The sequence below is a fragment of the Moschus berezovskii genome, chromosome 21 (genome assembly GCF_049115385.1).
Source record: "Moschus berezovskii isolate FMDL1 chromosome 21, NW_MosBer_1.0, whole genome shotgun sequence".
In the NCBI taxonomy this organism is placed as follows: Eukaryota; Metazoa; Chordata; class Mammalia; order Artiodactyla; family Moschidae; genus Moschus; species Moschus berezovskii.
In genome coordinates this window covers 3,320,059-3,429,974 of record NC_142480.1, presented here as the reverse complement: position 1 = coordinate 3,429,974, position 109,916 = coordinate 3,320,059, and the positions used below count along the sequence as shown (strand labels likewise).

Here is a 109,916-nt window from a genome sequence, read left to right as displayed (position 1 = left end):
TGAGCCTGGAGGCATCCCCGGGATGGGCCGGGCCAGCAGGCAGCGAGGAGGTCTCGGGCGGGAGACGGCTCCGGAGTGCGGGTCCTCCGCGGCACCGCTAAAGGGCACCGCCCTGCTCCTTCGGGGCGCTGCGCCTCGGCGCCCCAACCTCGCCAGGAGCCCGGGGCGCTCCCAGCCTCGCCCCGAGACAGGAAAGCGGGTGGAGGCTGGGACGAGCGTCAGCAGAGAGAGTCCTGCAGCCCCGGGAGCCATCGGTGGGTGGAGTCCCGCGCCGGCGCCGGGATGCCGCCGCCCGATCTCCGGCAGCTGGGGAGGTTCCACGCCTAACGTGCGCCCTGTGGACCGGCCGCCGCTGCCACCGCCCCGTTCCCCGCGCGTGAGGCCTTCGCTTCACGGCCATCAACCAACCACGCGCCCACGTGGGTCCAGGCCCTGCTGGTGCTGGGAACGCGCCCGTGAAATGAATGGATGAACGAACGTGCGAGCCCAGTGTGGAATTTCCCCGGGGGAGAGAGGGACCCCAGGCGCAGAGCCTGAAAGTGCTGGGCCAGCCGGGCTTGGGCTGAGAGCTCAGTGTGGTCCAGGGTCGGGAGAAGGAGGGGAAAGGAGGGTGGGGCTGAGAGCGAGTCCCCAACTTAGATCTGAGGAGCCGTCCGGTGCAGCACAAGAAGTCGGGGAGTGGACATGCGAACGGTTCACCAATTTCAGATAAAATACAAGCGGCCCAGCAGCCACTCCCATCCCCCATCATCTCAGAAAGGATTCTCTCGCCAGCACCCATTGCCCACTGCCAACAGAAAGCAGATTTTACTATGGACCGGAGAAAGCGGAGATGGCAAACCAGGGGAGAAGGGGAGAGGCCACTTCTGGATGGATGGCCTGCAGCTCCACGAAGAGTCAGCTTCCCAGGAAGTCCTGCCAAAGGAGGTCAAGGCAGCATCTCACAAAAAATCCCCTCCCCTGTCAACCTGGGGCAGTCTAGCCAGCCCTCAGAACAAGGAATTTACAGTGCCTGGCACTCAATCAACATTGACAATTCTTACTATGTATTTATTAAACAGCAAAAAAAAGTGGAAGTCGCGTCCAACTCTTTGCGACCCCATGGACTATACAGTCAGTCCATGGAATTCTTTAGGCCGGAATACTGGAGTGGGTAGCAGTTCCCTTCTCCAGGGGATCTTCCCAACCCATATTGAACCCAGGTCTCCCGCATTGCAGGCGGATTCTTTACCAACTGAGCTATCAGGGAAACATCCTTGGAAAACAGAAATGCAAGCACATTTGATCAATGCACGGATCCCGATTCCTCAGATCCCTCTGATTTCCATCCTTCTAGAAGTAACACTTAATTTTGAAGCCATCAGACATATAGGGCTGCACATCTGGAGCCTGCTACTCTGTTGCCCTGGCTCGGAGCCAGGCTGCAGGCGTTTGAGTCCTGTGGAGGCCCAAGTGGCTGCATCTCCTGGGTGGTGCTGACTCACCGTGCAGGCTGCAAGCAACCTCTCTCCATCTGCCAGGTCACTGCTGGGTTTCTGGGGCTTAAATGGTGTGTAGTCAATTCAGGGTTCACTAACCTGCACCTAGTAGATCCTCTTCCATCCCAGTTCCTACCCCAAAGGACACGAGGCAGGGAGCAACCCTCGGCAGAGTGCCTGGTAATGAGCACTGTCAGTGTTAGCTGTTGGTGGCATTACTGGTTTTCGTTACAATTATGATCATGGCACAAACTCACTATAGGTGCTTTATCTTTTCCCAGGAACATTATTTAGGTCTGTTCAGGCATATGATACAAGAGTGGACTGGTGTGAAATAGACAGATGATCAATATCATATGATAGTACTTCTATGGAATCTAAAAAAAATTATACAAATGAACTTACTTACAAAACAGAAATAGACTCACAGACATAGAAAACAAACTTATTGTTACCAAAGGGAATAGCAGGGTGGGGTGAAAGTGTTAGTCATTCAGGTGTGTCTGACTTTTTGCAACCCTGTGGACTGTAGCCCACCAGGGTCCTCTGTCCATGGAATTTTCCACCATCTGGAGTGGGTACCCATTCCCTTCTCCAGGGCGTCTTCCAATCCAAGGATTGAACCGGGATCTCCTACCTTTACCATCTGAGCCACCAGGGAAGCCCTAGTTGGGTGGGGTAGGGGAGACAAATTAGGAGTTTGGAACTGACATATACACATTACTGTATATAAATCAGGCAAACAAGGACCTATTGTATAGCACAGGGAACTGCATTCAATATCTTGTTATAACCTACAATGGAAAAGAATGGGAAACAAAAATATATATGTATACATATATATATACAAACACATACATATGTGTGTATATATATTTTGCTATACACTTGAAGCTATTAATAACCCAACATTGTAAATCAACTATACTTCAATTTTAAAAATTCCACACACAAAAAAGAATGGACTGATGGAGGTCAGGAGGAGGATGGGCTATTAATCTGTCCCCTCTTCCATGAGCTGCTTAAAGAATCGTCTGATTAGTCTTCATGTTCCAGCAGCTCCTGGGACTTGGCACCCGGTAATTGAGCAAGAATAGGCATACTGTATGTTTCCAGTTTTCCAAAGATGATTTGGGGAAATCGAATCAGCCCATCGTCATTCCACCAATCAGGACTTAGCTCTCTGACTGTGCATTTTGATACAAAAATAGGGCCTTTGACTTCCCTTCCTCCACCCAACTTAAAAAAATGAGTTATGAGTTTGAACTTTCAAAAGCCAATTAACACTCCTTATAATAACTGTCACTTCTAAACCAAGAATGTGAGCAGCATGGATTCTGGCCCTTAAGTCATCTCGGTGTACCAGAGGAGATCCAGGTAGATGGGAGTCGGGGGCAGACGTACTGAGCAGGCACAGCAACCCCTACTTTGTGTGGCTCCAGAGGCTGAGACCCTCGGAAGGACAGTGCCAGCTCAGGATGCTAGGGGAGCGTCACCGTTCTGCACGGATGCCTCATGTAGGTCTCTCTCTTGGTCCTCGGGGTCTCCTGGGGGTAATCATTTTGCCATTAGCAACTGGGACCCACAACAGGTTGGCTTCACCCCACCGTTCAAGTGTCATCTCCTGTGGCTTTCCCGTAGATCTCTCCTGCAGTCAGGCCTCTGTCTTTGCAGAGGCTGTACCTGCGCTGGGAATGTCCCCTCCCAACCTCCCTCTTTCCAGCCTAGCAATGTGACACACCCCTCTTCTCCTCCTCCTCTGAAAAAGATCCCCACTCTCCCTATGTGTGTTCTAAAACACAGAGAGCTATGTTTTAGCTCGACACAGCGTGGTCATTCATTTGTTCAAAGAACGAGCAGAGGTTAAGGGCTTAGAACAACACCAAGCAAGAGCTAAGTGCTCTAAACGCGTTAACTGGTTAACACCATTCATTCGTGCGCTCATTCATTCATTCAACATTGTTGTGGGGTCTCAGGCTCTGTGCTGCTCGCTGAGGCCGCAGCAGTGAACAGAACGGCACGGAGTCCCTGACCACTCCGCCCAGCGCCCGGCCAAGTTCCCACCTTCAGGGCTTGAGGTGCGGGGACGGCGGGGACTCCGCCCAGCGCTGGAACTACGAGTCCCAGAAGGCCGCGCGGTGGCGCCGCCGGGGTCTCCTGCGCGCGTGCGTGACGCCATGACGTAGGCGCCGCGCGAGGCGCCAGTGGCCGCGGCGGGCGGGCGGGCGACGTCGTGACGTAGGCGGTGCGCGAGGCGTGGCCGCGGCGGGCGGGGCGGGGACGGCGGGCGGCGGCCTTTAGGGCGGAGCCGGCTCCCGCTCTCCCTCAGTCGGCCGCGGGTAGCGGACGGTCGGCCGGTGGCGCCGGTTTCTCTCGCGCGCCGGCTCCCTTGCTCGCTCTCTCGCCGAGTCGCGGCCGCCTCCTCAGCGCTGCGCGCGGGTCTCGATCGCGGCGCCATGTCGGAGCCCGGAGGCGGCGGCGAGGACGGCTCGGCCGGCCTGGAGGTGTCGGCGGTGCAGAACGTGGCCGATGTGTCGGTGCTGCAGAAGCACCTGCGCAAGCTGGTGCCGCTGCTGCTGGAGGACGGCGGCGAGGCCCCGGCCGCGCTCGAGGCGGCGCTGGAGGAGAAGAGCGCCCTGGAGCAGATGCGCAAGTTCCTGTCGGATCCGCAGGTGCACACGGTCCTGGTGGAGCGCTCCACGCTCAAAGGTGCGGGGCCCGCAGCCGCCGGGCGCGCCCCCCGGGGCCGGAGACCCGCGGGCACAATGGGCTCGCTTTGTCTGCTCGGCCTCTCAAGATGGCCGAGTTGGGTGGAGACGGCGTCTCCCGGGCCGAGCGCGGGCGGAGGCCGCATCCCGGCCTCCGCTGTCACATGAGCTCTTCGGTTTCGGTTTGTGTCCAGGCCGGGCCGGCCTCGGGAGGGGTCCCGGCCGGCCGGCCTGGATTGTGGCCCCTTCGGTCGCCCGGATGTAGGGGGAGGGCCCGGCGGCCCACCCACGCCCCGTGCCGAGGCCCGAGCAGGGACCGTGGCAGCTCCGCCTGCCCCGCGGGGCTTCCCCTGTGCTGGGTTGGACAGCGCACGCAGCTCGGCCTCTTGGACTTCCTGCTGTCCCCTGCCGAGGCGAGGTGCATCTCCCCCACGCTTCGTACTCGAGAAAACTTGAGGCCCACCTGAAACGACTGGTCCAAGGACACCAGCTAACCCTCCCGAGACTGGACCCAGCATCTCAGTTTCCAGTCCGGTTGTTTTCATTCAGACATACCCCGTATTTGTGGAATGCTCCCTGATGGCTCAGACGGTAAAGCGTCTGCCCGCAATGCGGGAGACCTGGGTTCGATCCCTGGGTGGGGACGATCCTCTGGAGAAGGGAATGGCAACCCACTCCAGTGTTCTTGCCTGGGAAAACCCACGGACAGAGGAGTCTGGCAGGTTACAGTCCATAGGGTCACAAAGAGTCGGATACGACTGAGCAACTTCACTTTCTTTTAAGATGATCCTAACGATGACCTAGCGGTCTTTGAATCTATTGGGTTGGTCAGAAAGTTCCTTCAGGTTTTTCCCTAACGTCTTATGGATGTTTGGCACGTTTTTACCGTCTTCAAGGGAGAGGGATGCGGGTTAGGCACCGTGCCTGCTTTGGCAGCAGGTATACTGAAACAGGTTAGCCACCCAGTAGAGGGAGGGGGTGAAGGTTTGCGTATTCCAGCGGTCTCCTCCCGTAGTGACCTCCCTAAAGCAGGGCTGGACTCCTCTTGAGAGGGGAGCTAGCCTTCCACGAGGATTTCCCCTGGATGCTTTGAGACCATTTGTAGGCAGTGGCCCGCGGGTCTTGACAGTTCTGTATGGGTGTGGCCGGGTGCATCCAGGAGTCAAGAGGATGAGGACCAGGTAAATTCTAGCTTAGTACCGAGGATGGGGCATTGTCTGGAAGTGTTGGGGGACAAGCTTCTTGCAATCTCAAAAAGCTGTGTTGTCTGCCTCATGGTCCTGTTCCCTGCCCCCTCCCCCCAGACTTATATTTGTTTCAGATAATTTGTTTCTTTCAAAGATTTTTCTTAATCAGGAGATGCTTCATTGTAGCATTGGTCTCTGCAGGAGGGTCAGCTAGCGGGAAAGAGAATTTTTCTTAGATCCACAGAGAATGTGCAAAGCCAATAAACCATCCAGGCGTATTTTGTGTTATATGAATATTAATGTTGTTTAGGGTTTTCTTTTATGTTTAGGATTGTTTTCCTACATGGAAACCACCAGTGTTTGAAAAACTTTTTTTGAACTCATTTCCTTTATTTTTTTTCTTTTAAAGTATAGGATCGCAATAGAAAATTAAACAGATAATTAAAATCACCTGGAATCCTTCGACCTAGATATGGCCACAGTCGGCCTTTTTGGTGTCTGTCTTTGTGGTGGTTTTCCAGTGAACATACATTGTTTTATTAAAATACATTTTAATTTGTGTTGTTACTGTATTTTGAGTGGCTTGACCTTGGCTAATTCTTGATCATATTTTCATTGCACTGTTTGTGTTTTGAAATCGGTGATTTCTACGTTAGGTCTCAGTTTCTTTTTACGGAAAATTGTAAGTTTTTTTCTTTGCTTCTAGGGTTCTCTTTAGTGGTTCACTTGACTCAACATCTTAGGATTGAACTTTGCTAAAATTATTGGAGGGTACCCCTATTTCTGTTGAATGCTTTCTGGTGCAAATCACCTCTGTTTTCTTGATGGTGCATTTTCTTCTTTCAGGATCCAGGCATCCGAATCTTGGCTCCATAATGACTTGCACTTTTGAACATTGACTAAGGAATGACTGTCTAAAATTGAAATCCTACTTCATTCATGTATTTATAAAAGTCCCATAAGTATTTCTAGTAATTCAATCGGTCTGTAACTTATTTTTCACTTACAGAAATCTGAGGAAAAATTATGTGGTCCCATAAGTCTAATTATTAGCATCCTGGCTGCACTAGCATAACCTGGACACAAGTGCAGGCCCAGGTCACTTAGGAGGAGGACTGTCTGTCTTCCAGCTGGTTTTTTTTAGTTAGTGTTGCCGTTTGCTCCTTTCAGCAAATAAGAACACCCAGTAGTTATTTCCAGTGAAAACGTAGGCTTCCGTTATAATATTGAGAACAAATCTGAGTGGTTTAAACTGAATAAAGACCACCACCTACATTGAAGTCATATCATTTATTCAGTGAATTTATTTACTTTTACTTTATCTTCCCCTCTCATGCCCCCCCCATCTTTTTTTATGGAAAGAATTTTCTAAACACATAATTGAACATAGAAGCATTTTTTATATTGAAGATCGGTCTATTTCTTTTCTTTTTTTTTTTAAACTGCTGCCTCTAGCTTTAAACTTTTTTGGTAAAGTACAGCACTCCTTGCAGTGTAGAATAAAGGTTGTGAATTTAGCAGTTTATTTTGGGGGCTGCCCCGTGCAGTTTGCACCACCTTAGTTCCCCAGTCAGGATTGAGCCCATGCCCCCTGCAGTTGGGGCGCTGAGTCCTAACCACTGGACCACCAGGGAAGTTGCTATTGATTTTATTTTGATAGCGGAGAGTTGGTAGAAAAGGGAAGGTTAAATTGTGGCTTCTCAAGAGAAATCTCCCTCCTGTAATTCCTGGCCTGTGCTGTGGAAAAGTGTTTTCCTCACAGTGTACTTTTGAAAGTATGACCAGGTAGGTGATCATTACTTGATAGGCATTTTATGATGGCAGTGACGTTTCTGTAGTGTTTTTACCTGTCGTGCGTTTTTATTTGAGCTCCATCTCCAGGAGAGGTTGGGTGGTGAAGGCGGAGGAAGGTGAGGATGCTCTGGGGTGCAGCTGCTGGAGCTGGCGGTTCCAGGGCTTGTCTGTGGCCAGGCTGGGAGCAGGTGCTGTGGGGCTCCGGTTTTGCTGTGTTCCACTCAGGTGTCTTAGCCTTGGATGAGACTGAAAATGGTGGCTGCCTTTAGTCCACACTCAGCCTAAACTTGCAATTTTAGTTTTTCCTGACGGATATAGTTAAAGGGGTTTTACCTCCGCTTCGTTAGTGCAGAGCTGACCAGCAACCGGAATATGAAGGAAAGCTTGTGGTTTTTACAGGACTCGCCCTCCTAGAGGTGTAGTGGTGTAGAAAGATTTATGGGGAATATTTTTGTGGAATTTTAAACATTATTTTTCCGAAGACTTAATTTCCCTAAAAGATGAAGAAATAGATTGATGATTAAAAAGTATTCCTTTCTGGCCTTTCCTTACACCCCAGAATGGTTAATAAAATGATTAAGAAATTAACAGGAGGCATTTCCTGTGACTCAGAACTGTCTTGGAGTGCTGGGCAGGAGTCCCTCAACCTGGGACCTCACTGTCCTGTGCTGACCCTCAGCAGGCCCCAGCGGTCTGCAGCAGGGTGAGTTTGGATGTGCAATGCTTTGTAGCGAGTGGAATTTGTGTACAGGAAAGGAAAAACAGTCGTCACTTCTTTTTGAAAGCTAAAAACAAATGGAAATTTTGTCTCTCGGCACTGCAGAGTATCCTACTGGAAGCAGCGGGAGAGAGGTAGCCCAGCCCACTCCGTCGTGAGTGAGGAAACCGAAACCGCAGGCTTTTAAGGCCCAGTTAGAAGGATGCTTTGAGGAGGGTTCTGAAACCTAAAAACGAATTTCTCTGTTCAGTTCCTTGATGCCCATTAAAAAGGGGTGTTCGTCTTTATTTGCTTCATAGCGGTTCTTTTGACTTAGTATGAGCCTTAAAAAGCGTTCAGTCTCTTAGGCATTACTGACTTACTCGTTTTTCTGGAAGTGTCAAAATGAGCCCCAGACTTCCCTAAGGTACAAGGGGAACGTGGGGTTTAACCCTCCTTTCATACTGCCAACGGTGTTATGAGTGAAGAGGCCCAGGACTCTCCCGAGAGTGTCGCACTCTGAAGGAGGGCACGGTGTGGATGCGGGGATGACTGCAGGAAGTACCAGGTGTGAGAGGGGAAGAGCCGGAGGGACCACTGCAGAAACAGGGGAGGGTGTGTGTGGTCGCGACTGACCAAAATCACGTGCTATTAGCAGCGTGCTGGGATTTTAAAAGGAAAAGAAGATGAGAAGTAGAGAACCTGGGACACCCAACAAGTGATCTGGCCAAAGAAAATGACTGGCCTCGTTTGCTTGTTGTGAAGAGTCTTGCCCTGTGGCTGGCAAAAGTTGGGAGGGGACAGTGGATGTGGGAGTGACCACGGGCAGGCCAGCCTGGCCTGGCCTGTTCTCCACACTGCGGACACACATCCCCTCTACCTGGGAGAGGCGGTATGAGTCCTGGAGTAAGTGAACGTGTATCTGTATTTCATTCCGCGAGGCGTATTGCTCACCTGATTCACAGTGTAATAATATAAATCATTTGTGGTTTGAAATACAGTCATCTTTCAAAAGAAGTATATGCACAGTAGTGCTTAAAGACATTTTGAACATCTCGAGAAGTTTTGACAGACTCTCAGAAGTTAACCAGAGAGGTGTCCACAGGCCGCTGTAACGTGTATCAGGGTGGCTGGCAGCAGAGGAATTTGAGAGATGGGCACAACCTGTGGGCTGGTATTTCGGTTCCGTGCATATATTAGCAGGCAGCACAGTATCAGTCTGTTGTGTATTCACCAGTAACTGTAGCATCATTAGGGAACTGGCTCAGACTTTACGAAAAGTGGCATATTACCTGGTAAAACATGCAGACTCTGTGTGTGTGTGTCTAATACTGCAGGATTGATAGTCTCTGTTAGGAATCTACTAGTAAGTGTCTTTCTTTCCTCCAAACAATTTTTTTAATGTTTCTGCAGAAGTAAATTATTATTCTTTGGAATATGTAATCATTTATGAAGAGGAAAGGAAAGTTTAAATTGTTTGGCTGTTGACAAAACAAGGTCCTGAGTTCTCCGTAATGGGACTCAGACCCACTCAGGCTTCATGTGGTCCTTATGTTTATGGGGAACAGGGTTAAAAAGCCTAATTCAAAATGTAGTCTTCAGCTGATTACTGACGACTTCCAGCAATTACTGTCATCAGAGGCAGTTCGAGTTTTACGGAGCCAACTTGCACACCCTTGTCTGAGGGTGATGTCATGGGGCGTGCCTCGTGCTGCAATGCAGTGTGATTCCAGGGTGGGCTGGGCGGGCCCTGCACAGCCGTCCTGAGAAGGAGACAGACGGAGCCGGCCGTGACTCATCGCCTGGCCTCCTGCCTGCCTCCTTTAACCCCGTTTGCATTAGGCCGCGCGCCGGCAACGTGGTTAGACGCTGAGTCCAGTCGGCATGCTTGATTTCATTTATATAGAGGATGATGCTTTGTCCGGGAGGAAGAAGTTATTACTGTATTCTTTAATTATGTCAGTAATTTCCTTTGGTAATTATTTTCTGTTTATTGTTGGAGTGTTATTTTAATGACATGTATTTTGTGTAACCCATAGAAGAACATTACTGAAAGTTCAAAAAATTGAGGGAAAAATTATTTCATTATCCCTCCACCCTGACAGCTGCTTTAGTTTGGGAGTATTTCCTTATATTCTTTGTGCTTGCGTTTTACAGACTGCAGTTATGTATTTGGTTGGTTTCAGGCAGTGTGATTTATCTTATCTGTTGGTATGTCCACATTTCAGTAGTTAGAAAAATAGATTGGTTTGGGGGTTTTTTTTTTTTGAGGTAGTTGGTAATGTTCAAAAAAACAGCTAGGAAGTCCCTGGCACACTAGACTGTCCTGCCGCTCACTTCCCTCCTCCTTCCTGAAGAGATACCGAAAATAACATTTTGGAAGAGTTATTGTCCTCTTGATCAATATACCAATATTTTCTGTGCTTTTAGTGTGAATTTTGTATTTGTCTCATCCTAAAGCTAAAGAAGCAAACAGCTTTTACTCATAGTTTTTAGCATTTGTAGAAACTTGACAGACCACCTGGTTTAGTACCCAACCCTTTTCTGATGCTCCTTCTACATTTTACAAATTTGAAGCTGAGGGGAAGAAAACTGACTTTCCCAGGATCATTTAGTCAAGTCTGCTGCCTTTGCTATCACACCATGACTTAGAAGTAAAGGCAAATCACATGTAACAAGTTAGATGAATTCTTCCGTATTTATTTTTCCTAATGTAGTTATTCCATGTAGTCTGTGGTTGCAGAGATAAATTACTAGCGGGTGTGCGCATCTAGTCAATTAGGGCTAGGTCTAGAGGTTTGGATTACTTCCTTTTTACAATTTTTTATATATTTTTCCATTTTGCTTTTTAACTCTTTAGAAATTTTATTCACATTCATCTTGAGTTATCATAGTTTTACATTCCAGTAAGCTTTTTAGAATCCCTGCTGCGTTCATAGGTCGACCGCAGAGCAGGCTGTGAAAGTGCTGTAAGGGCAGCGGGAAGGCCAGGCGAGTGCCCCCTTGTGACCCTGGGGGCGTTTCTTGTAGCAGTTTTCTTGATGGAGGGAGGAGGGCGAGCTGTTGACCCAGGTTTGGAATCAGACTTCTGCGTCTTCCCTTTGTCCCTTCCTAGTCGTGTGTCTGAAGGCGTTTACGTACATTCCTCGCTTGGAACAGAAGGATAACAGTCGTCATGCCACCCCCGCAGGGTCGTCGTGAGGGTTGAGTGTAGGACACACTTGACATGATGCCCGTCACATAGAGGGTGCCGGGTAGACAGCTGAGCAGAATACCCGGAGCGGGTGGGTGGCCTGCGTGTCAGGAGCTCCCGGGATGGAACCGCCGGGGTGGGGTGCGGGGAACCTGGCCTTGGTGCGCAGACACTGGTGGCACCGCCTGAGGCCAGGCCCGCTCCAGGCATCCGCGCAGGCAGTCCTTCAACTGCCCAGGCATGCCAGCATGCCCCAGTTTACAAACAAGGAAGCAGAGAGGCTGGGAAGTTAAGAACCTTGCCCAGGATCACACAGCAGACAAGCGCCTGGATCCGTCGGCACTCAGGAAAAAATGGGTGGAAGGGAAAATTAGGTCAAGCTATGTCACACGGGGTGTAAGTGCCTGGTTGGGGATGGGGTGAGGCTCATCAGGCTCTGAGCAGTTGATAGATTCAATTAAAAATTGAAATAGTGACTTGAATTTTATATAATGTCTATAATGATTTGCAGAGGATGTCGGTGATGAAGGAGAAGAAGAAAAAGAATTTATTTCCTATAACATCAACATAGACATTCACTACGGAGTTAAGTCCAATAGGTGAGTAGTATGCATATACCATTGTTTTGGATTGTAAAACTTGCAAGAATCGAATGTAAATCCTAATCAAGTCAGAGTTACCAGGAAAACACTTGAAAGATTTCTGCTCTTTAATTCAGTTTCTTGTCTTCGATTTTATCTACTCAAATTAAGAGGATTTCCAAGTCAGTATAAAATTAAAGTATTTTAATTGCCATGTCAGGGCATTAGCCCTTGAGCCACAATGTGTTAATACTTAACATGTCTAATAATGCTCTGAGATTATATCTGAGTTTTCATTATTATAAATAAGTCACACACATTCATAGGTACAGGTCTGATTCTGGTTAGGATAAATCCCTAAAGATAGCACTGCTGGTTCAGATACAGCATTAGAGTCTTTAACAGACTCTAAACGTTACCAGATTTCCCACCTTCTAAAAAGGTTATGCACATTTTTATTCTAGTAGACTTATTGAAATTCAAATACGTAAATGTTTATTTTGCATCGGCTTTTTAAAACTTTTTAGTTTGAATAATATCAAGCTTTCCAGAGTTGCCTGGACAGCATATGGCACCTCCCAGATATCAGTTAACCCTTCCCACGTCTGCACTGTCCTTTTTCTCCGGAGCCATCTGAGACTTGGTTATTGACAGGCTGCCCCTTCGTCCCTAAGCATTCTCCAGCCATTCACGTTGTTGCTCACAGCCTCCGTACGATTTTCAGATTGCCGACATTTTAGACCAGCTTCCTCTCGGCACGGTGCACACTCGTATTTTCTCAGTTCTGCCCCTTGCAGTATTTCTCCCATGATCCAGAATCCGGTTGCATGTCTTTGATGACACTGGTATCGTTGCTGAGTGCAGACCAGTAGTTTGATGGAGTGCCCTTGCACTGGATCTCTGTTGCTTCTCCGTGGTTACGTTCAAGTTGTACATTTTTGGCAGGAATACTGTTGTGACTGTGTTCCTACTCAGCGTGTCACAGCAGGAGCTTCAATGACTTTTTAGAATAATAGGAAGTATTGTGTCTAAAGTCCATATACATAATATGAGAACTGGAAAATGCAGATATTGCTTCCCCTGAAGCTGTTGGTTCAGCCCCCTTTGGGCGCCTGTTAACAGCAGTGGGTGTGCAGAGGAATAAAACGTAGCTCCTGTTCCCGAGAAGCTCGCGGTCTCTGGGGAGGAAGAGTGGCAGATATGCAAGCAACTGTGTTACTTGGGAAATCTTAGAGGTGCAGAATCCCTTGAAACCTGAAGACCAGGGAGACTGCTTCTGCTTAGGAAAGATCGCGCAGAAGTGATGCTGGAGTTGGGATTTGAAGGTTGACTTGGAATTTCAGCAGTTGAATATAGGCTTCTTAAGCAGCTACAGGAGAACACATGCTGTTCAGAGAACGGGTCATGTAGTTTACAGGGTGTCTCAAGTCGGGTATGGGGTGCATAGCGGGAGATGAGACTAGAAGAGTTGGTTTAGGCCGGGTGTAAGGGCCTGGAATGTTCCCTCATCACTTTAACCCGCAGGTGACTTTTGTTGTGGTCAAGCTGACATGTGATTCAATATCATAAATGAATGGGACGGATTATAATGAGATCACATTTAAGTTCTTCATGGCTTGTAGCTTGCAGTTGCTAGGGAGGTTAGTTTTCATGAGGGCAAGATTATGAACTCAGCCTCCATATGAGACAAATTAACTTGGCCTGGTTTCATGGTCACGTGTTATAACCTTAACCTTGATTCCATAGTTGAATCCACATAGATGAATAAAGAAAGAGAAGCAGCGTATTTCACTATTAAAAAAGCAACAATTTATCCTTAATACGATTTTAAAATTAAAGCATTCAAATGGATTTTTAACTTGCGTGTACCACAAAGAAGTCTGTAGTCATTACGACTATTGAGGACTGAGAATGTTCTAATGCTTTCCTTTCCTTTCTTTCAGCTTGGCGTTCATTAAACGAACTCCAGTGATTGATGCAGACAAGCCAGTGTCTTCCCAGCTCCGCGTCCTCACACTCAGTGAAGACTCGCCGTATGAAACCTTGCACTCTTTCATCAGCAATGCAGTGGCTCCTTTTTTTAAGTCCTATATCAGGGAGTCTGGCAAGGCCGACAGGTGAAAAAAAAAACAGTTTTCCTCCGTTAGTTCGAATGTCATATTTCCCTTAATGTTCATAACACTCCAGGGAGAGAATGACGCAGTATTCAGAAACTGGGGGGGTAAAGCTGCTAAACCTGCAGGATGCGAATCTGTTGCTTTAATGTGCAGCATTGATATTTGACAGACCTGAAATAACAGAATCCCTTTGGAGACGATAGCACACCAAAATTTGAGGGTTTTTGTCTTTTTAGGGACGGTGATAAAATGGCTCCTTCAGTTGAAAAAAAGATTGCCGAGCTTGAAATGGGACTCCTGCACCTGCAGCAGAATATTGAAATTCCAGAGATCAGCCTGCCCATTCATCCGATTATTACAAATGTTGCAAAACAGTGTTACGAGCGTGGAGAAAAGCCGAAAGTGACAGACTTTGGAGACAAGGCTGAAGACCCGACCTTCCTCAACCAGTTACAGTCTGGGGTCAACCGCTGGATCCGAGAGATCCAGAAGGTAAGAGCACGATGTTGAGAGCGTCGTGTCAAATGTCTGTGAGAAAAGCGGTACGAATTCTTGTCAAGGAGGTGAATTCTGTGATGCCTGTTGGCTCTCCCTCTCGTCGGTCCTGGGAGTGCTCGGGGGAGGACTAATGTCGGCCCGCGTGAAGCGGTCAGGGTACCGTGTGACATGGTTATATTGTACCACCTGCGAGACAGCCTTAATCTCAGCTGTCTCAGTCCTTTGGTTCCAAACTAAACCACCTATTATACACGGAAGGAAATCTACTTGAAATATTGGCCCTAAATTTTAATGCACATATTCAGTTAATAATATTTTTCTACCTTTGTTTAAATGCTGAATACTCTTGAATGTTATTTTGTATTTAAGGTGACCAAACTTGATCGAGATCCAGCCTCAGGAACCGCCTTACAGGAAATCAGTTTTTGGCTAAACTTGGAACGTGCGTTATATCGTATCCAGGAGAAACGAGAGAGCCCGGAAGTTCTCCTGACACTGGACATCTTGAAACACGGCAAGCGATTCCATGCCACAGTCAGCTTTGACACTGACACAGGTAAAGACTAGAGCTTGGAGCTGAGAGGCTGATGCAGTGAGCTTGCAACCTGGGTTTGTGATGAAAAGATGCACCATCTCTCCTGACTGCTTACTCCTTTGCATCTTACTTCATCTTTCGCCAGCTCTAGGCGATGGAAGTGATCTTCCCACCTACCTCCCTTTCCCTTTAGGGCTCTCAAGAACGAGAGCCAGTTTCTAGGCCTGAGTATAGGGAGCCCTGGGGGCTCCCCTCCTATTTCTCAGGTACTTGGTTCCCTGAGTAGGCTCTGCTTCTTTCAGTGTACAGTTAAGCATGCTTTTGACAGTCCAGGCAGGAGCATGGTTTATGTTAAGCAGAAGTTCTTTGCCCACAGGGCTGCGGAAGGAGAGCTGGTCAGTACTTTCTCTTCTGCTATTTACCTGCCCCTCCCTGCATTCTCCGCCCTCTTCCCTGTTCTGAACAGTTGTCACGATAAAGGTAGTTTCTGAATGGGCAGCAGGGAGGGTGCCGTTGAATGAGCATGTACCAGGCTCACAGATGTCGAGTGCCGGACGTGGCCAGACCTCGCTCTTCACCAGAGACACTCTAGAACCAGTCATCAGGCAGCAGTCGTCATCACGTTCTTTTCCTTCCCCTCCGGAAAGGTTGTGGTGCCCACATTTTAAATGTTTCAGTTCCTTTGACCACATTTCTTATACTCGCTAAGAAATGGACATTCACTATTACCGAAACCTATACCTTGTATTTTTTTAATGCCTCTGAAACCTTTATTTTTCTCTTAATATATCTCTTTTTTTTAAAATCTTATAGCAGAGGAAGTTTAAAAAAAAAGACCAGGACCCAGGTTTTTCTGTGTTCCATGTCTACAATACACTCCCCCTAACTTGAGTCATGTGTATAAAATTTAAATTTCAGTGTTGTTAATGCTGATAAAATTCAAGTTTTACAAATCCAATGTGTTATTACTAGAATGCTTAGATAGTATAGAAAGCAAACAAAGATGATATCTCTGGGACTATCACTCACAGCCTTTGGAGTATACATGAATACTGACTGACAGTATACAGTCAGTATACATTATACTGACTGACACTCTTTAAAAGCAAAATTGAGACCGCACTGGGATCACCTGTTAATAACATTGTTTTTTTCAAACAGCACAATTTCCGTGTTTACTAAATCTTCTGCAGCATCAGAATGTTCCATTGTGAGGATGTATTCTAGTTTACCTAACTAGTATTGGCTTCACCAAAAAGTTCATTTGGGTTTTTCCATGTTATGGAACAATCTTTTTTGGCAACACAATATTTAAACCTAAAAGGAATAATACTGTTTTACGTTTAAAAAAAAAAATGAGGTATAACTGACACATAACGTTATGTATTACAGTTATCTGGCTTCTTGTGAAAGCTGTGAAACTGTTGAAACTTGATGTGAAAACTATGTAACTTTCTCTGTTAATCTAGGTCTGAAACAGGCTTTGGAAACTGTGAATGACTACAATCCTCTGATGAAAGATTTTCCTCTGAATGACTTGCTGTCTGCCACTGAGCTAGACAAAATAAGGCAGGCACTTGTTGCAATTTTCACCCATTTGAGAAAGATCCGAAACACGAAATATCCCATTCAGAGGGCACTGCGCTTGGTGGAGGCAATTTCAAGAGACTTGAGTTCTCAGTTACTCAAAGTATTGGGCACTAGAAAACTGATGCATGTTGCCTACGAAGAATTTGAAAAAGTAAGTTGTAATATATCAGGAAGCCAACTTTAGGGCATTTCGATGAAAACATGCTTTAATAATAAGCTTCCCCTCTTAAATTCTATCCCAGGTTATGGTCGCATGCTTTGAAGTTTTTCAGACTTGGGATGATGAATATGAGAAACTCCAGGTATTGCTGAGAGACATTGTCAAAAGGAAAAGGGAAGAGAACCTCAAGATGGTGTGGCGGATCAACCCTGCTCACAGGAAGCTTCAGGCTCGCCTTGACCAGATGAGAAAGTTCAGACGCCAGCACGAGCAGCTGAGAGCGGTCATCGTCAGGGTCCTGAGGCCACAGGTGTGGCTCACGGTCTAAAGATTCATGCCTGCATTGCTTGAATGATTCTCTCTTTTTTCTTTTTTTACAGTCACCTACTTGTTCTCTAGCTCCGTTTCATCTGCCACTATCATCTTGAAGATCTAGTGATTCTGAATCATAGTGTTTGAGTTCAAATCTTTAACATTCTCCATCCATTCATTCCCATCCCCAAACTGCGTGGACCCCAGAGCCAAACCTCATGGGTTTACATCCTAGCTCAGCTGTTGGCCTAGCCATGTGACTGGGCTCATTGTTGTACTCTTCTCTCAGACTCCTTATCTGTAAAATGTGGATAATAATTGCGTTTGGCTCAGATTTATTGAAACACTTAAATGATTCCTTTTCTTTCTTCATGCTTTTTGATTTCTCTTCTCAATTCACCACTTTTCTTGAGCACTGCTTTTCTCCCTTTAAACAGTCCAGTCCAGGAAGAGCGGGCGGATTGACACATGTATAGGTAGACGAGTTGGTAAACAGATAGATACGTGACAAAGCCAATATATAGCCAGTGTTAATTGGTTGGTGTTAATGAGAGGCTCATGGTGGGGTCTCTCGTGTGTGTGCTTAGTCTAGGAGTCTTTCAGCCTTCCCGTCGTCTGAATTCTATGGTGTTAGTTGGGACGGGCGATCCGGTCTGGAAGCCCTGCCGTGTGGGTGCCTTCTCTGGTGAGGAGTGCCTGCTAGCCAGGGTGGAGCGGGGTGATGATGAGTGCTGGGTGTCTCCTCAGCTAGTGCGGCCCCGAGCCGTGTGTGCACGCGCGTGCGCGTGTTGGTTTTGCGTGTTAACCCTGCACTGTGTCCGTGAGAGACTTGAGCCTGGGGCTGATTCATCCCAACGTAGAGTGTCTCAGCCCTTTGTGCCCTGTCCTTCTCAGCCGTCACTGTTTGCAGAGCTCATTTCCTACGTTCCATTTGTAAACCGTGTGGTGTATGTACTGCCTTTATGTTCGTTAAGTGTGTAATAAACTCGTGTGCAGGCATGCACTCTCAGGGTGGTCTTATTGGAGGATTAGTAGTCTGTTCACATTTAATGTAGTTATTAGTAAGTCTGGATTCAGAGCTGCTGTTTGCTAGAGACCTAACAGCTGTATTTCTTTGAATTTTCTTTTTTAGTGTTTCCTCTAGGGATTACTATAGATCTCTACGTTACCGTGATATTCACAGTACTGACTAAGCCTCATGATCAGTTTAGATCTGTTTCCTCCTGCTCATCATGTTTGCAACAAGAGAAAGAATGCTATTCTTGCTATACGTATTGATCACATGTGTTATTATTTTGTGATATTGCTGTTACATATATTATAAACCCAGCAATACAGTGTTACAAGTTAAGCAGCCACATATATCTCAAAAAAATCAGGAGGTGAAAAGAAAAATAATGATATAATCTTTTACATTTGTCCCTGATTTATATTTTCCAGTTCTCTTCATTTCTTTCTGCGTCCTAAGTTATCTCTGCCATCTTCTCTCTGTAGTCTGAAGAAATTCTTTACTATTTCTTGTTCCATAGGTTTGCTGGCAACAGATTCACTCATTTCTTTTTCACTGAGAATAATTCTTCACTCTCAGATTTGAAGGATAGTTTCACTGGTTATAGAATATTTGGTTGACAGCAAGTTGTAAATCTGCCCAGACTTTACATTCTTGCAGGGCTCCCCAGGTCTCCTGTGTGTGTATATGATTTACTACATTGGCCCTTGTCAGACTGTCTTTTCCAGAACTCCCCCTTTATTTGTTTTCTAAATTTTATGTGCTAGGTCTTCGTTGCTGCATGGGCTTTTCTCTAGTTGTGGCGAGTGGGGGCGACTCTGTTGCCACGCATGGGCTTCTCGTCGCAGTGGCTTCCCTTGTCCCAGAGCACAGGTTCTGGGGTGCCCAGGCTTCAGCAGTTGCCACTCCCAGGATCTAGAGTGCTGGCTCTGTAGATGTGGTGCACAGGCTTGGAGGCTCCAAGCATGTGGGATCTTCCTGAGCCAGTACAGGCAGATTCTTATCCCCTCAGCCGCCAGGGAAGTCCCCAGTATCCCCTGCTGTAAGCTGCTCTGCTGCTTCCACCTGCAAAGCTGCGAGTCTTCCTGCCGGAGCTGGGGTGAAAGCACCCCCAGGCTGGACGGCCATCGGCTCACCGCTCTCACCTGACGTCAGCACACGTCAAGGTGCCAGCTGTGTTTGGTTGTTGTCCATTGTCCTGAAATGGCTAAAATTTAATAATTATGTCCAGGTTTTGCTCCTATAATGTCATTGCCAGGAGTTCTCAGAATGTTTTTAAATATATAAAATGCACAGGTTGACAAACATTTGTCCACAGTTTTGAAGTTTTTGTGCTACTCCGTGAACACGTGAAAGGGCAAGACAGGCCTGTAGCGTGATTTTGAAGTAGTGAAGATAAACAAGCTCTCGGGATTACAGTACAGCTGTCGCATGACATGGAAGGATTTATTGATGACAAAGGGCACTGGGGACAGCTGTAACTGTTGCCTACATTCATGACTGAAGAAAATGCTAAATTTAATTAGGCTTAGTGAAAATTATTTTCTCCAAACAAATTCACAGACTGTCTGAACTTGATGTGTGGCGTCTGCGGATCCCAGATCAAGCCCCCTGCCTGGCGGTATAATTCCGTGCGAGTGGGCGTGAGCTGTGCCCAGGGGTCTGCCGCGTCCTGAGGCGCAGGGCCTGTGTGCTCCACTGTCTGTCCAGGAGCGTGTGGGGGACTGAGCAGGGCCCTTTCAGTTACCGTCATGCTTGACCTGTCCCTCTGCTTCAGTGCGGACCCTGGGCTGTAATCTGAAGTTTCAGAAATAAAAATGAGAAGTATATTGGATACCGACTTTGTATGTAGCACTCCTGTGAAGTCCTGAGCTTTCCAGTGCAGTTTGAGGGAAGAACCCCAAACCCAGGTCTCAACACATTTTTTTTTTTTTTAACTTCTTCAGCTACAAAACTACATTGTCTGAAGGTCTTTACAGCAGAGTTAAAACGTACAGTATTGTGTCTTACACGGCCTAGAGTTGTGATTGTAAAATGTTTGACTAAACGTTAGGCTTACGTGGTGGACTGGTCATCTTGTGGTGTGTGCTACTCAGTGAGATGAAAGTCTTCCCTTGGCAGACCTGTTTCCTTCCAAATCCTCTCCTCCCAGGTCACAGCAGTTGCACAGCAGAACCAAGGAGAGGTGCCCGAGCCCCAGGACATGAAAGTGGCCGAGGTTCTCTTCGACGCCGCCGACGCAAACGCCATAGAGGAGGTCAACCTGGCTTATGAGAACGTCAAGGAAGTGGACGGGCTGGACGTCTCCAAGGAGGGCACGGAGGCCTGGGAGGCCGCAATGAAGAGATACGACGAGAGGATCGACCGGGTGGAGACGCGAATCACCGCTCGCCTGCGAGACCAGCTCGGCACGGCCAAGAACGCCAACGAGATGTTCCGCATCTTCTCCAGGTTCAACGCGCTGTTCGTCCGGCCTCACATTCGCGGGGCCATCCGCGAGTACCAGACGCAGCTGATCCAGCGTGTGAAGGACGACATCGAGTCTCTTCACGACAAGTTCAAGGTCCAGTACCCGCAGAGCCAGGCATGCAAGATGAGCCACGTGCGTGACCTGCCGCCCGTGTCCGGCTCCATCATCTGGGCCAAGCAGATCGACCGGCAGCTGACAGCCTACATGAAGCGCGTGGAGGACGTGCTGGGCAAGGGCTGGGAGAACCACGTGGAGGGCCAGAAGCTGAAGCAGGACGGGGACAGCTTCCGCATGAAGCTCAACACGCAGGAGATCTTCGACGACTGGGCCCGCAAGGTGCAGCAGCGCAACCTGGGCGTGTCGGGCCGCATCTTCACCATTGAGAGCACGCGCGTCCGGGGCCGTGCCGGCAACGTCCTCAAGCTGAAGGTCAACTTCCTCCCCGAGATCATCACCCTCTCCAAAGAAGTGCGAAACCTCAAGTGGCTTGGCTTCCGCGTCCCGCTGGCCATCGTGAACAAGGCTCACCAGGCGAACCAGCTGTACCCGTTTGCCATCTCGCTGATCGAGAGCGTGCGGACGTACGAGCGCACGTGTGAGAAGGTGGAGGAGCGGAGCAGCATCTCCCTGCTGGTGGCGGGCCTGAAGAAGGAGGTACAGGCACTGGTCGCCGAGGGCGTCGCCCTGGTGTGGGAGTCCTACAAGCTCGACCCCTACGTGCAGCGCTTGGCGGAGACGGTCTTCAACTTCCAGGAAAAGGTGCGTGCCGCTTCTGTCTTCCCCGTCCCGGAGCGTGGCCAGTCGGCTAGCAGTTAGCTCTCCACGGAGGCCGCCCACAGTCCCTACAGCTCAGGGCCACATCCGCCAAGTGGGAGAAGGAGGCCTTCCCCTCACCGGGCTGTTGGATGGTGTGGGGGCTTAGGGAGGCGGTCCAGTGACAGTCCCCATTCAGCGAGGGAACCAGGGGAGAGATGAAGGGCACAAGAGCTTCGTTACTGATAAAGCTGTGTGGACAGCAGGCTGGCGGTCGGCCCGCCCCAGGCCCTCCGCCCCAGACCCCCACCAGGCTGTGCTGCACTCACTTCCCGGCCCTGCTCCTGCCTCTGCAGGCAGGGTGGAGTCCGCTGGTCTGGTGTGCGGCTGGCTTCCGGAGAGGGAAGGTGTGGAGCAGCGTGCGTTGATGTCCTGCTCCTGTGCGTGCAGGCGGAGGGCGCCTTCCTGGGAGCAGGAGCAGGGAGGGTGTGGTGTCAAGACAGCACGCAGGGTTAGCACTCTGAGAAGAGCTTCTCTGCCTCAGACGTTTATTAACTGAGAAGAATGTACATGAGATAAAGGGATGGCGTAAGCTGGTGATTTAAATGCGAACCGTGCTTTCCTTGAGGTGGACGACCTGCTGATCATCGAGGAGAAGATAGACCTGGAAGTCCGCTCCCTGGAGACGTGCATGTATGACCACAAGACGTTCTCTGAGATCCTGAACAGAGTGCAGAAGGCCGTGGATGACCTTAACCTGCACTCCTACTCCAATCTGCCCATCTGGGTCAGCAAGCTGGACATGGAGGTAGGCTGGCGCTGACTACGTGTGGCGTTGTCTGCCGTCTGCATGGGGGTGGCCCCGGCCCAGAAGTCTGTTAGGTCATCCCTGAAAAGCTCGTTTCCGTGGAAGTTATCAGTGACCGTGACCATCCACTTCTTTCCAGAAATCCCCTGTAGCTGATAGTAGAGGGCGAACTGTGGTGCTGGCTGCAGTCACCCTCCTGCGCTGGAAGCAGGGAACTTCGGGGGAGGGGAGGAATGCTCTGTTTTCTGGGTGTGTGACAACCTCCTGCAGCCCGTCTCTGCTCTGCTAATGATTGAGGTGGTTCTCCCTGGCCCTGCTCTCTGGGCCGCCTTCTCTGGCCACCGTGTCTCCCTCCGCCAGCACCCCAGCATCCACGTACCTCTTGTTCCTGGTTTAGGGGATCTTGGCTCACCCTTGTGGGGTGGGTGTTGGAAGCATACTTAGCACCCCGTGTGGCTTCCTCGTCAGTGGGTGTCAGAGCAGCCATGAAGTCTCCAGAAGTGGGGAGGGTGTTTTATGGCAGAGGTCACTCGGTGGATAGGTGGCCACTGGTCAGTTCTGAGGTTGTGTGTGGGTCACAGGTTTTCTTCTCTACTGTGGATTAGTAAAACGCAGTGATTCCACCAACGGGCCCTGAGCAGAGCAAACGTCCACAAGCCCCAGTCTTCTGAATCGAGTGCAAGTCCCAGGTTTTCTCAGGCCCCCCCCACAGCGTTCCCAGGATGGTTGAGCGGGGAATGAGGGGGACTCTGAGCAAGATGGGTGGACACCCTCGTCCTTGGAAATCTCACAGATAGAGATTTCCGACTTCCTTCTTCACTTGTTGAAAGAAAACGGTCGCTGTTTGGTGACTGATGTTGTTTACTGTGGTGATCATTTTATAATAGGTATACATATTGAATCCTTATGTTGTACATACAAAACTAATGTTATAGTCAGTTATTGAAGGCAGGAGGAGAAGGGGGTGGCAGAGGATGAGATGGTTAGGTAGCATCACTGACTCAGTGGACATGGGTTTGAGCAAACTCCGGGAGAGAGCGAAGGACAGGGAAGCCTGATGTGCTGCAGTCCATGGGGTAACAAAGAGTCAGACATGACTTAGCAACTGAACAGCAACAAGAACAAAATCAATTGTGCCTCAATTGAAAAAAGAAAAAGAAAATGGTTTCATCTCGAAATTACAGTTTCCTAGTTTATACCTGAGTCTGGTTTTTGTGAATTTTCTGTCATACTGAACATATATCAAGACCTCTGCCACACCTGCGCGTTTGTGCTGGTCTGCTTGTCACTTGTAAGTGGCAGTCTGCAGGTGGAGAGCACAGTCAGCCTAGTGGTCAGTGATCCGGGGGTGATGGCTTGTAGTCAGGAACAATTCGTCCTGCGCCTGAAATAGCGGTTTTCTGTCAATACGCTCTGTGAGCTAACTTTGGGAGAAACACTGTTCTTAGACCTGTTTTCTCTGTAGATTGAAAGGATACTGGGCGTCCGGCTGCAAGCTGGCCTGAGAGCTTGGACACAGGTGCTCCTTGGACAAGCGGAGGATAAAGCAGAGGTTGACATGGATACAGATGCCCCTCAAGTTAGTCACAAGCCTGGAGGAGAGCCAAAGATCAAGGTGAGTATCTCTCAGGGCAGCCAGTTCCACAGTAAATGAAGCACCAGTGAAAAGGCCACTGTGGTGGGCAGCCCTGGGCCTGGTCGGCGTCCCGCGGTGACATGAGGTGAGGAGGAGGCTCTTCCCCCCGTGCTCCTCCCCCCAGCACCCACGAGGGCAGCACCAGGCAGACCCAGGCGGAGGGCCGTTCTGCAGAGAGCACCCCAGGTGCCAAGGCAGCAGAGAGGCGGGAAAACCTGAGTGTCACAGAGTGGAAGGGATTGAGGGGCTGTGACCGCCGACTGTGAAGTGGTGTCCTGTGAGACCCTGGCAAGTCTGACTGGAGTCCGTCCTTTAGTTGACAGTATATCGAAGCTGCCGTCCACGGGGTCACAGGGCCCCGATGACTGAGCGACTGAACGATGGACCAGTGCTCATGTCTTTGTTTTGGTAATGACACCACTTGAGAGGAGGCTGGAGCGGGGCATCCTTTTCCTCTTCGTGCCTGCCTTAGAACTCTGCTCTATGTCAGAAACAGTTTCAGAAACGCGTGGGGTGAATTTTCATTTGTTTGGCTTTGTCGGGGCTTAGTTACGGGGCGTGGGGTCCCCCTGTTGGTGCAGGCTCGTCAGTGGTGCTCACGGCTGAGTTATCTGTGGGGTCTTAGGTCCCCTGCCACGGAGCGAGCCCACATCCCCTGCATTGGAAGGGAGGTCCCTGACCACTGGACCACCAGGGAAGTCCCAGCTGTTTTGTTTTTTTTCCCTTAATGGAAAATAAAAATTAGAAATCTACACTGGGGGGAAAATTTCTGTTCTCCTAGGATATACGTAGGAAGTAAGTAATTTGAAGAACTGAATATAATGGTCTGCTTAACTGTGACCCTCAAATGTCAGTTTTAATACAAATCTGAGTAGAATTCTCGTGGAAGGGTACAGTAGCACGCCGGTGAGCACACTAGACAGCAGCCCTTGTCTCCACGTGGCTGTTTACCGGTGTGTGAAGGAGGGTTCTACTGGGGCCCGGCAAGCTTTCAGGAAGTTCTGTTTGAACTCTGCACATAGCACAGGCGGTTGTTATGAATGTGTGCGCCTCACACTGATTCCCTGAGCCACACATCGGTTCTGTGTAGTTTACAGTATTTGTGTTCTGTTTACTAGTGAAAGTCCCCAAATCAGAAGCCTGATAGAAGTGGGCAAGTAGAAGGTTTGATCTGAGAGAGACAATTGGCTTATTTTTTTCCTACCTACACTTCACCTTTTCTTTTAATACTGAAAATGTTTTCATTTTTGAATATTACAGACAGTCATTTCCAAACTTTTTTTTATTTTTAAAGTTACTGAAGGGAAACTTCCAAACTCATTCTATGAGGCCACCATCACCCTAATCCCAAAACCTGGTAAAGACCCCACAAAAAAAGAAAACTACAGGCCAATATCACTGATGAACATAGATGCAAAAATCCTTAACAAAATTCTAGCAATCAGAATCCAACAACACATTAAGAAGATCATACATCATGACCAAGTGGGCTTTATCCCAGGAATGCAAGGATTCTTCAATATACGCAAATCAATCAACGTAATACACCACATTAACAAACTGAAAAATAAAAATCATATGATTATCTCAATAGATGCAGAGAAAGCCTTCGACAAAATTCAACATCCATTTTTGATAAAAACTCTCCAGAAAGTGGGAATTGAAGGGACATACCTCAACATAATAAAAGCTATATATGACAAACCCACAGCAAACATTATCCTCAATGGTGAAAAACTGAAAGCATTTCCCCTAAAGTCAGGAACAAGACAAGGGTGCCCACTCTCACCACTACTATTCAACATAGTTCTGGAAGCTTTGGCCACAGCAATCAGAGCAGAAAAAGACATAAAAGGAATACAAATTGGAAAAGAAGAAGTAAAGCTTTCACTGTTCGCTGATGACATGATCCTCTACACAGAAAACCCTAAAGACTCTACCAGAAAACTATTAGAGCTAATCAATGATTACAGCAAAGTTGCAGGATATAAAATCAACACACAGAAATCCCTTGCATTCCTATACACTAATAATGAGAAAATAGAAAGAGAAATTAAGGAAACTATTCCATTCACTGTTGCAATGAAAACAATTAAATACTTAGGAATATATCTACCTAAGGAAACAAAAGACTTGTACATAGAAAACTATAAAACACTAGTGAAAGTAATCAAAGAGGACACGAATAGATGGAGAAATATACCGTGTTCGTGGATTGGAAGAATAAATATTGTAAAAATGAGTATACTACCCAAAGTAATTTATACATTCAATGCAATCCCTATCAAGCTACCAACAATATTTTTCACAGAACTAGAACAAATAATCTCACAATTTGTATGGAAATACAAAAAACCTCGAATAGCCAAAGCAATCTTGAGGAAGAAGAATGGAACTGGGGGAATTAACCTGCCGGACTTCAGGCTCTATTACAAAGCCACAGTCATCAAGACAGTATGGTACTGGCATAAAGACAGAAATATAGATCAATGGAACAAAATAGAAAGCCCAGAGATAAACCCACGCTCCTATGGACACCTTATCTTCGACAAAGGAGGCAAGAATATAAAATGGAGAAAAGACAGTCTCTTTAACAAGTGGTGCTGGGAAAACTGGTCAGCCACTTGTAAAAGAATGAAACTAGAACACTTCCTAACACCATACACAAAAATAAACTCAAAATGGATTAAAGATCTAAATGTAAGACCAGAAACTATAAAACTCCTAGAGGAGAACGTAGGCAAAACACTCTCCGACATAAATCACAGCAGGATCCTCCAAGACCCACCTCCCAGAATATTGGAAATAAAAGCAAAAATAAACAAATGGGACCTAATTAAAATCAAAAGCTTCTGCACAGCAAAGGAAACTCTAAGCAAGGTGAGAAGACAGCCTTCAGAATGGGAGAAAATAATAGCAAATGAAGCAACTGATAAAGGATTAATCTCCAAATTATACAAGCAGCTCCTGCAGCTTAATTCCAGAAAACTAAGTGACCCAATCAAAAAATGGGCCAAAGAACTAAACAGACATTTCTCCAAAGAAGACATAAAGATGGCTAATAAACACATGAAAAAATGCTCAACATCCCTCATCATCAGAGAAATGCAAATCAAAACCACAATGAGATACCATTTCACACCAGTCAGAATGGCTGCTATCCAAAAGTCTACATGCAATAAGTGCTGGAGAGGGTGTGGAGAGAAGGGAACCCTCTTACACTGTTGGTGGGAATGCAAACTAGTACAGCCACTATGGAGAACAGTGTGGAGATTCCTCAGAAAACTGGAAATAGAACTGCCATATGATCCAGCGATCGCACTCCTGGGCATACACACCGAGGAAACCAGAATTGAAAGAGACACATGTACTCCAATGTTCATTGCAGCACTGTTTATAATAGCCAGGACATGGAAGCAACCTAGATGTCCATCTGCAGATGAATGGATAAGAAAGCTTTGGTACATATACACAATGGAGTATTTTTCAGCCATTAAAAAGAATGCATTTGAATCAGTTTTAATGAGGTGGATGAAATTGGAGCCAATTATACAGAGTGAAGTAAGCCAGAAAGAAGAACATCAATACCGTATATTAACGCATATATATGGAATTTAGAAAAATGGTAATCTGAACCCTGTATAAGAGACTGCAAAAGAGACATAGGCATTTAGAACAGTCTTTGGGACTCTGTGGGAGAGGGTGAAGGTGGAATGATTGGAGAGAATGGAATTGTAGCATGTATATTATCATAAGTGACCAGTCCAGGTTCGACGCATAAATTTTCCTCTGTTCATTTCTTTGCATTTGTGCTTTTTTAATAAAATTCTTTTTTAGAAATAAAATAAAAAAAAATAATAATAATAATAAAGTTACTGAGATGCAGAAAAGCAAGTGAGGGTGTCTGAGTTGATCGGCTATGTAGTGGAGACTGAGCTGAAATTCTTAAATTAGCTCAAAGCACTGGCGGGCGGCACAGACCGATCCCAGCCTGTAGCTCGAAGCGCTGGCGGGCGGCACAGACCGAGCCCAGCCTGTAGCTCGAAGCGCTGGCGGGCGGCACAGACTGAGCCCATTCTGTAAACATATGTCAGTGAAGTCAGCCTTGCGTCACTCCTTTCTCAGGGCGCAAGGTCCTCACGTCCCAAGATCATCACACACATCAGATCCCATGGTGCTTCACTTAGCGTCCGTTGTGTCTGACACCCCGGCGCTGGGCGCCCGGGAGGAGCCCATGCGGAGCTGCCCTCTGACCTCCTGCAGGCCCTTGGGGAGGGCTGTAGACCAAACATGAGCTCACAGAAGGCCAGATCCATTAGTAACTTAGCAGACTTTGTGGTCCACACGGAACTAGTGTAATGATTCAGAGAGAGACAGTGGTATATAGAAAAGCCCTTGTACTGAAATAGACTGTTGATTCCAAACGGCACCTCTGCTTTCCAGAACGTCGTCCACGAGCTGAGGATCACCAACCAGGTCATCTATTTGAACCCGCCCATCGAGGAGTGCAGGTACAAGCTGTACCAGGAGATGTTCGCCTGGAAGATGGTCGTGCTGTCTCTCCCCCGGATCCAGAGCCAGCGGTATCAGGTGAGCCCCTGCGTGCCTGCAAGGGAGCCCCGGACCTCAGCCCAGCGCTGTGGCAGAACGCTGGACGGGGCGCGGTGAGACCCGACCCTTGCCCTGTGGTTACTGCTCCACACAGTCCCAGGTGTATCTCTTTGCTTAGCTGTGTGCGTAGCTCCGTTCTCTCTCCTCCCTCTTCCGGGGCCTGGTCTTGGCTCCCCCGGCTGTCCCTGCACCTCACTGGCCTGTCCACGCCACTGGTTCCTGCATGTTTCGTGCCTGCCCCGCCCTGCCCTCCGTGTCCCGTCTGGGCTGCTGGCCGTGAATAGCAGCTGTGTGCTGGCCCTGAGTGCCCCTGTCTCCTCTGGTCCTGACCCTGAACTCCACGTGCCGGGCCTGCTGCCACCTCACGGCTGCATGTGGCCGCCTGCAGACGTCCCCTCCCTCAGACCTGTGTCTCCCCGTCGTTTCTTCCCCGGCCTCTAACCTGCTCCGATCTTGACGTCACCCTGGACGCCCACTGTCTCCATCTTCAGAATTTACGCTGGTCTGTCTCTTGTGACTCCAGTGCTGCGGTCGTGCAGGGTACATCTCACCCCCTAGGCCTAGTTAAGCCCCCCTCACGGGTCTCTGTCTGCTCTCGCCCCTCTAAAAGCTGCCATCAGCGCAGCAGCCCAGAGTACCTCTCAGGTGTGTATTGACCCGATGCTGCTGTTCGGGGGCCTGGTAACGGCTTCCCGTCTCGCCCACCACAGGGGCCTGCGGGCCCCCGACACGTGCCTCTCTGCCCCCGGCTCTGCTGCAACACGCTAACTCTGCCCGTCCTCACACAGGCCAGGTGGACGCTGACCCCCAGGGCCTCTGCCCCTGCTGCTGCCTCTTCGCCCCCAGCTCTGCCCAGTGGTCACCTCCTCAGTGAGGCCTCCTATGCCTCCCCGTGTGAAATGTGTCCTCCCCGCTGCGTTCCTTCCCACCCCCAGTTCTCCACAGCCCTGCTCGTCATCCGACGTCCCGTGTGCTTTTCCCTTGGTCGCTCTCCCCGCCCGCAGAACGTCAGTCTGTGCCAGCAGAGGTCTTTGGTCACAGTGCCTGCAGTAGTGCCTGGCCTGGGGCCGGCCCGCAGGCTGCTGACGCCGCCGAGTGACGTGTGTGCGCTGGTGTTCACACTTGGTGGAAGTCCCTCGCTCCCTGAGGTGACACCCTCAGTCCCGCCCTCGGGGACGAGAGGCTCAGGTCTCGTGGGGCCCACCCTGCTCCTGAGGCACACCTGCTCGAACAGGGATGCCACACCTCTAGCTGTGGTTGATGCTCCTTTTCTTGGTTTGATAGGTTACCTGTGACTGGGATGAGTGAACGTTATCCCTTAAGTACATTTCTTTCAGTTTATTTCAATTCAGAGAAAGGTAACCGAGGTTCACATTTCTGTACGCGCTCCCTGCGTTCATTTCCGCCTTTGTTCGGTTAGGTGGGCGTCCACTATGAACTGACGGAAGAAGAGAAGTTTTACCGGAACGCTCTGACGCGGATGCCGGACGGCCCCATGGCCCTGGAGGAGTCCTACTCTGCAGTCATGGGCATCGTCACCGAAGTCGAGCAGTACGTCAAGGTGAGGCGCTCCTCTCACTCCGGCGAGCGCATGGTCTGTTCAGACGCAAGTGTGAGCTTGAATGAATGTGGAGCTAAGACGTCTTGACGGAACGTAATGCGATTTATGAGGTAATGTTTGCTATTTTAAAGCAAGGAGTGAACAGTAGAATGAAGCTTCTGGGTTATTAATCATTTTGAAAAGCAGAAAACTTTATTCTCTTTTGGTTGGGAAACTGAGCATTTGAAATGAGAGTTTATTCCTACCAGTGATGAAAGAACACAAACCTTTCTAACAGACTATGACGGTATTTATTAACATCTCACAGATTGAGAAGTCGACCTGTATGGGTGGCTGTGTTCTTTATTGGCAGGTTTGGCTTCAGTATCAGTGCCTGTGGGACATGCAAGCTGAGAACATCTATAACCGGCTCGGGGAAGATCTCACCAAGTGGCAGGCTCTCTTGGTGCAGATAAGGAAAGCCCGCGGGACCTTCGACAACGCAGAGACCAGGAAGGAGTTCGGGCCGGTGGTCATAGACTACGGCAAGGTGAGCCCGGCGGCTCCCTGGGGGCGCTGTGGGGGGCGTCTGACCACGGGGGGCTGTGGGGTGAACACCGCTCCCCCACAGGTCCAGTCCAAGGTGAACCTGAAGTACGACTCCTGGCACAAGGAGGTCCTCAGCAAGTTTGGGCAGATGCTCGGCTCCAACATGACGGAGTTCCACTCCCAGATCTCCAAGGTGAGGAGGCGGGACCCCGCCAGGGCGGCAGGCCCGCCGGCCCCTTCAGCTCCCCCATCGACGCTGTGCTTTCTGCCCACAGTCCCGCCAGGAGCTGGAGCAGCACTCGGTGGACACGGCCAGCACCTCTGACGCGGTGACCTTCATCACCTATGTGCAGTCCCTGAAACGGAAGATCAAGCAGTTTGAGAAGCAAGTCGAGGTGAGCTGTGTCCCTCGCTGTGTCTTGGGGGTCCTCGGGGCATCTCTGTCGTATCCCCCCGCCATCCTCGTAAACGTGGACGCCAGTGTCGTGGGCGGCCGCATTTTAAAAGCTCTGCTGCCCTGTGGCCGCAGTGCTGTGCGGAGGGGAGGTTCCTGGAGGAGAGCAGGTGTGTTCTGTACCCACGGGTGTCTTCTCCTTGGTGGAGTCTGACCATAGTTCCTGTTAGCCCTCTAGAAGAAAAGCCCCGTGTGTGTGTTCCCTCTCCAGCTCTACCGCAACGGCCAGCGGCTGCTGGAGAAGCAGAGGTTCCAGTTCCCGCCGTCCTGGCTGTACATTGACAACATCGAGGGGGAGTGGGGGGCCTTCAATGACATCATGCGGCGGAAGGACTCGGCCATCCAGCAGCAGGTGGCCAACCTGCAGATGAAGATCGTGCAGGAGGACCGGGCCGTGGAGAGCCGCACCAGCGACCTGCTGGCCGACTGGGAGAAGACCAAGCCCGTCACGGTGAGCCCCACGTGGCCCGCGCCCGTGCGGGCAGCGTCCTCTGCCCCTGCTTTCAGACTGCGGCGCCCTGCCGCAGCTGGGCTTTCCAGGGTGAAGGCGCTTCCTTCCTGTAACTATGGGAGCCGTCCTTGCAGAGAGTGGATGTGAAACACCGCTCCCCCGCTTAGACAGACCTCTTTTCAGCCAGACCCCTCAAGACAGTCATTTAAGTCAGGGAATGCCTCTGAAGCCTAACGTTTCTCTGCTCATAAGTTACCCTCTTAGCTGTACTCGAAAGTTAGACTTGTCCCTCTTGTGGACGCAGGCCAGGCGTCCCCCGGCGCCACCACCTGGCCTGTGCGCTGGGCTGTCCTGGGCTGTGCCTCTGTCGTTGCAGCGGTTAAGCCTGTCTGTGCCCAGACACTGCCACAGCCAGGCGTCCGCGTTCACTTGACTTTGTACTGAGCACCAGCCGTGTTCTGGGCAGCAGGAACACAGTGGTGACCAGAAAGAAGCCTGCCCCCAGGGGGACACGCTCCCGCAGGAGACAGAGAGTAAAGAGGAGAACCAGAAGGACACGCACTTGAAGTCAGATGGAGACGCGTGCTGAGGGAGGGTGTTGGGGCCTTGCTGCTCTGCGGGGAGTCTGGCATGTGGAGACCAGTGGGGGCAGGCAGGCATGCCAAGGGGCGTGCAGACAGGCAGGACGGGGCTCAGGGACGTATGTCACGGCCCGCCTGGTTCACTGGGTGGAATTCACGCGGAGGCACATATGTAAACCCCGCAGGAGAAGGATGTGAATGCATCCTAGGTGCTGGTCGGGTTTTGTGGTCGGGGCTGCAGTTCTCCACACGAGGCCTGGGGACCAATCGGGCTCCCCCCGCCAGCACACGCACACGTCTGCTGGAAAGAGATCTGTCAATTGTGTTAGTGCAAAAGTCAAGCCACCTCCGGTGAGAATGGTGCTTTTCTCCTCACCTTCCCTCGTCACTGATACCATGGCCATGCCCTCGGGGATGGCGTGCCTGGCAGGGGTGTCCTGCTCCGGGCCCAGGGCCCTGTCTCCCCGGCACTCCACGAGGGGACACCTGAGTCAATGGGTGGTCCCCTTGCCCAGGTCAGGTCTGGAAGTAACGGGCACGCATCAGCAGCGTGCACCTGTGAACGTTTACTCGCAGACACACTCAAGGAAATGCAGAGTCCCCTCCACCGCCTCAGAGCCGGGCCCCTCTGCCCTGAGACTGGCTCTGACTCGCTGGCCTTGACCACTTCAGGGCAACCTGCGTCCAGAGGAGGCACTTCAGGCGCTCACCATATATGAAGGGAAGTTCGGCAGGCTGAAGGACGACCGCGAGAAGTGCGCGAAGGCCAAGGAGGCCCTGGAGCTGACGGACACGGGGCTTCTCAGCGGCAGCGAAGAGCGCGTCCAGGTGCGAGCTGCTCCCACAGGGGGAGGTAGGCGCAGGTGGCTCATCTCCTGGAGTGTAACTACTCTGCTGTCTTTGATCACAGGTGGCCTTAGAAGAGTTACAGGACCTCAAAGGCGTTTGGTCAGAGCTTTCTAAGGTCTGGGAGCAGATTGACCAGATGAAGGAGCAGCCGTGGGTTTCCGTGCAGCCTCGAAAGGTATGCGTCACTAAAACAGATACCACGTGGCCCTTCATGTGTTGAAAGTTGGAGACTTTCCTTAGGAATTTGGCAAGCAGGGAGGTGTACCGTGAGTTCGCAAGAAGTCCCTTCCTGGTCGTTTATCTGAAATTGCTTTTAAGGCTAGTTTTTAAATGTTTCACCCTTTAAAGGAACGTTGGCAAACTGAATGCCACCCTGAGGTTTCTCTTGACAGCTTCGGCAGAATCTAGATGGCCTCCTGAACCAGCTGAAAAACTTCCCCGCCCGATTGCGGCAGTACGCATCGTACGAGTTTGTGCAGAGGCTGCTGAAAGGCTACCTGAAGGTGGGCAACCTGGAGCTACGGGCCGGGAGGCCGGCCGGAGACACGCCACGGGTGACTCGGGCCCCTCTCTCCACAGGTAAACATGCTGGTGATCGAGCTCAAGTCCGAAGCCCTGAAGGACCGCCACTGGAAGCAGCTGATGAAGCGGCTCCGCGTGAACTGGGTTGTGTCCGAGCTGACCCTCGGCCAGATCTGGGACGTGGACTTGCAGAAGAACGAAGCTGTCGTCAAGGACGTGCTGCTGGTGGCGCAGGGGGAGATGGCTCTGGAGGAGTTCCTGAAGCAGGTGCGTGTCGGGCTGTGACGCACACCTGAGCTGTGTGAAAACGGGGCCTCACCTGAGGGCCTCTCGTCCCAATAACGTTAACTCACTGTCACCTGTGTGGCTGGCGAATGCCCCTGCGTTGATGACCTGCCTCTTTGGGTTTCAATTCAGATACGAGAAGTGTGGAACACTTACGAATTGGACTTGGTTAACTATCAGAACAAGTGTCGCCTGATCCGTGGCTGGGATGACCTCTTCAACAAGGTCAAAGAGCACATCAATAGCGTGTCCGCCATGAAGCTCTCTCCATATTACAAGGTACCGCTGTGGGGGCTTCCCTCGCGCACGTCCACCGTAATGCCTGCAGCCTCACAGGGACGCCCCTGGTGGTCCAGCGGTTAAGACCCCAAGTGCTGCACAGCCAAAATAAATGAACAAATATTTAAAAATAAAAACGGCCAGGCTCATAGTTACCAGGGACCTGTTTTTAGAAAATGTGAGTCACATAACTTGATAGGATGTTTGCATCTTGGGGTAAGTTCTGGCATATCTGAGAGGGGAGAGGGTAGCAGTTGACCTCTGCCCTGCTTCTTCCACTAGGTGTTTGAGGAGGACGCCCTGAGCTGGGAAGACAAACTGAACCGCATCATGGCCCTCTTCGATGTGTGGATCGACGTGCAGAGGCGCTGGGTCTACCTGGAGGGCATCTTCACGGGCAGCGCAGACATCAAGCACCTGCTGCCAGTAGAGACCCAGCGGTTCCAGAGGTACGGCCTCCAGCGGGTAGGGGGCGGAAGGGTGGGCTTGGCTGGGAACACTCTGCATGAAGGCTGACAGTAACCTTGCTTCTAATTTGACCTGTAGCATCAGCACGGAGTTCTTGGCTCTAATGAAGAAAGTATCCAAGTCTCCCCTGGTGATGGACGTTCTGAACATCCAGGGGGTGCAGAGGTCTCTGGAGAGATTGGCAGACCTGCTGGGAAAGATCCAGAAAGCCCTGGGAGAGTACCTGGAAAGAGAGCGCTCGTCTTTCCCCAGGTGAGGGGGCTCAGGTGCGGGCTGAGGGGAAGTCCGGCTCTGCTTCCTTCCCTCCTGGCCTGCGAGTCGCTCACTCTTGACTTTGAGGGTTTTGTTACTGTTTCCCTTTCGTTGACTGATTCCTCTTAGTTTTCTGCCGTGGATTTGTATACTAAGCTCCGTTTAAACTATTATTCCTCCTCCCGGGCAGCTGGCCTCTCTTAAAAAACTCACTCTGATGATTTTATTTTCTAAGTGGCATTCTTTTTTTCTTTCTGAATAGTTTGAGTGAGTGAAAGTCGCTCAGTCATGTGTGACTCTTTGTGACCCCATGGACTGTAGCCCGCCAGGCTCCTCTGTCCATGGGGATTCTCCAGGCAAGAATACTGGAGTGGGTTGCCAGTGTGCTCCTCCAGGGGATCTTCCCAACCCAGGGATTGAACCCAGGTCTCCCACACTGCAGAGAGATTCTTTATGGTCTGAGCCACCAGGGAAGCTTTCTGAATAGTTTACTTATAAATTGAGTAGGTTTTTTAAAAAGTGATGAAGTGAGGCAAAGTATATAAAATGCATTGCATTTCTTTTCAGTGTCTTGTTAGGTGAGTGAGTCTCTTTTGCTGAGGCCTGGAGAAGACCTGGATGTCATCTGCATTCAGGCTGGAGATGGTCCACACCATCCACGTCCACTTTGCTTTCTTACTATTTTGATTCATCTTATTTGTGTATGCGTCACATTTTAGCAACTTAAATGCTGTTTTGATTTTAGATTCTATTTTGTGGGTGATGAAGATTTGCTTGAAATAATTGGAAACAGTAAGAATGTAGCTAAGTTACAGAAACACTTCAAGAAAATGTTCGCTGGCGTTTCGAGCATCATCCTAAATGAAGACAACTCCATCGTCCTGGGCATCTCGTCCCGTGAAGGAGAGGAGGTAGTTACGTTTACGATCGTAACTCAGAAAACTTTGCTCCTGTCTTCGCACACCTTAATTCTTAGGTTTTCTTTATTTCAGGTTATGTTTAAAACTCCCGTGTCAATCACCGAACACCCCAAAATCAACGAGTGGCTCACGCTGGTGGAGAAGGAGATGAGGGTCACGCTGGCCAGACTGCTCGCTGAGTCCGTTACCGAAGTCGAGATCTTTGGTAAAGCAACATCAATTGACCCAAATACCTACATCACCTGGATTGACAAATACCAGGTACTGTCCAGTAGAAGGGGGTCAGGCTCGAGGTGAGGACACTGGCTGATCTTTAAAACCACTCTTTTGGGTCTCCTGTGTGCCGTGTCTCCCAGGCCCAGCTGGTGGTCCTGTCAGCCCAGATCGCCTGGTCTGAGAATGTGGAGACGGCGCTGAGTGGCATGGGCGGGAGCGGCGACGCAGCCCCCCTGCACTCCGTGCTGAGCAACGTGGAGGTCACCCTCAACGTGCTAGCCGACTCGGTCCTCATGGAGCAGCCCCCGCTCCGCAGGCGCAAGCTGGAGCACTTGGTGAGTCTTCCTGGTCAGGCTCCCCTGCCTTCCCCTCAAGCAGCTGAAAGAACTCACGCTCGAGAAATATCCTCATTGGTGTCTGGGAGAAAAGCAACTCAATGGCCTGTTGACAAGTGCTGGGTGGTCCTTGGCTCTCTTTTCTTGTCGAAGGGCAACCTTGAGAACAGGAGCCACGAGCACGACCTGGTACAAAGGGTGACGCTCAGCCCTCCGGGTCTTCATGCACTTCCCCGCCCCCACCCCCCCCCCCCCCCCCCACCCCACTCCCCCCCCCCCCCCCCCCCCGCCTTCCCAGAGCTCCGCCTCCAGAGGCGTGTCTGTGAGCCTTGTCACTTTATTGCGGGGCTTGTGAGGTTGTGTGCAGCAGACAGACTGTTAGCTCAGAGGCAGCTCTTCTCCCATCATGTTTTATGCGAGTTGCAGTTTTTACTTAAAATAAGGTGTTTTTGTCATTCTTTGTTTTTGTTGCAATTCTTAATTCTGTGTAATTCCATCGTGTGAGTACCAGTTCTGTTGTTTTTAAAAGTAAATTTATGTTTCAGAATATTTATTTATATCATAGTTGGACCTAGGATCTCAATTTCAAAGTCTCCTAAGTAATGCGCACTCCCAGAAGAGGCTCTTCTGTACTTCAGTTCAGGGAGTGTACGTTACGATAAACTCCTAAAGTAAGTCTGTCTTCAGATCACAGAGCTGGTTCACCAGAGAGACGTCACCAGGTCCCTGATCAAGAGCAAGGTCGACAACGCCAAGTCTTTCGAGTGGCTCAGCCAGATGCGGTTCTACTTTGACCCGAAGCAGACCGACGTGTTGCAGCAGCTGTCAATTCAGATGGCGAATGCCAAGTTTAACTATGGCTTCGAATACCTGGGTGTTCAGGACAAGCTGGTCCAGACCCCCCTCACCGACCGCTGCTATTTGACGATGACGCAGGCCCTAGAGGCCAGGCTCGGGGGGTCCCCGTTCGGTGAGTGCCTCCACACACCTGGTCAGGTGAAGTCAGGTGGTAAACCTACCTTTCAGAGATTAAGCAAATGATCTAAATGTGTTTCTTAACTACGTGGTTAGTACATTCTTAAACTTTAAATCTTTACATCAGTTACTACATTTGTAGCTGACCCTTGAATAGCACTGGTTTGAAATGCAAGGGTCCACTTAGACACAGATTTTTTAGTAGATATGCAGTCAGGCTTCTGTGTTCGTAGGATTCACATCCTCAGTCTGAACCAGCCGGGAATTGAAGCTTCCTTCTGAGGTTGGTTGAATCCAGGATGTGGAACCTGTGGATACGGAGGGCCGACAGTGGGACCTGGTGGGATTTGGGTAGAGCCAGCGAACTGTACTTTGATTTTTTTGAAAAGAATTGCTTTTTACAGTTCTTAAAGGTGAAGACGTGTTCTCACTTGAGTTCTCAATTCCTTTTCTTCAAATAACAGGGCCTGCGGGGACCGGGAAGACCGAGTCTGTCAAAGCTCTCGGCCATCAGCTGGGACGCTTTGTTTTAGTTTTCAACTGTGACGAAACCTTTGATTTCCAGGTGAGAGGCTCCGAGGAAACTGCCTAGAGTTGAGGGCCGGGTGGGGGACACAGGCCTGCGCCTCTGGGGGCCGCGAGCCGTACACACGGCACTCTTCTTTGAGGACGGGGTTACTGGAGCTGTTTGAGGGGCCAGCCAGTGCGTGACGCCGACTTGAGCTTCACATCTTCAGGTTATCTCATCAGTGTAACGTATCTTTCTGGTGTCTCTGTTTAGGAAAAACAAATAGGGAAGGGTATTTTTAAACAACAAAATGTTAGCTTTGTCACTGGAATTTTTTTGGCACAAGAGAGAAAATAGTAGATTACATCTGTTCGTCTGTGTATGGAGTACTTGCTACATGTAGGGCTGGGCTCCTTGCCTCATGGGTGAAGCTGGTTCCACCTGCACAGCCCATTTCACCCCCCTGCACTCCTCTGGGAGGAAGGTGATATTATTCCCGTTTCAAAGATGAGCAGACAGGTTTCAGGATGTGATTGCCCTGGTTGGACCAGTCACCCAAGCCAGGATCGGAGCCCTGTATGGCCAGCACCAAGGCCGTCTTTTAGCTCCTTTCTTCTCGTTTCAGGCGATGGGGCGCATCTTTGTGGGGCTCTGCCAGGTGGGGGCCTGGGGCTGCTTTGACGAATTCAACCGCCTGGAGGAGCGGATGCTGTCGGCCGTGTCGCAGCAGGTGCAGTGCATCCAGGAGGCACTGCGCGAACACTCCAACCCCAACTTCGATAAGAGTGAGGCTCGTCTTCTTGCTTACAGTTGCCCTGCTGTGGGTTAAAATGAGCAAGGGTTTAGTGTAGCTCCCAGACCTGAGGTTGCGGCACTTCCCTGATGGAAGACGTGGGAGGGGCCCAGGATGGCACTGCCCGCCCCACCCCACGGCAGCCAGCAGGCGGGCCGTCCTTTGTAGACAGAGGTCCCGTGCTCCTCCCTGTGGCCCCGCAGAGCCAGGCCTCCTGGCCGGAGTGTTGGGACCAGACCCTGGTCATGTGTCTCGGGGTCCCTGGGAGCTAGTTCCACACAGAGCCTAGGCACGTGAGCTGGAGGAATTAAATACATCCGTGATGGGTAGTTTACCCGTGAATTTTCCCTTTTATTCCATAGTGACAGTAGCTCGTCTTACCAGACCCGAATAAAGCAAGAGGAGTGTGAGAGAAATGAGTGCCTGTGAACTCCACGCTCACTCAGGAGGGAACCTGACCCCTGAGTGTCCGGAGCTGGGGTTTGGTTTTGTGGAGTGTTGTGTTTTTGTGTGTGGGTTTGGTTTTTTAATGACCCTGGGAAGGGCCATGTCCGTGATCTAAGCAGTCAGTTTCATCACACCGTGACTGGCCTTGTTGCTGCAGCTGCTGTCAGGCTGTGTTCCTGTTCTTGCGTTGACTTCGTGACACTCAGTAATGATGCGCAGACAGGGTAGTGGGCTTCCTGCTCTGGTGACTTGATGCGTGCCACATCTGGGTGGCTCTTACATGGGTGGGGAGCATGGAAATCGGTCTCCTGGGCAGACCGTGTCGTGCTGCTGAGAGCCCGCAGAAAGGCCAGGCTGTAGCTCCTGTGGGGTCCCGGGCTGGCGGGGCACTGGGTTTGCAGTTTCAGATTTTATGGAGGTTTCCTATCGCACGCCTTAACGCCATCATCTGAATTTCAGCCTCTGCCCCCATTACCTGTGAGCTGCTGAACAAACAAGTGAAGGTGAGCCCCGACATGGCCATCTTCATCACCATGAACCCCGGCTATGCAGGCCGGTCGAACCTCCCAGACAACTTGAAGAAGCTGTTCCGGAGCTTGGCCATGACCAAGCCTGACAGGCAGCTCATCGCCCAGGTCATGCTGTACTCTCAGGGCTTCCGCACGGCCGAGGTCCTCGCCAACAAGATCGTCCCTTTTTTCAAGTGAGTCACTGAGCATCATTCCTAATTGTGTTTCTGGCACATGCTAACCGCGCCATTTAAGCTCGGCCTGTGTAGTCACGACATTTCCTTCCACGTGTCCAGTCCTATTTCTTGACGTTTGATGCTGCTTGGCGCTCAGTGGGTACTGTTCTTAAGGAAGCCCTTTCTCTTTTAGACTGTGTGACGAGCAGCTCTCTTCCCAAAGCCACTATGACTTTGGTCTCCGAGCCTTGAAGAGCGTGCTGGTGAGCGCGGGGAACGTGAAACGGGAGCGGATCCAGAAGATCAAGCGGGAGAAGGAGGAGCGCGGGGAGGCAGTCGACGAAGGAGAGATCGCGGAAAACCTGCCTGAGCAGGAGGTGAGCGGGCATCCTCCCGCTCAGCCGGGCCGGCTCACCTCCCCTGCGCCTGAGCCGGGGCTCATGTGTCCCGGGACGGACATGCCCAATGGGCAGTGGTGGGATGGGTGGGGCGGGGCACTGGGTCACCATGCTTGTTCTCAGGGCGGGTGCACAGTGGGTCCCTGCGGGGACAGAGCCATGAACGCAGGGCCACCGCCCCTGGAGCTCAGCCCGTTTCCCCCCGCAGATCCTGATCCAGAGCGTCTGTGAGACGATGGTGCCGAAGCTGGTGGCTGAAGACATCCCGCTGCTCTTCAGCCTCCTGTCAGACGTGTTCCCTGGCGTCCAGTACCACCGGGGTGAGATGACGGCGCTGCGGGAGGAGCTCAAGAAAGTGTGTCAGGAGATGTACCTGACCTACGGGGACGGAGAGGAGGTCGGCGGGATGTGGGTCGAGAAGGTGAGTGGGGCCGCGGGGCTGGCTGGAGCGTCACCGAGTCCCCCAGGGGCCGAGAGGGACACAGGCCCTGCCCACCCGGGAGGAGCCGCATCTGATGGGGCTGTGTCCACAAGGCATGCCATCTGGTTTGTGAACATTTGTCCCAAGTCCCTGATAGGATTATTTCCTTAAGTGCAGTGATAGCAAAAGTTACCTGAAATGTTCTCTCACGTGGTATAGTTCACTCTCTGAAAATGCCGGCTAAAAGGGAATGACAGACACTGGAAAAAAGCGTCTGTGAGAGCAGGTCTTCCCAGCGTCACGATTAGCAATGCAAACGTGCCCATCAGTTCGGAGTTTACAGTCTCTTCTGCACTGGCTTCTTCCCTCCGTCTCCTTTGTGAGAGTCACTTAGGAAAAAGGGTCGTGTGCACAGGTTGTGCCTGTGACCCTGAGCCTTGCTCCCGGGTTAGATGGGAGGCTCTGTCAGCTGCTCTCCGTCCTCCTGGCAGGGATCTCTCCTGAGGCAGCTTGGTTGGTGAGCAGCTCCCATTCCCCCCGGCTGTGGCCTCCCTGACTCCTCAAACAGCTCGTCAGTGCAGTTAAACCCTTCTCTACCTGCCATGGTTGTAGCCGGCTGGAGGGCTCGGGTTAGAAATCTCAGGGATTGCCTCGAGGGCTCCCAGCACACGTCTCTTGCCGGGCACTGTGAGAAGCAGGAAGGAGCCTTGGCGTGCCTTCTCTCGAGTGCTGACGGCACCGCTGGGTTTGGCCCCAGGTTCTCCAGCTCTATCAGATCACCCAGATCAACCACGGCCTGATGATGGTGGGGCCCTCGGGCAGCGGGAAGAGCATGGCCTGGCGCGTGCTCCTGAAGGCCCTGGAACGGCTGGAGGGTGTGGAGGGCGTGGCCCACATAATCGACCCCAAGGCCATCAGCAAGGACCACCTGTACGGGACCCTGGACCCCAACACCCGGGAGTGGACCGACGGGCTCTTCACACACGTGCTGAGAAAGTGAGCGCACGGGGGCGGGGGCAGGGCCTCCAGAGGACGAGGGCCTGGCGCTCCGGCCTCGTGGGAACAGTGCAGGGATTCCTACACAGCCTGGGACACTGCAGAAATGGTTGCAATCTGAGTGTGTTAGTCTGAGTCACCGCTGTCTCAACCCCTTCCACTCCAGGATCATAGACAACGTGAGAGGCGAGCTGCAGAAGCGCCAGTGGATCGTCTTTGACGGAGACGTGGACCCTGAGTGGGTGGAGAACTTGAACTCGGTGCTGGACGACAACAAGCTGCTGACGCTGCCCAACGGGGAGCGCCTCAGCCTCCCGCCCAATGTACGGCCTGCATGCGTGCACCCGGCATGCTCGGCCAGGAGGGCGGCTCCTGCTGCCCTGGGGTAGCCGGGGTGGAAGTAGCTTCGCTGTCCGCACCTGTGTCTGCTAGGGTTGTTCCATTCCCAGGGCCAGTGAGAGACATTCCGGGGGTTCATTCGTAACCTGCTGCTCACTGGTTGTTAGGCACGCTCTGTAATCAGCCTTTCCTGCAGCCCGGGGAGGTAGGGTTGTGGTGGGGATTTCTGGGAAGTGGCGCAGTGAGGGATTTAGATGTGGACCTCACGGTCATCCCTCAGAAGTAAGCGTCTGATACGGGTCCTTTTGTAACACCTGATAGGTGGGTAACCATGTGCAGGCCCAGCATGGACGTGTGTTTGTGCTCTGACGCATTTGTGGAGTGCCACGGTGTGCTGGGCCCCTTCTTCACGCTGCAAATACAGCCGTAACCAACACAGACAAAACCGCTGCTCTCCCGGGGCTCACGGTCAGAGGTGGAGGACACAGATAGACGGGAGAAGTGGGCACGGGGCTGCGGAGAGAGCAGACGAGTAACGTGGCTGAGGCAGGAGGTCGTACCGTCAGGGCTTCACGGGGACGCTGGCGGCTTCAGTGGAGACCAGGGCCTGAGGGAGCGGCTCCTGGGCATTGGGGTGGAGGCCTGGTGGCGGGAGGAGCCCTGGGCGTGCCCACACACGCCGGGAGGGGGGCAGTTGGCCAGCGTGCAGGGATGCAGGGACAGGACCCGAGGGGAAACAGGCCTGGGATCACCGAGGACTGGAGCTTGCCTGCCAGGGTAAGCTGGGAGGCCGTGGGGATACTGAGCAGTGACCGAGTTGCGGGTGTGAGTTAAAGCACATGCTGGTGGGATCTGCTGGTGGGCTGAGGGGACGGAGGCTCCCGCAGGCCCTCTGAGTGGGTGAGTGGGTGCTTTTATCACAACAGAGGGTCCGCACTTTGAGGTTACGTTACTTGAGAAACCAAGACGCAGGTCTAGGAACACGCACTCAGCAGATGAGTGTCTGGATGTAGCTTGTCAGGATCTGTCCTCGCACCTCATCACCCAGTAGATTCTGACTGTTGTCGGAAAGGTGGATCTCCTTGTGAGGCGCATTAGCCCTGACGTGAAGGCTCTGGAATCAGACTCTGGTTTGCCTCTCAGCCCCACCATCTACTAGTGGTGGACCCGGCGAGGCTGCCAACCCCCTGTGCAAAAGGAAGCCCTGCTGGTTGGCCTGGCAGGTTCCAGCGCGAGGGCCTGGCCACAGCCCCTCACCGTGGGCCCTGCCGCCCAGGGAGCAATGGTCCTGTCCTAGTGGAGCTCCTGGTTCTCCCAACTGCAGGGTTTATTTCCTGCCCAAGTTCTTAGGGAGAGGTTGCTGGGTGTTGTAACGATACAGACTTAGATATTTTTACTTCTGAACCAAGTGCAGAGAGATGAGAGTTAAATCGCTCCTTCAGTAGGTAGGTAGGTAAAACCAGCTTTAACTCCCTGATCTCTACCAAGCCTACATCCCTAAATCTGCTTGCCGGTCTCCCTCCAGGTGCGGATAATGTTTGAGGTGCAGGACTTGAAGTACGCCACGCTGGCCACTGTGTCGCGCTGCGGCATGGTCTGGTTCAGCGAAGACGTGCTGAGCACAGACATGATCTTCAACAACTTCCTGGCCAGGCTGCGCAGCATCCCGCTGGACGAGGGGGAGGATGAGGCCCAGCGCCGGCGCAAGGGCAAGGAGGACGAGGGCGAGGAGGCTGCCTCCCCGATGCTGCAGGTGCGGGCGGGGCTGGCGGCACCCCCAGGGGACCCCCCGCCCCCGCTGCAGCCTGGCACTCACAGGAGGTCAGCACGATCAGCGTTGTCTCAGCCGGCTTCTGAGGAAGCCAGTGGTCACAGTTGCAAAAGTTTAGACGTGCATGGAAAATTTAAAGAGTTCTTTCAGATTTCTCTGCAAATTGATGAAGAATGACCTGTTTTCAGTTTCGATGGAAAACCAGTATTCCCAGGAAGCGTGATTTTTGAGAACTGCCAGGATGAAAGAGTGGGATTGGTCACTGAAGCCTCGACTCCTCATTTTTCAACCTGTAGAACTGTTTTCATCATGATGGGGCCCTCTCCCGGGCCCGGGCTAGAGTAGGTGAAAGTTCCTGGCCTTGCTGGCCGGCCGCTGAGCGCCTTTGTCACCCTTGCAGATCCAGAGGGATGCGGCAACGATCATGCAGCCGTACTTCACGTCCAACGGGCTGGTCACCAAAGCGCTGGAGCACGCCTTCAAGCTGGAGCACATCATGGACCTGACGCGCCTGCGCTGCCTTGGCGCGCTCTTCTCCATGCTGCACCAGGCCTGCCGCAACGTGGCACAGTACAACGCCAACCACCCCGACTTCCCCATGCAGGTCGAGCAGCTGGAGCGCTACATCCAGGTCAGGGCCAGGGGGCGGGGGCGCCGCGGCTTCAGGGCCAACGTCGCTGTAAATGCCTCTCCTTGAATGTTGAAACTCCACTCAAATCGGGGTCTGCCTCCTCCCCCCCGCAGCGTTACCTGGTCTACGCCATCCTCTGGTCCTTGTCCGGAGACAGCAGGCTGAAGATGAGGGCAGAGCTGGGCGAGTACATCAGAAGGATCACCACGGTGCCGCTGCCCGCCGCGCCGAACATCCCCATCATCGACTACGAGGCACGTGCCAGAGGGTGGCGGCCTCCCCGCCTCTCGCCCCAAAGAGGCCTCACCTGCACTTAATCAGCCTTTGCTGTCGTAGAGGGATCTTGTCCCTTTAGTCTCCTGTGGTACAGGGAAGGAGGGTTAACTTGGAGGTCCTGACTTGGGTGAAGGAGTGGGTCCTGCCGGCAGGCAGGCTCGGGGCCCCCCCCACCGGCTGACCCTAACCCACCCGTGTGCAGGTGTCCATCAGTGGAGAGTGGGCGCCGTGGCAGGCCAAGGTGCCGCAGATTGAAGTGGAGACGCACAAGGTGGCCGCCCCGGATGTGGTGGTGCCCACTCTGGACACTGTCCGCCACGAGGCCCTCCTGTATACCTGGCTGGCCGAGCACAAGCCGCTGGTCCTCTGTGGGCCCCCTGGGTCTGGCAAGACCATGACACTCTTCAGCGCCCTGCGGGCCCTGCCCGACATGGAGGTAAAGGGGCAGGGACGGGCGGCCGACCTCGGGGCCAGGGACGGGATCGGCCTTCCACCGCTCCCCTGGCCTCTACCCTTCTGTAGGTCGTGGGTCTTAACTTCTCGAGTGCAACCACCCCAGAGCTCCTGCTGAAGACCTTTGATCACTACTGCGAGTATAGACGTACCCCGAACGGTGTCGTTCTGGCCCCCGTGCAGCTCGGAAAGTGGCTGGTACTGTTCTGTGACGAGATCAACCTGCCAGACATGGATAAATACGGGACGCAGAGGGTCATATCCTTCATCAGACAGGTCTGTTCCTGTCCGCGAGGCCCCGACTCCCCACCCACGCTACTGCTCCCCTCTGCTCCTGACACGTCACCCCTTTTCCTCAGATGGTGGAGCATGGGGGCTTTTACCGAACCTCCGATCAAACTTGGGTGAAGCTGGAGAGGATCCAGTTTGTGGGGGCTTGTAACCCACCCACCGACCCTGGGAGAAAGCCCCTCTCTCACAGGTAACACCGCTGGTAGACTTCCCGGGCTCATACACACCAGTTCCAGAATTGCTTTAAACAGAGCCTAACAGAAACATGGTTTTGATGATAAAAAAGATAACAAAATTCTGCTCATCAGTGGGGTTTCTCTGGGTTTCCCTGCACTGTGCTGGAAACCTCGGAAACACACTCAGGTTGAAAGCAGTAGTGAGCTGCCCAGACCTGCCTGCAGGGCCCGGGTGAGGCTGAAATAGGCCCGAGTCATTTTCCCACCTGTGCTGGCTTCATATTCAGGTTTCTGCATCTGCTGCTCGGTGTGAGCCCGCCCTGAGCTGTGACAGGAAGCCTGGGGGCGGGGCAGGGAGGTGGTCCTCTGGCACGGGCACGGGCTCCAGCGGCTGAGCCGGGCTCTCCCCACAGGTTCCTGCGCCACGTGCCCGTGGTGTACGTGGACTACCCGGGCCCCGCCTCGCTCACACAGATCTACGGCACCTTCAACCGGGCTATGCTGCGGCTCATCCCGTCGCTGCGCACATACGCGGAGCCGCTCACCGCGGCGATGGTGGAGTTCTACACCATGTCCCAGGTGCGCGGCCTCTCTGCCCCCTCCCGGGGCCAAGGGCTCTGTTAAGAGTCTGAGCTCCATCTGGAGCTCCTGCTCAGCGCGGAGGCTTCCTCCAGAGCCCTCATCAGGTCACTCCTTCAGCCGGTACCGCCCTTGTGCTGCTGTCCTCGTCCGGCCCGTGTGCGCCTTCATTCCCTGATGAGGCTGACACTGGACTGCACTTTCTAAGCGAGTGTGCACACTTGTGTTTCAGCAGAGCCAACCCGGGCACGTGGGTCTGCACTCACTCTTCCGTGGTGTTTGTGGTGACCAGGTGTGGCCACCACACTCAGGCTGGACCAGTTACACTCCCACCACAGTGCCTCATCCAGCCTTGGAAAAAGACTGATTCAAACCATTTTTGCTCCTTGGATGAGCAGAGTTGCTGCTCATGGTTTTGATTGGCACTCCTCTGTTAGCTTCTGACAAGGGCTCCTGCAGGAGAGCTGCCCATATTCACTGAGACGTCGTCTGGCGTAGAGTCCTGTGTGAGAGCCCACTTGTCATGTTGTTGCAGATGCTTTAGACCTTGTATGATTGCAGCCTTTTACCTGCACGTTTTAAATATGAAGTATAAACTTTTCTTTGTTTTTCTTTTTGAGGTAATGCTTAGAAAAGCTTTCCTTCAGCTTAGGGAGTACATTTTTTAAAGCATTTTTATAAGAACTTTGCTGTAGTTTTATTTACTTTTAGTTTTCTCAATGTAAATTTTAAGATATAATTAATTTCAACATAAAGTGAGCATTTTGGATCTAACTCTGTACTAAATCATAGTCCCAACGTTATTATTTCATTGTTTAATATCGCACGGTGTAGATTCTTTATTTTTAATATAAACGTGTTACGCATCATTTGCCTTGGCTATTGCTTTTCTTGTCTTGGGACTTTACACGGCACTTGGTGTTCTTTTTCTTCCCGCAGGAGCGGTTCACTCAGGACACACAGCCCCACTACATCTACTCACCCCGAGAGATGACCCGCTGGGTGCGGGGGATCTTCGAGGCCCTGAGGCCCCTGGAGACGCTGCCTGTGGAAGGCCTCATCCGCATCTGGGCGCACGAGGCGCTCCGTCTCTTCCAGGACAGGTGAAGCCAAGGGTCCGGGTAGCTCCATGCTCCCCTATATTGACTCCCAAGCTAGCGTCTGCACGACGCTGGCCTGCCCCGCCGGTGGAGGGGAGCCTCGCCTCTGGGAATCGCTCACGGCCACCCCCATCCGGGATCTCGGTGCTGTGACTGCCCTGCCGGTTACCTTTGGACCTGAGGCGAGGCGTTTTAATTCACCTCTCTCCTGTCGGGTTGGCCTCACGCAAGATCAGAGTGCAGAGGTCACAGGTGATCTCAATGCCTTCTCGCTACAACTTGGGGGTGCCATCCTGTAACCATGAGCCCTCCCTCGTCCTCAGTCTTGGCTCTCATCGGAGGATTTGCAGCTGTCTCTGGGGCTTTGGTTTTTCTCTTTTACCTGTTAACCACTTACATCAAGTATTCCTTGGTAAGCTTTGACTCTTCCTGGTTAAGTGACCAGTACCAAAGGAAAGACTTGCTAACAGCTGTTCAGCATGAATCACGGGAGGTTCTGTGGTTTTAACCAGTGTATCAGTAAAAGGCTGAGTTTTTTTATCTTCTAAGGAATCTGAAAGGTTACTGACTTTCAAAAATCAGAACCTTTTTCTCACATTCTTTGTTTATAGCTCTGTACAACCTTTGTTTTATGACAAATTCTTAGTTTCCCTAGGTCCAGCTTTGTCACTTTATTTTTCTTTAATTTCATGTGTTTTATAGCACTGCACAGTAATATCTACATTCTGGATCACTGAAGCCATCTTGAGTTCAGATTCTTTGGTTCTTCCTTTTGCAGGAAATGAAGGTTTCTGGTAGAAGACTAACGCCAGGCCTTGGAGTAGCCCACAGCACCCTCAGAGCCTGGTGCTTTCTCAGCACGGCCTCTCTCTTTTCCTCTGCAGACTCGTAGAGGACGAGGAGAGGCGCTGGACCGACGAAAACATCGACATGGTTGCCCTGAAGCACTTTCCCAACATCGACAAGGAGAAAGCCATGAGCCGGCCCATCCTGTACAGCAACTGGCTGTCAAAGGTGACGCGTTTGCACCGTGTCTGCAGTACTCCTTTTTTTCTGTCCTTTCAGTTAGGATCATCATCTAATCAGAAACGTCTTTAACTTGCACTTACTGTAAAGGAAAGTATGGTTACAGGCATGATGTTGTTCAGTCGGTCAGTCGTGTCCAACTCTGCAACACCATGGACTGTAGCACACCAGGCTTCCCTGTCCTTCACCAACTCCTGGAGCTTGCTCAAACTCATGTCCATTGAGTTGGTGATGCCATCTAAGCATGTCGTCCTCTGTCAACCTCTTCTCCGCCTGCCTTCAATCTTTGCCAGCATCAGGGTCTTTTCCAGTGAGTCAGCTCTCCACATCAGGTGGCCAAAGTATTGGAGCTTTAGCATCAGTCCTTCCAATGAATATTCAGGACTAATTTCCTTTAAGATGAACTGGTTTGATCTCCTTGCAGTCCAAGGGACTCTGAAGAGTCTTCTCCAACACCCCAGTTCAAAAGCATCAATTCTTTGGGGCTCAGCCTTTTTTTGGTCCAACTCTTACATGATGGAGGCATGATGGGCTGCAGATTCGTAGCCGTGGATAATTTAGGGCAGACGATCCCAGGAGCAGGCTGCTTTGAGAGCTTCAGATGCTGACCACCAGAAGGTGTGGTTCAGCTTGTTTGCATTCAAGGGAATCTGCCTCACCTGGTTTTACCTTCCTCACAGTAAAAAGGCATCGTGGGTAATCTGTGTGCAAGTGTTCCGTGTACTGATATCAGGCAGAGTTGACATTTCGAGGGTAGCCAGGAGTTGTCCTTTTCTCAGAAAGAGAGCAGGGCATCTTAGAACGTTGCAGCCTTGGCATGCATTTCTTCAGTGGGCAGTGCTGACTTGGGCCCGAGGACAGTCTTCCTTTAGGAGCTCAGACTCATAGGGTGAAGCAGCTCCATCCTGGGAGGGTTGACCCCGGCATGGGGGCTCAGTGAGTGTTCACAGGCCTTCATCGGGGTGTCAGGAAGGGCGTGGCAGACCGAGGCCTGCGGGAAGCAGGGGCACAGAAGCAGGAAGAACAGGGAGGTTGGTGCAGTGTTGCTAGGCTCTGGAGACTAGTCCTGGTTCACTCACAGGCAACATCTTCTACCAGTGGCTTGTGTCTTCACTTGGTTTATAGCATCGTTGGGAGAACGCACATTCTTTCTGGACTGTCATTTAAACCCTCAGTTGGTCTAAATTGAGTTAGCATATGGGGTTCCCCGAATGCATGTCCACAGCCCAACGCTGGGGCTCTGGGTTGCTCTGTTAAAAAGCAGAGGGCTCTTGCAGAGCTCTGTCCTGTCAGCTGGTTCGTTCATTGCTCTCTGGGCTAAAACCACGTGGTCGTGATCATGGTCGTGAATCTGCCTGATGGGATGACAGTACCTCACTCCCGCTGCTTCTCTGGGGGTGGTCTTTCCATTCCGGGCCTTTCCTCTTCCAAATGAAGTTTGGAGTTGGCTTGTCAAGTTGCGCCAGCGTGGCTTCCACCGTCCGCCACTGAGTCTCTGGCTGGGACCGCACTGGATCCGCGTGTCGCTTGTGGGGACCGGCGGGACTGTGGTCGTGTTTCTCCCCACGCCTGTGGCGCGTCTCTTCGTTCACAGACGCGTTCTGTGGTGTCCCTCAGTGAGGTTCAGTTTTCTCCGTAAAGGTGTTCCGTGTCTTTAGATCTCACCCTGGTTTACTTCCATGTTTGTTGCTGTGTTGTAAATGCCTGCTTTTGTCTCATTCTTTATGAAAGTTTCTCAGTATGTAGAAATGTGATCCACTTTGCTGTAAGAACTAAGGTGATTTCTTCTTAGTTAAGGGGAATCTTCCCTTCTTTCCTATAGGACTACATCCCCGTAGACCAAGAGGAGTTAAGAGATTATGTCAAAGCCAGGCTGAAAGTCTTCTATGAGGAAGAGCTGGACGTGCCTCTGGTCCTGTTCAATGAGGTCTTGGACCACGTGCTCAGGATTGACCGGTGGGCTTTTGGTTTTTGCGGCCCCACCACTTGCCCATGCTGCTCTCAATTTAATGGTGCGGGGGAGGGCTTATGCCCAGCCTCGAGCTGGCCTCATGACAGGACCCCCCTGCCTCTGCCAACAATTCCCGCTTCTCCTCTGAGTCCAGCTCTGCTGTTCCCAGTGTCCCCACTAAGCAGAGCCTCATTCTGCCTCTCCAGGCGCCTCCCACCTGCCTTAGTTACAGCCACTCACCCTCCTGCTTGAGTTGTCAGAGTGTCTGGGGACAGGGCCATGTCTTTTTCGACCTTTGCTGCCTCACTGGCAAATCACAGTTGCTTCACGGATGTTTAATGTGCAAATACAAGTTGAAATGCGTTCCAGATATTATAGACTGGATCCTGAAAAGTGTTAGGATTTGAGTGTCCAAGGGAGAGTGGAGCATAAAATCCTCAACCTGCGTCCCTTCTGATGATGTTCCAGAATATTCCGTCAGCCTCAGGGCCACTTGCTTCTGATTGGTGTCAGTGGAGCTGGCAAAACCACCCTGTCGCGCTTTGTGGCCTGGATGAACGGGCTGAGCGTGTACCAGATTAAGGTGGGTCTGGCCGGAGCCCCTTGATCCCCACGGTGGACTTGCTCATGCACGTAGCGAGAATGGAGCTGACCTGCCCCGCTCCTGCAGGTCCACAGGAAGTACACGGGCGAGGACTTCGATGAAGACCTGCGCACGGTGCTACGGCGCTCTGGCTGTAAAAACGAGAAGATCGCGTTCATAATGGACGAGTCCAACGTGCTGGACTCCGGGTTCCTGGAGCGGATGAACACCCTGCTGGCCAACGGCGAGGTAACCCCTGATGTGCCAAAAGCAGGTCGCATTCTGTGGCACCGGGCTCTGAGGAGCAGCCGGCCAGGGTGCCGTTCTGTTTCCTAGGTCCCCTGGCCTCTTCGAGGGAGATGAGTACGCCACCCTGATGACCCAGTGTAAGGAGGGGGCCCAGAAGGAGGGCCTGATGCTGGACTCACACGAGGAGCTGTACAAGTGGTTCACCAGCCAGGTCATCCGCAACCTGCACGTCGTCTTCACCATGAACCCATCCTCCGAGGGCCTCAAGGACCGCGCGGCCACCTCCCCCGCGCTGTTCAACAGGTACGCCCTCTGCACTCAGCCCCTGCTTTCCAGGGGCTTGCCCCGCCCTCGGGAGTCGCTCTGAGACATGGGCGTCTTTGCAGGTGTGTGTTGAACTGGTTTGGGGACTGGTCCACGGAAGCGCTGTATCAGGTTGGCAAAGAATTCACCAGTAAGATGGACCTGGAGAAGCCCAGCTACGTCGTGCCTGACTACATGCCCGTCGTCTACGACAAGCTGCCGCAGCCGCCGTCTCACCGCGAGGCCATCGTGAACAGCTGTGTGTTTGTCCATCAGACTCTGCACCAGGTGGGTTCAGTCCTGAGGTCACGGAAGAAGCGAAACTGACCACTGTGCTGACGTGGGACTCAGCTACTGTAGAAGTAGCCCCCAAGGCACTTCGGGTCTGACACTGCGCCGTCGCCCGGGAAAGACGTGCCTGCTTCTCGCCTGTTTCCTGCCTCCGTCAGCGACGTCTCTGCTGCTCGGGGCCCGGCTGCCTGTTCTCGGGCCATCTGGCCCCCTCCCCACAGTGACTACATCTGCCCCGTCTCGCTGCCTCCGTGCTTTCTCTGTGAAGGGCCAGCTGGTTGGTGTTTCAGGCCTCGCGGCCCTCGGGTTCCCTGCTCGGCTTCCCCACTCTGCGGCGGTGGCATGAGAGCCTTGTGGCCATGAGCGAGTAGGAGCCCCACGTGTGGAGGCCGCCCCGCGGGGCGTGACCTGCTGGCCATGCCCGGCTACCCTTCCTGTTGGGCTCTCTGTATCAGGGGAGTGCAGTCTGCCCCCATCGGAGGGCTCTGTGAAGACCACTCTGACCTGCAGCATCCTGTGGGCCCTGCCCTCCCATTCCCGCAGGCCACCTCCACTGCCCCCTGCCCTCTCCACACCTCCCTCCACCTGTGGGGACCGGAGGAGGTGATCTGCCTCACCCCTCTGGATGCCGCTTCTTACGTTGGTTCTGCTGAAAATCAGTAGAGGGTAGAGGACACGTACTGATGCCTACATAGTGACGAGCAGCGTGGGGGGTCTTTTCCTGGGAAGTACACACCTGCACCACCCTCCTCCTCTCAGAGAAGTGGGAGGAGAAAGCTCAGAGGTGGGAGGACTTCTCAGTATCTCACGGGAGGCAGCCAGACCCGGTCTTGAGTGACGGGACTCCTGAGGTCTGGAGTCATGCCACCACATCACACCAGCAGAAGAGTCTCGTTTTGAGGCTAAATTGCAGAGAACTAACACGGTCTTCATTTTCCAAAAGGCTAACGCCCGGCTGGCAAAGCGAGGAGGCCGCACCATGGCTATCACACCACGTCATTACCTGGACTTCATCAACCACTACGCCAACCTGTTCCATGAGAAGCGGAGCGAGCTGGAGGAGCAGCAGATGCACCTGAACGTGGGGCTCAGGAAGATCAAGGAGACGGTCGACCAGGTCCACCACGGCGCGAGCGGCCCTCGCTGGGAGGAAGCGGGCCCGTGTGTGTAGGCGAGCCCTACATGTTTCTGTCGCTCTGATGTGGCTTTTGCTCCTCAGGTGGAAGAGCTGCGTCGGGACCTCAGGATAAAGAGCCAGGAGCTGGAGGTGAAGAACGCGGCGGCCAACGACAAGCTGAAGAAGATGGTGAAGGACCAGCAGGAGGCCGAGAAGAAAAAGGTGCGGCTTCCTGTCCCGGGAGCTGTGGCCTGTGCGGGCCGCGGTCTCCGTGTCTCGGGTGTGTGTGAGGTGTGGGTGTGCACGTGTGGGTGTCCCCGGCGGCGTGGGGAGCGCTGGGTAGGGTGCCACTCAGCAAGTTAGCCAGTGTTGGCCCCGGAGCCGAGCCATCCCTTGTCTCTAGGTCATGAGCCAAGAGATCCAGGAGCAGCTGCACAAGCAGCAGGAGGTCATTGCGGACAAGCAGATGAGCGTGAAGGAGGATCTGGACAAGGTGGAGCCGGCTGTCGTCGAGGCCCAGAACGGTGTGTGCTCAGGCGGCCGCGGCGGGGGCCCACAGGCCCTGCATTGTGCGGCCTGGAGGAGCAGTGGCAGGCCTCAGAGACCTCCCCTGACTCCTTCAGGCTGTCCTCATCTCTGAAAGCGAAGGCCCCGCAGAGCTAGTCCACTTTCCCCAGGCATGCATGCCAAGGTGCTTGTCGTGTCCGACTCTGCGAGCCCATGGATGGCAGCCTGCCAGGCTCCTCTGTTTGTGGGACTCTCCAGGCAGGAATACGGAGCGGGCTGCCATGCCTCCCCCGGGGGCTCTTCCCGACCCGGGGATCAACCCACGTCTCTTAGTCTCCTGCGTTGCAGGTAGATTCTTTACCACTAGCACCACCTCGGCCCTTTTTATGAGAAAAAGTTAAGAAGATAAGGTTTTCATCAAAACATTTTCTTAATTGGTAATGATTTCCTAAGTACGCTGTTTGCAGATCCGTGGTCTGAATTTGATCTAGGAATGTCATGAAGTGTGCAGTTCTGCCGTAACTATTAAGAGTGTCCTGGTCATGGCCGGCAGTGACAAGTCTAATTACCGGCAGCCTCCTCCCCGCTCCCTCTTGCACCCCGTGTGCGCGGACATGCTCAGGAGGAGACTGCGACCCGGGCCCCTGTCCTCGTCTGCCCCGCACCTGGGAGCGGCCTTCACCCCGGCCTTCCCGCCCACCAGCCTCAGACTTGTTTCGGGTCACCTGACGGCTTTTAGTTTTCACATTACACCACAGAGGAATGGAAGTGACCTTCCAAACTGGGTTTTCGTTGAGTTGGATTTGGATGAGAATTTAGTTAGGTCTCATCAGCCAAATGATCACTTTTTAAAGTGTTTTAATGAAAGTTCAGACTGGAAAAAAATGCACGTTTTTGCTTGTGGAACGTGCTGGCCAATTTTTTTGAACTGTTAATTCCACATCTTCAGCCAGCCAGTAAAGACAAGTACTAAAGTGTGGACTGAAAATGTCTTTGTTTAATGAGTGTAACATAACTGAGCAATTTCATTCTTTAAAAAAGTATTTACATCTTTACAGAAGTAAAGGAGTCAGGATTCATGAGACGTTTTTACAGATACTGTCCATTCTCCAGAACATTGCGATCTGGGCTCACTACCAGGTCTTGGTAGAGTTTTGGCCGCTGCATCTACCCCAGAGGGTTTTAAGACAGGACATCCCACGTTGGCTCAGATCTGTGCGTGCACCCTTCTCTGCCGGGAGTCGAGGCGTCGCTGTGTCTAGTCCCCCTCACTGCCCCCTCCCTTTTTCCCAGCTGTGAAGTCCATCAAGAAACAGCACCTGGTGGAGGTGCGGTCCATGGCCAACCCTCCCGCCGCCGTGAAGCTGGCGCTCGAGTCCATCTGTCTGCTGCTGGGGGAGAGCACGACGGACTGGAAGCAGATCCGCTCCATCATCATGAGGGAGAACTTCATCCCCACCATCGTCAACTTCTCCGCCGAGGAGATCAGGTAGGCGGGCAGCGGGCGGGCTTCTCCTGTCTGCTGGGGCCTCCGCAGGAGGCAGTGTTGGCTCACGGGCCACACGGACGCCTTTCCAGGCCATTTCCACCCCAGACAGCCAGATTCCCTCCCCTCGTTCCTGACGGCAGTTCTCTGATCCCTTGACCCTTGCGATCCCTGCAAGTGGCTGGGAGTGCAGAGCAGCCCCGGGGAGCAGGGAAGGGGCGGGAGGGGAGAGCCATGGCCTGGAGCGCCCTCTGTGGTCCCCAGGGCGGCAGAGGGGAACTGGCTCTTGATTTCCGAAACGCCCCTCTTCGCTTTTGCTCTCCACGTGCTTAGAAACACAGCTGCTCTTTTGCAGTGATGCCATAAGGGAGAAGATGAAGAAGAACTACATGTCCAACCCCAGCTACAACTACGAAATCGTCAACCGGGCCTCCCTGGCCTGTGGGCCTATGGTGAAGTGGGCCATCGCCCAGGTGAGCAGCCCCACCAGGAGCCCCCGGGGGCGGGCCCCCTCACCTGGTCATGTCTAAAAACCACCCGCCTGCCTCGGCAGCTTAACTACGCCGACATGCTGAAGCGCGTGGAGCCGCTGCGCAACGAGCTGCAGAAGCTGGAGGACGACGCCAAGGATAACCAGCAGAAGGCCAACGAGGTGGAGCAGATGATCCGGGACCTGGAGGCCAGCATCGCCCGCTATAAGGAGGAGTACGCGGTGCTCATCTCCGAGGCCCAGGCCATCAAGGCGGACCTGGCGGCCGTGGAAGCCAAGGTCGGGTTGTGCTTGGGAGGTGGGCTTCCTGCCACCCCGGAGGCACTGCCTGTGCGCGGGCTTCCCTTGTGGCTCAGCTGGTAAAGAATCCGCCTGCAATGCGGGAGACCTGGGTTCAGTCCCTGGGTTGGGAAAATTCCCTGGAGCAGGGAAAGGCTACCCACTCCAGTATTCTTGCCTGGAGGATTTCATGGACGTATAGTTAATGGGGTCACGTAGAGTCGGACACAACTGAGCGACTTTCACTTCACTAACTAACCTGTTTGATCTTCCTTTTAGGTGAACCGGAGCACAGCTCTTCTGAAGAGCTTGTCTGCCGAACGGGAGCGGTGGGAGAAGACAAGTGAAACTTTCAAGAACCAGATGTCCACCATCGCCGGGGACTGTCTCCTGTCAGCCGCCTTTATCGCTTACGCGGGTTACTTCGACCAGCAGATGCGCCAGAACTTGTTTACCACCTGGTCCCATCACCTCCAGCAAGCCAACATCCAGGTAACTGTCCGCGGAGAATCAGGAAGGCGGGGGCCAACGCGCGGGTCAGTGAGCTCCCAGCGGCCTCACTGGGGAGCCGCGCCATCCGCCCCCTTCTCAGTTCCGCACAGATATCGCAAGGACCGAGTACCTGTCCAACGCCGACGAGCGTCTCCGCTGGCAGGCCAGCTCCCTCCCTGCAGACGACCTGTGCACGGAGAACGCCATCATGCTGAAGAGGTTCAACAGGTAACGTGCTCGTGCGCGGCGAGGGGACGGGGAGGTCTGTGGGTAGTGCTCCCGCTCCCTTTGGAAGAGGCGAACGGACGCTTGGGGCTGGGCCAGCATGCGTACCGTGGCGGTGGGCTGTGTATGGTTCCCTGCGTCCCTGTGTTGTGACTGTCCGCACTGACCCTCCATGAGTGGACCCCTGTAACCGTGTGAAATTGGTGGGCTTGGCTCTGCGATGGGTGAACGTTAAAACAGACTCTCTCTTAAAATACCGTAAGAACTGAAAATGTCTAGCTGGAGTTAAGGGAAACTGCTGCCTGGTTTTGGCTTCAGGAGGCTGGAGTCAAAAGAGGAATGGGCCTGCCACGGAGCCATCCATGGGCGTCCCCAGGACTGAGCCCATGCAGAGGTCCCTGGCTGACCCTCCTCCGTGGCAGCTCCCAAACCCAGGCACCCTGGGTCTCCTTTCTGTTTTGAAAACTAAGCCCCAGGCTCCTGTCTCACCTTGTGCGTACCTCTTGCTGTGTGCTGCTGTCCCCGGGGTCCAAAGAGGAATCAAGTCTCAGGTCTCAGAGGGCCTCGCTGGGGGTGCTGGCGGGCATGTCCACGCTGTGCATCCTGGTGGGTCAGTGTGAGGGCTGCACTCCTGCGCGAGAGTGCTCACTGCAGTGCTCGTCCCACAAAGCTGCACGCGTGAATGTTCTCGAGGACAGTGTGTGCTAGCAAAGGCCCGGAAATGCCTCCGACGCCCCTCGTTCGGGCCAGTGACGAAGTCATGGTGCGTCTCCCTCCGACCCCAGCAGGGAGCTGGGAGCCCATCATCCAGAGCCCCACACGAGGGTGGCTGCAGCAGCTGGCAGTGCCAGGGGGTGTGCTCCCTGGGGACGTGTGTGTCTACAGATTGCCTAAACGTCCTCTGTGTACACAGAGCAGAAACCGGAGGCTGAGGGGTGGGAGGGGGGAGGTTCTCACCACCTGCCCTTTTGTAGCTTCTGAATGCTGTACAATCACACGTACGTGTTACATTATTTTTAAAAAACCTGAATTGGCTGTGTGACCTTGGACAGAGGACATTTGTCCCTCTGTAGCTCATCTGCTTCTTTATAAATAAGACGGTGTGGCGCTCACATCTATCTGCAGGGTCCCCTGGAGCGCTGAGTTGGGGGAGGGTCCAGCACGCCTGCAGCGCGTGGGTCTGCGGGTCGGGGTGTCAGTTCCTGCTCTCCAGGAGTCTGCCCCGCGGGCCAGTGAATCTGCCCAGCCAGCCGAGCGCCTGTGCTCAGCCTTCACGGAGCGGCGTCCTTGCCCCAGAGAGGCGAGCTGCTCTGACGGTAGCCCTTCTGAGCAGTCTGCCTGAGTCAGCATGCCCCCACAGGCGGCCCTTAGGAGGGGGATTTTAGCACCGAGCCTTGGGTCCCGGGGTCTCTCCTGTGACCCTGGAGCCCGCGTCTGAGCCCAGGCCGCCACCCTGCTGGGCCTGCCATCAACGTCGGGCTCCCCTGGCATCTGACCCGTCCACAGGTACCCGCTGATCATCGACCCCTCGGGGCAGGCCACGGAGTTCATCATGAACGAATACAAGGACCGGAAGATCACGCGGACCAGCTTCCTGGACGACGCCTTCAGGAAGAATCTGGAGAGCGCGCTGAGGTTCGGCAACCCCCTCCTGGTCCAGGTGTGTGTGCCTCTGCGCTGCCAGAGGGAAGGCCTTCGGGCGGGTTTAGTTACCTGCAGACGCAGTTGACGTGAGTCACAAGGTACGGTGCTACCGTCTAAACTTTGTAAGGAAGGGTTCCCTGGTAGTCCCGTGGTTAGGACTCAGCGCTTTCACTGCTAGGGTGTGGAGTTGGTCTCTGATTGGAGACCTAAGATCCCACAAGCCGTGCGGCACAGCCCAAAAAGAAAAAAAAGCAGGGATAAAGCTATAAGACAGCTCCATTAAAACCCAGCAGAAGCAGTGTTTGCTCTAACTCCACTTAGTCTGGACGGCCCCGTCCCCTGGGGCTCTGAAACCTGTGCTGAGCTGCACGGCGGCCACCCTGCCGAGCACTGTGTGAGCGAGGACCAGAGCCCTCCGTCTGCTGAAGTAGCCGTGGGCGCCTCACGGCCATGTGTCAGACAGTGCAGGTCTAAATGGCTGGGTGGCTGCTGGGGAGACGTGTTTATCTGGAGCAGGAAGTCAGTTAAACGTGGGTGGAAATACACACCATAAAGCTCACTGTTAATGATACCTCATGTACACACATGTAGGACGTGGAGAGCTACGACCCAGTTCTGAACCCGGTTCTGAACCGTGAAGTCCGGCGAACAGGGGGCAGAGTGCTGATCACCCTCGGCGACCAGGACATAGACCTGTCGCCGTCCTTTGTCATCTTCCTGTCCACTCGCGATCCCACCGTAAGGCCCGGGGCAGCTCCCCACCTCCAGAGACGGGGCAGCGGTGCGCAGGGCAGTGGACATGATGGTGCTCACTGGTTGGTCCGTCACCCCTCTTGGCAGGTCGAGTTCCCACCTGATCTCTGCTCCCGGGTGACCTTCGTCAACTTCACTGTCACCCGTAGCAGTCTGCAGAGCCAGTGTCTCAACGAAGTCCTCAAAGCAGAAAGACCTGACGTGGATGAGAAACGGTCCGACCTTCTGAAACTCCAAGGTACAGCTCCAGGTCCCTGGCTCTCGCTGCAGGTCGGGGCTGAGCTTCCCCAGGACAAGGCGCCCCGGGCCCACGTCACGGCAGCACTAACGTGAACTCTGCGCCTTCTGGTCGTTTAAGGGGAGTTTCAGCTGCGCCTGCGTCAGCTCGAGAAGTCTCTGCTGCAAGCTCTGAACGAGGTCAAGGGCCGCATCCTGGACGACGACACGATCATCACGACGCTGGAGAACCTCAAGAGGGAGGCCGCTGAGGTGACGAGGAAGGTGGAGGAGACGGACATCGTGATGCAGGAGGTGGAGACCGTGTCGCAGCAGTACCTGCCGCTGTCCACCGCCTGCAGCAGCATCTACTTCACCATGGAGTCGCTCAAGCAGGTGGGTGGGCCGCGCCAGGCCAGAGGCTTCCCCCAGCCTCCCGGCACAGGCGCTCACGGCCCCTCCGCCCCCCCAGATCCACTTCCTGTACCAGTACTCGCTGCAGTTTTTCCTGGACATCTACCACAATGTCCTGTACGAGAACCCCAACCTGAAGGGCGTCACCGACCATACCCAGCGCCTGTCCATCATCACCAAGGACCTCTTCCAGGTACAGTGCGGGCTGGCCGCCCTGACGTGGGGATGCGGCGGGGGGCGTTCTTCGGGGAGTGTTCTGATGGTGCGCTCCGCGCCTGGTCTCCAGGTGGCGTTCAACCGCGTGGCACGGGGCATGCTACACCAGGATCACATCACCTTCGCCATGCTGCTGGCCAGGATCAAGCTCAAGGGCACCATCGGGTGAGCCGGCCGCCACAGTGCGCACCCCCCCAGGGGACACTGTTGTCTCAGTGACAGCAGGCGGGACTCCCGCCGAGAGGCCCCAGCTGACGGCTGCCCCCTCTCCAGGGAGCCCACCTATGACGCGGAATTCCAGCACTTCCTAAGGGGGAAGGAGATTGTGCTGAGTGCGGGCTCGACACCCAAGATTCAGGGCCTGACCGGGGAGCAGGCCGAGGCCGTGGTGAGGCTGAGCTGCCTGCCCGCCTTCAAGGATCTGATCGCCAAGGTCCAGGCAGACGAGGTGAGAGTCCTGTGAGCATCCCCGGTGGGGAGTGGGCCCTTCCTCCTAGGGAGTCGCCTGTCGTGTAAAAGCCCAGAACGTCGCATTGTGTTCTCTCCCATCAAATGTCTGACACGTCAGTCCGACCACTCCGCCCACAGGTGGGCAGAGCCCATGGCGATGCATCCTTTGTTGTTCCCACAGCAATTTGGCATCTGGCTGGACAGCAGCTCCCCCGAGCAGACCGTGCCGTACCTCTGGAGTGAGGAGAACCCCGCAAGTAAGCCCTCGGGGCCTGCCCCGTTGTGGCCGTTCCGAACCTGGGCATGGAATGTGCTTTGCTGGCTGAACAAAGGGACTGGCCGGGGACAGAAAGTCACTGATTCTTAAGATTCACATCTCAGTGTTAGAATCTGCGGGGGTGGCCTGGACATGGGAAAGCAAAAAATTCCCAGTTCCTGTTGCAGCTCCTGCTGAAAGACCAAGAGGAATAGCTGGAAGGCCCCTGCTCAGGGTTTGGTGTTGGGAGAAGGGGGCTGTTTCTGAGTGTGAGGCTCTGGCCCGGCCAGGCCCTGGGAGGGGGCACGGGGGGCGTGGTTCAGCATGGATGAGGGCTGGCAGTGGCTGCTGGGTCTCTGGGGCTCTTCGGGGTCCTTCCCAAGCGGGCTCCACATGGTCATTCAGAGTCAGTAGCTGCCCGTCGCCCACGGAGGGCCCCGGGCAGAGGTCTTGTCACAGCTGTGCCCAGAGGGTGCCGTGGTGAGGTGGGGTGCTGGCGATTCTCAGGCAGAGAGGACAGCGGGGGCATCCTAATCTCTGGGGTGTTGTTTGTGGGGCAGGGGCCTGTGGCGGGGACAGCGCAGGGGGCCACCTCAGGCCTGTACTGTCGCTGACCCTCCTCCCGGCCCCATTCCAGCTCCCATCGGGCAGGCCATCCACCGCCTGCTCCTGATCCAGGCCTTCCGCCCCGACCGCCTGCTGGCCATGGCACACATGTTTGTGTCCACCAACCTCGGGGAGTCCTTCATGTCCATCATGGAGCAGCCACTCGACCTGACCCACATTGTGGACACAGAGGTACGTGCTGGCCCTGCGGGTGCTGAGCTGCCCGTCTGCATGGGCCCCGACAGGGCCGTCCCCCGTCGATAGATGCGCTGTTGGTGGGCCTCCCCCTCACCGAAGCCCAACTTCCCGGTCTGCAGGTCAAGCCGAACACGCCTGTCCTGATGTGCTCTGTGCCTGGGTATGACGCCAGCGGGCACGTGGAGGATCTTGCCGCCGAGCAGAACACGCAGATCACGTCCATCGCCATCGGTAAGGGCGGTCGGCCCGTCCCCTCCCCTCCCCCACTCCCTCCCCAGGACCTCACTGCAGGGGCCTGGAGTCCAGTGCATCTGCTCACCCTTGAGCTGTCTGTTACCAGGCTCCGCAGAAGGCTTTAACCAGGCGGACAAGGCAATCAACACAGCTGTGAAGTCGGGCAGGTAGGCTGCTTTGGTTTTGCTTTATGAGGCCCAAGTCCCCAAGGATTCCAGCCAGAGCCATGCGGTGAAGCCACGGCCGTCCCCCTTCCCGCAGGTGGGTGATGCTCAAGAACGTCCACCTGGCCCCGGGCTGGCTGATGCAGCTGGAGAAGAAGCTGCACTCGCTGCAGCCACACGCCTGCTTCAGGCTCTTCCTCACCATGGAGATCAACCCCAAGGTGCGGGAACCAAGGGCGCCGGCCTGGCACCGGGGCGGGGGGTGGGGCGGCGGAGCCGAGCGCTCACGGGTGGCGGGCCCCGTGTCCTCCTTAGGTGCCTGTGAACCTGCTCCGAGCAGGCCGCATCTTCGTGTTCGAGCCGCCCCCGGGCGTGAAGGCCAACATGCTGAGGACCTTCAGCAGTATCCCCGTGTCTCGGATATGCAAGGTGAGCGCCGCGGAGCTTGCTGTCAGGCCGGGGTGCGGGGCTGCACAGACGTCTGGGCTCCAAGTGGAGGCCAGGGCTCATGGGAGGGAGGAGGGCGTCGTGGCAGGAATTTTGCATCACAGGACTTCCCTGGAGGCCCAGAGGGTAAGCGTCTGCACTTCTCCGGCAGAGGACCTGGGCCCAGTCCCTGATCAGAGAGCTTAAATCCCACATGCCGCACAACGTGGTCTTAAAAAAATACAATTTTGTATCAATTCTGTGTTTTAAGTGCTGTTTTATTTTGGGCCATAATCCACCCTTTCTGCCATTTTTAGAAACTTGTTTTCTGTGTGCTTTCCTGTCGGCTGTATAATTTAGTTCAGCATGTAATCAGGAGCACATCTTTATTAATACAGAGATTGGCATGGTTTTCTCCGAGCAGCACCATTTGCATTAATGACTGAGGTCAGGGTGGTCCCAGTGTGTGTACGTGCAGAGCGCTTTTTAAGACCTTGACTGTAGCAAGCCCTGGACTGTCTTCTTAGTTAGAAGAGGCCTGCGTCCCGGTGACCGTGTACTTGCTAACTTCCCACCTAGTCTCCCAATGAGCGTGCTCGCCTGTACTTCCTGCTGGCCTGGTTCCACGCCATCATCCAGGAACGCTTACGATACGCACCCCTGGGCTGGTCGAAGAAGTACGAGTTTGGGGAGTCTGACCTGCGGTCGGCCTGCGACACAGTGGACACGTGGCTGGATGACACAGCTAAGGCAAGCACGGGCCGTGCCGTGGGAAGGGGACGCACGGGGAGGGCGCCTCCGCCCCAGCCGTGACCTGCCTCTCCTCCCGCAGGGGAGACAGAACATCTCGCCAGACAAGATTCCCTGGTCCGCGCTCAAGACCCTGATGGCCCAGTCCATCTACGGCGGCCGGGTGGACAACGAGTTCGACCAGCGTCTGCTCAACACCTTCCTGGAGCGCCTGTTCACCACCCGGAGTTTCGACAGTGAGTTCAAGCTGGCCTGCAGGGTCGACGGGCACAAGGACATCCAGATGCCGGACGGCATCAGGTGCGTGTTTTCCTCGCCGCCACGGGGCAGGGGGCCAGGGCACCAGGCACTTCTGGCCATGGTAACATGTTAACCGAGATGCTGCTGTTCCAGGCGAGAGGAGTTCGTGCAGTGGGTGGAGCTGCTGCCCGACACGCAGACGCCCTCCTGGCTGGGCCTGCCCAACAACGCTGAGAAGGTTCTCCTCACCACGCAGGGTGGGTACCCCCGCCCGCTGGCCGGCCAGCCCCAGGGAGGCAGGGAGACCCTCGGTCCCAGGCGGTGTCTCTTCTGCAGCCTCCGTTCTGGGAAACAGGCTCCGTAGCGAGTACGTGGAGTCTGGAGATTGCATTTAGGTTTCTGTCCTGGGTTCAGAAGTGATGTCATCTTTCCTCCTGTTTTTTGTTGTTTTAAGTTCCTGGCATTAAGTGATATCTTAGAACTGTTAGTCTCTTTCTAGAAGGTAATTTTATTAGAACATCAAGACTAGTCAAGATATCATCTAAGGCAGTGGTTCTCAAAGTGCGGTGACTGGACCAACAGCCTGAGATTGACTGCGGCTTTAGAGACGCAGGTCCTCAGGGGGCCCCCCCGGGCATCCCAGCTGGGGGTGCCGGGACACTCAGGGTGAGAACTGCTCTGACCCAGGCTTCTCTTTACGGGAGAGGACCCATGTGCCCAAAGCCACACAGTGGGGGAACAGACGGGGCCCTCGATTCAGCTCTGTGACGAGGACCCCCAGCTGTGGGGCCACCTCTAGCCTGAGGACCACTTGACTCGAGCCTCTTGCCGTGGGGTCGAGGTGGTGGCCCCACGGTGACCACAGGGGAGGTCGGGCTGTCTGCGGTTGAGTCGTGATTTAGTTGGGATGCAGGGGAGGGTCTGAGGCGGGGGGCCCAGGTGGGCGCTCAGTGCGGAAGCACACACTGAGAACATGCAGGGTGCTGACTCCAGTCTCCTCGGCTCCGCAGTGAGGGTGTCTGAGCCCCGCTCAAGCCGGAGCTCTGCAGAGAAGCTTGCCCCAGGCCTGTGCAGGAGGCCCAGGGCTAATGGTGCCCAAGGTCATGTGTCCCACGTGGAGGCCGTGAGGTTTGAGCCCCAGGGGCCCAGCCAGAGGACAGCTCAGCGCTGGACTCAGAGGGAGCACTCTCTGGGGCCAGGACCCTGGGCACAGGCCGAGTCCAGGGCACTCAGGAGGCCACCTGCTCCCCAATGACAGTGCACACGGGAGTCTCGGAGCCGCCTCTAATGTCCGCACGCAGCCTCTGGCGCAGCCCCACTGGTCATGACTCCTCCCGTGGTGCTGGGCCTTCTCCCCGGCCAGCCCGCCCTCGGTGCTGTAGGAACAGGTGCCCACAGGGCACCTCACGGGGTGCAGTGCCCCCCGGGCAGATGCGCTGGGAGGCCTCCGCGCTCAGCCCCCCTCTGCGCCCCCGCCCAGGTGTGGACATGATCAGCAAGATGCTGAAGATGCAGATGCTGGAGGACGAGGACGACCTGGCCTACGCGGAGACGGAGAAGAAGGTGCGGCCCGACTCCTCGTCCGACGGGCGCCCCGCCTGGATGCGGACGCTGCACACCACCGCCTCCAACTGGCTGCACCTCATCCCGCAGACGCTCAGCCACCTCAAGCGCACGGTGGAGAACATCAAGGTGGCGGCACCCCGCCTCGTGTCTGGGGCTCTGGGCGGTCCTCGCGGGTGGGGCCGGGCCGGTCCAGGTCAGCGCTGTTCGGGGCAGGTGCGCACCTGGGCCGGGCCGGAGGGCTCGGCCTGAAACGCCCGAGGGTGGAGGAGGTCAGTGACCCTGCAGGATGCAGGGGCACTCCCCCCTCTTCACGGGGTGGTCCGGAGCTGCTGTGATCGGGCACCCACAGCCTCACACTGGGCCTGGTTTAAGGTTGAGTTCCGGCGACGCTGCGAGCGCGGGGCTCCCCGAGGCCGAGTTACTGCTGGTTCCCTTCCTCCTCCCTCACCCCCCTCCCCGCTCCACTCCAGCCTTCTGTTCTCGTCCAACGCCCGTAGGACCCCCTGTTCCGATTCTTTGAGAGGGAAGTGAAGATGGGCGCCACGCTGCTCCGGGACGTGCGCCAGGACCTCGCCGACGTCGTGCAGGTGTGCGAGGGCAGGAAGAAGCAGACCAACTACCTCCGCGCGCTCATCAACGAGCTGGTGAAAGGTGGGCAGCGGCCCGCCCCGGCCCCCAGGCCCCGCTCCCGGGCCCGGCTCCTGCCGCCTCACTGAGCATCTGCCGGGACCTTGCCTCGCCTTCCACAGTCCCCAGAGTTCTAGGGCCGAGGGCGGGCAGGGCGGGGCCCCAGGCGTCTCAGCTGGCCGCACCGCCCTTGAGGGGTGTCTGCGGCTGTGGTTCCTGGGGGCAGTCGTGCTGCCCCACTCACTCCCCCAGGGGGCACGCGCATGGGCCAAGAGAGGCAGCCCACGCCGGGGGCCCGCCAGCGCTCAGCGGAGGGGCTGTGGGCGCTGACGCAGGCCGGGCCCTCCCTGCAGGGATCCTGCCCCGGAGCTGGTCGCACTACACGGTGCCCGCCGGCATGACCGTCATCCAGTGGGTCTCCGACTTCAGCGAGCGGGTCAAGCAGCTGCAGAACATCTCACAGGCAGCCGCCTCTGGGGGCGCCAAGGAGCTGAAGGTGAGGGCGGCTCCCCAAGGCCGTGCTGGGCCTGGGCAGGGGCCTTGGGGTGGGGGCAGGCCCTCACCCAGCCCTCTCCCCTGCAGAACATCCACGTGTGCCTGGGCGGCCTGTTCGTGCCCGAGGCCTACATCACCGCCACCAGGCAGTACGTGGCCCAGGCCAACAGCTGGTCCCTGGAGGAGCTCTGCCTGGAGGTGAATGTCACCACGTCCCAGAGCGCCACGCTGGACGCCTGCAGCTTCGGGGTCACCGGTGAGCGTCCCTCAGGCTCCCCTGCCCCGTCCCCAGCCTGCAGCTCAGCCACCGCCCCTCACGGGCTGTCTGCTAGTGGTGCCCCTGGGTCGTGCCCGTGGAGCGGAGCCCCCCCGGGGTCCTGACCGCCCCTCCCCACCCCACCCCCACAGGCCTGAAGCTCCAAGGGGCCACGTGCGGCAACAACAAGCTGTCACTCTCCAATGCCATCTCCACCGTCCTCCCCCTGACGCAGCTGCGCTGGGTCAAGCAGACAAACGCAGAGAAAAAGGCTAACGTGGTGAGCGCCCCCTTCCCTCCTCTGTGGTCAGGTGACTCCGTGGGCGCCCACTGGGTACTAGGGCTGTGTCCCCGCCGTGCCCCCTCCAGGGGGACTCAGGATCGCTTCCTTCTCGGGTGGAGAGCCCCCATCCCCCGGAGCCACCTTCCCTCGCAGCCAGCACTCCCGCCTTCTCGCAGGTTACCCTGCCCGTCTACCTGAACTTCACCCGCGCCGACCTCATCTTCACGGTCGACTTCGAAATTGCCACCAAGGAGGACCCACGCAGCTTCTACGAGCGCGGCGTGGCCGTCCTCTGCACCGAGTGAGGCCACCTTTTCCAGTCCCATTTGTGTAACAGTAAAATTAATATTTAACGTTTATTCGTTGGTAAAGTCTATGAAAGGTTCACTGTTAAAAGTGTACGGACTCGTCAAGGGAACGTCGTTGGTGCAAGGCTGGAAGCTGCAGGACGCGGAACAAAGCCGGACGGTTGGGCAGTGGAGCTGGGAGGAGCCCAGGGCCGCGGTTCTGAGGGCCGAGGCGGGGCTTGTTTTATGAAATAAAACACTAAGCATGATGTGGCTCTGGCCTCTCATCTCGTCTCTGGCTCCTGGGGGAGCCTGTGCGACTCCGGCAGCCCCGTGCCTGGGAGAGGCTGGCCCTTCCCGGACCTGTGACCCGCGCCTCCAGGGCCCAGCTGCAGCCCCTCCACAGGGAGCCCGGGGCCTCCATCCCCACGGTCCTGGGGTGCCAGATGCGGCCTCCTGTGGAAAACGGGTTCCTGGCGCGTCCAGAGCCTCGAGAGCTCCCGGTGGCTGGGTGACCGGCCGGGCATGGCACCAGCCCTGCAGTAAAGACCTCGTCCTGCTGGTGGGAAGCAAGCTTGGCTCCAGAGGGATGGCCTGAGGCCCCATAGCCCCCCGACCCCAGACAGTGGATGGACCGCAGAGCCAGAGCTGCTGCCCACCTGGCTCTGGGACGTGCCCTCTGGGGTCTCCTGAGGGGCCGAGTGCCGTCCAGAGCTGCATTCGACTGAAAATGGGGGCCCATTTTGAATGCTTTCCTCTAAAGCCAACAAATACGGCTTTTTAGCTTTTCTTCCATCACCCAGAGTGTTCAGCAGTGCGCAGTCTCTCACCCGGAAGCTGGCAACACCAAGGAGAGCCCCCTGGAAAGCCTGACCCTCCCACGCCCACCTCGTTGAAGCAACCGGTGCCAGTCCCGAGCACAGAGGCCCGCTGGTGCCAGGGGAGGGATTCCGGGCACAGGAGGAGGACCGCTGTGCTCCGTGGCCCGAAGGCCTTTGGCTGGGGAAAAGCGGGCACCGCAGCCCAGGACCGAGCTCCCCGTCGGGGTCCATGGGGGCTCCACCCGGAGCCTGGGGCCCCTGCTTGCTGCCTCCCAGCCTCACCCTGACACGAGCTCAGGCTAGGGGGTTCAGGGGACCCCATTTACATCACTCCTCACCCTCTTTTGGGGGGTCAGGCTGCACAGTGGGCAGAGCTGGCAGAAAGTGGGCTCAGAGGGGACCTGGGGGAGGGCGGACAGCACCTCCTGGGCACCCCCGCCCACCCAGTGCCCTGGAGGAGCCTCGGGGGTCCCCCCTGGCCAGGAGGGACGAGACCATGCACCTCGCCTCAGTGGACTCCCCTTTATTGGGACCGTGTGTTCTTGGGCAGCGAACACAGCGAGGGGGGCTCTGGTCCTCCCTGCCAGGAAGGTCTTAAAAGGCTCCATGAGAAAAAGGAAGGCACCTCCACACACGGGTGTCACCCCACTGGGGCCCTGATCGCAGGACACCGCGCCCAGCAGACCTCATCCCCGAGGGGAGATGCGGCCAGAGAAGTGGATGGGACAGAGCAGAGGGAGGCATCCATGCCAGGGCCGGCCCCAGGGCTGCTGGGAGAATCCCTCCTGCAGCCTTGCCTCCACCCCCACTGATCGCCCCCACTGCGTTCCAGCTGTTCTCAGCGACCCCAGGAGCTGAGCCCTCCGGAGGTGGCCATGCATGAAGAGCTCTGGGGGAAACAGTCACAGTTAGGACAGGTTGGCTAGAGGGCCGCGGGCCCCAGCCTCCGAGTCAAGGTTTAAAAATACATATGTATTTACTAAAAGTAAGGGAATTCTGTGCCAGGGAGGTGGGGTCTTTCCTGAGCTGGAAACCATCTTAGCGCAGTGGTGGGGCCCAGAGGCATTATTTACAACATAAACAACTAACACCGCATCATCACAGACCATCAGCTCCCGAAAATTGACGATACATTTCTGTTGTTTGAACAAGAAGACACAAAAGGAGCCACGCGTTTCATGGAAGCTCTTTTTTTATGCTCGTCAACGTTGTCCTCACCTCCGAGGGCCTGGGCCACCGTCACCTGTCGCCCCGCTCACCTGATCTAGCCCACGGACTGCTTCTTTCGCTTACTCTTCTCCGGCTCTGCAAGTAAAAGTTCCAGTTTCCTCTTGGAGAGGGCGAACTTGGGCCCCTTGTCCCTCTCGGTCCCGAGTCTCGGGGGCGGCCGTGACCCTCTGGCCCTGCCATGGCGTCTGCCAGCCTCAGGAGACCCCCGGTCTTCCTCCATCATCCCCGAGTCCTCCGGGGGTCTAGGCAGCCGGGCCAACCGCCCCCGCGCCTCCAGGCCACCGGCCTCCGCAGGTTGCATGTCCACATCGCTGACCTCCAGGGCTGCAGGGGCCCAGCCCGTGGCTGTCAGGACCAGGATTGGAAGGTTCGCCGAGAGGGGGTCTTCTAAGCTCGCGTCCGCTGGACCCCTGGACTTGAGCGTGCGCAGAGGGCCATCACAGTTTGCAGCACCCAGGGAGCAGCCGTTGAAATTACAGGAGGCGTGACCACAGGCGTCTTCCCAGTCAGCATCATAAGGATCTAAAAGCTGATGACAGAAGGGTTTCTGAGCCGGCGAGCAGGGGAATCAAGGAGAACACACGCCTTACACGCATAAGTAATTTCTTCTCTCATGGACCTTGGCAAATTTTGCATGATCTGCCCTGCAAATGCCTTTGATAAGGGCTTCCCTGGGGGCTCAGTGGTCAAGAATCCAATTGCCGAGGCAAGAGACGTGGGTTTGATTCCTGGTCCAGGAAGATCCACACATCGAGGAGCAGTGAAACTGGCGCAGAAGCCCCTGGGCCCTGCGGCCCAGCTCTGCAACAGCAGAAGCCCCTGCAGTGAGACGCCTGCGCTCTCCACTCCTGGCGAGGGCGTGTGTGCAGGAATGAAGACCCAGCGCGGGCCAAGACATGTTTTAAATTATTTTTCAAACGCGTTTGATAAGGACTTCCCGGGTGGTCCAGTGGCCAAGACTCCGTGCTCCCAATGCAGGGGGCCCAGGTTCAATCCCTGATCGGGGAATAACTCCCATGTGCCCCCTAAGCATTCACACGCCACCATAAAGATCCCGCAGGCTGCAGCTAAGACCCAGGGCAGCCACATAAATAAATACTTTTTAATGCATTTGATAAATATCCCAGAGCCTCCTAAAAGCCCTAGGGTGCCCCACTGTGGGGTTGTCTCAGCCTGAGCCCCATCGTTTAAAGACCCCCTTCCATCGCTGGCAGCCCCTGCCCACCACCTCAGTCTGAGCTCATTTTCCTGCTCTGACCCCAGGGGCCTGCAAAAGCAGGCTGTGGAGCCTCAGTGCCCCCGACACACAGGTGCACCCAAGGCGCCGAAGGAGGTGGAAATGAGTCTCTGGAACATTCACTGTTTCCAAGGTGCCCTGGGCGGTTCTCGAAGGCAGGCCATGGGCACCTCAGGGGCAGGCAATACCCCCGGGCAGCCAAACGCACCCCCCCACCTCTGCCACCACTGCCAGCAGGGGCTGAAGAGCTTTCTGGACCCTCCTCATGCCACCTAGGGGCCGAAAATTCCTGTTTCTTACTCTCTTTGACTCCTGCCCCGGGGCTCTGGCTGGAAAGGTCGCTAGGGGAAGCCCAGGTGCCCACAACCAGGGACGACCTTGTGCGGCACGGAGACGCTTCCAGATGGGCTCCAGCCCTGAGGACCCGCAAACCACACGACTTGACCTGGGATCACCTCCCCCCCGACTGACGCGTGGCCTCTGCACAGCCCGAGTCAGCAGGGGGCCCCCCTGGGGCCCTTTCCCTTGGGTGGTGACAACCCCCGAGAAAGCTCACTTCATCTTTGGAAGCTGACATTCATTTATTCCAGGAGAAAATGAACGTAAACACCATAATCTACTGGCAACCATAACCATTTCAGATCCATAAACTGGTCAGAATTGCTGGAATTCACAAAGCAGACACTTGCTCTTGTGACCCCACCCCTAGCAGAGCAGTGAGTGTCCCCGAGAGGCCCAGCCCAGGGCCCCCCCTGGGTGTGGGGTCGGGGGTGCGGGTGAGGGCCTCACGTTGCAATAAGCCCACAGGATCTTTCCTTGCAAACCAAGAAACGGCCGGCCAGGCCCTCCAGTCACTGGTTTTGGTTAGAAAGACTTAGCAGCAGGCCCTGTTCTCCAGGGGCACCTGGTGTCTTAAACCACCGGGAGGCCAGGGTTACTGCTACCCCGCGTGCTCCCTGAGAGTGAATTTAATTTGCCTGAGATTCATTCTAAGATTGACTAACTGCAGACCCAGGGTCTCGTCAGTCTATCCTCCAGGCAAACCTCATGAAGCCTTTTTTTCTTACTTAAAAACTGGAAAGAGGAACGAACAATCAACGTAAATGTCACAGTGAAGCTTTTTCTAGAATGTAGCCGCACCACTGGGCAGGGCAGAGGTCACAGAGCAGGCCTGCGACTGCCCTCCTGAGGAAGGTCTGCCTGAAAGGCTGCCCTCTGCCTGGCCTCTGGGAACTTGGACTTGAGGGGGGCCCCCAACTGTCCCCAGAGACAGGAGCGGCTGCTGGCTGCCTCGTTCAGGGACGTACCTCCCTCCAGATGCCTTCAACAAAGTCCAGACGATTCTTCCTGTGACTGGCCTGGAAAAACAAGGGGTTTGGGTCATGCTCTCTAAGAGGGAGGGTGGACAGCAGATTCGAGTTCGGGGCAAGGATCCAGGGGGCTCACTGCCCCGCCAGGCGGTCCTGCCTTGCCCACATTCGTGGACTGTGGCCCGCAGTGGGTGGTGACGAGAGCCCGCTCCCAGGAAGCTGAGCACAGGAAGGGCCCCGGCTTCAAGAGCGTGTCTGTAGGACTTGAGATGCACAGCTGGGCGGCTCCAGAGGGAACGCAGAGTGAGGGATGTGGCCAGGACGCGGGCTCGGCGGCCCACCATCGCAGTCTACACAGCGCCGGGCACCCGCGCTGGACCCAAAGCCAGAAGCCGGTGGAAGGTTCTAGGTCATCCATCCCAAACCCTCCCTTTGCAGACGCAGAAGCTGAGGCCCACACAGGGGTCAGGCCTTGCTCAGGGTCCCTGAGAAGAACCCAGGGCTGGCATCCCATATTCCAGAACCGTCCCCTCTAACACCAGACTACCGGGAAAAGCAACTCTTGTTCTTCATCAAAAGACAGACTCTCAAAGGACAGGAAATTGAACATTGCTAGTCGGCAGGGAAGGAGAAAAAACCTGAGAAGGTGATACCAAGAGCTGCAGAGAAGACTAATTCCAAGAAGCAGGTGGGGTCCTGGCAAGGGCGCCTGCTCTCTCCGGGGTCCGAGTCTGCCCCAGCCTCCAGCCCCCTCCGCCCTCCCCACCGTGTGTCCCCACCCCGCCAAAAGGGGAGGGGTACCTTGAGGCGACAGAGCCTGCTTCTCTGCCTCTTCTGGAAGCCAGCCCTGGTGCTGGCCATGAACGCGGCCCGGATGCAGCTGTGATGGCCGTTCCGCAGACCAGCCATGGCTCGGGGGCCGGGGTGGAACTTTCACTTAACTGCAGAGCATCGGGGACAAGGCGCAGGTCAGTGGTTGCGAGGGGTGGGGGCGGTCTGACAGCAGGGGCGGGGAGGGAACTTTCTGGCGCCCTGGAGCCGTTGGTCTCCACTGGGCTGATGCAGTTGTCCCAAGTCAGAACTCTTTGCCCAAAGGGGTGACTGTGACTGTGAGTGATAGCTCAGCAGAGCAAACCTAGGGAGTTTTCAAAATGTTTTCTAACCAAAAGGAAACCCACAGGCGGGCAGCTGGTGGCCTGGGAGGGCCGGGCATGAGCAGCACCGTGGTGCAGGGAAAGCCCCTTCGCGCCCGGGCACCCAGTCATGTGGCAGCTCACGGGTGAAGTCACACGTCCTTGACACTGAAAGTTCCAGGCTGGAGCAGGGACGGGGGTCACAAACCTCCCCGCTTTGGTTTAACAGATGAGAAAAATAAGCCCAGACTGGACGGACTCGCCCAAGGTGACAAACCCAGAGAGCACTCCCCCCAACCCCCTCCCCAAGAAGCACTAGGTCGTCAAAAACATTCGACAATTTTTTAAAACCATGCACCCCAAGAAGAGCAGAGAAAACATCCACTGAAAACAAGACAGATCGCGGCGCGACTTACTGAGAGCCGACTCCACACACCACGCTGCCTCATGCCCCCTGCTTCCCTCCAGAATCCCGGGGTCGGCGCCCCAGGCTCTGCAGGAAACACGGCCGTTACAAACACACACCACCCGCCACCCAGGGCACCACGCGTGGTCGACTCAGGGGTCCCCACACTGGACTCCCTGGAACACCAGTTCTGAGGCAGAAACAGGAAAAGCTACAAATCAGACCCTAAAGCACCATATGCATTAGCATTTTATTTATTTTTTGAAAGATGCTTACTTAAATTTATTTTCATTGGTTTGTTTTCCGGCCATGCCCCATGGCTTGTGGGATCTTGGTTCCCCAACCGGGGATCACACTGGGAGCCCCCCGCCCTTTTTGGCTGTGCTTGCTCTTCTTTGTTGCTACACGAGGGCTTTCTCTAGTTGCGACAAGCAGAGGCTACTCCTTGTCGTCATGCGAGGGCTTCTTCTTGTGGAGTTCGGGCTGTAGGGCACACAGACTTCAGTAGCTGCAACACACGGGCTCAGCTGCCCTTTGGCACGAGGAATCCTTCCAGATCAGGGGTGGAACCCACGTCCCCTGCCCTGGCAGGCAGATTCCTAACCTCTGTGCTACCAGGAAAGAAGTCCCTCCATTTGCATTTTAAAGGCTAGCAAAGCGCCTGGTAAAATCCAAACATCCCCTTTTTCTTTCTCATATTAAGTCCATAAATTCCATATATTCGGGTATCATTCATTGTCCCCAAAGTCATTTCTCTGTCCCAGGATCCCACCCAGGAAGCCCCATCACATTTAGTTCATGTCTCCCGAGGCTCCTTCTGGCCATGAGTGTCTCGGATGCCCCTGTGGTTGATGGCCCTGACCGTCCTGGTGGGCTGTCCTTCAGCTGGGATCTGCTCCTGCTCCCCTGGGCACACGGGGGTTCCGCGAGTGGGAGGCCCACCGGAGGTGAGGCGCCTTCTCCTGTTGAGGCCATCACAGGAGTAGCCGTTACCCTGGCGTGTCCCATCACTGGGCTGCGGCCGTGCCCCGCAGGCTTTTCCCCCAGACAGGGACCTGGTCTTACCTCCCCCTCTGTCCTGCCCTCTTTGGAAAGATGCCCCTCTGTGCAGCATCCACTTGCTCGCGGAGGGTTAGGCCAGCGCCCTTGGAGGGAAGCAGCTGCCTGAATTTCTCGGCTGGGGTGGTTTTTCTCCCACCTGTTGATTTGTTCGTTGTTTAGCATCACCCACTCAATGGATGTGAGTCTGTGCAAACTGCAGGAGATGGTGAAGGACAGGGCAGTTCTGCGTGCTGCCATCCATGGGGTTGCCAAGAGTCGGACAGGACTGAGGGACTGATCGTTCCATCACTGATTCACAGCGTGCACTCATCTAATTCTGTATTTGTGGTTCAGTTGCGTCCAGCCCTTTGTGACCCCATGGACTGCATCAGGCCCAGCTTCTCCGTCCTTCACCATCTCCCGGAGCGTGCTCAAACTCATGTCCATTGAGTCGGTGATGCCATCCAACCATCTCGTCCTCTGTCACCCCCTTCTCCTCCTGCCTTCAATCCTTTCCAGCATCAGGGTCTTTTCCAATGAGTCGGCTCTTCGCATCAGGTGGCCAAAGTACTGGAGTTTCAGCTTCAGCATCAGTCCCTCCAGTGAATGTTCACAGTTGATTTCCTTTAGGATGGAGTGGTTTCATCGCCCTGCTGTCCAAGGGGCTCTAAGAGTATTGAGACTCTTTGTACTTCAGTCACTCAGTTCAGTTGTTCAGTCGTGTCCGACTCTGCGACCCCAGGGACTGCAGCACGCCAGGCCTCCCTGTCCATCACCAACTCCCGGAGCGTGCTCAAACTCATGTCCATGTCAGTGATGCCATCCAACCATCTCATCCTCTGTCGTCCCCTTCTCCTCCCGCCTTCAATCTTTCCCAGCATCTAACTTGGGTTATATGTGAACCGTGAACTTCCAGATGTTCAAGCAGGTTTTAGAAAAGGCAGAGGCACCAGAGATCAAATTGCCAACATCCGCTCGATCATGGAGAAAGCAAGAGAGTTCCAGAAAAACATCTACTTCTGCTTCATTGACTATGCCAAAGCCTTTGACTGTGTGGATCACAGTAAACTGTGGAACATTCTGAAAGAGATGGGAATACCAGACCACCTGACCTCCCTCTTGAGAAACCTGTATGCAGGTCAGAAGCAACAGTTAGAACTGGACATGGAACAACAGACTGATTCCAAATAGGAAAAGGAGTATGTCAAGGTTGTATATTGTCACCCTGCTTATCTAACTTATATGCAGAGTACATCATGAGGAACGCTGGGCTGGAAGAAGCACAAGCTGGAATCAAGATTGCTGGGAGAAATATCAATAACCTCAGATATGCAGATGACACCACCCTTATGGCAGAAAGTGAAGAGGAACTCAAAAGCCTCTTGATGAAAGTGAAAGAGGAGAGTGAAAAGGTTGGCTTGAAGCTCAACATTCAGAAAACTAAGATCATGGCATCTGGTGCCATCACTTCATGGGAAATAGAAGGGGATACAGTGGAAACAGTGTCAGACTTTATTTTGGGGGGCTCCAAAATCACTGAGGATGCTGATTGCAGCCATGAAATTAAAAGACGCTTACTCCTTGGAAGGAAAGTTATGACCAACCTAGATAGTATATTAAAAAATAGAGACATCACTTTTCCAACCAAGGTCCGTCTAGTCAAGGCTATGGTTTTTCCCGTGGTCATGTATGGATGTGAGAGTTGGACTGTGAAGAAAGCTGAGCGCCGAAGAATTGATGCTTTTGAACTGTGTTGCTGGAGAAGACTCTTGAGAGTCCCTTGGACTGCAAGGAGATCCAACCAGTCCATTCTAAAGGAGATCAATCCTGGGTGTTCATTGGAAGGACTGATGCTAAAGCTGAAACTCCAATACTTTGGCACCTCATGCGATGAGTTGACTCATTGGAAAAGACTCTGATGCTGGGAGGGATTGGGGGTGGGAGGAGACGGGGACGACAGAGAATGAGATGGCTGGGTGGCATCACCAGCTCGATGGACATGAGTCTGAGTGAACTCCGGGAGTTGGTGATGGACAGGGAGGCCTGGCGTGCTGTGGTTCATGGGGTCGCGGAGAGTCGGACACGACTGAGCGACTGAACTGAACTGATACTCCGGTTGTAATAAAGACTACATCATTTATTTTGTTCTGACTTTGGCTGGAACTTCAGTTGGCTCCCGTGTCCCTCTAACAGGACCAACTCAAATTAACTTTGATTTCCAAAAGAATACACCCTGTGAGTTACTTAGGACTCTCTATGGGCTTCCCAGGTGGCACTAGGGGTAAAGAACCCGCCTGCCAATGCAGGAGACATAAGAGATGTGAGTTTGACCCCTGGGTCGGGAAGACCCCCTGGAGAGGGACATGGTAACCCACTCCAGTATTGTTGTCTGGAGAATCTCATGGACAGAGGAGCCAGGCGGGCTACAGTCCAGGGGTCAGAAAGAGTCGGACACACTCTCTAGGCCAAGGCAAAACAGGAGGGAGGGGGCAGAGCGCAACCTTTGGAAGAGTGACGTTGCCTGAGGGCATAACAGAACTGATTAGAATCAAATAGAATCAGGAGGGCAGACAACTCAGCTTCCACTAGACCGTGACCCTCAGTGCGCGCTCAAACCAGACGACCCACCCAGGGATGCCAGGACCGTTCCAAGGCCGACCCTCAGAGGCCAAAATATGGGTGGCGGCCCAATTCCTGGAAATCTCTGCCCCCTCCCCAGAATGGTTGGAATGATCTTCCACTCCTTAGCCTTGGATAGCAGCTGGTCCTACTGGCTGGGCCCTGTTCCCCTACATACACACACACACACACACTATACATCACCAGGGGGATGTCCTGGGCCCCAAGGTCTCAGGGCCGGCCCCCCACTCCCTAACCCAGCAGCGTCTCCAGCAGAGCAAAGACACCAATTCCTAACGCCCCAGGACTTTCCCCCTCCCCGCAGGCCCTCACAGGTTACATTAAAAAGCCCTTATCATGCAGATCTACTGGAGAATTCTCTGAAACCAAACCTATTATTATTGAAGCCACTGGGTTATACAAACCCTGCAGTCCTTCCTGGCCACTCCTTCTGGACCCTTCTTCTGAGTCAAGGTCAAAGTGGGCCTTGGGCAGGCCCCAGCCCCAATCCCCACCCCAGCTCTCCCCACTGCGCCCGGAAGGGGGCTCTGCCCCAGGATCCCAGGCCCATCACAGCCGCCGAGCAGCACCTCCTCCCCTGGGGCCTCTCTGCAGCCACCCTCCCCTCTGCCCGCCCCGACAGCTTGGGGCCTCGGCCGAGAGACCACAGCCTAACCCAGCTGACAACTCAGGGTGGCCCCACTCTGGGAGACATTCGAGGGCTTTCTCTCCAGACACTTCCTGAGGAAGAGTTAGAAGTGACCCTCTGTCCTGAGAGCCAGCCACACAACCGCCACCTGCAGGTCCTGTGAGTGTCCCTGCCCACCCGGCATCTGCCCGCTACACACACCCGTGTCTGCACGCGCACACCCATGCGCGCACACACACACACACACCTGTGCTCACACACACAGGCTGCACCCACAGGCCACTCCCCACACCGTCCGTCGCCAGCACCACTCCTCTGGGCCCCACCACCCAGCCCGCTCTAGGGTCCCTAATAGGATCTTCCAAACTGACTCGGCCAAGATCAAATAGCTGATCTTTCCCCAGAATGGCCCCACTGGGGTCCTCCCAGCTCGGTGAAGCTACAACCTTCCCATCATATGACGACCCCTTTCTCCCAAGTCCCGCATTCAGGGACCCCACATTCAGGGACCCCGCATTCAGGGACCACGGATTGTGCGTCCCGTGAGCCCAGAATTCAGCCGCTGCGCTGACCCAGTCATTCTCCTCTGCACCTCCTCACTGGCCTACCCACCCCCCAAGGCCCTCCGACCCCCTCCCCACCACCCCCACCCCGACCCTCACCTAGCCCTGCGCAGTCCTCAGCCAGAGCAATGCCCCCTACCGAGGAAGCCCAGCCCCGCCCCTGCCCGCAGCCCTCCCCCAGCTCCCCTGCAGCGCCCGCCGGGCCCTCCCACCCCCAGGGCTCAGCCTCTCCACCTGCGCCGACGGGCCCCTCCCTCCCATCCTGTCTTTCGTTGTTCAGCCGTTCAGCCATGTCCGACTCTTTGCGACCCCAAAGACTGCAGTCCGCCAAGCTTCCCTGTCCTTCACCAGCTCCTGTGTTATTCAGGTGCCAAGTCCTGTCCGACCCCCTGGATGGCAGCACACCAGGCTCCTCTGTCCTCCACTATCCCCCAGACTTTGTTCAAACTCACGTCCGTTGAGTCGGTGATGCCATCCAATCACCTCATCCTCTGCTGCCCCCTTCTCCTTCTGCCCTCAGCCTTTCCCAGCATGAAGGGTTTTCCCAGTGAGTCAGCTCTTCTCATCAGGGGGCCAAAGGACTGGGGCTTCAGCTTCAGCATCAGTCCTGCCAGTGAATATTTAGGGTGGATTTCCTGATTTCCTTTAGGATGGACTGGTTAGATCTCCTTGCTTCCAAGGGACTCGCGAGAGTCCTCTCCTGCACCACAGTTCGAAAGCATCAGTTCTTGATAGAGACGCCTTATCTCCTGTGTGTCAACCCTCCCCACCTTCACTGCCAGTTCTCTCGCTCACACACGGGCTGCACGTCTCTCCCTGGGCCTCGTGTCTAACATTCTCTGCGCCCTCCTTGTCTGTCTCCAGGCTCTGCAGTCCCTTCAACCAGCTCACACTCGCCCGGGGTTTTCGCTGCCGTGTCCACAGCTGTGTCCCCCAAGCCTGACCAATGCTCGTTGAGTGTTCCCGGGGTAGACCACACACATCACTCCGCTGAACCTAAAGGGGCTCCACCATCCTCCTGGACCCCTAAGCCAGGAACCAAAAAGATCCTCCTGGAAGCTGAAGAGCTGCTGGGCCTGGGACCAGACTTCCTGGGCCCCGAACCCAGGTCTGCTATCAACCTGGCTGCAGGACTTCAGACATCTAAAGGAGTTGCTCCTTGGAATACCTGGCAGTCCAGTGGTTAGGACTTGGCACCAGTACTGCCGGGGCCCAGGTTCGATCCTTGGTTGGGGAACCAAGATCACATAAGCCACACAGCAGGCCAATTAAAAAATAAAGTGGCCTCTCCCGACTCATACACAAACCAGAAACAGACCCACAGACTCAGAAGACAGAGAAAACTGTGGTTACGAAAGGGGAAGAGGCAGGGATAAATGAGGCGTTTGGGATGTAACAAATATTATTGCTGTTCAGCTGTGTCCTCTTTGCAACCCCAGGGACTGCAGCACGCCAGGCCTCCCTGTCCATCACCAACTCCGGGAGCGTGCTCAAACTCATGTCCGTCATGTCAGTGATGCCATCCAACCATCTCATCCTCTGTGGTCCCTTCTCCTCGCGCCTTCGATCTTTCCCAGCATCAGGGTCTTTTCCAATGAGTCAGTTCTTTGAATCAGGTGGCCAAAGTATTAGAGTTTCAGCTTCAGTATCCGTCCTTCCAATGTCCTTCCAATGAATATTCAGGACTGATTTTCTTTAGGATGGATTGGTTTGATCTCCTTGCAGTCCAAGGGACTCTCAAGAGTCTTCAACACCACAGTTCAAAAGCATCAATTCTTCGGCGCTCAGCTTTCTTTATGGTCCAACTCTCACATCCATACATGACCACTGGAAAAACCTTAGCTTTAACTAGATGGACCTTTGTTGGCAAAGTAATGTCTCTGCTTTTTAATATGCTGTCTAGGTTAGTCATAGCTTTTCTTCCAAGGAGCAAGTGTCTTTTAATTTCATGGCTGCAGTCACCGTCTGCAGTGATTTCGGAGCCCAAGAAACTAAAGTCTGTCACTGCTTCCACTGTTTCCCCTCATGTTTGCATGGAGTGATGGGACTGGATGCCAAGATCTTAGTTTCCTGAATGTTGAGTTTCAAGCTGGCTTTTTCACTCTGCTGTTTCACTCTCATAAAGAGGCTCTTTAGTTCTTCTTCACTTTCTGTCATTAGAGTGGTATCTGCATATCTAAGGTTGTTGATATTTCTCCTGGAAATTTTTTTCCAGTTTGGGATGCATCCAGCCTGGCATGTTACATGATGTTCTCTGCACATAAGTTAAATAAGCAGGGTGACAGCATACAGCCTTGACGTACTCCTTTGCCAATTTGGAACCAGTCCGTTGTTCCATGTCCAGTTCTAACTGTGGCTTCTTGTTCAACATACAGGTTTCTCAGGAGGCAGGTAAGGCGGTCTGGTATTCACATCTCTTGAAGAATTTTCCACAGTTTGCTGTGATCCACACAGTCAAAGGCTTTGACATAGTCAATGAAGCAGAAGTAGATGTTTTTCAAGATGGTAGGAGGGGCAAAATCACGTTTAGAATCAAACTTCATACCCACCAGAGATGCTGAGAGGCCGAAAGCAAAACCCTTGTGCGCACCAGGACCCAGGGAAAGCAGCAGTGACCCCACAAGACACTGAGCCAGGCCTGCCTGTGAGTGTCGGCAGTGGTCTGCCGCGGGGACAGGGGCTCTGGCTGCGGCAGCCCTGGGGTGCATGGCGTGTGGCATGAGTCCTCTTGGAGGGGGTCGCCATTAGCCCCACCGTAAAGCCGCCAAGCAGACCACCCCCAAATTGGAGAATAATTATGCCAAAGAAGTTCTCACACTTTCACAAAAGTTCTAGGGCCGACAACAGGTTTCCCAACCTGGAGATCCAGCAAAGGGACTGAGAACCCCCAAGAAATATAAGATATGCCTGCATGCTAAGTCGCTTCAGTCATGTCCGACTCTTTGTGACCTCAGACTGTAGCCCGCCAGACTCCTCTGTCCATGGGGATTCTCCAGGCAAGAATACTGGAGGGGGTTGCCATGCCCTCCTCCAGGGGATCTTCCCAACCCAGGGAACGAACCCAGGTTTGTTATGTCTCCTGCACTGGCAGGCAGGTTCTTTACCACTAGCGCCAGCTGCAAAGCCCATTAATCAACTGTACTTCAGTTTTAAAGAAAATGCCTGCTGATGTGTCTCCTTGTGGTCCAGTGGTTAAGAATCTGAACGCCAATGCGGGGGTCACGTGTTCAATGCAGGGGATACGTGGTAAATAAGATCCCACATGCCTCGGAGCAGCTAAGCCGTCATGCCATAATGACTAAAGCCCATGCACCAGAATCCGTGCTCCACAAGACACCCGTTGCAGTGAGTGCCCACGGGCCACAACTCAAGAGCAGCCCCTGCTCAGCGAAACTAGAGAAAGCCCATGCCGCAGCAATGAAGCCCCAGCACAGACATAAGTTTTTAAATGCCTGTTAACTAGGCAGAAAGAGGGAAAAGGGGCCTTCCCAAACAGTCCAGAGACTGGAGTGGCCTCCTCCCTGCAGCCCAGGTTAGTTGGCTCCCTTCTCCTCCCTGCCCGGACCTACCCCGGCCCCCTACGCCGGGAGGAGCGCCCTGGGGAACAGGCCAGCCTCCGAACTGGAGCCCTGTGTGAAGGTTCCTACCTGGAGTCCGGGAGCGGCCAGGAGCAGAAGCTGCAGAGAGAAGGTGGAGGCGAAGTCCAGAGGGCCAGCTTCTGAGAGCAGAGGAGTTGGGAGGGAGTGACGCTGGTCTGAAGAAGAGAACAGAGAGGCAAAGTGGTCTTTGGCCAAGGAGGAGCTCAGCAAGTCTACTCTCAAGATCTGCCAAGAAGGAGAGGAAACACCATGGCCCTCCTCACCCCCAGCCTCCACAGGGCTGCACAGACGAGGCCCACTGGAGACAAGGGGGCCTGGGGCGCAGGATAGGGCATCTCTCTCTAACATGGCTTCTGCACTTTACTCAATTTTGCATTTCTGCTTTAAAGGAAAAACACACTCAGAAAGCTCTCCCTTAACAATAATCAAAAACTAACCAGCAGTTCAAAGCACGCATCTTTTCCTTGCAACAAAATTTGCCCTGAAAGAGTTCCCAAGCTCCTCTTCCCCCAAAAGTTGTTTCTAAGGCAGCACGGAAACAGTCTGTCGTTCCACAGGGTGCTGGGTCTTTATGTCTCTGCCTGCATGAAACCAAGATCTGGGTCAAGTTTTGAATAGCTGAGCACCTTTCCTGGACTGGGAAACTGAGAGAGCAAGAAGTCTTTGAAGGTCAAATTTCTAAAGATAAACTCCTGCACACACACACACACACACACTCTGACCAGAAACAATCTGGGATGTGTGCATCTTCCACGGACACCTTCACAAGCTCAACTCCCAGCCACTGCCCCAGAGCCGGTGCTCAGGAAATACTATTGAAGTGTAACAGCTTAACGGGAGGCCAGAAGGCTGAACATCACCCCCTGCACCTCCTGGAACCCTCTGGGACTTCCCTGGCAGTCCAGTGGTTGACTCCTCGCTTCCACTACAGGAGGCATGGGTTTGATTCCTGGCTCAAAATGAAAGAAGGAAAGGAAGAATACATACCCCAAAGAATTACGTTCTGCCTAGTATATTCGGTCAGGTTCTTGGGAGGAGGAGGAGACAGTAAGGTCTGTATTTTCCTGCACAAACTACAGGGAAAGTGTCTTTGTCTTCTGGTTCTTTTCTCTAGTGCTAACTGTTTAAATGCATATTTATTTATTTATGGGTGTGCTGGGTCTTCGTTGCGAGCAGAGGCTGCTCTCCAGCTGCGGTACAACGGCTTCTCATTGAGCTGGCTTCTCTTGTGAAGCGGATTCTGGGGTGTTCGGGCTTCAGTAGTTGCAGCTTCGAGACTCTAGGGCAAAGGCTCAGTAGTTGTGGCTCAGGGGCTCAGTTGTTTAGCAGCATGTGGAATCTTCCCAGAGCAGGGATTGAATCTGCGTCTCCTACATTGACAGGCGGGTTCTTTACCACTGGGCCACCAGGGAAGCCCTCCAGCGTTAACTTTTAAGATGAACCCCTTCATACCATACTTGATATTATTTTGACCGGATACTTTTGGGTACAATTATTCTGAGATAAAGTTTTTAAAAAAATGACAGTGAATTATTTTTTTTTTCATTGTGCAATCTCCTGTCTGAAAAACAGATCAAAACTTACAACTCCACTTCAAAACAATGTTGAGCAAGCTGTAAAGGGAGTAGAAGCTACATCTCATGGTACCTTGTGTGTGTAGGTCGGCCTCTCCAGAGCTCCCAGGCTCCTCTTAGAATCCATCAAGGTCACCCAGTTCTGCACCCAAAATAAAAGAATTCCTGTTCAGGCTGAAGGAACCCACAGAAAAGCCAGAGACCATCTGAGGTTTTCTTATAAATCAGTTTGTCTAGGGGAAACTACAGATTAGAATACTATTTTATTTTGAAAAAATACTGTGCAGTTTTACGTGCAGACATTAATTTTGTTGTTGTTTAGTCACTGAGTCATGTTGTTGTTGTATAGTCAGTCTTTGCGACCCGATGGATTGTAGCCCGCCAGCCTCCTCTATTCACGGGACTTCCCAGGCCAGAATACTACAGTGGGTTGCCATTTCTTCCTCCATCAGACCTTCCCAACCCCGGGATGGAACCCAGGTCTCCTGCTTCAGGTAAATTCCTAGGTGTCTTAGAATTCTCCTGTGGGTTTGGGCAAGGGAATTTCCAGGCTGCTAGAGGTCCCAGGAGGGAGCAGGGTCAGCCCAAGGTCACCCTCCCACTCTCACCTGGTCAGGGCTGGCCCAGGCCACCCCACCTTGGCGGGGAGCTGCAGGTGCCCCTTCTCAAGCCCTCACTCCACACCTGAGGAGCTGGCGGTCCCGCAGCCCTCACCAGCCCTGGGCAGGGAGTTGGGAGAGGGCAACACAGCTCAGTTGGAAAAGGATCCACCGGCAAGGCAGGAGACCCCGGTTCAGTTCCTGGGTCGGGAAGATCCGCTGGAGAAGGGATAGGCTACCCACTCCAGTATTCTTGGGCTTCCCTGGTGGCTCAGCTGGTAAAGAATCCGCCAGCAATGCGGGAGACCTGGGTTCAATCCCTGGGTTGGGAAGATCCCCTGGAGAAGGGAAAGGCCACCCACTCCAGTATTCTGGCCTGGAGAATTTCATGGACTGTAGAGTCCATGGGATTGCAAATAGTGGGACACAAGCGACTTTCACTTTGCTTCACTTCAACAGATATTTCTCCTTATGGGGGAAAGAAAGGGGGCTCTCTCCGAGTCAGGGACCCAAGTCCAGGGGAGGAGGAACCATCCTCACTCCTCATACCCAAGATGCCCCCACAGTGCTGGCTGGGCAGGGTGAGGAGCCGCCCCACCCTTGCTGGGAGGCTTCTTCACGTCGGTGAGTCAGGGGCCCCCACCACGAGGGGAAGGCTCTCTTGACCCCCACAAGGCAGGCCCCGCCACGCCTCCCCGGGGCTGGCGGTCCTCCCCGCAGTGGGCAGGGAGCCCACACAGGGCCTGGGCTCTGCCGTCTCAGGTCCCTCCTGGCGGTTGGGGCCTGTTGAGGCAACCCCGCGACCTAACGCGGCTGGCTCGGCTTTAATGGACCCCCTGCGCGGGCGGCAGATGCGGGGAAAGGCGCCCCGTGCGGGGCGGGAGCACCTGGAGGCGCCCTTGGCAGCTCACCTGCGCCCAGCTGCCCGCCTGCGCCCGCCTGCACACCTGCCCAGCTGCCCGCCTGCGCCCGCCTGCACCCTGCACACCTGCGCCCGCCTGCACACCTGCCCAGATGCCCGCCTGCACCCTGCACACCTGCGCCCGCCTGCACACCTGCGCCCTCCTGCCCGAGATCCGCAGCGCCCCGTGCGGCCTCCAGGCGCAGTGAGGAACTGGCTCCCGGGGGTGACTCCGAGCGGGCGGGCTCTTTACTCAAGTGGGGGCCGGGGGACCCTTGCTCAGGTGAGGTTGGCGCCGGGCTGCTGTTACTCAGAGCAGCTGGGGTCGCAGGGCACAGGACTGTCACTGCATGCCTACCTTCTGAACGGCATGTCCATTTTGTTCCCAGTGTGACCATCCACTGGGTCGAGAGAAGGAAGGTCTTGCTGCCCGACCGGTGTGACGTCACAGGCATCTCCATGACAACGCATCCTGCGGCTCTCCACCCCCCCGCGCCCCCAGCGCTCCGGCGGCTCCCCCATCCCGGCTCCACTCGCGGACACAGTGTTGCCGCAAAACCTTGAGTGACTCCCCCGTGCTCGGGGATGACCCTCAAACCGTAACCCCACGTTCCCTGCCGGCGGCATCCAGACCTAAAAACCGCGCCAGCCCCCACCTCTCCTTCCAGATGCGGGAAGTTACCGAGACCCCTCCCTCCCAACCACCCAGGGCTCTGACTTCTGCTGGAAAGGCTTCCCTCTCCTTGCCCCCACCCCTGACTTTTTATCCTCTTCCTCTTAGTTTGGCACCTTCTCCAGGAAGCCTTCCTTGACCTGAAAGTCTTGGTTAGGAGCCATTTCTCTGCACTCCCACCCACAGTGGGCCAGACCAGCCTGTACAGAAGCTGCCTATTGATTTCTACTGTTTCACTAGACTGTCACCCTGGGGCCGAGGAACTTTCCGTCCTAAGCTCCCCCATGTGCTGTTGTTCAGTCTCTAAGTCCTGTTTGACTCTTTCGGACCACATGGAGTGTGGCACACACCGGGGTTCCCTGTCCTTCACTATCTGCCATTAGAGTGGTATCATCTGCATATCTGAAGCTGTTGATATTTCTCCTGGAAATTTTGATTCCAGCTTGTGATTCATCTGGCCTGGCATTTCACCTGATGTACTCTGCATATAAGTTAAGTAAGCAGGGTGGGCAACGTACTCCTTTCCCAATTTGGAACCAGTCCGTTGTTCCGTGTCCGGTTCTACCTGCTGCTTTTTGACCTGCACACAGGTTTCTCAGGAGGCAGGTCAGGTGGTCTGGTGTTCACACCTCTTTAAGAATTTTTCAGTTTGTTGTGATCCACACAGTCAAAGGCTTTAGTGCAGTCAATGAAGCAGAAATAGATTTTTTCTGGAATTCCTTTGCTTTTTTGATGATCCAACAGATGTTGGCAATTTGATCTCTGGTTCCTCTGCATTTTCTAAATCCAGGTTGTACATCTGGAAGTTCTCGTGTACTGCTGAAGCCTGACTTGAAGGATTTTGAGCATTACCTTGCTAGCGTGTGAAATGAGTGCAATTGTGCGGTAGACTGAACATTTTTGGCATTGCCCTTCTTTGGGATAGTAGTGAAAACTATCCCAAACTACAGTGGCCAGTCCTGTGGCCACTGCTGAGTTTTCCAGAGTTGCTGACATATTGAGTGCAGCACTTTAACAGCATCATCTTTTAGGAGTTGAACTAGCTCAGCTGGAATTCCATCACCTCCCCTAGCTTTGTTCACAGAGATGTTTCTTAGGCCCACTTGACTTCACACTCCAGGATGTCTAGCTCTAGGTGAGTGACTACACCATCATGGTTATCCTGATCATTAAGATTTTTATTTTCTTTTTTGGTATAATTCTGTGTATAATTGCCATCTCTTAATCTCTTCCGCTTCTGTTAAGTCCTTACCATTTCTGTCCTTTATAGTGTCCATCCTTGGATGAAATGTTCCCTTGATGTCTCCAGTTTTCTTGAAGAGATCGCTAGCCTTCTCCATTCTATTGTTTTTCTCTATTTCTTTGCACTGTTCATTTAAGAACGCTTTCTTCTCTCTCCTTGCTGTTCTCTGGAACTCTGCGTTCAGTTGGGTTTACTTTAATTTCTCCCTTGGCTTTCACTTCACTTCTGTCCTCAGCTATGTGTAAAGCCTCCTCAGACGACCACTTTGCCTTCCTGCATTTCTTTTTATTGGGGATGGTGGTTATATGCACAGCTCAACTGCTCAAAAGTAGTTTTTTTCAGTGAATGATGAAAGGAATTACCAAATTAATATGCCACAAATAATATTAACTGCACAGTCACTAATTTTTAAAAATTGAAATATAGTTGATTTACAATGTTGTATTTAATTTCCAGTGACAGTGATTCAGTATTTTTACAAATGATATAGCATTGTAGGTTATTTGCAAGATAACGGGTTTAGTTACCTACGCTATATGGTAAATCCTTCTTGCTTATCTGTTGTATGCATAGTAGTTTGTATCTGTTAATCCTATACTGCTAATTCATCCCTCCCCCTTCCCTCTGCCCTTTGGTAATTTGGTTTCTATGCCTGTGAATCTGTTTCTGTTTTGTATATACATTAGTATTATTTTTTTAGATTCCACATATAAGTGATATCTTATAGTATTTGTCTCTTTCTGACCTATTTCATTAAGCATAATATTCCATATTTTGCAGTATTTCGCTTTTTTATGGCTGAATGATAGTCCACTGTGTGTGTGTGTGTGTATTCCTTACAGGTTTCCATGTAGAAGATCATGTCATAAACAAATAGAGATCACTTTTACTCTTTTCTGTCCAGCCAGGGTACTTTTTATCTTGACTAACTGCCCTAGCTGAAACCTCCAGGATGGTGTTAAATTCAGGTGGTAAAAATGAACGTCCTGTCTTATTTTTTAATTTTTATTGATTATTATTTCTGGCTGCACTCACTGTTGCGCGGGCTTTCCTCCAGCCGCGGGGAGCGGGGCGGCCACCCTGCTCGGAGCACCGGCTCTCACTGCGTGGCGTCCTCGGTGCAGGCACAGGCTTTAGGGCCGAGGCTCAGCAGTCATGGCGCACGGGGCTTAGTTGCTCTGTGGCGTGTGGAGTCTCCCCCGACCAGGAATCAAACCCATATCTCCTGCATTAGCAGGTGGATTCTTACTCACCGCAACACCAGGGACGTCCCATCCTGTCTGGTTTTTAATTGTGCATTTTTAATTGCAGTGTCAAGTACCTTGAGTCTGTTTGAATTACAAGAAATTTTAAAGGGAAAAAAGATGACATACTTACAGATGAAATGATTCAGTGAAATTCAGAAACTGCTTCAGAAAGCCTGGGGGACAGAAGCGGGTTGTACGGAGTGTGGACAGGACTGACTGGCCTCGACCATTTGGCTGGATGGGAACAGTGATGGGCTCATGGGGTTCCATGCACAACGAATGGAGTTCAAATGTGAAATGTTTTATTGGCTTCATCCGTCCAGCCTATTTTGGCCGCACCTTGCTGCCTGGGGGTTTGTGGGATCTTTTAGTTCTTCAAACAGGGATTGAACTGGAGCCCTCAGCTGTGAGAGCACAGCATCCTAACCACTGGACAGCCAGGGAATTCCCTATCCATTCAACTTTTTAAAAGGTGGAGAGATGACATCAATCTTTTCACTCTGATTTGTTATTTTTTTTATTTTTTACCTTGGAATTGAAAAAACATAACAGTTCATTTGGGGCCACATTTAAGTTCTGGAACTTTCACTGACCAAGTGTTGAGGCTTTAAAGTACTTTCATAAGGTGATTATGTTCTAAGCAGACATATACACTTGGCAGAAAATATGCTCAGCTCCTTGGAGCCGAAGCAGCGTCACAGGATCTTTGTTCAGACTTTGATGGTGCTATTAATACACCATGACTCACAAAGAGCCCTGCTTCCTGGAATGTTCCTTCCTATAGAAGAGTAATTTGTTATCACACTTTCAAAGGTTCGGGAAGATCTTGAAGGCTTAGAAAAGGGACGAACATCTTCCCAAATTATACAATTATTTAAATAATTTGCCATCCCCACAGGAAAGGGGGAGGGGTCAGTTGTGTGCACAAGTTCTCATTCAGTCCACAAAAACATATGTCAGGTGCACTGGGCTGGCAGTGGGCAAACTGGACACACACTTACCCTTCACGAGCAACAGGCGCTAGAGAGGCAGGAAGATGGACTGCAGACGTTTCACTGCAGGACAGTTGTGGGAAATGCGTCAAAGAAAGGGGGAGGATGCAGGGTAAACTGAGGCCAGACGGGGGAGAGGATCAGGCGCCATCGATCACACACTTTTTAATGGGGTCGTTGAATGGAAAGCTGGTGTGGGAAAAAAATCAAGGGTCTGTGGACAACCCACTAAGGAGTGAGTAGTGGCAGCATTCATGGCACCCCGTCTTACCCAGGACCACTCGGAGTGGCAGTGGCCTCATCTATCAAAGGGATGAATAGATCCTTAGAAGATTCCAGGGCTTCCCTGGTGGTTCAGTGGTAAAGAATCCGCCTGCCAGAGCAGGAGGCACGGGTCTGATCCCTGATCTGGGAGGCTCCCACATGCCGAGGAGCAACTAAACCCACGCACCGCAACTACTGAAGCCACGTGCGCTAGAGCCGAGTTCTGAAACGAGAAGCCACTGCACAGAGAAGCCAACACCATGCAACTGAACAGTAGCCCCAGCTCGGCGCAACTAGAGAAAAGCCTAATGAGGGCCCAGAGCAGTCATAAATAAAACTATAGATAAACAAGAAGATTCCAAACTCCAGTGAGATCCATAACGATAACTGCTGAAGCTGGCTGATGGGACTGTAGTGGCTCACAAAACAGTTCCCTCTGCTTTGTGTGTGGGAATAGATGTGACATAAAAGTTACCACTTTAACCATTTTAAATGGACGTGAGAGTTGGACCATCAAGAAAGCTGATCGCCAAAGAACTGATGCTTTTGAACTGTGGTGTTGCAGAAGACTGAGAGTCCTTTGGACTGCAAGGAGATCCAACCAGTCCGTCCTAAAGGAAATCAGTCCTGAATATTCATTGGAAGGACCTATGCTGAAGCTAAAACTCCAATACTTTGGCCACCTGATGTGGAGAACTGAGTCATTAGAAAAGACCCTGATGCTGGGAAAGACTGAAGGCAGGAGAAGGGGATGACAGAGGATGAGATGGTTGGATGGCATCACTGACTCAAAAGACATGAGTTTGAGCAAGCTCCAAGAGATGGTGAAGGACAAAGAGGCCTCGTGTGCTGCAGTCCATGGGGTCACAAAGAGTCGGACACGACTCAGCAACTGAACAACAATCGTTTTTAAGTGTACAGGTCAGTGGAATCAAGTACAATTACATCACTGTGCCCCCAACCACTACCGTTCATCTCTAGAACTTTCTCATCATCCCCAGCTGAATCTCTGTCCGCATTAAACACCAACGCCCCTCCCCCAGCCCCTGGCAACCACCCTGCACTGTGTGTGGGTGAACTTGACTCCTCTTGGTGCCTCGTGTTAAGTGGATCATACACGACAATTCCCTGCTAGTCCAGTGATTACGACTCCGCTCTTTCGCTATTGCGGCCTGGGGTTCAATTTGGTCAGGAAACTAATATCCTGCAAACTGTGCAACACAGGCAAAAAATTTTTAAAAATAAGTAGAATCATACAGTAATTTGTCCTTCTGTGTCTAGTTTATTTCACATAGCGTACGGTCCTCAAGGGTCATTCATGTCATAATATACACTGGAATATCCTTCCTTTTTAAGGCCAAATAATATTTCATTGTGTGTATATGCCACATTTTGTTTATCCACCAGTTCAGTGACGAGTGTTTGGGTTCTTTATACCTTCTGGCTAATATAATGACACTGCTGTGAACACTGATTTCTGAGTATATACCCAGAGGTGGAATTGCTGGATCATACAGTAATTGTTTGATTTTTTGAGGGGCCAGACTCCTTCTACATTTTTTCAGTAACAGCTTGATATATTCATATATTATATAATTCACTCATTTTGAGTTTGAGGCGTCCCTGGTGGTCCAGGGGTTAAGAATCTGCCTTCCAATGCAGGGGGTGCAGGTTTGACCCCTGGTGGTGGAACTAAGATCCCACGAGCCAAGCGCAACGACTACAGAAGCCCCTGCCCCGCAGCAGAAAGCCTGCACAGCCAGAAACTTTCCAACGTGTCCAGTCCACTGACTTTTACTATTTTCACAGTACTGAAAAAATTTATCACAATCTATGTTCAACACTATGAACACCCCAAAATGAAGCGCTATAGGCACTAAGTGGCAACCCTGTGTCTCTTGCCCAAGGTCCCTGGCCAGCCACGCAGCTACGTTCTGTCTCTATGGATTTGCCTACTCTGGACATTTCATATGAGTGAGATCATGGGATAAAACTGTGGTCCTTCGTGACTGATTTCTTTCACTTGGCAGTTTTCAAGGTACACTCATATTTATAGTGTGAATCAGTATTTCATTCCTTTCTATGGCAATAATATTCCACTGCAATGGAATATTTATTTTCCATTCATCAGGTGATGGACATTTTGTTTGTCTCCACCTTTTGGCTTTTATGAATAATTGTTGTTGTTCAGTCACTAAGTTGTGTCCGACTCTTTGCGACTCCGTGGACTGCAGGCTCTCCTGTCCCTCACTATCTCCTGCAGTTTGCTCAGATACATGTCCACTGAGCCGGTGATGCTATCTAACCATCTCATCCTCTGCCGCCCCCTTCTCCTTTTGCCTTCAGTCTTTCCCTCAAGGTCTTTTCCCATGAGTCCACTCTTTGCATCAAGTAGCCAAAGTACTGGAGCTTCAACTTCAGTCCTTCCAATGAATATTCAGGGTTGATTTCCTTTAGGATTGATAATGCTGCTATGAAAATGTGTGCACACGTATCCTGAGGACACAGAGGGCTGACTTCACCCTTCTCTTCATACAAGAGACTTGGGCATCCTCAGATTTTGGTGTCCTCGGGGGTCCTGGAACAAAGCCCCTGAGGGACAGACACCCTGGGAGGACTGTGTGTGTTTTTGTGGACACATGTTTTCATTCCTCCTGGGTACATACCTAGGAGTGGAATTGCTGGATCACATGGTAATTCTATGTTTAACTTTTCCAGGAACTGCCAGACTGTTGTCCAAAATGGCACGACTTTACATCCCCATCATCAGCATGTGAGGGCTCCGATTACTGCATGTCCTTGTCAACACTTACTCGTCTCTCTCCACTTCTGCATGCACTTTAGAAATCTACAAGAGAGAAGTTAACCAAAAAACTAGACACCGTAAGTTAAAGTGTTTGTAAACTGTGAAGGTCTGAGACTAATTTGTAAACAGATATGAGCGCCCACCAGGTGCCAAACACCAAGTGTTTTGGATACAGATACTCACCAAGCACACACATCTATGTTGGAGAGTCAGGACTGCTCCTGTTGGCTCTTCCTAAACCCCATTGCCAAAGGTAGGCTCGTCAGACCGGAGTGTGGGATTGCCACTGTGGTGGTGCCCTGGATTTCTCAGTGCTGTTTTTCCCGTGTGTAAGGTAAGCTGGTACGAGGGGTATCTGGCACGAAGGTGAGGCGTCACGGAGATGGTGGAGCTGACTTGTCACACACACCAAATCCACTCAGGATTCCTGGTATTGAGGACGTTTCCCAAGGGGTGGGCCCCCCTATTCTGAAAAAGCAGCCCCATGGCAGACCATGGTGACCCTCTTCCCATCACCTAAGTAGCTGGACAGTCTCCAATGCAGGTTCAAGGCTGATGGTTCAAGACACACTCAGTAGGTTTCACCTTCTAGCTTTCTCTCATCACTCAGACGCTCAGGGGTCCCTTCTCAAGACCCAACACATCCAGGCTCTCAAGACTTGGTTACACTGGGAAGTGCCCCCATTTCCATCCGCAGTCACCCTCTTCCTGGAGCACACCCCCACACACACCACCCCCTTGGAGCCTTCCCACACTCCTGCCCACCCTGCCCCACCAGCTGAGCCCCTCTGTACTTCCAGCCACAATTGGGGCTCCATGACCTTTGGCATGACTGCCTTCCGCAATGATGCATGTTTCTTTGTAGTTTTTTATCTTCGGCCGTGCTGGGTCTCCACTGCTGTGCAGGCTTTTCTCTAGTTGCGGTGAGCTGGGGTTGCTCTTCATTGCAGCGCATGGGCTTTCTCATTGCAGGGGCTTCTTTTGTTGCAGAGCAGGGCCTCTAGGGCACAGGCTCTTCAATAGTTCTGGCACATGGGCTTAGCTGCTCAATGGCATCTTCCCAGATCAGGGTTTGAGCCCATGTCCCCTGCACTGGCAGGGGGATTCTTTACCGCTGGACGCCCAGGGAAACCCCGTGATGCATCTTTTCGTGTGTTGGGCTGGTCCTTTGCTGGTGTTCAATGAAAGCATGAGGAATCTGTGCTTGATAGCAACTACTGAGTTCAGAGGACAGCAAGGCCATGGCAGTCTAAAGAAAATTCTAGAAGGGCGAGGCCTGGGTTGGGGCTTGCAAGAGGTTACACTGCAGAAAGTATGGGGTACCTGAGCCCGAGCAAGGTGACCGGCTGAGTAGTGAGCCCCAGTTAAACACCAGGCACCTGCTAAGCCCACTACCTGGAAAACGCCAGAACAGGCTGTGTTTGTATTAGCTGATTTACATGTGAAGTAATGAGGTGCAGCACTCGCTCAAACGGACTTCTTAATCAGTACAGACCGCTTTCTATAGCTTTGCTTTTTCATTTGCTGTTTGTGTACAAAACACAGTTAAGATTCAGCCATTTTGTCTATTTCAGCTGGAATTTCAATAACATACACAGCTGTGCAGCTGTCACAAGTTTCGGGGCACAAGTTCCCACCTGGAACCCCTGCAGTCCAGTCCCCACTAGGGTTCCTGCTTTCCATCGTCAGAGTTGTGCCTTTCCTAAAAGTCTATGAAATGACACAGGAGATAGTGTTTCTTCTGTCTGGTTTCTTTCACTTTTCTCCGTTTACCTCAGTCTCTAATTTCCGCTTTCCAGTTCTCAGATGCAGGGTCTTGCATAACTTCTTGTAAAATTTATTCCTGTTTAGTATGCGATTACAATTTTTTGTTTTCTATTACAGATTTAAAAATGCTAGTAGGCATTTTAAAACACTGATGACTTTTTTTCCTGCTAACAAAATTTAAATTCTATTTTGTACACTGATCTCCCATCTTGGGACTTGGCTCTGCTGATGAATCCACGTGCTGGTTTTGTAGACTTCTCACCACCACATAATCCCTGAGTCAAAGTCCTTTCCGCTCTGGTGGCTCCGTGGTAGACTATCTGCCTGTCAATGCAGGAGCAGCAGGCTGGTTAGGAAAGATCCCCTGGAGAAGGAAATGGCACCCCACTCCATGGACAGAGGAGCCTGGCAGGCTAAAGTCCATGGGGGTCACAGTTGGTCACGAGCTAGCAACTGAGCACATACCCATCTCTGCTCTCCAGCGCTCTGTACACTCATCAGGGTGGGACTAGTTATGGAAGTGTGCAGCACTGGACTTGGCAGTTGTAGGCTGGGGACCCCCTGACAGTTGAAGGTCACCGCCAGCCTGGTGTTTGTGTCCTTTACCTTATCTTCTTGCCCCCAGGGGTGGGCACCTGTGGTCTCCGTGGTCCACCTCTGGCACAGGGCTTGCTGGGGGGCAGTTCCAATTACTCACCTGCCATAAACACTTTCCGTAATTCAGGGGGGGAAATGCTCTGTGGGCATTTTTTTCTCACTGGAGACCATTTATAGAGGAGCTAATACTTTTAATTTGAATGGAATTCTTAGTTTCCTTACTAGAGGTGGGAAATAAGAAAACTTCTTTTTGCCCTTCAATTACTAATTCCTGAATAGCAGGACCGCTGGCACCAGACCAGCTGAGCCACAAGGGAAGCCCAAAAATACTGGAGTGGGTAGCCTATCCCTTCTCCAGCGGATCTTCCTGACCCAGGAATCGAACCAGGGTCTCCCGCGTTGCAGGCAGATGCCTTACAATCAGGGAAGCACTCCTTAGATTAAAGGCAGTTAAAAACTTCTGCTGCATTAAATTGTTAAGGATTAAGAGAGATTATTGCTTACCAAGCACTTACTACCCACCAGCGCTTACTATCCATGACAGACCTTCCAGTCTATGGACTCTCCAGGCCTCTCTCAGGCTCTAGGTACAAATTCTGGGTAGACCTCCCACCAACTACTCTAATGCTCACCCCTGCCCTCTCCAACTGCTGTGTGCTGCTTATGATTGTCAGAAGCCTCCTGAGGCTCAATAAAGAACCAGAGAACAAGCTGCAGAGATGGTTTCAGGCGGGAAGGTGCTCAGCAGCTGTGGTTCTTAAGGGCAAGGCAGTGAAAGGGCGGTATTGCACATCCCGTTTCACCAATACCATCCAAGTGTAGCTTAGACACTGAAATCCTAAAGCAGAAGGATGTTATTACAAAATCTAACACATGGACACAGAAGCAGCAGGTTCCATTCTCCTGTGTCTTTTAAGCTGCCTGAGCACCCTCAGGTCACAGCAGTAAGGCTCTAGGGAGGCCACACCAACCACCTGCTTCCTTGACTCTCCTAGGCAAGAGGCGCACACCTGTTTTACATTCTGGGACCACCCCCACAAATAAAGCATTACACATCATCTCTTTTAATTCATCTGTATTTGTTACAACTTTTTGAAGCAGAATGTGACTTGAGCACTACTTTTCCATTCACAAAACTTGCTCCAAGTTACTTTTCCAGAGGCTTTATAACATGCCTGGGCAGACTTATAATTTTGCTACTCTAAACAATATTTTTCTTTGGAAAACAAGCCCTATGTATGGACAGTGACTCCAATCGAGTTGGTTCAGCTTAACACACTAACTTCTAGAGGCCTGGCACATGCAGTCGTTAACTACAGGGGATGAAAAGTTTTAAAAAGTATAACCCAGAAGATGAAAACATACAAGTGTTTCAGGTATATACTTCAGAACACTTCAGTGACAGAAAATTTTGTTCTACTAAAGAATCCGTTTGATAGCTAAACACTTCGGACCACAAAGTTAACAGAGGTTACATACACAGCTTACAACAAATGTTAACTACTTCCATCTGTTAAAATAAGCCAACATGAAACTAGGAAAAAACAACTAGCTCTGCTTTAGTGCTGAAAGTATCACAGTATCACACTTAGCATAAAGAAATCTTATCCCCTTATGTAGCTGTCATGCCATACAGATTTTTAAATGTTAACAAAAATAAAGAAATACTTGGAAACACATTAGAGGGAATGGAGACAGTGCTGAACACACAGCCAAGCGATCCTCACGCAGCGCTTAGTCTACTTCTTCCATGCGGGACGTGTCGTCATCTCCTTCCAGGGGTGGCATTTCCTCAGTGACCGCAGCACTGCTGTCATCAGCAGTGGGGTCATCCTCGTCAATACCTTTAAGGAAATAAACATGGATTAGTTTTCTTAAAGCCACATAATCAGTCCAACACTGCAGGTTCATCATACCCACTCTCAAGGCTGAGCGAATTACAAGGTACACAATGAAAAGGGCTTATTTAACCCCCTTTTAACTCATTTGACTTCAGTTTTTCCCAAATGGAGGAGAGCCCAACTTGTTGAAATTGCTGAAAGTTCACCTTTTCAACAGTCATGTGTTTACATATCTTTTTCTCCAATGGTATTATTCCACATGGTACTTGCACAAGGCTTACCGAGACCAAGTTTGATCATTCTGTAGATCCTGTTGGCATGTGTCTGGGGATCCTCCAGACTGAAGCCAGAAGACAGGAGAGCTGTTTCATACAGCAGGATGACCAGATCCTTCACAGACTTGTCATTCTTGTCGGCCTCTGCCTTTTGCCTCAAGGTCTCAATGATAGAATGGTCAGGGTTGATCTCCAGGTGCTTCTTGGCTGCCATGTAGCCCATTGTTGAGTTGTCTCTCAGGGCTTGCGCCTTCATGATCCGTTCCATGTTTGCTGTCCAGCCGTATGTGCTTGTGACAATGCAGCATGGGGATGTCACCAACCGGTTTGACACAACCACCTTTCATCAAAAAAAGACAGTATACAGTGGTAATTGGGCAGAGAGATTCTCCATTCTCAGTACTTGTTACCAGGTTTATTTGAATAAGAAACCTGAGTATTAACAAATCAAACACTATCTGCAAATACTACTGCAAATCCGAAGCTTTAAGCTCCTTTTAAGTTCTCGTGTCTTTCAACATCTCAATGACTATGTATACCTGACGTGTTCAAAAGACACTTAACACCCCTAAGAAGGGTTAGTAACCAGAAAATAAAGGAAAAAAGACCGTATTCACACACCTTTTCAACTTTCTTCTCCAAAATGTCCTTCATGATTTTGCAGAGGTTTTCAAACTTTGTCTTTTTCTCTTCTTGTTTCTTTTTCTCTTCCTCATCTTCTGGAAGTTCCAGGCCCTCTTTGGTGACTGACACTAAGGTCTTCCCCTCAAACTCCTTCAGCTGTTGCACACAGTACTCATCAATAGGCTCGATCATGTAGATCACTTCCAAGCCGTGCTTCCGGAGACGCTCCACAAAGGCCGAGTTGGCTACCTGGTCCTTTGTCTCACCTAGGAAACAAAAGTTTTAGCTCTTCTAACAGCAGTCTCATTTCTGTTAGAGTAACACCTACTGAATCATGTGTACCGCCACATGGGTGGAAAACACACGCACCTGCTCCTATGGGGCCACATTTACTGCCGTAGATTACCTGTGATGTAATAGATGTGTTTCTGGTTTTCCTTCATTCTTGTGCAATAGTCCTTGAGCGAAACCATCTCATCACCAGAAGCAGAAGTATAGTACCTCAACAGCTCTGAAAGCTTCTTCCGATTTTGAGAATCTTCATGTATTCCAAGCTGAAAGACATTGTTAGCTTTAGGAACACTTTCTCTGTGTTCAACTATTTCAAATGAAAAATCAGTTTGATTCCTACTCCTAAATAGTCAAATGTGTTTCTAACCAACCTTAATATTTTTAGAGAACTGCTCATAAAATTTCTTATAGTTCTCCTTATCTTCTGCCAGTTCAGTGAAGAGTTCCAAGCACTTTTTGACCAAATTCTTCCTGATAACTTTCAAGATTTTGCTTTGTTGCAACATCTCACGGGAAATGTTCAGAGGGAGATCCTCAGAATCCACCACACCTCTAATGAAATCTGAAAAACAGACCAAATGCAGCCAGTCACTCCGAAGACAAAAACTGACAAATTTGTAAACCCAAAAAAAACCAAAGATGAACGATTTTCCCCATGTTTAGTTTAAAAATCAGGAATTTCCAGAATGAATCTCTTTGACCATTAACAGTAATCATTCTTCAAATCAGACTATACTTACTCAGGTATTCAGGGATTAGCTCCTCACAGTTATCCATGATGAAAACTCTGCGAACATACAACTTAATGTTGTTCTTCTTCTTTCTGTTTTCAAACAGGTCAAAAGGAGCTCGTCTTGGGACAAAAAGAAGGGCTCTGAATTCCAACTGTCCTTCAACTGAAAAATGCTATAATAAAAACAATCAAGATTAACACAGGGCAAACAACTTGCACCAACAGAAAATCCCATGCACAACAGTTACCTAAGGGCAAAGCATTGGGTATCGGGGAACAGAATGCTGCCCCAAACATCTGCAGGGATGGTGGTTTTGAAGCATTTAGCAGTCACTCACCTTGACCGCCAAGTGATCCTCCCAATCGTTGGTCAGGCTCTTGTAGAACTCGCCATACTCCTCATTAGTGATGTCATCAGGGTTTCTGGTCCAGATAGGCTTTGTCTTGTTCAGCTCTTCTTGATCGATGTACTTCTCCTTGATCTTCTTCTTCTTCTTCTTGTCCCCGTCCTTCTTCTCTTCCTCCTCTTCATCTGAGCCAACGTCTTCTATCTCGGGCTTGTCGTCAGATTCCTTTTCTTCTTTCTCCTTCTCTTCCTCTTTGTCTTCCTTCTCCTCTGCTTCATCATCACTAACTTCTTTATCGCGTTCCTTCTCCACCTTCAAAGGACAAATCATGTCACCTCTCCATCACAAAACTGGGGGGAAAAAGCTAAAGGAGACTGCAGCACATACACCAATGCCACCCTGGGAACTTTGCAAGAGTCGACCCACTAGCCCAAGAAATTAGTGCAAGTTTGGATCTCTTATGAAAAGCACTAAGGACTAACAGGATTTCAGTTCAGTCACTTCAGTAACCTAGTATACAAGATACATCGAAACTCACAAAAAGAGTGATGGGATAGCCAATGAACTGAGAATGCTTCTTCACAATCTCCTTTATTCTCCGCTCCTCCAGGTACTCAGTCTGGTCTTCTTTCAGATGCAGAATAACCTTTGTCCCGCGCCCCATCGGTTCTCCTGAAAAGCAAGTCCAGAGATGGCGGCAAATTTTAATCACAATAGCCTGATCAAGGCAAGTAAAATACTATTTCGCTCTCCCGGGCAGTTATCTGAAAAGTCTATGAAGCAGAAGCTTGCGGTTACAACTGGGAAAAGTTCGAGGGCAGTTATAGGCCTTGCCCGAGATAAACAACCACAAGTGCATGCTATCACCCTCCAGGGAAAGAGGTTTTAAAAAGAAAAAACCCTACAAACTTCACACCTTCTTTGAGGTTCCAGTGCCTACAGCACCCCACCCTGTTCTCAGGTGCCTACCTGTGTCAGTCCTCACTGTGAAGGACCCTCCTGCAGAAGACTCCCAGGCGTACTGCTCATCATCATTATGTTTAGTGATAACGGTCACTTTCTCAGCCACCAAATAGGCTGAATAAAACCCGACACCAAACTGGCCAATCATGGAGATGTCAGCGCCAGCCTGCAAGGCCTCCATGAACGCTTTGGTCCCGGACTTGGCGATGGTGCCCAGATTATTAATCAAATCGGCCTTGGTCATCCCAATGCCGGTGTCCACGATGGTGAGGGTTCGATCTTGCTTGTTGGGAATGAGATTAATGTGCAGTTCTTTCCCAGAGTCTAACTTACTGGGATCCGTCAAGCTCTCATACCTGATCTTGTCCAAGGCCTATTTAAAAAAAGACACACGTGATGACGCACAACATCCCCCCTAGAACAGTGTCGTTTGACACAAACACTCCACTCCGCATTGAGGGACTTACGTCGGACGAATTTGAAATCAGCTCCCTCAGAAAAATCTCCTTATTCGAGTAGAAAGTGTTGATGATCAGTGACATCAACTGGGCAATTTCCGCCTGGAAGGCGAACGTCTCCACCTCCTCCTCCTCCATCGGCTGGTCCTGGGCCTGGGTCTCCTCGGGCATCTGCGGGGGGACGCGGAGTCTATGAGGCCACCGGCCGGACCCCTCCCCGCCGCGTCTCGCTCCTGCTTCCGAGCCCGGAGCGCGCGGGAGGCGCCGGCTGACAAAGGATGACCTCATTCCGGCGGCCGGGCGCCGCCGCCGCCGCCGCCGCAGCCCACGCCGGCCACACGGCCGCCGCTCCGCCCGGGCGCCCCCGCCCGCGGCCGGGGGAGCCCCCTCCCGGGCCGCAGACGCCGACCCTCACCATCCCGCACGACCCCCGGAGCCCCCGGGCCCACTCGCTCCCGACAGCGGAGGCGGGGGAGGGGACGGGAGGCCGCCGCAGGCCCGAGGCCTGCCGGGTTAATCGCGGCCGCCCCGGGCCCGCCGGCCTCAAGGGGCCCCGGAGGCTGCCCTCGCCGCCGCCCACCCGACCCCCTCCCCCGGATCCCCGCGTCCCCCTACAACCGCCTCCCCTCACCTTGGCTGAAGGACTAGCGCGAGCTCCGCAACGACGCAGCACAGGGACGCAGAGGCAACTGGCGCGCCGCCCCCGCGCCGCGCTTATATAGAGGCGGGCCCGCCCAGCGCGCGGCGCCTTTTCCAGAAGCCTCCCGAACCTTCCGGAAGAACCCTCCCCAACTGCCGGCGCGGCCGCGCACCTGCGCCTGCGCACTGGAGGCCGCCCGCCCCCTCCTCGGGGCCGCGCCGCGCGCTCCCACGCCTCACGGCGCCTGCGTGCCAAGCGCGCCCGCGCCCGCCGCACTGCGCCTGCGCGACCCGGAGCGTTCCGGCCGCTCTCGCGCCTTCCGGGGCGGCCGTTCCCGGACCTACCTGCCCGCGCGCGCGGCGTTCTGCGTCCCGCCGGCCTCCTGCCACGGGCCCGGCACCCCCGCTCGGAGCGCGTCGGCCTAACGTCGGCTCCCCCTACCCCAACCTCTGTCCAGGCCCCGGGAGCTGATCGCCCGTGCCCACGGCTCTGGGAGGTCCAGAAAAGTAAACTCCCGGTGGTTAAAGCATGTCCCCATATAGTGTGCGCTCCGGATCCCCGCAGCATCGGGATCCCCCGACTGCGGGCCTGGGGCCACGTTTCGAGCCTTGAGGCCGCGTTTAGGGGTCAAAGCCGGGGTGAGGGGGTCCAGTCCTGTGTCACATGTATATGCTTGGGGCATTGACCGCAGGCTCAGTTCCATGGTTAGGGGTTTGGGGGGTCCGGGCAGCGATTAGGGGGCCAGGGCGCATCTCTTTGCCAGGGCCAGCGGTTATGGGTTCAGGGCCCTAGGAATTCGAGCAACAAGTCCCTGCCAGAGCCTCGTTAACGCGGAGGCTCGGAGCCCCATCCTGGTTGTGGGGTGCAGCCGTCTGTGAGCAAGGGGTGACCAGGGTGTGTGCAGGGGGAGCAGAGGGGAGCTCCAGAGCCTTGTGGGTCCGTTCGGCTGGTTCTGAACCAGAGGTGGGCCCTGGAACAAACCGCCATTACCCAGCCCCAAGGCAGGCCACTACTCCGATATGGGGACTCGTCCTGTCCTTAGGCCCGATTGCGCCCAGGGCGGGAAATGTTGAAAGGGACACAGTCCCGAATTCTCCCAGCCTTTGCTTAGTTCTTTGGGCATTTGTACCTACTTTGTGCTGTGCTTAGTTGCTCAGTCGTGTCTTACTCTTTGCGACTGTAGCCCGCCAGGCTCCTCTGTTCATGGGGATTCTCCAGAGAATACTCAAGTAGGTTGCCATGCCCTCCTCCAGGGTATCTTCCCGACCCCAGGGATCGAACCCAGGCCTCCTGCATTGCAAGAGGATTCTTTACCGTCTATGCTGGTGACTTCTCTGTTACCTACTTTGGATTTGTTTTAAAACCGCATCTTTGAACGCTCTGCAGGCCCTAGTCTGGAATTCTGGGACTTGGTGACCATGCATGCTGACCCAGCCCACGCTCGCATCATGATTTTGTTAAAAGGCCCATCTCTTTTTATTCTTCTATGTAATTTGAGATATCCGTATAATGGAGGCTCTGTGGTAAAGAATCTGCCTGCAATGCAGGAGACCTGGGTTCCATCCCTAGGTTGGGAAGATCCCCTGGAGGAGGGCATGGCAACCCACTCCAGTGTTCTTGCTTGGAGAATCCCACGGACAGAGGAGCCTGGCGGTCTACACAACACAAGAGGTTGCAGAGTCGAACAGGACTGAGCAACTTAGTAGCTATCTGGCGCACGTGAAGTATGTAATTCATGGTATGGGTAATTAACTTGCTTTAAAGGATAATTTCTAAATGGGAATTCTAAAAGTGTGACTAGTGTCGGATCACCGTTGTGGGAAGCTTGGCGGTTGTGGGGGTTGGGGAGAGGATCTTGGGTCTTCAGCGCGGTGGAAAACGGGGTAGGGGGGCGTTGGCGGTCCAGGAAGCCGAGGCTTCCCCAGCAGCGCACCCCTGCCCTGCCCAGGCCTCTCCCGCTTCGCCATCCCCTTCCTCTGGTCTCCTTTGTCGCCAGTGCCTTCTACCACTGCCACCCCTACCCCACCTCCCGCTCTTGGGAACAATCTGGAAGCTCCTTATGATGTAAACAAACTTGACTGACGACTCCCTCCACTTCCTAGTCTCCACAGAAACCCAGCTTTTCCAGGAACCGGGTTCTCACACTGGGGCTTGAGCCCCCTTTGGGAGGCTGTGACATCAGCGCGGGGCGTCCTGAGCCCCCTAAAACGGGGAGAACAGACTGGAAACCACCAGCCACGTGGTGAGGGTGGGTGGGGGTGGTTAGCGTCCGCCGAGGGAAGGAGTAAAACGTGTTTCCGACCCCAGATGGGGTGGCAGCTCCCGGCAGGCTGCCCGGGTTTTCCCTGCGGCCTGGGCGGGGGAGGAGGGAGGGGAGGAGCGGGAGGACTAGGGGAGCGGCCGGGGCGGCGGCGCCGAACTTTCCCGGTGGCCTCCGGCGGCCCGGCCCGCTTCCTTCTTTCCGCCCCGCTGCCGTGGCCCTGGCCGTTTAAGAGTTGGCGTGGACGAACCGCTCCGAGCCCCGGCTGTGAGGACCCCGGTGTCCGGGCCCTCGCGTCCTCTCCAGCGGCCACTTGACCCGGCGTTCCCCGCAAGCCCCCAACCTTAACCCCCTTCTTTGGCTCCTGCCGCCCGCCCGCCTACCGGCCGCGGTGGCCGAGGGCAGGACGGTTCGCCCCGTCCCTCCCGGCGCCGGCTCCAAACCAACGGCCCGGGCCGTCCGGGGACCCCGCTCCCCTGCCGCTCCTGCCCCGTCCCCTCGCGGGCGCAGGGCGCTCGCGGCCTCCAGGCCCGGCTGCCGCGCCCACGCCCGCCGCCCGCGCCCCCCGGGCTCCGCGAGCGCGTCCCCGCCGCTCCGGCCCCGGCCGCGGCCCGCCCCAGCGCCCTCGCGCCGCGGCTCACCTGCCAAACCGCTTTCTGCCCGGGCGTGTCCAGTGTGCGTCCCCCACCCCGTTGCTGGGGCAGGCTGGGAGAACCAGAGCTGGCCGTGACTCCCGCTCCCGCACACACGCCCCAGACCCTGTGGGACACCCCATCCCTCCCGGGAGACAGACCAGGCCTGCAGGGCGCCCCCACCGAGCCACCGGCCCTCGGTTCCCGCCGCGCACCCTGCCACGCTCCTCTCTAACCCTCACTCCGCCAGCGGCCTGCCCGCGCAGGGCTGGGACGTGGTCTCGCCTCGACCTGAAACACCTGTGTCTTTCCCCGTGGTTCTAGGGGAGCTTCAGCACAGGCATTTCCTTAGGGGCCCCTTCCTGCCTGGGCTTTCCTGCCAGGCCCAGCCTGTCCCCTGATAGAGATGGGTTCTCAGCCTGTGGGCACCTTCCCTCCTGGCCTGAGCTCCACGGAGCCCTACCCCCGTGGTCTCCACTCACTTCTTCCTGTAACTCCCAGCCTTCTCCCGCTTCCTCCACCATGCTATGTCTAATATACCCTCAAGTCCTGCAGACTTAGCTGCTGAGTATTTGTTGAACTCATCCTAAAGTGATCTTGGCTGTCAGGGCAATCTGACCATCTTTCTCCTCATTTTGAAACCTTTCCGTGTCCCTCCATTAGTGAGCTGGGACACCAAGCCGGACCCTGGGGGTAGGTGTCCTGGATTCAAATCCCAGCTCTGTCACTGCTTCCCTGTGCTCTGGGGCAACTCGTCGTTACTCCCTCTGGGCCTCGAGGTTTAGTGTCTGCAGAATGGATATGTGTCTTCCTCACAGAGCTGTTGTAAGGCCTAAGGTTAGCTCATTCTGTTTTGGGAAAAGGCCCAAGACAGCACCTGGCACACAGTAACTACTGTACACGTGTTTATTCATGTAAATCAATAGCTTTCTAATTCCCCTTTTGATTTCTTCTTTGGATAATTTATAAATGTGTTAGTTTCTAAATACTTGGAGGCTTTCCAGATATTTATTATTGATATCTAATGTTTAACTCATCACTTCATGGGAAATAGATGGGGAAACAGTGGAAATAGTGTCAGACTTTATTTTTGGGGGCTCCAAAATCACTGCGGATGTTGATTGCAGCCATGAACTTAAAAGACACTTACTCTTTAGAAGGAAAGTTTTGACCAACCTAGATAGCATATTAAAAACCAGAGACATTACTTTGCCAACCAAGGTCCGTCTAGTCAAGGCTATGGTTTTTCCCGTGGTCATGTATGGATGTGAGAGTTGGACTGTGAAGAAAGCTGATCGCCGAAGAATTGATGCTTTTGAACTGTGGTGCTGGAGAAGACTCTTGAGAGTCCTTGGACTGCAAGGAGATCCAACCAGTCCATTCTAAAGGAGATCAGTCCTGGGTGTTCATTGGAAGGACTGATGCTGAAGCTGAAACTCCAATACTTTGGCCACCTCATACGATGAGTTGACTCACTGGAAAAGACTCTGATGCTGGGAGGGATTGGGGGCGGGAGGAGATGGGGACGACAGAGAATGAGATGGCTGGATGGCATCACTGACTCGATGGACATGAGTTTGAGTGAACTCCGGGAGTTGGTGATGGACAGGGAGGCCTGGCGTGCTGTGATTCATGGGGTCTCAAAGAGTCGGACACGACTGAGTGACTGAACTGAACTGAACTGAATGTTTAACTCCACGATGGTCACAGAATGTGCATGGCGTGATTTGAATTCTGTCAGATTTATTGTTTATGGCGCAGGTTGCGGCCTATCTTGGTAAATGTTTTATACATGAAATAATTTTGCCAAAGGAAAGATACCAGTAGTTTATATAAAATTTTAGGAAATGCGAGCTGAAACCCCTCAGGATCTGTGGTTGCCTGGGGGTAGGGCCGACAGGAGTCGGAAGGAGGAAACTTTAGGTGGTGAGTCTGTTCACTATCTCATCTCCGTGGTAGGAGTGATTGCACAGGTGCATGCCGATGTCAGAAGGTATCAATTGTACTTTACACATGCATTTTATTCCATATCAGGTATATCTCATAAAGCTGTTTTTAAAAAACTGACGAGTAGCAATGACCTTGGGAAACATTCAGTCAAGTTGTAACCATGTTGGAAAATCCACGCTTTGGAAATCGGCACAGTTGACGGGGAGCAGGTTGCCTGTTGTGCCACGGTCAGCTGTTGGCTGTGTGACTCTGAGCAGACTATGCAACCTCGCTGTGCTTTGTTATTGTCCCATCTACGACAGGGACATGGAAGGATGCCCTGAGCTAATCCCCAGGAAGCCTTGGCCCCTGGCATGCAGTGGGTGTGCCGTGGATGGGCACCCTGTTGTTCCCTTGATGGAGAGCAGGGAGACAGGGTTACCTCGCTGGCAGCCATGGAACACCAGGAATCTATCCTGCACGGTTTGAGCTCTAACTTGAGAGGGGCAGGAGGGCTGACAGTACAGCCCCAAAGGTGGGGATGAGCGCTGCGAGCCAGGGAAGGGGGCCAGCCCTCTGTTTCTGGCTGTGTGTGTGTATGAGTCCACTCTATGGTACGTTTCCACAGAGCAAACCAGTTTTCCATTTGACTGCAAGATTGGGGATACTTTGGTGCCAAATTTGTTCTTCTGGCAAATCTTAACTCATCCTTCGAGGCTCACGTCGGGCAGCCCCTCCTGGAGGTCTGGGAGGGGTTGGCCACTCCCTCATCAGTTCATCTCGGGATGCATTCTCTGCCCTGGCTGTGCCACTGCTGTGAGTGCTGAGTGCGGCCATCTTGCTGGAGGAAACAGCGTCTTGTTTAATGAGCACCGTCCGTTTAATGCCTGTTTACTGAGCCCGTGTGCAGGCCTAGGACGCACTGGGCAGGAAATTGGGCCGCTGTCCTCATGGTGGGGGCAGGTGTGGAGCCAGGCCGCCCCGTGTATTCATAAGATGGCAGGGTGTGGGCACGCCGGAGGCTCCTCTGAGAGCTGAGGCGGGGGACATTAGCTGCTGGGCTGGGAGGAGAGGCACCTAGGAGAAGGCGAAGAAACAACGAAAGCGAAATCTAAAAGGAGTCAGTGGGGAAAAGGGGAGGGCAAGGCGGCAACGGAAGTGGAGGCGGGAGGAGCCCTTGGGAGTCATGGGGTTTGGGGGACACAGCAGCGTGAGGCAGGGGGTGAGTGCGCTGGGCCAGGGGACCCGAAACGTGGCCCGAGGACCGTGGGAGGTATTGGAGGCCGTCCTGGGCACACATGTCCACTCTGGCCAAGGTGTGGATGAAGGTGGGGACCAGTGAGACCCACGGGGGGCTGCACCTGCAGAGCCGGTGGGTGGGGAAGGGGCAGGCGTGGGCAAGACCTGGAGAGTGAGGGACAGCCCGGGTGACGTAAAGGGTCCTGTGTGGGGGCTGCGGCCACCCCGGGGCAGCAGGTGACTGGTTCAGGGTGAACCGTGTTGGGCACAAACATCTCTGAGGCATCCAAGGGGACGGTGTCCAGTAGAAGGGACGCTGAGGTGTGGGCAGGGCTGGCCGGGCAGGAGGGGAGATGGACGAGTGAGGGCAGGAGCAGCACTTCCCGAGGACCACAGCCTCGCTGCAGGGAGGCAGAGGGCCTGGGGTCAGGGGCGGGGTGACGCCTGCTGGGGGAGGCAGGGCCCGGTGTGGGGTGTGGCCGGGGGGCACACCCTCCTGGAAGGTTCCTCGTCCCCCATCCAGCCCTCCCTGGTCTCTGTGCTGTGCCCAAGTCAGGCAGAGGACAGGTGGGCAGCTCTGCGCTGTGCCCGGGGTAGGGCTCAGCTGGAGATTCGCAGACCTAACCTTCAGATCTTTCTGAAGAGGAGGAACAGACTGAGTTCAGGCCCATCCTTGGCTCCTACAGGGGCCGGCAGTCCTGGACAGGAACGCAGACGTCTTCCAGAAGCTCTGCCATCTTCCCTTGAACTCACCTTCAGGCCTTCCAAGTCATCTTTGACTTGCCCTTCAGCCCCCACATTCTGAAGCTGCCAAGTCCACATGAGCGTCTAAGATGTCCTCTGTCTCCAAGCTCAGGGTCCCACTTGGATCCAGACTCCATGCCATGGTCACCTGCCTCTTTCTGGATTCACCTGCTCTGCATTACCTGCCCACCTCCCCGTGCAGAAATGTCCGGGATTCGCGGGACCCCCAGCCCTGTCTGGGTGTTCACACCCCAGGCCCCACTCATGCCGCTGGCCCTTCACTCCTCCGACCTCTTGCTCTGACCTCAGTCCACACCGTCGCCCATCCCCACCCCTGACCTCGGTGCTCTCAGACCCAGGAGGCTGGCTGCAGACCCCCGGACCACCCCAGCCCAGCCCCCAGCCCAGCCCCCAGCCCCGCTGATTGTCGGAGGCTGGGCGCCACCACCACCAGCCCTGACCGGGTGACCTGTAAGGAGAATATGGTGGAGAAGCAGGTTCAAAGGGAAGGACAGACTGCTAGTGTGGTGGTAGTTTCTGGCTTTGCTCCAGCCTCCCACCTCCATTCTCCAGCCCCTCCCAGAGCCACCCCCTGGGGGTCGGGGGAAGGCACAGCAGGAGTGACCCCAGGGCAGGGGATCCAAATGGAGCCTCGGGTCAGCTCGTTCCCCTGGACACCCTCTTCTCCAGGTGACACTTGTATGGAGTTCAGCTCAGCCCGAGATCACCTCCTCCTGCCTGGTTTCTCTGGGCACCTCCTCCATGCTCTAATCCACAGAGAAGAACTGAAACTAGGTCTTGTCTTCCTTGTCTCTTTCTCCCCCAAACCCAGCTCAAGAGCAGGCCTGGGCAGGCGGCCGTCTGCCATCTCCACGCACAAAGAGTAACTGCGTGTTGGAAGGGACGAGGGAGGACCCCTTCCCTTTGAAGGCAGATTAACCTTTGGCGCCATCTAAGGGCCAGGTAGGTGATTGGTTGTGTTTGGGGTCTCCAACTGGAAGTGGCATTGAAGTTTAGGAATTTCATTTTTCTTTATTTTCGCCAGCTGGAGAGTTAGGAAAGAGGAGAGAATTATGTGAGATGCAGTCCAAATCACCATCATTTTTTTTTTTGGCTGTGCCACTCGGATTGCAGATTCTTCCCGGACTAGGGGTTGAACCCAGGCCCTGGGCAGTGAAAGCTCAGAGTCCTAACCACTGGACCACCAGGGAATTCCCTCGGTCACTGTCATTAATGTCTCACTTTTGAGAATTCGTGACAAAGCTTTCGACCTGTCATTGAGTTGGAATGAAACTGTGAGAGAATTGGAGGCAACTTTTATAAATTAAAAAAATATATATACATATGTGTTAAATTATACATAATTTGTATATATGCTGTTGGATTGCATCACCGATTCAGTGGCCATGAACTTGGGCAAACTCTGGGAGATGGTGAGGGACAGGGAGGCCTGGTGTGTTGCAGTCCACGGGGTTGCAAAGAGTTGGACACAACTTGGAGACAACAACAGCAACGTGTGTGTGTGTGTGTATTTCACTAAAACCCCATATACGTAAAGACAGGCCGGAGGGTTAAAAGATGCCAACCTCAAATCATCTGAGTCTTAGGATGGAGTCAGGTGTGTGTCCAGCCCTCCCCGGGCCGCACGGCCTCCCTGGCACCTCCTGGGATCCCAGGGTTGTGGCCCTAAAGCTGGGGGTGGATGGGTTGGGAGCAGGCAGCTCTGCCCTCCCTGCCCGCTTCTCTGTCTTGGCCCACACGAGGGCAGAGGCCTTTAGGCTGAGACTCCCCCAAGGACAGCCTCGTGTTCAGCCAGTGGAAGAATAGGCCAGCTGCTGTGGATCCTCAGATGCCCCGAGGTGAGGTGAGGTGAGGTGGGTCAGAAGCTGAAACGGGAGGGGGACAAGCAGGTGCGATGTTCCTGGCAGGCCTGGGAGCTGACAGTCCCTGTCCATCTGCACTGAGCCAGGGGTCACCAGGCTGTCAGGACTGTGCCCAGGTGGCCCAGGGGGAGGGCACCTTGGTCTGGCCAGCTTGCCACAAATAGGGTCATCATTTTTGGCACTGACTTCCCATAAAGGGGTCCTGACCAGGCCCCCTGGAAGGCCACGGTCCTGTTGCTTCTCCTCCTGCCCCCCAGTCCCATCAACACCCTGCAATAAGGGGCTCTGCCTCCCTGCCCCAGCCTCCCGCCTGTTCACATCTCTGCTCCTGCCTTCCTAGAAAATGCCCACTCCTTCAAGAGCCAGATCAACCCCTTCCCTGCCCAGTGAGAGGGGATGTCTGCTGCTTTGTCCCTCTCTTGTGCCTCCTCTGCTGACTTTGGCGCCAAGTCTCTTGAAGCTTCAGTTTCCTTACCTGGAAAACGGGGGCAGGGACAGGATAATTGGAACAGGTTCCTTCTGTCTTCCTGCATGGGTGCGTGTGCTAAGTCAATTCAGTCTTGTTCAACTCTCTGCGACCCTGTGAACTATCCACCAGGCTCCTCTGTCCGTGGGATTCTCCAGACAGGAATACTGGAGTGCGTTGCTGTGTCCTTCTCCAGGGGATCTTCCTGACCTGGGGATCAAACCTGAGTCTCTGACATTTCCTGTATTGGCAGGCAGGATCTTTACCACTCGCACCACTTGGGAAGCCCCACCCCCGCAATGGGTTCTTCATATGGTTCTAAATTCTTTCACTCAAGGACAAATCAATGGGGCACGTGTGTTATTATCCAGAATCAAGCAGTGAATGAGCTACTGGAAACTTCCACACTTTGCAAACACCCTCTACTTTATCCGAAGTTAGGGTAGATAGGCATGTGTAAGTGTGTTAATTAACAACCGTGTGTGTCCCAATGAAGATGTTGTGACAGATCATAAAGCTGAGTTTGCAGTTCAAGGTGCTAATGGATGTATGAAGTGCATTAGTTGATCAGTGGTGTCCGACTCTTTGCGACCCCATGGACTGAAGTCTACCAGGCTCCTCTGTCCATGGGATTCTCCAGACAAGAATACTGGAGTGGGTAGTCATTCCCTTCTCCATGGGATCTTCCCAACTCAGGGATCGAACCCAGGTCTCCTGCATTGCAAGCGAATTCTTACTATCTGGGCCACCAGGAAAGCCTCAAAGGAATGTATAATAAGATTCTTTTCTTTTTCCTTTTTTTGGCCAAGGCACATAGCATATAGGAGCTTAGTTCCCTCACCAGGGATTGAACCGTGGCCCCCGCAGTGGGAATGAGGCATCCTAACACTGGACCGCCAGGGAAGCCCAAGAAGCTTCTAATTTATAAGCTACTTCCCAATGCAGTGTTCTGAGCAGCCCACCAACAGCATGCGGCCCTGTAAATCTGAAGCCCTTTCAGCAACTTGGCATCTCATTTAGAACTACTGGACAAGCAAATCCACCCAACACGACGTTTCAGTCAGCATTCAGTCTCATTATCCACAATAAAACAACTGGGGAATTAGACAAGTGTAAGAAGGGTCAGGTGGAGAGAGACCCCGGGCTGTTCACAGGGGCGGGAGGCCAGGCACTCACCATCACCACTGTGCCCGCCACCCTGCCACGGGGCGGCAGCCTGCCCCTGTTCTCAGAGGCCTAGGAGTTCCTGTCATTGACGCTATCTCTTTGCACCTCTTTTTAAAAAAAATCTATAAATGAAATCATTATTAAACCCGTCCCCCCTTTAAAACAGAAAGGTTGGCAAGCCTCCCAGCATATTTCTTTTTTTAGGGAGGATGGCAGCAGTGAGGGGCATTGGACCCAGCGAATTCTCTTAGGATGCTGACCTATCATGTATATATATCAGCTGGAGAGAGTGATGGTAAGACTCTGAGCAAAGAAATAGAGTCATGCAGGGCCACCCTGCTGAATGTTATTCAACATCATCAATTTATGGTCTTTTAAAAAAGAAGTTTTAATTAT

The 109,916-nt window shown here is 53.4% G+C and overlaps 3 protein-coding genes and 1 long non-coding RNA gene across 4 annotated transcripts in view; 2 read left to right on the top strand and 2 right to left on the bottom strand.

Annotated features, from left to right (window-relative positions):
• The first annotated feature begins 3,791 nt into the window (after positions 1-3,791).
• Positions 3,792-66,026, top strand: DYNC1H1 (dynein cytoplasmic 1 heavy chain 1). Its single transcript, XM_088829842.1, has 78 exons — positions 3,792-4,187; positions 11,569-11,656; positions 13,582-13,755; positions 13,992-14,247; positions 14,623-14,809; positions 16,258-16,529; positions 16,621-16,848; positions 20,012-21,088; positions 21,711-21,890; positions 23,356-23,505; positions 27,970-28,116; positions 29,558-29,698; positions 30,051-30,227; positions 30,309-30,419; positions 30,502-30,621; positions 30,892-31,131; positions 32,385-32,540; positions 32,623-32,736; positions 32,954-33,064; positions 33,141-33,350; positions 33,501-33,647; positions 33,930-34,096; positions 34,194-34,367; positions 35,113-35,278; positions 35,360-35,548; positions 35,644-35,838; positions 36,526-36,808; positions 37,278-37,378; positions 37,947-38,106; positions 39,021-39,264; positions 39,440-39,623; positions 39,853-40,065; positions 40,823-41,061; positions 41,228-41,384; positions 42,926-43,153; positions 43,572-43,802; positions 43,916-44,056; positions 44,281-44,514; positions 44,601-44,807; positions 44,891-45,012; positions 45,412-45,577; positions 46,517-46,680; positions 47,562-47,691; positions 49,526-49,659; positions 50,123-50,237; positions 50,325-50,488; positions 50,577-50,789; positions 50,873-51,077; positions 52,024-52,197; positions 52,300-52,419; positions 52,601-52,721; positions 53,998-54,193; positions 54,546-54,663; positions 54,744-54,959; positions 55,239-55,451; positions 55,552-55,679; positions 57,183-57,336; positions 57,912-58,058; positions 58,161-58,311; positions 58,432-58,685; positions 58,762-58,896; positions 58,990-59,084; positions 59,193-59,367; positions 59,551-59,626; positions 60,263-60,423; positions 60,549-60,660; positions 60,770-60,830; positions 60,925-61,048; positions 61,143-61,256; positions 61,833-62,003; positions 62,086-62,303; positions 62,397-62,500; positions 63,724-63,935; positions 64,307-64,460; positions 64,790-64,932; positions 65,019-65,187; positions 65,340-65,467; positions 65,647-66,026. The coding sequence occupies exons 1-78, from the start codon at positions 3,935-3,937 to the stop codon at positions 65,773-65,775; spliced, it is 13,938 nt and encodes a 4,645-aa protein (XP_088685968.1). The 5' UTR covers positions 3,792-3,934; the 3' UTR covers positions 65,776-66,026.
• LOC129550103 (uncharacterized) lies at positions 65,880-71,835 on the bottom strand. The gene is made up of 6 exons (XM_088829701.1): positions 71,157-71,835; positions 70,353-70,403; positions 67,852-68,337; positions 66,646-66,756; positions 66,121-66,316; positions 65,880-65,911 (listed from the first exon to the last, which is right to left on the bottom strand). The coding sequence occupies exons 1-6, from the start codon at positions 71,262-71,264 to the stop codon at positions 65,880-65,882; spliced, it is 984 nt and encodes a 327-aa protein (XP_088685827.1). The 5' UTR covers positions 71,265-71,835.
• Positions 71,836-94,088: 22,253 nt separating this feature from the next.
• On the bottom strand, positions 94,089-99,326 carry HSP90AA1 (heat shock protein 90 alpha family class A member 1). Its single transcript, XM_055418565.2, has 11 exons — positions 99,192-99,326; positions 98,570-98,731; positions 98,109-98,475; positions 97,678-97,811; positions 97,131-97,451; positions 96,800-96,965; positions 96,431-96,621; positions 96,175-96,322; positions 95,766-96,034; positions 95,151-95,484; positions 94,089-94,872 (listed from the first exon to the last, which is right to left on the bottom strand). Exons 2-11 carry the CDS (start codon positions 98,729-98,731, stop codon positions 94,763-94,765), a joined length of 2,202 nt encoding a protein of 733 aa, XP_055274540.1. The 5' UTR covers positions 99,192-99,326; the 3' UTR covers positions 94,089-94,762.
• Positions 99,327-100,874: 1,548 nt separating this feature from the next.
• LOC129550667 (uncharacterized) overlaps positions 100,875-109,916 on the top strand; it is a 9,323-nt gene continuing 281 nt past the window's right edge. Inside the window, exons 1-3 of the long non-coding RNA XR_008684871.2 lie at positions 100,875-101,442; positions 106,837-106,967; positions 109,725-109,815. This is a non-coding gene — a long non-coding RNA (uncharacterized LOC129550667). The remainder of the gene's footprint in view (positions 101,443-106,836; positions 106,968-109,724; positions 109,816-109,916) is intronic.

Excerpts from the sequence above, each read along its gene's own strand:
- DYNC1H1 (XM_088829842.1), top strand. The coding sequence starts at position 3,935 with ATGTCGGAGCCCGGAGGCGGCGGCGAGGACGGCTCGGCCGGCCTGGAG. Across the intron at positions 29,699-30,050 it reads AAGTCGAGCAGTACGTCAAG|GTTTGGCTTCAGTATCAGTG; the intron begins GTGAGGCGCTCC and ends CTTTATTGGCAG. Across the intron at positions 44,515-44,600 it reads GGGCCCTGCCCGACATGGAG|GTCGTGGGTCTTAACTTCTC; the intron begins GTAAAGGGGCAG and ends ACCCTTCTGTAG.
- LOC129550103 (XM_088829701.1), bottom strand. The coding sequence starts at position 71,264 with ATGGCTGGTCTGCGGAACGGCCATCACAGCTGCATCCGGGCCGCGTTC. Across the intron at positions 68,338-70,352 it reads TTGAAGGCATCTGGAGGGAG|CTTTTAGATCCTTATGATGC; the intron begins GTACGTCCCTGA and ends TTCTGTCATCAG. Across the intron at positions 66,757-67,851 it reads GTAAGCGAAAGAAGCAGTCC|CCAAAGGCCTTCGGGCCACG; the intron begins GTGGGCTAGATC and ends GCTTTTCCCCAG.
- HSP90AA1 (XM_055418565.2), bottom strand. The coding sequence starts at position 98,731 with ATGCCCGAGGAGACCCAGGCCCAGGACCAGCCGATGGAGGAGGAGGAG. Across the intron at positions 98,476-98,569 it reads TGATTTCAAATTCGTCCGAC|GCCTTGGACAAGATCAGGTA; the intron begins GTAAGTCCCTCA and ends TTTTTTAAATAG. Across the intron at positions 94,873-95,150 it reads AATGATCAAACTTGGTCTCG|GTATTGACGAGGATGACCCC; the intron begins GTAAGCCTTGTG and ends ATTTCCTTAAAG.